This window comes from Haliotis cracherodii, unplaced genomic scaffold (assembly GCF_022045235.1).
Source record: "Haliotis cracherodii isolate W230 unplaced genomic scaffold, xgHalCrac1.p SCAF_11, whole genome shotgun sequence".
Taxonomy (NCBI): domain Eukaryota; kingdom Metazoa; phylum Mollusca; class Gastropoda; order Lepetellida; family Haliotidae; genus Haliotis; species Haliotis cracherodii.
In genome coordinates this window covers 6,578,627-6,722,805 of record NW_027266266.1, presented here as the reverse complement: position 1 = coordinate 6,722,805, position 144,179 = coordinate 6,578,627, and the positions used below count along the sequence as shown (strand labels likewise).

At 41.9% G+C, this 144,179-nt stretch overlaps 5 protein-coding genes across 8 annotated transcripts in view; 3 read left to right on the top strand and 2 right to left on the bottom strand.

Annotated features, from left to right (window-relative positions):
* The window catches only part of LOC139455330 (testis-specific serine/threonine-protein kinase 1-like), a 20,413-nt gene extending 8 nt beyond the window's left edge, over window positions 1-20,405 (top strand). The window contains exons 1-12 of the mRNA XM_071236880.1: window positions 1-259; window positions 2,227-2,334; window positions 3,143-3,342; window positions 6,623-6,678; window positions 7,386-7,518; window positions 8,034-8,152; window positions 10,247-10,380; window positions 11,552-11,753; window positions 15,371-15,612; window positions 16,901-17,155; window positions 18,489-18,625; window positions 20,121-20,405. The exon at window positions 1-259 is cut by the window's left edge and continues 8 nt beyond it. Coding sequence (XP_071092981.1) covers window positions 1-259; window positions 2,227-2,334; window positions 3,143-3,342; window positions 6,623-6,678; window positions 7,386-7,518; window positions 8,034-8,152; window positions 10,247-10,380; window positions 11,552-11,753; window positions 15,371-15,612; window positions 16,901-17,155; window positions 18,489-18,625; window positions 20,121-20,328 — 2,053 coding nt within the window. The 3' untranslated portion in view covers window positions 20,329-20,405. The remainder of the gene's footprint in view (window positions 260-2,226; window positions 2,335-3,142; window positions 3,343-6,622; window positions 6,679-7,385; window positions 7,519-8,033; window positions 8,153-10,246; window positions 10,381-11,551; window positions 11,754-15,370; window positions 15,613-16,900; window positions 17,156-18,488; window positions 18,626-20,120) is intronic.
* Window positions 20,406-24,317: 3,912 nt separating this feature from the next.
* On the top strand, window positions 24,318-87,094 carry LOC139456155 (phosphorylase b kinase gamma catalytic chain, skeletal muscle/heart isoform-like). Its single transcript, XM_071237704.1, has 13 exons — window positions 24,318-24,418; window positions 40,661-40,851; window positions 61,354-61,529; window positions 69,871-69,925; window positions 74,837-74,902; window positions 76,653-76,725; window positions 78,725-78,815; window positions 79,921-80,011; window positions 81,119-81,148; window positions 81,647-81,770; window positions 82,446-82,526; window positions 83,964-84,005; window positions 84,559-87,094. Exons 2-13 carry the CDS (start codon window positions 40,757-40,759, stop codon window positions 84,796-84,798), a joined length of 1,164 nt encoding a protein of 387 aa, XP_071093805.1. The 5' UTR covers window positions 24,318-24,418; window positions 40,661-40,756; the 3' UTR covers window positions 84,799-87,094.
* A 5,936-nt stretch (window positions 87,095-93,030) lies between these two features.
* LOC139455329 (SRR1-like protein) lies at window positions 93,031-105,055 on the bottom strand. The gene is made up of 7 exons (XM_071236879.1): window positions 104,889-105,055; window positions 103,868-103,908; window positions 102,760-103,007; window positions 101,025-101,123; window positions 95,714-95,865; window positions 94,174-94,223; window positions 93,031-93,256 (listed from the first exon to the last, which is right to left on the bottom strand). The coding sequence occupies exons 1-7, from the start codon at window positions 105,053-105,055 to the stop codon at window positions 93,078-93,080; spliced, it is 936 nt and encodes a 311-aa protein (XP_071092980.1). The 3' UTR covers window positions 93,031-93,077.
* Window positions 105,056-110,032: 4,977 nt separating this feature from the next.
* Window positions 110,033-122,595, top strand: LOC139456154 (BTB/POZ domain-containing protein 2-like). 4 transcript variants are annotated; one of them, XM_071237701.1, is made up of 3 exons: window positions 110,033-110,080; window positions 119,595-119,895; window positions 121,388-122,595. In XM_071237701.1, exons 2-3 carry the CDS (start codon window positions 119,603-119,605, stop codon window positions 122,421-122,423), a joined length of 1,329 nt encoding a protein of 442 aa, XP_071093802.1. In that variant the 5' UTR covers window positions 110,033-110,080; window positions 119,595-119,602; the 3' UTR covers window positions 122,424-122,595. The 4 variants fall into 4 exon arrangements, with proteins under 4 accessions (XP_071093802.1, XP_071093803.1, XP_071093801.1 ...); XM_071237702.1 differs by lacking the exon at window positions 110,033-110,080 and adding an exon at window positions 111,319-111,378; XM_071237700.1 differs by lacking the exon at window positions 110,033-110,080 and adding an exon at window positions 114,849-114,924.
* A 7,601-nt stretch (window positions 122,596-130,196) lies between these two features.
* On the bottom strand, window positions 130,197-142,248 carry LOC139455328 (2-(3-amino-3-carboxypropyl)histidine synthase subunit 1-like). Its single transcript, XM_071236878.1, has 11 exons — window positions 142,164-142,248; window positions 140,841-140,917; window positions 139,515-139,648; window positions 136,982-137,103; window positions 136,369-136,523; window positions 135,014-135,132; window positions 134,074-134,142; window positions 132,755-132,911; window positions 131,841-131,941; window positions 131,069-131,147; window positions 130,197-130,757 (listed from the first exon to the last, which is right to left on the bottom strand). The coding sequence occupies exons 1-11, from the start codon at window positions 142,246-142,248 to the stop codon at window positions 130,335-130,337; spliced, it is 1,521 nt and encodes a 506-aa protein (XP_071092979.1). The 3' UTR covers window positions 130,197-130,334.
* Window positions 142,249-144,179: the final 1,931 nt, after the last annotated feature.

Genomic DNA, 144,179 nt, shown 5'->3' with positions numbered 1-144,179 from the left:
GGATACGATTAAGCTACCTTACAATCGCAGGGTTAATGTACCAGCGGCCGAGGGGGGTAAGAAAGGAAAACTCTTCGCGTGTAAGTCCGAAACCGAGAGTGAGATTGTAAAGACAGAGTGTCTGGGCAGGGGGTACAGACTACTCGGTAAGACTTTGGGGGAAGGGGCATACGCCAAAGTCAGTCTCGCTGAAGTATCGGCAGCCAAACTCGCTCGATGCAAGGGACTGTCTGAGACCCTGGATGGTAGCAACCCGTTCGTGAGTATACCGTTTGTCTTTATTGAGTGAGAGTAAATATGGTTTTACGCCGCTTTTAGCAATATTCCAGCAATATCACGACGGGGGACTCCAGAAATGGGCTCCACACATTGTACCCATGTCGGGAATCGAACTCTGGTCTTCGGCATGACGAGCGAATGCCTTAACCACTAGGCTACCCGACCGCCCGTTTGTCGTTATTAATTCTTGGGTAAAACTCCCCCACGGTTTTTTTTTTATTAATTCTTGGGTACAATCCGTGTAACAGTATCGTTGTATAGGGGCAAAGCGTGTACTTGTTGTTAATTACCATTAACTTACGGCTGAAGTAGGCTTGATCCCTTGTGATACGGCACATTGAAGAATTATTTCGATTGTTTGTTTGTTGTTTAGCGCAGCACTGAGCAATATTCCAACTTAATTATGCGTTCTGTAAATAACAGACCAGACAATGCAGTGATTGACATCATGAGCATCGATCTAAGCACATGGGATGCGATGACATGCATCAACCAAGTCAGCGAGTCTGACCACCCGATCCCGTTAGTCGCCTCTTAGGACAAGCATGGGTGGCTGCAGACCAATTTTAAACCAGTTTTTTACGGTGGTTCGCTCGTCACGCCGGGTTCGATTCCCGACATTGGTACAATGTGTGAAGACCATTTCTGGTGTCCCCGCCGTGATATTGCTGGAATATTGCTAAAAGCGGCGTAAAATCACTCTCACTCACTGGGCTGGAACAATCAAATGTACATACAAAATTTATCCTCATTCATGACATAAGTTACTGTAATGCAAAAGAAACTATACCTCTCAGTTGATTTTATCATATGTTTCATTTTCAAATGAAAATATCGTTAGTTAGAGAGATTATATAAAAATGAACTGTACTTGCCTTTTCTCAACACTCAAAGAATACTTCTACATGGTATAAATATTTAATTTGCTTTAAAAACTTTCAACAATTAAAATAACTATAAATCGCATAATACACAACTGCTGGTGGGTATCTTAGAATCTGATCTTTGAAAATCAATAAATTTGCTTCATTTGCCCCAAATTTACATTTCAAACACGCGGACAGCTTAATCTTTTCGAGTTTGTTTCTGGAACAAATTAATCCATTTTTTTAACTCCCACGGTTGGGATTCGTTTTTTGTCAAATAAATAATACGAATATTGATTATAAAAACGGTAAAGGGTACCGACTGAACCATGATATTGGGGTTACATTATTTACTGATATTATCATTATTATTCTTTCAAATCTGGATTTATAAATAATGAGAAATATCATACAACTATTATATTTAAGTCATATGAACATGTACGACAGAATTATTGCACCATGTACTAAAAAATGGACCATGCAAATGGCTCTTTAAATAAAATGTAATGCACGATTTACGATGTGGTTATTTTGTATTAATATATCTTTCTAAGCGATCCCATACAACTGATTTTGTCAAATGTATTTGTAAACAACTAATTTGACCCCTTTGTCTTAGGCGGCGCAAATCGCTGTGCAGAGATGCGTCCCTCAAGCATGCCGCAAACGCCAATGATAGTGGGTTCGAATCCCGGTCCGCTTTGATTATGTTTTTAGTTTTTGAGCACAATATACCCGTGCTCATAGAGGTCACCAAAGGGGTAAACGTCTAAGACTTTCCTCCCACATTTAGCTGACACCACGTGATATAACCGGAATACTGCTCAAAAGCTCCTTTTAACCAAATTCACTCACTCACTCATTAGTATATACAACGCACAGTTAAACCCTGTCAGTCGGGACCGTAGCATGTCTATTGAGATGGTTCGGATTAATAAATGTCCAGATTAACTGGTGAGGTATGTGAGATGTTCCTTTCATATATAAGCCAACCTTCCAAGAAGTAATCTCCTAAAGGTGGCTTTCTGGACAAAGGGTGTCCGCACTAAAGAGGTTGTACTGTATCTCTACACCCCAGGTGGCTATCAAGGTAATCAACAAGAAGTTGGTGCCAAAAGAGTTCCTCCGAAAGTTCCTTCCCCGTGAACTAGACAACCACTCTATACTCCCTCACCATCCACACGTGGTGAGTATATCCCTCTTCCCCACCCCCACATCCCACACCCCACACCCCACACCCCCACCCACCAAAAAAAGTAAAAAACATATACATATATATGAACTCTCAGACAGCAGATAGATATAAATACCAACTTTGAGTAAATTAATCCCAACATTTGAGCGAACTTTCAGCTCCAACGAACCTCTTCAGGCTGGTTCTCCTGGTTGTTGGGGGCACGGGTGGCCCAGTCGTCTAAGGCGCCGCGATTCGCTGTGCAGAGTTGCGTCCCTTGGGCACGCCAGAAACCTATGCTTGTGGGTTCGAATCCCGGTTCGCCCCGATTATGTTTCTAGGTTTGTCAGCACCAACATGTGCTCGTGGGTTTCACCGAAGTGGTAAACGTCTGAGACCTGCATCACTTGGGGCTTTCCTCCCACATTAAGCTGACACGCCGTGATATAACTGGAATACTGTTAAAAGCGGCGTAAAACTCAACTCACTCACTCACTCTCCTAGTTGTTATTTGTCGAACATGCCGCAATATAACTGGAATACTGTTAAACGCGGCGTTAAACCCAACTCACTCACTCACTCACTCACTCACTCACTATTTGTTTAACATTTTATTGGCTTGGGGCTCTCACTAATTCACCAATTCCTCAAATCCTCCACTCGTGGTGAGTACTTGGTGTATACGCATCCAATCGTGATGAGTATACTAATAGATGCTCACGCCATCGACATCCGGTTTCCCCCTTCCAGAGTTAGCCAGTAGGAGATGAGACACAAAACTTAAGTCTAATCGAAGCTATGTCACATGTCCACGTCCCAGGTTCAAGTGTTCGAGAACTTCTCCACGGCCGACCAGGTGTACCTTGTCCTCGAGTATTGCGAGAAGGGGGACCTACTGGACATGATCAACCAAACCATCAACAACAACCAACGCGGCATCGGTGAGGACCTCACCAAGAAGATCTTCAAACAGATGAGCCAGGGCGTGCAACACATGCATAACAACGCTATCGTGCACAGGTAGGTGGATTTTACTCACAGTAACACCTGCACAACAACGCCATCGTGCACAGGTAGGTGGATTTTAGTCACAGTAACACCTACACAACAACGCCATCGTGCACAGGTAGGTGGATTTCACCCACAGTAACATCTACACAACAACGCCATCGTGCACAGGTAGGTGGATTTTAGTCACAGTAACACCTACACAACAACGCCATCGTGCACAGGTAGGTGGATTTCACTCACAGTAACACCTGCACAACAACGCCATCGTGCACAGGTAGGTGGATTTCACTCATAGTAACGCCTACACAACAACGCCATCGTGCACAGGTAGGTGGATTTCACTCACAGTAGCACCTACACAACAACGCCATCGTGCACAGGTAGGTGGATTTCACTCACAGTAACACCTACACAACAACGCCATGGTGCACAGGTAGGTGGATTTCACTCACAGTAACACCTGCACAACAACGCCATCGTGCACAGGTAAGTGGATTTCACTCACAGTAGCACCTACACAACAACGCCATGGTGCACAGGTAGGTGGATTTCACTCACAGTAGCACCTGCACAACAACGCCATCGTGCACAGGTAGGTGGATTTCACTCACAGTAACACCTACACAACAACGCCATCGTGCACAGGTAGGTGGATTTCACTCACAGTAACACCTACACAACAACGCCATGGTGCACAGGTAGGTGGATTTCACTCACAGTAACACCTGCACAACAACGCCATCGTGCACAGGTAAGTGGATTTCACTCACAGTAGCACCTACACAACAACGCCATGGTGCACAGGTAGGTGGATTTCACTCACAGTAGCACCTGCACAACAACGCCATCGTGCACAGGTAGGTGGATTTCACTCACAGTAGCACCTGCACAACAACGCCATCGTGCACAGGTAGGTGGATTTCACTCACAGTAGCACCTGCACAACAACGCTATCGTGCACTGGTAGGTGGATTTTACTCACAGTAGCACCTGCACAACAACGCCATCGTGCACAGGATTTCACTCACAGTAACACCTACAAAACAACGCCATCGTGCACAGGTAGATGGATTTCACCCACAGTAACACCTGCACAACAACGCCATCGTGCACAGGTAGGTGGATTTTAGTCACAGTAACATCTATACAACAACGCCATCGTGCACAGGTAGGTGGATTTCACTCACAGTAACACCTGCACAACAACGCCATCGTGCACAGGTAGGTGGATTTCACTCACAGTAGCATCTACACAACAACGCCATGGTGCACAGGTAGGTGGATTTCACTCACAGTAACACCTGCACAACAACGCCATCGTGCACAGGTAGGTGGATTTCACTCACAGTAACACCTGCACAACAACGCCATCGTGCACAGGTAGGTGGATTTCACTCACAGTAGCACCTACACAACAACGCCATGGTGCACAGGTAAGTGGATTTTACCCACAGTAACATCTACACAACAACGCCATGGTGCACAGGTAGGTGGATTTCACTCACAGTAGCACCTACACAACAACGCCATCGTGCACAGGTAGGTGGATTTCACTCACAGTAGCACCTGCACAACAACGCCATCGTGCACAGGTAGGTGGATTTCACTCACAGTAGCACCTGCACAACAACGCCATCGTGCACAGGTAGGTGGATTTCACTCACAGTAGCACCTGCACAACAACGCTATCGTGCACTGGTAGGTGGATTTCACTCACAGTAGCACCTGCACAACAACGCCATCGTGCACAGGTAGGTGGATTTTAGTCACAGTAGCACCTGCACAACAACGCCATCTTGCACAGGTAGGTGGATTTCACTCACAGTAGCACCTGCACAACAACGCCATCGTGCACAGGATTTCACTCACAGTAACACCTACAAAACAACGCCATCGTGCACAGGTAGATGGATTTCACTCACAGTAACACCTGCACAACAACGCCATCGTGCACAGGTAGGTGGATTTTAGTCACAGTAACATCTATACAACAACGCCATCGTGCACAGGTAGGTGGATTTCACTCACAGTAACACCTGCACAACAACGCCATCGTGCACAGGTAGGTGGATTTCACTCACAGTAGCACCTGCACAACAACGCCATTGTGCACAGGTAGGTGGATTTCACTCACAGTAACATCTACACAACAACGCCATCGTGCACAGGTAGGTGGATTTCACTCACAGTAACACCTACACAACAACGCCATCGTGCACAGGTAGGTGGATTTTTGTCACAGTAGCACCTGCACAACAACGCCATCGTGCACAGGTAGGTGGATTTCACTCACAGTAACGCCTACACAACAACGCCATCGTGCACAGGTAGATGCATTTCACTTACAGTAACACCTGCACAACAACACCATCGTGCGCAGGTAGGTGGATTTCACTCACAGTAACACCTGCACAACAACGCCATCGTGCACAGGTAGGTGGATTTTACCCACAGTAACATCTACACAACAACGCCGTCGTGCACAGGTAGGTGGATTTAACTCACAGTAACTCCTGCACAACAACGCCATCGTGCACAGGTAGGTGGATTTCACTCACAGTAACACCTGCACAACAACGCCATCGTGCACAGGTAGGTAGATTTCACCCACAATAACACCTGCACAACAACGCCATGGTGCACAGGTAGGTGGATTTCACCTACAGTAACACCTACACAACAACGCCATGGTGCACAGGTAGGTGGATTTCACTCACAGTAACACCTGCACAACAACGCCATCGTGCACAGGTAGGTGGATTTTCTCACAGTAACACCTGCACAACAACGCCATCGTGCACAGGTAGGTGGATTTCACTCACAGTAACACCTACACAACAACGCCATCTTGCACAGGTAGGTGAGTTCACTCACAGTAACACCTGCACAACAACGCCATCGTGCACAGGTAGGTGGATTTCACTCACAGTAACACCTGCACAACAACGCCATCGTGCACAGGTAGGTGGACTTCACTCACAGTAACCCCTGCACAACAACGCCATCGTGCACAGGTAGGTGGACTTCACTCACAGTAACACCTGCACAACAACACGTCGCTATATAAGTGCAATAATCTTGACCGCGACGTTAAACCCTGTTTCACCTCACCCGTAAAGCATTATATTGCAATTTCATTGTTCATATATCCAAGCGATATCTCCTGCGGAAGCCAGTATGGATGATAAAATCGCATTAGCCCTGCGATCGTTTTGAGGAATCGGGTCCATGTTTCTGTTTGTGTGAAAGATTATGGAGGTATATTCTCAATGTATGTTTCTGTCTTCAGAGATCTGAAGTGTGAGAACATCCTCATCACGTCAGAAACAACCGTTAAAATAACAGGTAAGCCTTTATAAACAGAAGGAATGTAGGTCATGAAATACTGATTTCTTCGGAATGTAGGTCAGTATGATGAGGAAGTATACTCGTTTATACACTCAGAGTCGCAGCCGTGAAGATACGGGTTAGAATTTGTCTTCAGCAACCCATGCTTGTCTTAAGAGGGGATGATACTTGTCGTAAGAGGACGGGGGATCAGGCTCGTTGACTTGGTTGATACATGTCATCGTATCCCATTGCGTGGATAAATGCCCATGATGTCCATCACCGGAGTCTTTACAGACCGCGGTCATATAGCTTGAATATTGCTGAGCGTGGCGTTAAACAACAAACAAACTTAAACGACAACTAACGGGATCAGGAGGTCAGGCTCCCTCTCTTGATTCATGATTCTGTAGATCGATGCTCATGATATTAATCACTGGATTGCTGTGTCCAGACTCGATTATTTACAGACCGCCGTCATATAGCTGTAATATTGCTGAGAGCGGCGTTAAACAACAAATAAACAAACAAAACCCGATCTACCTGGCCTCCTTTTCCGACCAGCATAGGTTTCTGGGGACAATTCCAACCCAGAATCACCGCGGGGACATATGAAGTAGTACAATTATTTTACACTAAGTCTTCCTTATCACAATGATACGAAAACAGAATACTGAAAACATGCATGTTTATTATTATAAATGTGTGTCATATTTTCATTGTAGACTTTGGATTCTCCTGCCGCTTCCCAGACCGGAACCTGCTCCTGAAGACTTCCTGTGGGTCATATGCGTACACAGCACCGGAAGTGATAAAGAACAAGCCGTACGACGGATACAGAGCGGATGCCTGGAGTCTGTGAGTAAATGCTTTACTCGTGGCTATAAACAGTGTACAGGACTTTTGTCTTCTGAAAATGTGCTCTCAGGTAATTAAGGAACGTAGAGGATACATACCTGTGAATGTCAACAACGGGGTATTCCAGGCATTGTACGTGCGGCATCATAAAACAATGCAAACGCATGCGCAATGATTCCGGAACATGTGATACATGGCTACAGCGAACATTTTCAGTATTATCAGAAATTAATATATTTACCATTTCCTGTTTACATTTGACATTATTGACAATACATGGAATGAATTTCAATTGTATTTTATCAAATTTCAAATTTTTGAAAATCACGAACAGCATAATCAATAAGTACAATGTCAACACAAAATAGCAACAACAGAAATCTTTAAAAAAATTATAACGCGAAAATTCCACGGTTACGTTCCCTTTTGATAGTACACGCTGTCTCGTTTAGAAGATGAATAAAATTGGGCTCAAGACACAACCTTGTCTGATACCGATGGGTGTGTATTTCCAGTGGCATCATCCTGTTCGCCATGGTGAACGGCCGTCTCCCTTTCAACGACAGTCACCTCAGCGAGATGGACGAGGATATGAAAATGCAGAGGCTCAGATTCGAGCGTAATGTCTCATTTGGTGAGTGTTTCTTACATGACCGCCAGGATATTGTAGCGTCCTATACTGCCCAACCTTTACATTTGTTAATACATTATTTAAGTCGTAAGAGGCGGCCAACGGGATCGGGTGGTCAGGCTCGTTGACTTGGTTGAAGCATGTCATCGATGCCAATTGCGTGGATAACTGGATTGTCTGGTCTAGACTCGATTATTTACAGACCGACGTCATAGAGCTGGAATATTGCTGAGTACGACGTAAAACAACAAACAAACAAACCAACATTATTTAAGAAATAAAAGACAAGTAGGAGTTGTTTATCGTACAATATAATTTATTGGACGATAAACAACGACCACGAGACGTTTATTTCTTATATGAGATATCATTTTGTACACCTTTTTCAAGAATGTAAATAAATTGTACAAACTTCGAAAACATTTTCCAGTATTTAAATAATAACTCCCTGAATACAGTCTGACCTCTTCAATGTTGGACAAATCCATTTCATGTACAGGGGGGTGGGGGTTAAGTTTGGTATTCTCACAATTTTCACGTCGATTATCTGCACCTTTTCTCCCAATACTGACTGTCATATCTCTCCTACTTTTGGGTGCGATCGCGCGGCCATTGCGTTCATCTGCGCTGTCCAGCTGCATTATGGGGAACAACTCACTAGACTTTCCTCGTCATCAAGTTGCGCGCGCATGTTCTATTTTCCATAAATGACGTCAAGACAGAACAATGTTTCATCGTGACATAAACCACGCTTCGTTGTTCATTGTTATTTAGGATATATCGCGTAGCTATTTCATTTAATAAATATTCAGTAGTATGTACTTCTCAAAAGAAGTTAAGGACCACTCTATTCTTTCATATTACCATAGTTAATCTGTCATGTTCTACACAAAAGAAGTTAAGGACCACTCTATTCTTTCATATTACGATAGTTAATCTGGCATGGCTTGGTCCTTAACTTCTTTTGAGTAGTATAGTTGGCCGAGCCGACCCGATATGAGACCAAGATGAGACCCAATCAGTTGATACGGGGGCACGGGTGGCCCAGTCGACTAAGCCGCCGCGATTCGCTGTGCAGAGTTGCGTCCCTTAGGCATGCCAGAAACCTGTGATTGTGGGTTCGAATCCCGCGTCGCGCCGATTATGTTTCAAGGTTTTTCAGCACCATACCCGTGCTCGTGGGTTTCACCTAAGTGGTAAACGTCTGAGACCTGCAACACTTCGGGCTTTCCTCCCACATTAAGCTGACACGCCGTGATATGACTGGATTACTGTTAAAAGCGGCGTTAAACTCACTCACTCACTCACTCAGTTGATACAGAACGATAGATGCGCGTCCAGCGCGCTGATCTTGTATTTTATATCGGAAAGTAAAGAATGTATACACATGAATATATACTGACGGTCAAAAGAAACTTTACCATAATTTTAAATGACTGAGTTTTAAAATCACAAAAGATAGCTGCATGATGTAAAATGTATTGAGAAGATCAATCTGTCAACGACATTTCCCAGCTATGTGACGGCGGTCTGTAAGTAATCGAGTCTGGACCAAACAATCCAGTGACTGACATGATGAGCATCGATCGCAATTGGGCATGCATCAACCGAAAAACCGAACCTGACCACCCGATCTCGTTGGTCGCCTCCTGCGACAAACATGGGTTGCTGAAGAAATTCTAACCGTGATTTTTCCGCGTCAAAACATATGTCTGTTAAAGTAAATACCGTAGATATATTGATTTTTAATTCGGCTATGCGGATTTACACTGTATGCACACCAGTTTTACGCTTATACCACCATGAGCAAACAATAAATATCTTTTTTGCTTATTCATGGTAATTTTGGGGCGGTAGGGTAGCCTTGAGGTTAAAGCGTTCACTCATCACGCCGAAGACCCGGGTTCGATTCCCGACATGGGTACAATGTGTGAAGCCCATTTATAGTGTCCCCCACTCTGATATTCCAGGAGTATTGCTTAAAGCGGCGTAAAACCAAACTCACTCACTCACTCATGGTTATTTCGGTATGTTGGGTCAGGTGCTTGCTCTGAAATACACGCCAAAATGTTGTTTTAAGTCTCCCCTGTTGTGTAGACTGCATGGTACTGATACGGAGGATGCTCCAGTACAACCCCCTGCTCCGCCCGGTCGTGGAGGAGGTGCTGGCAGACCCCTGGCTCACTGGCAAGAAGCCCATCCCCCGCCAGTTCAACAGGCCCAAGTGGATCGTGAGTAGCAAAACAGCCTTACAGGCCTGGGCATCTATAGAACAATGTTCTTCATCCGACATCGTGCGGTCGGGTAGCCTAGTGGTTAAAGCGTTCGCTTGTCACGCTGAAGACTCGGTTCGATTTCCCACATGGGTACATTTGTGTGAAGCCCTTTCTGGTGTCCCCCGGCGTGATAGTGCTTGAATATTGCTAAACGCGGCGTAAAACAATACTCACTCACTTCTTTCAGGTGATACCCGCTGTGATATTGCTGAATATTGCTAGAGAGGCGTAAAACCATATTCACTCATCCGGCATTAATGAGGTTAAATATGACCAGACAAGACCGACAAATAGACAGACGGAAGATTGTATTTAAGTCTCATACGTAAAATAAATTTTAAAATACAATGATATTGTAGGGAAAGTGTCTACGACAATCGCTCAGTGATTTATGAGAGAGAGTAAAGCATGGTTAAAGAGGTATCTACTCCACAGTGGGACTACATCAAATTTCAAAACACAGTAGGTTTATCTCCTAAATAAAACGGGTCTTACCTCGCGAAGTGCATCAAATCACGTGAGCACCTTGATTAAAAGCATTAAAAGATTTGGAAAATATCTGTCTACGCCCAGTTGACGACACACATGCTTTGCAAATCCTCCAGTCGACCGAAATCTGGACGTTGAAATCCTTGTTGTTTACAACCGGATGTCGATTTCGTTACGCGATTTTGATTGGACTATGCATAGACTCGTTAATCCAGCCAAACGATAACTCCATAAATCCATCTCAGTTCTGCAAGGGTGGAAACTGGACTTTTACAGTCAGTTAATTCCCTTGCCTCGGGAAGATGGATTCCTTCATATTTGAACCTTAAGAGATTAAACAAGGACTACTCGGCTCGGAGTATACTGTGTCTGAGAGTGGTATCCATGTTACGAAGCTGCGTGGTATCTCATTGGTTAGAAGTATAAAACCGGCATTTCTTCGGACTAGTAAACCGCACAAGCAAACCACGCACACACGTGCATGCATGTCGCTGTATATGTGAAATAACCTTGAAAGCGACGTTAAATTCAATTTCATCCACCAAAAAAAAAAAAAAGTTGAAATATAAATGTAAGACATTAAAGTCTTCACGCAGTTATATGTCGCTATCGAAGTTATATATGTCCTGTGTTTCAGAATCCATACACGGCGAGCAAGGAGGAGTTTGGTCCGGAGAAGGAGCACTTGCGTGTAGATGGCGCTGGTTCCAAGAAGAGCAGTCAGCCATTATGTTACCATGGTGATAGAGGTCGGTCGAACGCCACCCCAAAGTCTACTGTGACAATCAACCAGAGAATAGGGGAGACAGTCATTCTGAAGAGCCGGGGCAAGAACCAGAGTAAGTCGACTACAGTATGAAAATAGAAATCTGATGAAGCACGTGGGAAAAGAATATGCCCCATATTGAAGGAATAGCGATGTCATTTGATTGATGACGTCACAATGATCTGCAAAGTATTGGGATGCAAATTCACTGCACTGCAGCTTGATCTTACCCAGGGATATCCCCATCTTCCCGGGGCAGAGGAGTTAACTGACTATAAAAGTCCAGATTGCAGTCTTTCCGAACTAGGTTGGAATTTCTTGGCTCTATCGTTGAATCACCAGAGTCTATAACGAGTTATGTCCCTTCTGTGCCCTTCCTATTGACCAATCAGCTTCCATCTTTCATATCACTTGTAAGGCTATAAGATCTATATTGTATTCTACCATGACATTGAAGAATGCTTGATTCTTATTGGTTAAAAAGGGGTTTCGTTTTTGCTATGGAAAGCCCTTTTAAATACAGTAAGCCTTTTCACACAAAAACGTCCGCATAAATACATCGGTCACCACTAGGAACATAAAACGTAATACTATCGATATTTCCTATATTACACGCTTTGTCTCTAATACAAGCCTGGGCGCCGTTGTACAAAGCCACCTTAGCGCTAAGGTGATCGTAACTCCCATACCTTAACATAGACTTACGACAGTCGTAGCGCTAATGTTGTTTTGTACAACGGCACCCCGGTCTCTAATACATGCCAAGTCAATGGCTCTCGCGAAATTAATAGACGGCCTGGCGTCTAATAGAGGAAATACGGTAGTTTGATATCGGTTATTTTTGGCGACGGAATGTTTTTCTAGGAAGTAATCCTGACTGCTTCGGAGATGAGATTACAAGACTTTACAAAGGCATATCATTTGCATGCAAGTGAAATGTTTATGAAACTGTCAGGGACATGTTCGAAGTGAACAGACTCGGAATAGGCAATATCGATCGTCATTGAAAAGACCGACCATGAAAGTAAAATATAACATGATAAAAATGTGTTTGAAGAAACTTTATTTATAACAACATGTAGTTTACTAAACTTTTTGTGTTCGATATTCATTGCCATTTCTGTGGCAGGATTTGGCAGGAAGGGATTTGAAAATCCATCAGAAAATACTCCTCCCTTCGAAAGGCCACGAAAACAATGTCCTGGCATTACTGAAGTCACCGCTTATCAAACTTGATCAAATTCATTTCAAAACACGCACAATTAAGAAAATACTCCAGGAACCACATTTTCTTGGCCACAAAGGTCTCATTGCTTTCACACTCTGGCTTTGAAACCGTGAAATCTTTAAATTGACAGGTCACACCATGCAAATACCCCTGTCAAAATATCCGGCTCGTTTGCAGCCTGAAAAACGGCTGTTCAGTCATACTCAGTTCCTTTGGTAATCATAATGTACCAGCAGGCTCAATCATTCCCAGTATATCTACAGGTTAATGTTGAACCACATCATAGATCGGAGTTGTCATCTTGCTTCGTTTAACTAGTTACAGAGAATGTAAACACAAGATTGTCAGCCATTGACAGCTGTGAGGTGTGAGTAACCGTGATGTACGTCAAGTTCTGCCACATCCAAGTTGGAGAGGCATATATATTTTTATTTTTTTATTTACTAGGGGTAATTGCAAACTAACTAATCAGACTTACACATGTTAAATACATAGTTGAATGTTAATTCATAAAGTTTGTTGTAGACATATATAAGTTTAGAATTTTAAAAATATGTCACCCCTACAATGGAAATGGCATGTTCGATTTCCAAGAAATGACCTCTCGCATATTTCCAAGAAATGACTAAAAAATAAAGAGGTATCTACACTACAGTGGGACTACATCACATTTCAAAACACAGTTGGTTTAAAACGGGTCTTACCTCGAGAAGTGCATCAAATCATTTGGGCACCTTGATTAAAAGCACTAAAAGATTTGGAAATTTTCTGTCTACGCCCATTTGACGGTACACATGCTTTGCAAATCCTGCAGTCGACCGAAATCCGCCCGTTGAAATCCATGTTGTTTACATCCGGATGTCGATTTCGTTAGGCGATTTTGATTTGAATATGCATAGACTCGTTAATCCAGCCAAACGATAACTCCATAAAACCAGCCTAGTTCGGCAAGGTTGGAAACCTGACTTTTACAGACTGAGTCAATTACCTCCCTTGCCTCGGGAAGATGCACGCTCCTTCCCAGCGCGTGACACCTTCGTTACGCTCTCGGTAACATCGCTGCCACCAGTGTGGGCGCGGCCATTACAAGAATCTTGAAATTTGCCCTCTAATCCCAAATGTAGTAACGTTTATACTTTTGTTTATGTCTTTGGGAATGCCATCATATTTCATTTTGAAAAGGTTTACGTTTAACCATGTTTTCCAGATGAATTTACTTTGTTGTTTGTATAATCAGATTGGTTCGAGATTGCAGACAAACGGAAAATCAACTAACTTCTCCCTTACATTCTTACCATATCAATAACACGATAGTTTTAGTGAAATAGAGATTCAAATTGACAAACAAAGACAAGTAATTTAGCAGGGGTAAGTATATTCGGTGCCACGACAGTCGTCACTTGTTTGTAAACATAACGGTCATTCGATTGCGAGTTCAACTCCAAGCATGGTTTGGGTCACCTATCACAGTGGGGAGTTTTGACTGGTGGCAGCGATAGAATAGAGAGCTTCGCGAACGGGCTATCGCTGTGAGGAGCTTGGGGAAGATGGGATATCTCCTTTGGACGCCAGTTTTGGGATGATACATATCGAATACTAAACGAGCTCCCATGTAAAACCAATTTTATGAAACGAGTGAGTCACATACCAGGGCCCACTTGCACAAAACCATCTTAGAGTTAAGATTATCTTAAGCCTATGGTAGTTACGGCCATCTTAGCGCTAAGATCACTTTGTGCAAGTGGGCCCAGAACCGTCCACGTGTGTCATAAAATAAGGTAGACTTGCAAATGTCAAGACGGTGAGTTGGTCATCTGAACGTGGGCACATATAACCTGTATAACTGCCTGTTATCTTGTTATCCGGACACCCCCCTCCCCCTTTATAAAACCAAATGTAGTCACTTTTGAAAATGTTTGATCCGCACTTGAGTGGTCTAGTGTCGCATCATACAAACACAAAAACACTGAATGAAAACAATGTCGTGTAGTTATTATGGCATGTAGACAACCCCTATAGATTTATATAGTTTTAATTAGTGCCATGTTAGTTGTTTTTAAACAACAATCTTGTTTTTTAACGGACTGCCACATGTCCCAATCCCAGTCCACCTTTTACAAAGACAACACCAAAAGCCCGAAAAGAAAAAGGGCGAGACTGAAACGGGTCACTGTTAGAAACTGGTAAACGTCCGAGACCTGCATCACTTCGGGCTTTCCTCCCACATTAAGCTGACACGCCGCGATATAACTGGAATAATGTTAAAAAGCGGCGTTATACCCAACTCACTCACTCACTCACTGTTAGAAACCAAAACCCCAGAATGATCTTCGCATGTTTGTTTGTTGTTCAACGCCGCACTCAGCAATATTCCAGCTATTAGACGGCGGTCTGTAAATAATCGGATCATCACGGATGGATCTTCACATATCAGTAAGTTGTATTGGAGTGCTGTGTTTAAGAGTACCAAGGAGTCGAACCACGCCCACAAACATGGCCGAAGACCGAGAAGGAGAGAAGACAGGAAGACAAACAGTTGCCTAGAAGACGCGGTAGGACGGCACCGCCAAGGAAGCTTAAGGGCCAATCACAGTCCACGGCTCGTCTGACGCAGTTGCTAGAATTGGCCAAAGAGAGAGCAACACGTCAGAAGGCTGGACGACAACACGGCCAGATGAGAGTGCCACTGTGGTATGTGTACAAGGTGAGCTATTTGTGTTCGTGTCGTGCCGTGTCAGATACATATCACTCTAGAGGTGACCGCCTCCGTGGTCCTGTGGTAGAGCGTCCGCCCGGAGAGCGGAAGGTCCAGGGTTCGATCCCGGGCCGCGTCATACAAAAAGACGTTAAAAGATTGTACTTGTTGTTACCCTGTCTGGCGCTCGGCATTAAGGGGCTAAAACAAGGACTGGTCGGCTCGGAGTCAGTATACTGTGTCTGAGTGGGGTATTCATGTTAAACTGCGGCATGGTATCTCAGTGAGCTAGCACTATAAATCGGCATCAGTCCGGACTAGTACAAGCAGCCACACACACACATACACGTGCATGCACGTCGCTATATAAGTGCAATAATCTTGGACGCGACGTTAAACCCAATTTCACCTCACCTCACTCTAGAGGTTAGACATTAAACGTGTAACCATTATGTCGGACGTGTAACATATATGAATGATCAGCATACATGGTTAATGTATGACTAATGAGGACAGTTGTTTGCTCTTACGTTGTTGTTTGTTTGTTTTTTGTCTAACGCCGCACTCAGCAATATTCAAGCCATATGACGGCGGTCTGTCAATAATTGAGTCTGGACCAGACAAGCCAGTGATTGATATCATGAGCATCGATCAACGCAATTGGGATACGATGACATGCATCAACCAAGTCAGTGAGCCGATCCCGTCAGTCGCTTCTTACGACAAGCATAGTCGCCTTTAGTAAAACCCTAGAGCACGTGTATGGAACTGACAAACCTAGGAACATAATCGGGAGGACCAGGATTCTAACCCACAGTCGTAGGTTTACGAAACCCTGCATAGTGATTTGCGGCGCCTTAGACGACTGGTCCCCTTAAGAACAGAAACCCAGAGAGTGACTGATTGATTATGCAAGTTGCGTTTGGGGCTGCATATTCCAGCTATCCCAGCTTGTCGTCTGAATGTTCGAGGAAACGTTACGAGTTTGAATATGTTAATGAACCGATAGACCGTGGGTCATAATCGGGGGAAATTGGGGATTCAAGTCAAAAATGGTTAAAAAGGGGCACTGATCTACAGCAATTCCCCTGTTGCGTAAGCGAGCAAATCGACACACGGCAGCTAATGAGCCCAAGCGGGCAGTGTTAGACAGCCGAGAAGAAGCCAGCGATAAGTGCCCCTTTAAAGTGAACAATTCTGAAGCCATGACATCCGGTCGAACTGTTATTGTACAAAAAGTATCAGAATATATTTGATTGTTTAGATAAATGTACACGGGTCATATCCTGTTCCACAGATCCTACAAAACAGCTGTAAACAGAATGGTCATAGGTTCAACGACTCTACCGGTCAACACGATGGTAACACCGGAAGTCGCCAGATGGGCTGCACTGCAGTGCCCTCTAGCGGGCCAAGGAAGCGGTACAAGACTTACGCGAGGGGCGCGAAGAACGGCGGGGGAGTAGTGAAGCTCCACGGCGACACCACGAAGAGTGCCCTCATGGACAACCTGTCAAAGAGCAGCGAGACAGCAACCCCCGAAGTAGAAGCCGTGAGTGAATACAATTATTATGTCGTGGGAAGTAAATGTTAAAATCGACTTTATGTTCTAGTCTACATTATAGTGAAACTTAGTTGACAGCTGGACCGCCTCCGTGGTCTTGTGGTAGAGCGTCCGCCCGAAGAGCGGAAGGTCTGGGGTTCGATCCCCAGCCGCGTCATACCAAAAGACGTTAAAAGATGGTACTTCTTGTTACCCTGTCTGGACAAGGACTGGTTGGCTCGGAGTCAGTATACTATGTCTGAGTGGGGTACTAGTATTCATGTTAAACTGCGGCATGGTATCTCAGTGTGCTTGCACTATAAATCGGCATCAGTCCGGACTAGTACAAGCAGCCACACACACATACACGTGCATGCACGTTGCTATATACGTGCAATAATCTTGGACGCGACGTTAATCCCCATTTCACCTCACCTCACCTAGTAACCAGCTGGAAGCCATACTAGATATCACTATTTCACATGTTTGTATACATTTACCATGTTGCTCCATCACGTGTTTGTTTGTTTGTTTGTTTGTTGCTCAACGTCCCATATCCCAGCTATATGACAGCAGTCTGTAAATGGACGAGTCTAGATCAGAAAATCCAATTATTGACATCATGAGCATCGATCTACGCAATTGGGATACGATGACATGCATCAACCAAGTCAGCCAGCCTGACCACCCGATCCCGTTAGTCGCCTCTTATGACAAGCATAGTCGCCTGTTACGGCAAGCATGGGTTGCTAAAGCCATATCGTATCCCGCTTATGAGTTCATGATAACCACGTTATTAACATTTTAGGTGATATTAGATGAGTGATAATGTGTTTTTAAACTAACAATGTTTACCTTCCTTTCTCCTTCTCCAAGGGACACGTGAAGATTCGGGGGTAGAATAGGTCTTCAGCAAAATGAGAATATGATATTTCGGGTTTTACAGTTGTCCACATAAATATACAAAACTGTAGGGGTTGCCCTTCGCGCTGCTATTTGCTGTGCGGAGTTGCATCCCTTGAGCGTTTGGCTCATTTGGCAAATTCATTCATATCGACTTCACTCATAGACCCGTGAAGATTCCAGGGTAGAATAGGTCTTCAGCAACCCATGCTTGCCGTAAAAGGTGACTATGCTTGTCGTAAAAGGCGACTAACGGGATCGGGTGGTCTGGCTCGCTGACTTGGTTGATGCAAGTCATCGATCCCAATTGCGTGGATCGATGCTCATGATAATAATCACTGGATTATATAGCTGGAATATTGCGGCGTTAAACAACAAACCAACCAACCTTCTCCAAGGGAGGGGTCCTCGAACCACACCATGTCTTTACTCTTTCCAGGGGGACGCAACTCCTGTCACTGATGCTGCCGACACACAACAACCACAGGAAAGTCGTTCTTCCGCCAATAGATCCAAAAGCTGCAGAGAAAGGTTCCTCAAAATTTATGGTCCGAACATGCCAGCATACCTTAATGAGTATGTTTGTTTTTGGTTTTGTTTGTTTGTTTGTTTGTTTGTTGTTTAACGCCGACTCGGGTGGTCGGGTAGCCTAGTGGTTAAATTGTTCGCTCGTCACGCTGAAGATCCGGGTTCGATTCTCGACATGGATACAATGTGTGAAGCCCATTTCTGGTGTCCCCAGCCGTGATGTTGCTGGAATATTGCTAAAAGCGGCGTAAAACCATACTCACTCACTCACTCACTTTAACGCCGACTCAGCAATATTCCAGCTATATGACGGCGGTCTGTCAATAACCGAGTCTGGACCAGACAAAGTCAGCGACCTGACCACCGGATCTGTTAGTCGCCTCTTTAGTTGTTTGTTTCTCTTTTAACGCTGCACTCAGCATTATGCAAGTCATGTGATGGCAGTTTGTAGTACAGTAAACTACGGTTATAACGAACTCAAAGGTACTACTATTTTTAGTTCGTTATAACCGTAGTTCGTTATAAGCATATATACAGCATAACTACAGCAAATAGTCGGGACTAAAAAGTTAGTTCGTTATATCCGTCAGTTCGTTATAAGCGTGTTCGTTATAACTGTAGTTTACTGTAATAAACAGATCCGTTAGTCGATCCGTTACGACAATCATGGGTTGCTGAAGACCAATTCTAACGCGGATCTTCACGGTAGGACATTTGAACTTGAGCTTCTGACGATGAAGTATTTTCAAGTGAATATGTAAAAACTAGCTTAACATGTGGAGACGAATATAAATTGATTAAGGGCCCATGGTCAGTTGATATTTCCAGTCAAAGTCCAATTATTCAATTATTCAGTTTATTATATACTCTGTTATTATATGCCTATTTCATACCTCGATCTCCCCGCCGCTTGCAAAAACGTCATTGTCCTGTGCAATATCGACTAAAGCTTAGTCTCTCCATTTAAATTGAAACTCCATTTAAATTGAAAGGGAGCCCCAGTGTAATGGGAGATTCAAAGCTGAACCTGTGGAAAACCTAGACTTGCTTCGTTTAGAGCTATAGCGTTACAATAAGGAATGGGTGTAAGGAGAAATGATACTAATAGGGTATGTGCGACATACTATTTGTAATATGGAGAATCTGGTTGAATTCACTCCAGCTAGCTTGATTGAACAGTATGCAAATACAATTTGGTCGATAATGAACGGATTGCAAAAGGCGTGCGTGTTAACCATGGTTGCCTTCGAAATTCACGTTAGTTCGAGACTATTTACTTGTGCCGAGGACAAATCCAATGGTTGTCGTCATTTACTGGTAGCATTTGAAGGTTATTATTCTGAACCAGGTCTCAATTCTTCAACTTTGCTACAAACTGGAACTGAATAATAATTAATCTAAACATAGAAAACATATTTGTCCTGTTCAAGCAGGACTAGCGACACGCTCTGAGCACCAGTGAAGTATGGTGTTTAAGGCTGTCATGCTATCAACCCCTAGGTGGAATGAAACAGCAGTCTCGCTCAATCTTTGCTTTCATCAGGTTCCCACTCCCGCCGTTGATGGTCCAGCGTCTTCAGATTCAGAACAATAATCCCAAGGCCGTGAAGAAGAAACCTTGCAGTCCCCAAGCCACCGGAAGTACTCCACCGGAACCACGGCCACCTTTTCCAAGCGCAGCCGCAGTCCACAAACCTGGTTCTGCGCATGTGAAACCAGTTTACAAAGTTGTTTATCACACCTCTGTGTGACATCTTTTTCAAAAGTGTTTTGTTGTTATGTATTTATTTGAACATCTGTGGATCAGTGCAATAAATCCAGAGTTCTTTTTTCTTGTTATTTTTGGGTACTTACTTCATAACGGTACAATCACCAAGCAACGAGACGTCGCATTGAAGAAGAGAATGGGTCAATCTCATTAAAATCAGATCTTAGTTCTCGCTATCGCTAAACAAAGATCTGAGGACATCCCATTACGGGTCACGTCGGAACGAATTTTCGCGAACTTTTACCGACCAATGGAATAACTAACAAGAAGTCGGCAATAGCCAATCAGAAGGCAGCCTAATCGAGCTTTACATCACGAGTTTCCCACTGGCGACTACGATTCAAAACATATTTTGACATATACTCGATTAAAAAATTAAAAACTGAACAAAAGAACATTCTGGAATGGCTAATACCCTTTGTGTTTTTTAGGTTGCACGATAAAAAAAATCACATTCCAACTGACACTTTCATGATCTTCTAAGCGATGCTCTGATTGGTCAGATGAAAGGTCGTTCTGACATGACCAGCAATGGGATGTCCTCAGATCTTTGTTTAGCGGTTGCGAGAACTAAGATCTGATTTTAATGAGATTGGAATAACATTTTCACTTAGGCATGTTATTAAACGCCTACATAATCAGTTATTTCAAATTAACTGAAAAATGACATACAATATTTATATATTTTATATATTGCCTAGTTGAATCACATTGACTGTAACATATACACGCCTACAAACCAAGGACTGTGAAAACAACAACTGAGTGTTGTCTGTCTCGCATCGAAGAACTTCCCAACGAAAACGTAGAGGAACAAGAATGATTCTGTCCATGCTACAGAAAATGAATGAAAACAAAATGCAAATATCGTAATAACAACCGATCAAAGCTGTCACTTCGGGTGTGGAAATCTATACTACTTAGAGCATAACAGTGTAGAGCGTCTGACTACTCTGCCTCATGCTCCCTGTCGGGTGGACTAGCGCTAAACCTGGTCTACAATAATACAGCCATAGCGAATTTGGGGCGCCCATTGTCTGAATGAACATTAAATTCCAAAGGGTAATTACCCTGGAGCCATGACATCTAAATGCCTTGAAAAACGCAATTGCTGTTATTAATAAGATGCTAACCCAAACTGTTAATCCCTATTGCATTGTACGTCCACTGTCTGTCATCCTGAACGAGAGAGAGAGAGAGAGAGAGAGAGAGAGAGAGAGGTCTTACCCTCAGCCTAGCTACGGTCAGGCGGGGTGCTCCAGGGCACCAAGACAACAACCACTACCACTATGTGCTGACCTGGAGCACGGTGTTTTTTGCATGTATATATCTACCTGTATAAAGTAGAAATGTATACACCGCAAGCCATTGATGTCGTTACGTCTTACCGAGAACCATAAGCCGACCCTTTGCATATGGGAGTATGCAAATTATTCAACTGCAACGTCACGTGTGCCTGCAACGCACGTGCACTAGAGGGTTGTAGATAATAGCATTCGTGTTTTAGTCGTGATGTAAACATCCGATGAACGACATGTCAGGCGCAAAGCATCCTCCAGAGGCAAGGGAGTTGACTGACTGTAGAAAGAAGCTGGGCTTTTACAGTCAGTTAGCTCCCTTGCCTGGGGAAGATGCCTGAAAGCGGCAGAAAAATTGTAATATGGAACTGGAATGTGATCATGTTTGTTTGTTTGTTGTTTAACGTTGCACTCAGCAATATTCCAGCTATAAGACGGCGATCTGTAAATAATCGAGTCTGCACCAGACAATCCAGTGATTGACGTCATGAGCATCGGTCCACGTAATTTGGGATACGGTGACATGCATCAACCAACGACCCCACTATGTTTGAAATGTAAATTTGTTCCTAAAATATTTATTGACTTTCAAAGATAAGATGTCTAAGACACCCACCAACAATTGTGTATTATGCGATTTTTAATTTTTTAAAAGTTTTAAATCAAATTTGTTTTTTTTAAATAAACAAATAAAACCGTGTTGAAGTATTCTTTGAATGCTGACTAAGCGCTAGTATAGTCCATTTTGGGGATATAATGTCGCTTAAGATATTTTCAATTTGAAAATCAACCATGATCAAATCAACTTTGAGGTAAATTTCCTATTGCTCCTCAGTTGAATGTCCCAGAGTGAGTGAGTTGGGTTTAACGCCGCCTTTAACAGTATTACAGTTATATCGCGGCGTGTCAGCTTAATGTGGGAGGAAAGTCCGAGGTGATGCAGGTCTCAGACGTTTACCACTTCGGTGAAACCCACGAGCACGGGTATGGTGCTGACAAACCTAGAAACATAATCGGGGCGAACCGGGACTCGAACCTACAATCATAGGTTTCTGGCGTTCCCAAGGGACGCAACTCTGCACAGTGAATCGTGGCGCCTAAGACAACTGGGCCACCTGTGCCCCCGTAAACATGTTAAAATGATTGTAGATAGATACATGGGAAATAAAAAGAAAACATGTCAGGTCAAGCGGTATTACAAGTACCATAATCGCCATAATAAGAGCCTGGGCACTTAGACAACTGACAAAGTTTGGTGCTGTACAACGAGTTAAATTCCGATCATCTCAGAAACCTGGTGGTATCCCGACTGTCCCCTCTCTGTGGTGTAGTGATACGGGGGGCACGGGGGGCCCACCCCCGGCGCCGCGATCCGCTGTGCAGAGTTGCGTCCCTTCGGTTCGCCCCGATTATGTTTCTAGGTTTGTCAGCACCATACCGTGCTCGTGGGTTTCACCGAAGTGGTAAACGTCTGAGACCTGCATCACTTCAGGGTTTCCTCCCACATTAAGCTGACACGCCATGATATAACTGGAATACTGTTAAAAGCGGCGTTAAACACAACTCACTCACTCACCCATACGTTCATTTCATTTGTTCATGGAATGCACCCTTTTGATTGATGGTCGTGACGAAGACAAATATCTTCAAATGACTGACGTTTCTGACAAACGATATTGTTTCTAAATCATTAAATAACTTCGGAAAATCATAAAATTTAATTTTCAAAATCAATTTTGTCAATTTTCATGTGATAAATGTAAATCATACAAAGATTCGTAGCTCTCAATGAAATACAACAGCATTACGTAAGCAAATAAAACAAAATATTGGGTTTACAGTAATACTTAAATAATCAGGATTCTAAACCACTCAATACCTTACGTGAATAATATTATGTTGTGAGGGATCATGAATAGTTTTGTATATTTAAATTGAATTGTGTTCAGTCTTCACTACAAAATAATATCTCCCCAAATATTCACGATCGCTTAATAAGTCGGAAAATGAGTCCAAACGTTTGATGTCATGTATCTCTGCAATAAATATGAATTTAAGCTTGTGAATTGTATTTTTGTGTTCCGAAGACACTTTAGTTAAAAAATATAATGAAAAGTTAAAATGTGACTTTTCACCCATACGGTCCCTTATGTTGTAGGTCACATTTCGAATTGCTTCTAAATAATTCTTACATGTAGGGGAGACAACTCTTCACATACTGGCATAAGTTTCACATGTTTACTGCCTTGCTTTGAAGCACCTTTGACCTATTGGTAAAAAAATAGTTATACTAGTACCTATGTATTAGTGAATAGCTACAGTTTCTGCTTTCAGTTGTTCTACAGCAACCACAATCTGGGTTTTGAGTCGAAACAAGGGTCAATTTACGTTAACAAAATGTTGTTTTTTGTAAATTAATTCAACTTTATGACTTTACTGTTTTCTATTCATGTCGCAATAAAATTGTTTCCTTAATATACATGAGGTAATTGATGTGGTCGATCAGGATATCAAATAAATATACAACAACATGTATATGTATAATTATACGCCTTCTATCAAAACCACTTGAAATCGTCGACTCGATCCTGAAAATGGATGGTTGTTCGAGAAAGAACACCGAACATTAGTCTGACAAAAGTAGTCTCCCCCTTGACCACCAAACTTGGCAACTTATCAAAATGGTGGCAGATATCGGTCAACGATGACATTGACCTTCGTAGTATATTTACTGTCGTATCGTCGTCCACAGCATTTATCAGAGGATTAATTGGGGTAGGTAAATTATCGATTTCACGCAAACATATCTGATGTAATGTGTTCTCTGGCATGAAAGGCCCGTCGCTTAATTTATCCACTGTTGTCTGTGAGTAGGACTGTGTATGATCAATGCATGACGGTACGGCCGAGCAAGTGATGTTAGCGAGTGCTGAAAAATTCAACTCGTTTTGTAATTAGGTGTTGCTGGATATGAAGAAGTGTGTTGTGGTTGTGATTGGGAATTGGTGTCATTGAAATAGGCCAAATTCAATTAGACATCTCTCAAAGTATCACACTATTATAGTCAACTGAAAGCCTTGTAATAGACCTAATGCGGAGACATTGGCCAAGGGATGTTGAGATTGTCTTACTGCCGTTATACGAGATCTCATTGAGCTGTTCGCATTTTTGGACATCAGCTGCACTGATTTTTGCAATACCTGAATTCCGTACAACTGCAGAAGAAGTTCAGTTTTTTTTGGTATCACAATTGCGGAAATAGCCAAGAATGTTCCTGTTGACAATCTTTACCCGTTGTTCAATATAGCTGATGGGATCATTGCAGTTCCACAAACAAGAATCTCAAACATGATAAACATTCCTACATGGCCTGTAAACATGATAAACATTCCTACATGGCCTGTAAACATGATAAACATTCCTACATGGCCTGTAAACATGATAAACATTTCTACATGGCCTGTAAAGATGATAAACATTCCTACATGGCCTGTAAACATGATAAACATTCCTACATGGCCTGTAAAGATGATAAACATTCCTACATGGCCTGTAAAGATGATAAACATTCCTACATGGCCTGTAAAGATGATAAACATTCCTACATGGCCTGTAAAGATGATAAACATTCCTATATGGCCTGTAAACATGATAAACATTCCTATATGGCCTGTAAACATGATAAACATTCCTACATGGCCTGTAAACATGATAAACATTCCTACATGGCCTGTAAAGATGATAAACATTCCTATATGGCCTGTAAACATGATAAACATTCCTACATGGCCTGTAAACATGATAAATAATAAATTCTACCATGAGTTTCGAAAATGCTTGATTCTGATTGGTCAGTCAGGAGTATCAAATCACTATGACCACCACAGAAGTTACTATTTGTAGCAAAGTACTTGGGCCTACCTTTAGAATACAGACACTTGACAATACCCTATGATGTAATTTGTACTATTGTAGTGATTTTACCTCCGCGAACAATATAGTGATTAGCTGCTCTGAGGGTTTCGCCAATTAATGGCAAGATTGCACAGCCCAATCCGCGTAGTGTTAGGTTAAAATACGGTCCGCGACTGCTAGCTGAGACCTAGGGATTTTACCTGTTTCGAAGCTTCGTTTGCAGACGACCTCTTTTCCGGGGGCGCTCGGCCATGTGCATTTCTACCTCGGCTGCCCGTACAGTTCCGAGGGAAACCGAATGTCTCCAACGGAAGTGGAGATTGTCTCACACACAACAGTATGTTATTGCCCTTCACACCGGCGAAATAATGCCCTGTGATTTCAGGGGTCATCGAGTGTGCATAAACTTTTTTCCAGTGATTTATCATCTCTATATGCAATGTCATTAAATACACCCAGCTATGTTGAGAGCACATTTTATAGCAAGGGCTAGTTTATGTAAGCACTTTTATTTTCAGTATATTTTTTTATTTCGTCTGTTTCGTAATTCAAGTGGCTAAAATGGTTATAAATGGGAACTAATCTATATATATTCTTTTTTCTGTTCATTCATTTTCATTATTATGCATAGGAATGTAGTTTCTTTGGTATATTATATTGGCGCTAAACACATCCAAATGTTGCCAGTGTTAGGGTAGGTTACCCCGAACTCTATCCTTAGCTCTTGGATCCCCTTTACGATCAATCACCCCTTTACGATCTTAGGGTTACGTTCCCGTTTAGTGTCTATTGTAGATTCTATAGAGACTCCTAATATTTTTCTTAGAATAACATCAAGTAAAAAGGATGAAATGGTTTTGTGTCAAATATTTTGGCTACTGGAATCTGTCCTGGAATATTCACACAAGCCACTTTCACCGGCTACATTTTTTCAGTACTTATTCAAAAGCAAACTCACCGTTGTGTCATCACTAGCCATGCTCATGCCTCCCTCGATCCTAACTATTATCCACATCATCCTTAGAGTGTTCCCTACCACACTTTTCTGTCACAAAATCCACCCGACGAATTATTAAATATCATGTCATTCATGCGTACTCGCGAGGTCGACGTCTGACACATGTAGCTGTTTTCAGTTCACGCCATTTTGGAACGTTTCTCACCACTCGGAATTACGGAATGGGACGTGTGTGCCAAATGGCATCGGGATAATTAGTAAGTGTCCGTAGACAAAAGTCACGAGACACCATGCCTACCCGTAATCTTCGTAAGTGTCCGTCACCTATTCGACCCTTTTCGTTCAGTTCTGTAACGTCTTAGGCATGACTGGGTAAATTTGCACTTAGTTTCACAGTGTGGACGTAGCTCCGTCGATTAGCTGTCAGAATAACAATCCGAAGGTCGCGAGTTCGTGTTCGATGGATTCTCACTAAAACTGGTTGCTTGTCTTTGAGACATGTTATCTATGGCCATGCTGGCAGAGATCATCCTCACGAGAAGTTGTGGTACTGTACTCTAAAGGTGCTCGAAACAATGATATACAATTATAATTTACACTGTTGCAGTTCCTACAATAATCAAAACTTGTGTGGCAAAGACTACCTTAGCACATGGACTGAACATGCTATATCTGGACCAGACAATCCAGTGATTGACATAATGAGCATCGATCTATGCAATTGGGATACAATGACATGTGTAGCGGCCATAAAATTTCCGAGTCCCGTGATGGGATTCGAACCATGGACTTCTGATCTGAGGTCTGACGCCTTGTCCACATGACCAAAGAGGTTAACCCTGTCAGCAACCTGACAAAGTAAGGATGTCATCTGTGGAATGACTTCACGCCCTCCTAGATACTTCCCCGTCAACTTAAGGCACGTCCCGGGCCGCATAGTAGGGTACTGAGGCTTATTTTGCTCAAATTTAACATGAACATGCTCAGCCCCAAGCCCTGCCTGCTGCACATGCATCAACCAAGTCAGCGAGCCTGACCAGCCGATCCCATTAGTTGCCTCTTAGGACAAGCATAGTCACCTTTTATGGCAAGCATGGGTTGCTGAAGACCTATTCTACCCTGGAATTTAACTTGTTGTATAGCACCAAACTTTGTTAGTTGTCTAAGTGCCCAGGCTCTTATTATTGCGATTATGGTACTTGTAATACCGCTTGACCTGACATGTTTTATTTTTATTTCCCATGTATCTATCTACAATCACTTTAACATGTTTACGGGGGCACAGGTGCCCCAGTTGTCTTAGGCGCCGCGATTTGCTGTGCAGAGTTGAATCCCTTGGGCACGCCAGAAACCTATAATTGTTCGCCTGGTTCGCCCCGATTATGTTTCTCGGTTTGTCAGCCCCATACCTGTGCTCATTAGTTTCACTGAAGTGATAAACGTTTAAGCTGACACGCTGCAATATAACTGTAATACTGTTAAAAGCGGCATTAAACAAGACTCACTCACTCACTTTAACATGTTTACAATATTGCTTTGGACAAAAAGAAATGTTTAGCATGTTAAAATCTATCTGTTTGTATTTCAACCATTCAACAAAAGGAAAACAAGATGTGAAAGAAATACCTTTTGAAATGAGAGACCTTAAAAGGTTTCTTAATTCTTGAAGCATGACTGTCATTGCTCTCTGATTCATATTTTCTCCATTATAGAGTCTTTGAAGGTAATGGGGTTATTTGCTTTGTACGTAGTACACCTCTGGTCGTTCAGCTGTGACTGTTACTAGGCAGCATACAGTTTTATACTAATTATCACACAAGTTTTTTGAAGCAAGAAACATGTAGGTTGGAAGCAAGCATAGAGGGCAGAGCTCCAGATAAGCTTTTGGTGTTGTGAGTATTTTACCCATGCATTTTAAAATCATTGGGTATCAGTAATTCTACCTGGGTATTCAAATTTCTGTTACCCACTAGTTTTTACACATGTGGGTATTTAAGTTAAATATTTAAAAACACTATTCATATAGTCCCTGCAAACTGGTGTCATGTGGGTTCGCGAGCTTTATAGGTCTAAAAAATACCATATACTTCCACAAGAAAGTGTGATGGCAAATGATCATGATGTAACCATGGTAACTGTCATCGTGGAGTTTGGCAAGGTTGGCAGAATGCCCGTTTATAATTTCAAAATAAGTGGCTGATTTGCTAATCGAATATGCAGGATTACTTCACAATATTTTGATGATACGCACAAGTTTTATTTTTGTAGCGTATCTGTAATGTTCGTTGCGTATTTGATACGCTTGGATTTTATGTTACTGCATATTTCTGCATTTCTGATGCGTATTTTACGCAGATACGCAGCTTATCTGGAGCTCTGGAGGGGTTATGCATTATGACCCAACACAGAGCTGAGTCTGTCGATCAAACTACTAAGCTCACGTGCAAATTCAGCTCCTCCAATGGTTCAACCCGATGTTACATGCATCTTCCCAGGGCAAGAGAGTTAACTGACTGTGAATGTCCAGTTTCCACCCTTGCCAAACTAGGCCAGTATTATGGAGTTATTGTTTGGCTAGACTAACAAGTCCATGCTTTGCCCAATCAAAATCACGTTTCGTAAACAACACCGATTTCAACATGCAGATTTCGGTCGCCTGCAGGATTTGCAAAAGATGTGTACCATCACCTAGGCATCGACATATATTTTCCAAATCTTTTCATGTGTTTAATCAAGGTGCTCATGTGATTTGATACGCTTTGCAAAGTAAGACCCGTTTTATTACAATATAGATGTTGATCATCGATCAGATTGACTGACTGGACACCTTATTTACCAGTAGCACTCCACCTAAAACACTTGATGCTGGGTTTGATGTTTGCTTTAGTCATGTTATCACTCTTACACTATTGCAGACTGTTTTAGTGAGTGAACTGGGTTTACAGCCTGTTTGAACAATATTCCAATTGTTTCACAGCATTTATATCGCAGTCTTCAGAGGGAGGAAAATCACTTGAACAATGATGGCAATTATGTTTCTGTTTGATCAGAGGAACTTGTTACGGTCATTAAACAAGTGTTTGGGTGAAAGTTGACCACTCCTTGAGCAGTCAATCAGAAATCCTAGTTGAATTAATTATTGTTTTAATAAGTTGGTCCTTACATTTAGACAGGGCCTGTTCCACAAAGCGATCGGTGCGCTTACAACTCTCGCACAGCTATGTTTAAGTATGTCAACTATGTGTGTTATGATCGTCTTAGCGCTACAGTTGTTTTGTGGGACAGGACAGTGAAGCACTCGACATACTCAAGGACAATAGGACATTGTCGAACTGGTAGATACTGATCAAATCTATTTTGATAGCAATTGCTAAACTTGGCTGATTGGAAAATAATGATAAAGCCATATGATTATGTTGAGAGTAACTTCTGCTTGGTGCATTATAAAGTGGGTCTTGTTGAGAAGAAGCGTTTGCACAGACTTGTACTAATAATGTCAGCATGGAAAACGGTTTTGTTTCTGTTGTGTAAACATCAAAAGGAGGATGGCTCGGTGGTATAATGGCAGATACCAAATGCAATCATGTATATGCCTCTATGGTCCTCGACCTGCACCAGCTGACACTATACACCATGATACACTGATGGGGGAATCATTCACTGTTGGCTGTTCCAGTAACACCCCCAACTCTCTTAAAGGAACCTGCACGGTGCAATCTCATTAAAATCAGATCTTAGTTCTCGCTGCCGCTAAACAAAGATCTGAAGACATCCTATTACGGGTCACGTCAGACCGACCTTTCGCGAGCTCTGACCGACCAATAGAATTACTGACAAGAAGTTGATATCAGCCAATCATAAGGCAGCTTCCTCGTGCTTTACGGCCTTAATTTCCAATTGGCGACTACGCTTCGAAACATATTTTGACAAATTCTCGCTTAAGAATTTGAAACCTGAACAAAAGAACATTCTCGAATGGCAGATATATGGTCTAGATTGTATAAGTTCAGTCGTTAAGCCCGTAACTATCGTTCGGAATACCCCTTTTTAAAGTTTTCGGGGCTGATGATTTGAAATCCCATTCCGACTGTCACTTTCATGATCTGGTAAGCGACGCTCTGATTGGTCAGATGAAAGGTCGTTCTGACGTGAACACTAATGGGATGTCCTCAGATCTTTGTTTAGGGGTAGGGAGAACTAAGATCTGATTTTAATGAGATTGCTGCACGGTGCCAATTTTCCTATCTTGATCTCCATGTGTGGATTCTGGGTTAGAATTGATCGCCAGCAACCTACTGTCTATGCCAAGAACTGCAGAGCCTGCTACCCTAAACTTGGCTCTAAAGCATCATTTTCAGATTTTAGTGTTATTGTATGGTCTAGTATTCATTTTATTTGCTGTTCGCTAGACTGAACAGAATTTTACCCAACTTGGACTCCGTACGAGTGGCTAATGTTGCAGACTGTTGTTGTAAGAGCCGACCAAATGGATCAGGTGGTCGACCCAGTGGCCTGGTTGATGACATGTCCTTGTACCCCAGGGGCGTGGATCGTTGCTCGCAATATCAATCACTAGATTGTCTGGTCCAGACACAATTATTTATAAGCCATCATCAAATATATCGTTGAGTGCCGCAGTTAGGTACAACTAACTAATTTTGTGATTGACATGGATCAATGCTCATGATGTCAATCACTGGATTGTCTGGTCCAGACTATGATTGTAGTAAGAGGCTATTGATGGTCAGACTTGGTTGATGCATGTCATCGTAACCCAATTGCATGGATCAATGCTCATGATGACAATCACTGTAGCTAAAATATTGCTGAGTGCGCTGTTAAACAGCATACAAACAAACAAAACCGGGTTATCTGGTCCGGACTCATACCACTTTCATACAGCTGGAATATTGCAGAGTTCACAATAAACAACAAACAAACAAATCAAACTCGGAAATTTCTTCTTGGATTACTTTCATTCAATCTTGCATTTGTGATTACAAAATGCAAGCTGGACGCGACGTTAAACACCATTTCACCTCACCTCACCTCACAAAATGCAAGCTTCATTTTTAAAAGCTGTGAGCATGATTGCAGACACAGCTGCAATGGGAGAATCCTTCACTGTGTGAATGTTCCAGGAACGCCCCCACAAGTTGCTGCCTTGGTGCATGCGCTCCCTGATGCCATCTGGCGTCCCTGCTGCGTCCCTGCAGCGGTTGATGTGCATGTGTGGTGGGCGTGGGGGCTGCATGATAGCTGTGCATCTTGGGGGGAAGCATTGTATAAATGCGATAGGGATAAACATTTGACCTTTTGATAAGGATTTCTGCTATACTGTTGGGCCTTTATCAAAAAAGCAGATGGTGTATGTGTTTGTATAAAGCCTTGAGCACATACTGCATTACTGGACTTTCATACATTGAGAAGCTTATCGTGCAATTTCAGCGTTAGAATAGGTAGACAGGATGTAGACAGGTAAGCAGCGTTAGAAATTGGCACTAGTCCTATAGTCCTTACCAAACTGCCTAATCGGTAAGGTATCATAAGGTATAATTTTGCTTATAAGTTCTCATTGTAAAGACTAGTGGACTCAAACTGTTAGTTTCCAATGCTGCTGTCTGTGCCAAAAACTTTTCAGTCCCTGAACTAAGATCTTAGCATCATTTTCAATACATTTTCAGCGTTAGAAACTAGCACTAGTTCTGTGTCGTAGTCCTTGCCAAACTGCCCAATAGTTGAGGTATAATAAGGACTAGTAGAAATTTGCCCTTTTTAAGGGTTTTATCATATGTTATCATTATAAGGACTAGTGAACTAAATTGTTAGTTTTGACTTGGGGAGGACCACTTGTTTGTCTGACCCAGACTTTATTATTTCTAGGATGGAGTGATATTGCTGGAAATTGGAATAGTGGTGCAGTGTTTGAAGCAATTTTAAAAACCAACAACGGTCAGGCAGGTGACCCTCAAGTGTTGCCTGCCCACATTCACACATTATAAATATTGAAAAATGGAAAAAAAATACGAGACAAATTGCATGTTGATTCAGTTGAAATAATGCAAACAATCACTTGAGAATCTATACAAGGAGTTCTGTACATAAATACGTATACATAAAACTGAATATGTAAGTAGTCTTAGATCTATCTGCCGACCCGTGAAGATCTGGGGTAGTATAGGTCTTCATAGTTTGTCTTACACACCCTGATACAAATATATATCAAATACAGCCCATGCTAGTCTAGATTACTGCAGTATCATCTGAAAATGAAGAGAATCACTGGGCTCCCTTTTTATCATGTTTTTATCAAGATAATTGAACAACTGTTTTTTCTGTACGATATGTTCATTTCAGAGACTATATGTTAGTCTAAGGTCTTCAGTAACCCATGCTTGCTGTAAAAGGCGACTATGCTTGTCATAAGAGACGACTAACAGGATTGGGTGGTCAGGCTCGCTGACTTGGTTGATGCATGTCATCGATCCCAATTGCGTGGATTGATGTTCATGATGTCAGTCACTGGATTGTCTGGTTCTGACTTGATTATTTACAGACCGCCGTTTTATAGCTGAACTATTGCTGAGTGCAGACTTAAAACAACAAACAAACAAACAAACAAACAAACAAATCTATCTGGCAGACAGGCAGGTAGAGGAAAATGTCACGCAGTCCGACAGAAAAGTTACTAGTCGTGGGCAAGGGGTAGGCAGTTATTTCAGACATTGGGGCTGCAACAAATAAAATGTATATCAGTACTGGGTCTGCAGATCAGTGAGGAGGGGATACGTAACTGGGAGACTCACAGACTGGAATGTTGATATGGCACACACACAGAGCACCAGCTCATTCAGACTTAACCCTTCAGATGTCCGCAGTGAGATAGCAGCGTAGAAACACCCCATGCCAGGATTCAGACATCCAGACGTGTTTTACATCCACATGCTAATCACCACTACTACTAAGTACTCTATATTTCCTCCTGTTGCCATTAGCAAAGCCGCTCCACATGGAATAACATGAGACTGGGTCAATATGATCTGTTCCGTATTGATCAAGCAGGAAGTAAGAGTCATATGTTGGGCAGAATCTAAGGATATCACGTCATTATGAGAGTTTTGTCTGTGAACCTGAGTGTTAGTAAACAACCTTGCTGAGTATGGTGTGGGTAGACGCTAGGGTCAGTGTGCCGTGAGTCACCCGCCTCCCTCAGTACTCTGCACAAGACACACGTCTCAGATGGTCACATTGGCAGTGGATGTAGACAGGTAAGCAGCGTTAGAAATTGGCACTAGTCCTATAGTCCTTGCCAAACTGCCCAATGGTTAAGGTATCATAAGGACTAGTAGAAATTTGCCATTTTTAAGGGTTTTGTTATATGCTATCATTATAAGGACTAGTGGACTAAAACAGTTAGTCTCTATCCCTGGTAAGTGTATGACAGACTGTTTTGACACAGGTAGGCAAATTGCTGACCCCTGTGATACAGATAGGCAAATTGCTGACCTCTGTGACACAGATAGGCACATGGCTGACCCCTGTGACACAGGTAGGCATTTAGCTGACCTCTGTGACAGATAGGCAAATTGCTGACCCCTGTGACACAGGTAGGCAAATTGCTGACTCCTGTGACACAGATAGGCACATGGCTGGCCCCTGTGACAGATAGACACATAGCTGACCCCTGTGACAGGTGACAATTGACTGTCACTTGAGATGCAAGTAGGCAAATGGCCGTAACACAGATATCACTAAGTCTTTAGTAGGCTAATGTCTAACTGTCATGAACACCTGTAGGTGAACAAAATCAATATCCATGACACAATTAACATTATCCTGATAAGGCATTTGGGGATTTCAGGTTCTTGGCAAGTGTAATCACAACATAAACACTAACAGAGCACAAGGATGACGGAAAATATTCCTGTGGATGTGGGCGGTCAGGTAGCCTGGTGGTTAAAGTGTTCGCTCGTCGTGGCGTAAAACCATACTCACTCTCGTGTATGTTTTGATTCATAAGCACTGCTGCATGAAAGAAATAACAGCTGTTTTGACTCCCAGTGAGCGGAGTAACGCGGTAATGTAGGGGTTGTGCCAAAAGCAGTTATCATGTTTATGGCAATGTTGTGTTTTGTCAGAAACACCAGTTTGTAGCTTGCATCCAGGAATGTGATGTTTAATGTTAAACTGATTTCTCACTTTCAAAACGAGAAGGATTTCAGTTGAGTCATATCTACCATCAATTTATTAGTAATTTATTACATGTAATCCCATATGTAAATTATTGAGGAAGTTGACATCCATAAATTCTCTTCCTTATGTGTATCACTTCAAAATGCCTTTCAAAGACTTGATATTTTATGAAGGTGACATTAATATTTAATTCTTATCAAGTGTAAGCTGTAATATATAGCTGTTTAGGACTTTTTCTTTTTGAGACTTTCTATTCATTGTATAAATTGGTATGCACCATACATGCATCACAGCGTCATGCTACAGGTTTCAGTGAAGGTTGTGCTGACATTGTCCCCGTGATTGACACGCTCCTTGCATGTAGACAGTCTAACGGAGACATGCATATTGCACACTGACAGAGACAGTCAGCTGATTCAAGCGGACATGACCTCTCAGGTTTCGAATGGAATACAAAATTCAGAATTTGCTCTTTTTATTTTATCCTGACGATATGCTGATAGCATACTGCTCACAAAAAATATTTTCGAGACAAAACCACTGAAGTTGACTTATGTTAAACATGGGAGTCAAAACAAAAGATTTTTTCTTGAAATTGATAGGACGTGTATGCGTAGATGCACAATCACTGGATTGTCTGGTCCAGACTTGATTATTCACCGACCACCGTCATATAGCAGGAGTAATGGGGTTAAACAACAAACAAACAAACAAACAAACCTGCCAACCACAACAGTATTCCCACATTAAACAATCTTTATTTTTTATACAAGCTATTACCTGTAGTCATGGTAACGGGGGGTTGTGGGGGAATTGAATTGCTTTATTTTTCAAATCCCCAGCTACCGACAGGTATTTTCCTGTAAAAAATCTTGGCCTAAGAATATGTTAACAATGCCTTAAGGTACGCTTATAAATCATTCATGTCTTTTAATGAAGGATCCACTTGACATGTTATACTATGTGAAGCCAGTGAGACATTTGTACCCGTAGGCTGAACAGACACATGGCAAATGATGAACAAATAAATATGCATGATCAGCAGAATTTCTATTAACCTATATCCATTCTGCTTATTTTCCATGAAGTATACAGTTATATTTGATTGTCAGGATATATACATGAAAATGTATCTGAAAATTTCTGTTCCTGGGCCATTCTATAATGATGTAAGAAAAAAGCATTTCTTCTACTCTGAGTGAGTTGATCTTAACACTATATTGAATGGTTGTGCTTTACCAAAACTAGTAATTTAGACATCTTGTAATCTGTTTTGTTTGTTGGTGAACACTGCACTTAGCAATATTCCAATTATATATAAGGATGGCAGTCTGTAGACAATCGAGTCTGGACCAGACAATCCAGTGATTAATATCATGAACATCGATCCACACAATTGGGGTCGATGACATGCTTCAACCAAGTCAGCGAGTCTGACCATCCGATCCGGTTACGACAAGCATAGTCACCTTTTACAGCAAGCATGGGTTGCTGAAGACCTATTCTACCCCGGATCTTCACTGGTCTGGCGCCTATGAAACCCCCTTCAGTAACTGAGTGTGAGCTGGTTGCATGTGATTACGCCCTGCTCTCTGGCACCGATGAAACCCCCTTCAGTAACTGAGCTGGTTGCATGTGACTATGCCCTACTCTCTGCTGTATGGCGCCTATGAAACCCCCTTCAGTAGCTGAGCGTGAGCTGGTTGCATGTGACTACGCCCTGCTCTCTGCTGTATGGCGCCTATGAAACCCCCTTCAGTAACTGAGCATGAGCTGGTTGCATGTGACTACGCCCTACTCTCTGCTGTATGGCGCCTATGAAACCCCCTTCAGTAACTGAGCGGGAGCGTGAGCTGGTTGCATGTGACTACGCCCTGTTCTCGCTTATCAGGTGACGAGTGTGTAACACGTTTTGTTGTGTAGCCATGGGAGCAATTAATACCGTATTCATTTCCAGGAGATTGAGTGCTCTTTAATGTTAATTCTGGTGTTTGTTACATGTTGTTAGTGGCCAAAAGTATCTGGTTGCATTGGGAATGCTTCCCACATCATGATAAATCATCTCCTTGACTTAATCATAGCTACAGATAAGCTGCGAATTTGTGTAAAATATTCAAAACCCAAGTCCTTTCAATTAACTTGCGTACAGAAACGCATGCATTAAATACAAAACTCAAATGTATAAAAACAGCTCACGTAAATACCCAATGAAGCTTTTTCAGCATGTGTACAAAGGAGCTAATTTCCCGAAACACAATTACAAGTTAATTTACTTTCCAAGTCAAGCCTACCGTATTTTCTTGAGTATAATACACACCCCTCTCTAGCAGATTCAGTATTTTCGGAAAAAAAAATTTGAAAATAGTGCGTAGAAAAAAAAATTACACTGTACCCCTTTCTGCGAATTCCGGTAATCGAACGGGTGATGAGAAACTTGGTCAGTACAAATTTGAAATTTGATATAAAAAATCACCAAACATGTTGATTTGTCGTTTAAATTGTATTTTTTGTTCTGCTAGGCATTGTTTTGCATCCAGGGAATAAGATTACCTTATGTATTTTCTCATAAACTAAGCCGGAAACAGCAATCAGCTGTACACACGTTTTCTTGGAATCTACCGGTGATCGGTCAAGACACACCCAATGATACAACTTTACAGGATTTTAATGCAAGGATCAGCAAAAATTGTATCTGAAACTATTTTTTTATCAGGAATAACATATTCCAATATCTTGTTATTTTAGTTGCAGCTTCTACTAAATATATTTAAAATCCAAATAACCCTAAGCGAAGCAGCTGATCGCTATTAAGACAGTTATATACATCGAAAACATTATTTCATTTTTTTTTTAATCTTAAAATGTTCACTCTGGTAAAAAAACAATTGAGTGATGAATAGATGAGTGAAAAAATATTGGTTACCCAATGAAAAATGTAATAACCCAATTAAAATAGAAACCCTAGAGTAAAAACTCAATTGCTCAAAATTTATCTGGACCTCGACTGCCTAATCAAGATGACACTAGATCACACCGATGAAGTTTTTTGTTTTTGTTTGTTTGTTGTTTTACCCCGCGCTCAGCAATATTCCAGCTATGTGATGGCAGTCTGTAAATAATCGAATCTGGACCAGACAATCCAGTGATTGATATCATGAGCATCGATCTATGCAATTGCGATCGAAGACATGCTTCAACCAAATCAGCGAGCCTGACTACCCAATCCCGTCTGTTGCCTCTTACGACAAGCAAAGTCGCCTTTTACGGCAAGAATGGGTTGCTGAAGACCTGATCCAGCCCGAATCTTCACAGGTACACAGATGAAGTGTGAATGAATGTTTCAATGAATGAGTGTTGTAAACTTCAACATGTTCAAACAGAAAGCACACATTAGTAAAAAGTTTGTTGCATATTCCTTGTGCAGTGGAATCTAGGCTTACATTATTTTCATATAATATGCTTATACTTCAACAATATCGTAAAATTTGTCCCAGAAAAACAATACAAGTGAAAAGTCATTGAGACAGCTAACTAGAATCACCCATTTGGGTGGAGCTTTTTATTGGAAGGATTAGTCGAAACATGATCGTTATTAGAAGGATTTGTCAAAATGTGAACATTGTAAGAACACATTTGTTATTGGAAGGATTAGTCAAAACATTTATCACTGAAACAGCTTGGACATCAGTTCAGCTGATTAACCGGGACACCTGGTACTAGAAATGTCTGTAAACATTCTAGACAATGCAAAAGGACATGTGGTTGTCTATATATTCATACAATTTATACCCATCCATCATGTTATTTGATTATTATTATTATATCTGCTGTGCACTTTATTTTTTTAGTATATTTTCATATGTATTTTTCTCATCTGAATATAACAGTGTTCGCACAGATTTGAAAAGTGCTGGAATTTAACCATGACCGATGAAAAGTCCTGGAATTTATCAACAGTCTTTGTAAATCACTAGAATGTGAATAAAATTAGCCTAGCTATAACAAAATTACTACTGAAAATTATTATCGATTAAGTTTTAATGTGTTGTTTGCTTCCTGTCTTTTACGGCTTAATAAAAAGAATTGTATGGGTTACGTGCGTTAATTCCTCTGCACATTGTATTACTGAATATAGTTTCATTGACGTTATCATAGCAGCACTTGAAACTATAGACTGGTTCTCGTTTGTTCCTGCGACAGACCAAGCAAGGATCCAGGAACCAGTTTGAACTTGTTCTCAGTGACATCAAAACATGTTTCAAATTATGTTCAAATCATGTGGAAATGTGTATTGATGGCGCTTCAGTTCCAAAGTACTGATGGCGCTTGGGTTCCAAAGTACTGATGGCGCTTGGGTTCCAAAGTACTGATGGGTGCATGAAGCAAAAGACAGAAACAAGGCATGGTGTTCCTGCTGGAGGATGTAAATTGATATTGGTACGACGGGAGAAAGTGCGCTATAGTCTCACAGATGAAGCAGCCATCACCAGAAGAATCGTCATTGTTAGGATTAAATATATGGGATTTGGGCATTGTTAAATGAGAAAAGAGTCGTTTTTTAAAAGGGCTTAAAAAGTGCTTGAATTGAGAATCCAAAGATCTGTATGAACCCTGTTTTAAGATTATCTACTTCGGCTTTACGGCTTCATTGTCACCTACCTCTGTCACATAAGTATGCGGGGCGGTCGGGTAGCCTAGTGGTTAAAGCGTTCGTTCGTCACGCCGAAGACCCGGGTTCAATTCCTGACATGGGTACAATGTGTGATGCCCAATTCTGGTGTCCCCTGTCGTGATATTGCTGGAATATTGCTAAAAGCGGCGTAAAACCATACTCACTCACTCACATAAGTATACTGATAGTAGTATTTTGCATAGAATGTGACAAAAGTCCTCACATTATATTTTTTAATGTTTGGATATTTTTTTCAGAAATATTTTTCAGATCAATCACAATTTTAAGAAACAAAATCTTCATTAAACCTTGTTCATTTTTTATTTTCTTACACCCTTAGCAGGTAGTCGGCAGTTAGTGTAATATTTGTTGCCACTGACATTTGTTTGAGACGTGTGTTTGTCGGAGAGACAGACAGATAATTTATATGAGTCTCACCTCGTTTCATATGTATTACATGGGGAATAAACTCTTTAAAAATATCTTGGTATAAAAGCATATAGAGTAATGAGCCACACTTACGGAGTTATGAGAGACTATTTAACATTGGTAAAACCAGTGTACAATTTCACATACATTACACACAATATAGATGACTGTACCAGGCTTTCACAGAAGACTCGTGAAGATCCGGGGTAGAAAAGGTCTTCAGCAACCCATTCTTGCCATAAACATGATAAAAGGCGACTATGCTTGTCGTCAGATGCGACTTACAGGATCAGGTGGTCAGGCTCGCTGACTTGGTTGATGCATGTCATCGTATCCCAATTGCGTGGAACAATGCTCATGATGTCAATCACTGGATTGTCTGGTCCAGACTTGATTATTTAAAGACTGCTGTCATATAGCTTGAATATTGCTGAGTGCGGTGTTAAACAACAAACAAACAAACAAACAAACAAGCTCCACTCTTCTTCACACATTCTATATTGCACTTCCGATGACACACATTTGCTGCTGTATCCGTTGTTGGTGAAGATAATGTGCTATAGGCCTAGTGTGCCTAATTTCTGGTGTAGCCTAAAAGATTTCATAACGTTTTCTTTTAATTGCCCAGTGGTGACTCCACTTGAGAACTTGATGGGCTAAGCATCCTTGGTGTAGGTTAAGGAGGCGAATATTGAGTCGAGTGACACTTCCCCATTGCAGACAGACGGGATATTTGTTATGACTGTTGTGATGTATTTCAAATGAGTGTTGGAGATGTATTTTGGCCAGAGTTTTTAATCGTGATATTTATTGTTTTATAGGTGTCTCACCCTGTCATTGTGTGTTCCAGATGCAGGACACATGTAGGGACACCTTAGTGACACCTTAGTGACACCTATAGCTCCAGCTTGTATCAGCAGTTAGACAGCTCCCTCCCTCATCCACGATGACACAAAGTGATGACCTTGACCCTGACTTGCCCTCCCAGGACAAGGCCAAAGAGTTCTATGCCAAGTATGAGCCCAAAGAAGTTCTTGGAAAGTAAGTCTCATAACATTTTGGTATTTATTTTTTTGATTTATGAAAAATATGATGTTGAGGATGTCTAGCTTGGTACAGAGCGGAATATTTGATTGTGTCGGAAGCTTTCTATTTTTTGTTGGAATTCTCAGTTTTGTTAACTTGGCGTGTTATTATTGATTGCCATTGCAAATTGTTAAGAATGATTCTTAAATTTGATTTTTATCAGTATTAAGATGATCATATTAAAAGCTGTTTTTCCAAGAACATGAAAAAAACAAAAATATTAAACGTTTGACAGTTCAAAAACTACACTCAACTACATTTATAACGAACACGTTTATAACTACGTTTATAACAAACAGGCTTATAACGAACTGGAGGATATAATGAACAGGGTTTTTTTTTGTCACTGCCATTTGCTGTGGATATGCTTATAAAGAACTACGGTTATAACAAACTAAAATTAGTGGTCCCTCTGTGTTTGTGACAACTGTAGTTTATATATCAGACCTGTGTAGTTTAGTTCTATGTGAACCTTGAAAAGGATAATAAATATTATGAGGGTACTGTTTTACCCACTTTAGTAGCTATTTGAAACAAATGTTAAGAAATGACATAAATTTTGAAAATATGTCAATGGTTGGTTGATGATATGTAGTTTTATTCCACACACTAGACATGTATCTGCATATCATGACATGTTTGTAGTCCACTGCTACAGTAATCTGCTTTCTGCAGTAGGAGTGAGCAGTGATTATCACATGTTGTTGTGAGGAGTTCCATTGTTACTCATCAAAGTTTTTACAGGCTGTCAAAGTTTGGGCGGGGGCGGTCGGGTAGTCTAGTGGTTAAAGCGTTCGCTTGTCACGCCGAAGACCCGGGTTTGATTCCCGACATGGTCACAATGTGTGAAGTCCATTTCTGGTGTCCCCCGCTGTGATATTGCTGTAATATTGCTAAAAGCGGTGTAAAACCATACTCACTCACTCACTCAAAGTTTGGGCGGCAATTATCTTCCCAAGGTGGATGCTACTGATGAAGAATGTTTTGCTGTTGTTATTTGTATTTTTTGTATTGCCATGTTGAGAAGGCGGCGTCGGGGTAGGCAAAGGCATGTTTGGTCCCCAGAATGGCTGCTTGTTGTTGAACCAAATCAATTAATTCTTCCAACATCTCGTCAGTCAAAAATAGTTGGCTCATTTTGACTTGACTCTATGCACTTCCGGTTGAAAAAGGGGCAAATGTTCCTTGCATTCTGATTGGCTAAATTAAATCAATGTCATCAAACTTTGATCAAAGTTTGATGAGAAATGGTATCGGTTTCTTTTCCATCAAAGTCAGTCAAAAACTTGGTCAAAATGGACTTTGACGAAGTTTTTGACTATAGTTTTTGATAGTGTAACAGGGGCTTAAAGTATCGTTGTGTCAAGTGAGTTGTAATCAGTTCATGTCATTGGGCTTTTGTAGTTTGTTTGTTTGTTTGTTTGTTGTTTAACGCCGCAGTCAGCAATATTCCAGCTCTATGACAGCTGTCTGTAAATGATCAAGTCTGGATGAGACAATCCTGTGATTTATTGGGATACAGTTGTGCATCAACCAAGTCAGGGAACCTGACCACCCAATCCTGTTTGTCGCCTCTTATGAAAAGCATGGGTTGCTGAACAAAGCTTAAACGAAATTATCTGTTTCTATCAAAACTACATATTTTCAGAGACTAAGCGCTAGTCTATCATGTCTATAAGCCCGCAGCCTATGTTTGTTTTAAGAGGCAACTGAATGGATTTGCTAATCGCCAGCACAAAAAGTCAGCAATCTAACCCACTCAGCCATCGAGGCTTCCACATATATTGTGGGTTAGATGACTGACTTTGTGTGCTGGCAATGAGGTGCCTCTCTCTAAGAGTGGGGGTTCGAATCTCGGATGGGACGTAACCTAATAGAATACTAGAATTCATGCTTTACTTTGAAAATGTTATCCCAAATATAAAATTTGTTACCTTTGACCACTTTCTAAATGGCATTGTGTATTCATAACTTCTAAATTGTTTGTAACAACGTTCCATGGCAACGTCTTGCATCAGTATTCATTTGATGAAGTGGCAAAAGGTAGTTCTGAAATGTTGTTACAAACAACAGGGAAGTCGCTATCCTAAAAGGATTCATGTCTCTTTCACTGATTGGATTGTTTTGGGGTTATCTATCTCAGCAAATTCTTTATCTACATGATTAACCCGATTAAGAATGAAATATTGGCTCATACCCTGTAGACCACAGACCAGGGCAAAGCGAACATGTGGGAGTAAACATCAAATTAGGGTCAGATATAATACACTAGTCCAAGGTCAAGGTTACAGGTTGGATTATCAGTCAACAAATTGTCAGTGACGTGCACAGCTGTCAGTAAACATGCGGACATGCAGAGACCTTTGACCCTGTTGACCATGTTGGCCAGTTCAGTCTGTTGGGTGAGATAGGGACATGACAGGGCAGCTGAGTCCGAGGAGGACACCATGGTATTGTTCAGAATGTGATATTTGGCTCCAAGTCTGCAGCAAATGACAGTCAAAATTCCAATGTGAATAACAATTGTCCCAATACCTCAGAATTAATGAAAATAAGAACAGAATAAAATTCCAGTTTTGAACAACATCATGATTGTTTCCCAGTATGCCTGCTAAGGGCGCTTGGTTTGGAATCGTGGATAAAGCTGTGGTTGCTGATCATCCATCATCATCTTCACTGTAGGACTTTATACCATGGTGTTCACTTCTACTCTCTTATCGTACAATACAGTAGCAGTCTGTGACTTAACAAATCTGAAGCAGAGGCTATTAAAATTGTGTTCAGTCAGGTGGGCTCAGCCTCTAATTGTTCAGGGACACAGGTGGCACAGTCGTCTAAGACATCACAATTCGCTGTGCAGAGTTGCAGCCCTTGGGCACGCCAGAAACCTATGATTGTGGGTTTGAATCCTGGTTTGGCCTGGCTATGTTTCTAGGTTTGTCAGCACCATACCCGTGCTCGTGGGTTTCACCGAAGTGGTAAACGTCTGAGACCTGCATCACTTCGGGCTTTCCTCTCACATTAAAGGGGCACTGATCTAACGCCATTCCCCGGACTGGTTGTTGCCTTTGTTATTGTTTTTTCCCCCGTGAGTACCCGGATGATACGCAACGCAACTGAGCGTGACCAGAGACTGGGCTACCGTCTGCAAGGACAGCTAAATAAACTTGGAGGCTGGAGGCAATATTTGTTTTACGCATTTTTGCATAAACACTGATTGGTTAACTGTGATCTATAAAGATTCGACAAAGGGCGCATGTTAAATAATTTCTTCAGCCTAAACAAACAGACAAAAAGAACGGCGGAGCTCATCGGAAGTCGTCATTTGGAAATACCCCAGATGGTTATAGTTTAATACTAAAAAAAGTATCCATGCAGTGAAAGCATTTTCGGATTTCGGATTGTGTAATACGATTACTACTCCCTTGTTGTCATACACGTTTTCTCGTATAACCCTACACTTGTGTATTTGTCGTCATTCACTTGATGCTCAGTTAATGAATTTATTACAGGTACAATTAGTGGTAGCACCACTTAGATTACCTGACAAAGGTTCTCATTTGGCATTTATTGTGTCTTGGGTAATTATTCAATCTAAATTGAGGTTTGAAGTGAGGTTATGTAATATGGACGTGGCAGCCCAGCAAGAGATGAATGATCAGTTGATTTACTTTTTTTTGTAAATCAACGGATCGTTCCTAGTCATCAAAGAATTAACAGAAAATACATTGATTGATTAATCACTGTTATCTTGCACAGTGGATATGTCAAAAGTGAATACACTCATATCATGGCGTGAAGTGCCGATGTAAAAACAACATACAATTTGTTCAAAGGGTTAACTGATAATACGTTGATTGGTTGTTCATTGTTATCAAACTCAACGGATTTTTTAGGAACCGTCGACGTTATGAAAATAGTTGTCACGTGGCCTTTCTCAGCCGACCCTTGAGACTTGACACCCGAAACGATATATATCTTTTAGAATATTTGATAGTTACAGAGACACGGCACATCGAATAAGTTATTTTGTATAGCTGCAGACGAGTGGGATATTATTCCTTTGTTTGGATATTCACGGATACATTCCTCGAATAAGGAAGCTGCCTATTTATACACATAAATTTGGTAAGTTGTAATTATGGTATTTGCATTTTGTTTTCCTTCATTTGAACCGATTCGTTCTTGTTTTTCTACGTCTTGGTTGGGAAATTCTTCAATGCGCGATAGACGTTGTTTTCACAGGTCATTTCCTTTGTAAGCGTGTATAGATTACCGTCAATTTGTAAAATGTGATTCTCTCAGGCAATTTTTAAAATGTGTAAATATTTCAGTCATTTTGACTAAAAAATCTGTCCAGATTGATTAAGACGATCAAAAGGGCCTACAAACATCACAACAGATTATTATGTAGGATTAGAAGCCAAACAACATAGAAATGTACTTTTCTACGTAACATTTTCAGTCTCTTGGTGATGACATTAAACATCAAAATGTTTGGAATTCGTTATCATAATAATACAGATGGAAATGTTTTTCAGTCACTTTGTAAAATAACTGAATATTTAGACGTTTAATAAATATGTTACACATTTTGACAGTAAAAAAATATACACACTATAAAAAAAAGCAATGCTCAGGTGAAATATTTACTTTGTGTTGCAAGTCAAAATAGTGTAAACGAAAATCGCAAAATTACCAAGCAAGTGACTTATCAAAACTTCGTCACTATTACCGATGCTACCCACAAAGATGCCTACATTTCCTTATTATCTCGAAAACTGTATTTTATTTTGTTGATCAATGTGACCATACGCTCTTATTACTACCGGTATCCATAAAAGTGACTAATGCGCTTACGAATGGCGCAACAGAGGTCGCGAGCTAGTCTAGATTTCTGCTCTACATCCGGGTACTCACTGGGAAAAAACAATAACAAAGGCAACAACCAGTCCCGGGGAATTGCGTTAGATCAGTGCCCCTTTAAGCTGACACGCCACGATATAACTGGAATATGTTTTATGTTTACCGACGTTTGTCTAGTGGACCAACATGGCTGTCTAGTGGACCAGTGTATTTATCAAGTGGACCAGCCTAATGCTTTCACTTCTGACTGAATATTGTAAAGAAATCACACACAAATATGTGAAATTGGATTTCCCCCTCAAAAGTCAGGTCTTAAGCATGTTGAGTTATCATTGTGTCGTCATTAACTGTGAAATCCCAAGCAGTGGACTTTTATTGTGTTCCTGAATAGATGTGATTAGAGATAAATTGTAGATCAGGCAATTAGGCATGTGAACATGGTCAGGTAATCTTATTTCACACCTGTTGACTGGCTGACCCCAGCTCAGTTGCCCGAGGATACGTCTGTGCAACAACACACCTGTCTGACCACACACCTGTCTGACCACAGTGTGGGGCTTGATTAACCTTATCTTGACCATAGGACACAGGCTTGGCCGACGGTGCGTAGAAGCCGACATTATGATAACAACCGATATGTCCTTGTATGGCATTCCTGTAGATGATTTATAGAGGTGGGAACGTCCCTAAATGTAAGGCTGATTATAACCAGAGGCTGTTTACCAGAACCATTGACCCGTGTTTAAAACCTGTTTGATGGCCTGGTAAAGATTTTTAAAAAGTACAGCGACAAAAATGTGAAAAATGTCACTTTGACTTGCAGTGAGGTGTGGTGGTCGTTCACAACACTGGGTTTGAATTCTCACCTAGGTGCCATCTATATTGCACTATATTTCCACACCACAGGGGATTGCTCAAAACCTTTCATTATTAATTCCCCAATCAGTGGAACAGCTCACTTGATCGATTCTCACAGGGAGTATACTATCTAAGCTGCCTGTGAGATACCAGAAGGTTTAAAGACATTGCCATCTCATCCTACTGGGTACCCAATCACTGCTGGGTGAACAGAGGCATATTTGACCTTGGTCCAATTGTGTATGATCAATACAAGTGTTTTAATCACTTCCGGTGTTCCGGTGTTCGCTTGTCATGCCGAAGACCCGGGTTCGATTCCCGACATGGGTACAATGTTTGAAGCCCATTTCTGGTGTCCCCTGCCGTGATATTGCTGGAATATTGCTTAAAGCGGAGTAAAACCATACTCACTCACTCACTCACTCATCTTGTAGCAACTGTGTCAGTACCTGAGTGACTCTTGTTACTTCAGGGGGGGTGGGGTAGCCTTGTGGTTAAAGCGTTCGCTCGTCATGTCGTAAACCTGGGTTTGATTCCCGACATGGGTACAATGTGTGAAGGCCATTTCTGGTGTCCCTACCATGATATTGCTGTAATATTGCTAAAAGTGGCATAAAACCAAACTTACTCACTCACTCATCATGTTGGTGATGATCTTGGTGACGAGTAGTTTGTGGCCATCTTTGTCGTGATTGTGGGGGAAGGTAGATCCAACATCACTATAGTTAACGTCAGTGGTAAGGGCAACTCTACAAGACGGTGTCACCCTGCTTGAGTATTCCCACCTGACTGTGGTCTTTCTTGTGTAGGGGTGGTCGGGTAGCCCAGCGTTAGAAATTGGCACTAGTCCTGTAGTCCTTACCAAACTGCCCAATAGTAAAGGTATCCTAAGGACTACTAGAAATTGACCCATTTTAAGGGTTTTGCTATATGTTACAGAGCTCCAGATAAGCTTTTGGTGTTGTGGGTATTTTACCCATGCATTTTAAAATCATTGGGTATCAGTAATTCTATCTGCGTATTCAAATTTCTGTTACCCACTAGTTTTTACAGATGTGGGTATTTAAGTTAAATATTTAAAAACACTATTCATCTAGTCCCTGCAAACTGGTGTCGTGTGGGTTCGAGAGCTTTATAGGACTCAAAAATACCACGATACTTCCACAAGAAAGTGTGATGGCAAATGATCATGATGTAACTGTCATCGTGGAGTTTGGCAAGGTTGACAGAATGCCCGTTTATAATTTCAAAATAAGTTGCTGATTTGCTAATCGAATACAGAGATTACTTCACAATATTTTGATGATACGCACAAGTTTTATTTTTGTAGCGTATCTGTAATGTTCGTTGCGTATTTGATACGCTTGGATTATATTTTACTGCGTATTTCTGCATTTCTGTTGCGTATTTCACCCAGATACGCAGCTTATCTGGAGCTCTGATGTTATCATTATAAGGACTAGTGGACAAAAACTGTTAGTTTCTAACCCTGGTAGCCTAGTGGTTAAAGCGTTCGCTCATCACGCCAAAGACCCGGGTTCGATTCCTGACATGGGTACAATGTTTGAAGCCCATTTCTGGTGTCCCCTTCCGTGATATTGCTGGAGTATTGCTAAAAGCGGTGTAAAACCACACTTTCTTGTGTAGCGCGGGATTTATGGCAACCTTCAAAGCGGATCTTCATTCCACCACGACTGTTCTTGGTACATTCCATGATTCTAACTAATACCATAGACATTTCATTTTTATTTATACACAACATTATAACAATATGTATGTATATATATCTGATGTATGGTATATATATAAGTTCAGATATACAAATATGCCTCATGTGATTGAAAACTTTGTATTAATATTTGATAATTAGTTTTTGGTCACCTATTCATTAAGAATTCTACCTGTATATTAGGGCTGCAACAAATACACAATGAGGCGAATACAATTCGTATCATGAATATAGGGTAACAAATATGAATATTAATTCACGAATACAATAACAAGTCAGCAGCTGAAGTATTATTTGTTATATTCAGTGAAACATTAACAACATAAATTATTTGACATGGTTTGTTAATTATAAATATATTATACATTTAGATACTGCACTTATCCAGGTGCTAGTGTCTGCTCAAATGCGACAATGACCACTGACCACAATACTGTCAAATTATATATTATAAGAGTGTTGTCTTTAAAGAAATCTATGCATATAACATGTTCTTATAGATATTTTTAGGTACAGGGTATGGAAATGGACATGCTTGCATATTCATAAATATTCGATTCTAGTTTCCACAAATAACGAATTCAATTCATGAATGGATACGGTTCGATTCACTGAATACATGAGTGAATCGTAACAGCCCTACTGTATATATGTATATATATGGTGATACTTTAATTGCAAATTTTCAAATATGCCTCACGTGAATGAAAACTTTATAAATATTTAATAATTAATTTTTGGCCACCTAAACATTCTACCTGGGACTAAACATGTAGGAAGATGGGTCACAGCCTATTGTCAAGAGATTATCTAATCTGTCTAGTGATTAGTTCCTGGTATGGTCCTGCTCACCAGGATGCATAGGCCAGTCTACACACTGAGTGACGTCATGCCGTCTATTCATATCGTAGTGTCATTTAAACTTACAAGAATAACAATATCCGTCACCTTCCCGGAGCTATTTATTGACATGAAGGAGTTCAAGCTATCAAAGTGGATGACGGAACTGCGTTTATGTCCTAGCGCCTCCTTCATTGCCGTGCTCAGCAAGATGAGGCCATACTTATATTTTTCGGTTTACGTGTCAGTGGATTGAACCAGAAGAATCTGATTTGATGGAGATTCTCACAACTTTATTTTTTACATTTCTGCCACTTGTTATTGGACAGATTATTGGCTTGATCCAAAACACTGCTACAAAAGGAAAAACAAAAGTTGACCATTTCAAACAAATTTAATCAAGTACATAGTTTAGTCTCTGAGGACTGCCCATATATTAGGAACAGGATAACACTCCTGTTGATGGGCCTTGCTCACGCTACGATCATAGGTCTGTGTTAACATTTGTGAGTTATGTTCAACTCAGTGTTCAAGATCACTTTGTGGAAACCTTGATACTTATTCCTCAAAAGATACTTTGCTTTGCTGATAAACCTGGGACCCAAACAATGTCAAATAAAATACATGATTCAATGTTACCATTCATCTTCACCATTCAACTTCTCAATTCAATTTCATCATTCAACTTCTCAATTCAATTTCACCATTCAATTTCTCAATTCTATTTCATCATTCAACTTCTCAATTCAATTTCATCATTCAATTTCTCAATTCAATTTCATCATTCAACTTCTCAATTCAATTTCATCATTTAATTTCACCATTCAATTTCATCATTCAACTTCTCAATTCAAATTCACCACTCCACTTCACCATTCAATTTCATCATTCAATTTCACCGTTCACTTCATTATCATGATTATTCTACCAAGTCAACACAGACATGATTGGTAAACAAGTCGTATGAAATGCATAAACACTACTCCAGTCATACATACAATTAAAACAAAAACACAGTGAAGGTACAGTGTCAGCTTGTTTCAAACTAAAGATCACTCATTTGGTTTCAGTCGTCCCCAGTAATTAAGCTTCACAAGATTCATTGTCAAACTTTTAATGCTCAAATCTTTTTTATTTGGGTATTGACCCACCCTAGGTAACCGGCTAATCCGTAAACCGTACGGTTGTTAGACAGGGCCTAACTGACTAATGAGGTTAATATTTAACACTTGGGCTTGGTATTAAATACCCATTGTTAGACTACACGTCATATATTGACAAGCATACCAACTGGCAACAACTAGATCTGTTGTGGAGGGTAAATATATCAAACACATGTCAGCACAGATTACAAACAGTCAGCCTTCTGTTTAGTCAATACTGCTTGGGAAATGACAAACTAGGTATTAATAGCTTTCCTTATTAAGACAGGGGGAATTATTGTTTTAATAATACTGCTTATATGTGGTATATAAGACAGGGCTTCAGTTCTCATTCATCATTCAGTGCAGGCCTATATGATATACGAACGTGGTGTGTTTCTCATATGTGGAATACATATGTAATTCATAATTGCTGGTTTCCAATTATACATGCTGGGAGAATATGTGTTCCAACAAGCTGTGTGTTTGTCTATGTGTTAAACTTTCTCATACATATTGATAAAGACGTCATGCTGAAACCTCAAACCTGTAATTGATGCCAGGAGGTAAATCTAATCAGGTGTGACCTCAGGTGACAGGTGTGAAAGTATTGCTAGTATGAGTATTAAGTATTGACTGTCACTTAATACAGGAAGTGCTTGCATTCAGACAGTGGGTCTGGATCAGAGAAACATGTTCACCTGGACTAAGTGAAGACTAGGACTTCTGGCTGGGATTCTATACATGTTTCATCACTGTCTTATCTGATTAAACAGTCACAGGTTGAGGCCAGGATTTGACGTTTGTGCATCCGGTGAACTTGACAACCTTGTTTGACTTATGGTTGTCTGAAGGAATAGTTTAGCTGGATATGACAGGATCCTGGTTCGGACATTCTGTGATGTGATGGAACTTGGATTAGGATAATTCTGGATTGGATGATTTTGCCACATTGTTAGAGCGTGAGGCTGGCATCATGGGGATGGTGGATGTGTGTGTGTCCGAGTTCACTGCTCACCAGGACAAGTTCATTCTGGAGGAGGTGATTGGCAGGTGAGTTGGCTCCTCCAGGAGGAGGGGCATTGATTGCGGGGAAATAATCACTGTTGGTCTGCTGGTCACTGTGACCTGAGACTGGTAGATTTTTTCAGGTTTCATATTGTTCACTTTCTCGGACATTGGCTGATTGTCGTGCAAAATGTCCTAAAGATGTATTTTGCAATTTGATAGTAATATAGAAGAATGTCTCATCAAACGTTGGTGGAATTATGTCAATGTCCTATTGCCTTTTTGTCTCTTGACATTTTTGGATTATTTATTTTTTGGAATATTTTTTGTGAATGTTATTGAGTCTGGATGAGGATTGACATTTGTTCTGGTCATGTTTGTAAAACCAATTTCTTTTTGCCACGGAACTGTTGTTAAGTTTTAACACTTTATTAAGAATATTGCGTTGTGAGATCTGAATGGGCTGGAGACATCTGAGTTTTGTAAATTATTTGCCATAGCACTTTTTTTTTGTGGGATGGAGTTTGTTTTGCGAACGTTATTGGTTGTTTTTCGTGTTTGTCATTTTGCATGTTTTGTATTTTAGCAAAGTACTTAAAAGCTTCAAAACACTTAGCATCTTTAGCATGAATAGTGAAGAGTCAATGGGTCATCAATTACACTCAGTCAGAGATTATAAAGCTCATTAAAATATAAACTACTTGTATTTATTGAGCCACCTAGCCAATCTGTAGTCCCAGCCAGCTTGATTGAAGTGTTTGAAACTCATATTTGTTTGTCAGCTGACCCCCTACAGGGATTTGATTGTCTCTACATGCCCCTACTGGAGCCCTACTGGGACTTGATTGTCTCTACATGCCCCTACTGGAGCCCTACAGGGACTTGATTGTCTCTACATGCCCCTACTGGAGCCCTACAGGGACTTGATTGTCTCTACATGCCCCTACTGGAGCCCTACTGGGACTTGATTGTCTCTACATGCCCCTACTGGAGCCCTACTGGGACTTGATTGTCTCTACATGCCCCTACTGGAGCCCTACTGGAGCCCTACAGGGATTTGATTGTCTCTACATGCCCCTACTGGAGCCCTACAGGGACTTTGTTGTCCCTACATGCCCCTACTGGAGCCCTACAGGGGCTTGATTGTCTCTACATGCCCCTACTGGAGCCCTACTGGAGCCCTACTGGGACTTGATTGTCTCTACATGCCCCTACTGGAGCCTTACAGGGACTTGGATGTCTCTACATGCCCCTACTGGAGCCCTACAGGGACTTGGTTGTCTCTACATGCCCCTACTGGAGCCCTACTGGAGCCCTACAAGGACTTGATTGTCTCTACATGCCCCTACTGGAGCCCTACTGGAGCCCTACAGGGATTTGGTTGTCTCTATGGAACCCTACAGGGACTTGATTGTCTCTACTGGAGCCCTACTGGAGCCCTACTGGGACTTGATTGTCTCTACATGCCCCTACTGGAGCCCTACTGGGACTTGATTGTCTCTACATGCCCCTACTGGAGCCCTACAGGGATTTGATTGTCTCTACATGCCCCTACTGGAGCCCTACAGGGACTTTGTTGTCCCTACATGCCCCTACTGGAGCCCTTCAGGGGCTTGATTGTCTCTACATGCCCCTACTGGAGCCTTACAGGGACTTGGATGTCTCTACATGCCTCTACTGGAGCCCTACAGGCACTTGATTGTCTCTACATGCCCCTACTGGAGCCCTACAGGAGCCCTACTGGGACTTGGATGTCTCTACATGCCCCTACTGGAGCCCTACAGGAGCCCTACTGGGACTTGGATGTCTCTACATGTCCCTACTGGAGCCCTACTGGAACCCTACAGTGATTTGGTTGTCTCTACATGCCCCTACTGGAGCCTTACAGGGACTTGGATGTCTCTACATGCCCCTACTGGAGCCCTACAGGGGCTTGATTGTCTTTACATGCCCCTACTGGAGCCTTACAGGGACTTGGATGTCTCTACATGCCCCTACTGGAGCCCTACAGGGACTTGGTTGTCTCTACATGCCCCTACTGGAGCCCTACTGGAGCCCTACAAGGACTTGATTGTCTCTACATGCCCCTACTGGAGCCCTACTGGAGCCCTACAGGGACTTGATTGTCTCTACATGCCCCTACTGGAGTCCTACAGGGACTTGATTGTCTCTACATGCCACTACTGGAGCCCTGCTGGAACCCTACAGGGACTTGATTGTCTCTACATGCCCCTACTGGAGCCCTACTGGAGCCTTACAGGGACTTGGATGTCTCTACATGCCCCTACTGGAGCCTTACAGGGACTTGGATGTCTCTACATGCCCCTACTGGAGCCCTACTGGAGCCCTACAAGGACTTGATTGTCTCTACATGCCCCTACTGGAGCCTTACAGGGACTTGGATGTGTCTACATGCCCCTACTGGAGCCCTACTGGAGCCCTACAGGCACTTGATCGTCTCTACATGCCCCTACTGGAGCCCTACAGGAGCCCTACTGGGACTTGATTGTCTCTACATGCCCCTACTGGAGCCCTACAGGAGCCCTACAGGGATTTGGTTGTCTCTACATGCCCCTACTGGAGCCCTACTGGAGCCCTACAAGGACTTGATTGTCTCTACATGCCCCTACTGGAGCCCTACTGGAGCCCTACTGGGACTTGGATGTCTCTACATGCCCCTACTGGAGCCCTACAGGAGCCCTACTGGGACTTGGATGTCTCTACATGTCCCTACTGGAGCCCTACTGGAACCCTACAGTGATTTGGTTGTCTCTACATGCCCCTACTGGAGCCTTACAGGGACTTGGATGTCTCTACATGCCCCTACTGGAGCCCTACAGGGGCTTGATTGTCTTTACATGCCCCTACTGGAGCCTTACAGGGACTTGGATGTCTCTACATGCCCCTACTGGAGCCCTACAGGGACTTGGTTGTCTCTACATGCCCCTACTGGAGCCCTACTGGAGCCCTACAAGGACTTGATTGTCTCTACATGCCCCTACTGGAGCCCTACAGGAGCCCTACAGGGATTTGGTTGTCTCTACATGCCCCTACTGGAGCCCTACTGGAGCCCTACAAGGACTTGATTGTCTCTACATGCCCCTACTGGAGCCCTACTGGAACCCTACAGGGACTTGGTTGTCTCTACATGCCCCTACTTGAGCCCTACTGGAGCGCTACAGGGATTTGGTTGTCTCTACATGCCCCTACCGGAGCTACTGGGACTTGATTGTCTCTACATGCCCCTACTGGAGCCTTACAGGGACTTGATTGTCTCTACATGCCCCTACTGGAGCCCTACTGGAGCCCTACTGGAGCCCTACAGGGATTTTGTTGTCTCTGCTTGGTTGTCTCTACTTACCCCTACTGGAGCCCTACAGGGACTTGATTGTCTCTACATGCCCCTACTGGAGCCCTACTGGAGCCCTACAGGGACTTGATTGTCTCTACATGCTCCTACTGGAGCCCTACTGGAGCCCTACAGGGATTTGGTTGTCTCTACTTGGTTGTCTCTACATGCCCCTACTGGAGCCCTACTGGAGCCCTACAGGGACTTGGTTGTCTCTACATGCCCCTACTGAGCCCCCTGACTTGGTTCTATGTCAAACAGTGTTCCAGACGTCATCCATGGCACTGCAAAATGATGAGCTCATTACCCGGAGGACAAGTTCAGGTGGGACTATAAATCCAGCTAGCTAGGACTGTGAGTTGGCCCAAGTCCTGTCCCCCTGTCAAGAATGACTGCCCCATCCTGGTGCATATATTCCAGAAATATAGCAAATAGTGTTGTCAGAGACTGTACAGCTGTGTAATTGTGGTATTCATTTGCCATAGCAGTTAAAAATAAATTGATATGCAGAAAGTAACATCATTTCAGCAGGTGAAAGAGGAGGACATGCTTACCCTTTTTGTGAACACCTGGTGTCATCACTGCTTTTCAGTGATCCGGGGGCACGGGTGGGTTTCACCGAAGTGGTAAACGTCTGAGACCTGCATCACTTCGGGCTTTCCTCCCACATTAAGCTGACACGCCGCGATATAACTGGAATACTTATAAAAGCGGCGTAAAACCCAACTCACTCACTCAATTTCAGTGATCCATTCATATATTCTTCATCAGTATTTTGCCTTTTATACCCAATGGAATTGGTTTAAGATAATCAGGACTGGTTATTCTCTGGCACTGACTTTATAAATTTCAACAACTTTAATTAATTTTGCTCTGGCAGTGCTCAAGCCTAATTCCCCTTCAAACTATTCTTAACATTGACATGATTTCGTGAACATTGTCAGTTTCTGTTTACTTTGTGTTGAAACTTCTGTGGATGAAGGTTTAATGTCAGATCCCTGGCCGCGTCATACCAAAAGATGTTAAAAGATGGTACTTGTTGTTACCCTGTCTGGCGCTCGGCATTAAGGGGCTAAAACAAGGACTGGTCGGCTCGGAGTCAGTATACTGTGTCTGAGTGGGGTATTAATGTTAAACTGTGGCATGGTATCCCAGTGAGCTAGCACTATAAATCGGCATCAGTCCGGACCAGTACAAGCAGCCACACACACCCACACACCCACACGTGCATGCATGTCGCTATATAAGTGCATAATCTTGGACGTGACGTTGAACCCCATTTCACCTCAGATTCTCAGTGATGGAAAATGCTGCAGGAGAAAACAGTCACATGGTGAATTATTGCAATACATGTATGCTGTAGAAATGTTCTCACTCCATCCCAGCTGGGACACTGAACTACTAAGGGAGCTATGTAAACAGTGGGAGGAAAGTCGGTTAAGTATCTAGGTCAAGTCATCTGGTGTGAGCCAGTTAAGTTTGTTTATAGTTTGGCTCAGTTTATATGTACTGCTGCCTCCATGCTGAGTGAAGTCAGTTATCTCCACAGCCTGACCAGTCACAGGGCTGATAACATTGATCCTAGGTTGATGTAATTCACAGTGGGGACAAACTTTCAATTCCAGGCAGTTTTGATGTTTCAGTGTTTGGTGGAGAGCTGTTGACTGATCTGAATACAAATTGATCCAGTGTCACTGACACCAGTAGTGCTAGGCAATAGCTAGGCAATAAGAAATGATTTCCCTTCATCCCCACCTGCTACACATCCAAACACCAAGGCTCATGTGCTGCAGATGGAGACATTCACTTTGTGTGATTCCTTGTTTCTTAAGGGACCAGTTCAAAAGTTTTATGTCTGATAGAATACATAATTAGGGGTGGGGGTGAGGTTGAGGTGTTGAAAATGGCCCTGGAAGTGAGGTGAGGTGAAATGGGGTTTAACATTGCGTCCAAGATATAGCGACGTGCATGCGGGATCGATGCTCATATCAATCACTGGATTGTCTGGTCCAGAGTCGATTATTTACAGACCGCCATCATATAGCTGGAATATTGCTGAGTGCGGTGTTAAACAACAAACCAACCAACATATGTTCATATCAGACTATGTTGAGACTTGCATCACTTTCCTTTCACATAAAGCTGACACGTCATGATTTAACTGAAATACTGAAAGCGGTGTTAATAGCAATCAGTTCACAGGAGACTTAAATGTGTATCTTTGTGAGCCTCTGATCACCAGATGATAACCAGATTATCTGTCATATAAATATACACAATTCTTTAATTTGGGGTACTTTATTAACCAATATACTATAAAATATTTTTTTCCATTTTTGAACTATAATTGCTTTGGGAACCTCATCCTTTGAAATATATTCTTTGCAATGCAGCCCTCTATTTGGCAACCATTTAGTTCACCATTTCAATCAGAACTTACTTTAATAGTAGGCACACATGAGTTACATGCGTTACCATGGTTACCGTAGTTACCATGCAGTTGCCAAATTCTTCATTTTGAGATTTTGGTCTTCAAAATATGATCCTAGCCCTGTAAAGTTACATGTTTGATGTTTGACTGGATAATGATGATATTGAAGTTCACTCGTTAAGAAACTGTTGACAGTTAAAGGGGGACGGAAGCTCAAGCGTTGTTGTTGTTGTTGTTGTTGTTGTTCACTCGTTAAGAAACTGTTGACAGTTAAAGGGGGACGGAAGCTCAACATTGCTCAAGCGTTGTTGTTGTTGTTGTTGTTGTTGTTGTTGTTGTTGTTCACTCGTTAAGAAACTGTTGACAGTTAAAGGGGGACGGAAGCTCAACATTGCTCAAGCGTTGTTGTTGTTGTTGTTGTTGTTGTTGTTGTTGTTGTTCACTCGTTAAGAAACTGTTGACAGTTAAAGGGGGACGGAAGCTCAACATTGCTCAAGCGTTGTTGTTGTTGTTGTTGTTCACTCGTTAAGAAACTGTTGACAGTTAAAGGGGGACGGAAGCTCAAGCGTTGTTGTTGTTGTTGTTATTGTTGTTGTTGTTATTATTAGCCTGTTGACTTCCTTGTAAAGACTAGAACTGTCAGTCCTGTTGCAAGTACTGCAGGGATGTCTTGTGCCGTCTACACCTCATCTGCATGCTTGCTCAGACTAAACACTGTACCCATTGCTCGATCAGTTTGGGGCATTGATTCCTGCTGCCTCTGTACGCCGGTCTTAACACATGATCCAGATGTGTCCGAGGCGAGACTTAGTGCTTTAAAACTTGAGACGGCATTCCAGGAGAATGTGTTGAATCAGGTGAAGTAGGAAGTGTGTTTGTAGGGCTGTATGGATCTCGGTCAATCTATGTAACTCGGTGGATGGCTTGTATTTATCCATCGCTGTTGTGTAACACTGTTATGGGACCCGAGACAAAACACCTGATACAGTACAGCCTCATTCATACTCTCATTGTCTGACATTATTTTATACATATGTGTGGTGTTTGCTATTTTATACATGTGTGGTGTTTGCTATTTTCTGTGTTGAATAAATCCTGCTACCAGCAATGACAGTGGTTGGGGTGAATGACTGACTGCCTATCACATGTACAGCCACAGTAAGTCGTGGTGGCAATGGTCATACAGTGGTCATTCAGTCATACAGTGGTCAAACAGTCAAAGTGGTCATACAGTCATAGAGTCATAGTGGGCATACAGTGGTCATACAGTCATAGCGGTCATACAGTCATAGCGGTCATACAGTCACAGTGGTCATACAGTCACAGTGGTCATACAGCCACAGTGGTCATACAGTCAAACAGTGGTCATACAGTCATACAGTGGTCATACAGTCACAGTGGTCATACAGTCATATTGGGCATACAGTCACAGTGGTCATATAGTTACAGTGGTCATACAGTCACAGTGGTCATGCAGTCATACAGTGGTCATACAGTCACAGTGGTCATACAGTCAAACTGGTCATACAGTCATAGTGGTCATACAGTCATAGTGGTCATACAGTCACAGTGGTCATACAGTCACAGTGGTCATACAGTCATAGTGGGCATACAGTCACAGTGGTCATACAGTCACAGTGGTCATACAGTCACAGTGGTCATACAGTTACAGTGGTCATACAGTCACAGTGGTCATGCAGTCACAGTGGTCATACAGTCAAACAGTGGTCATACAGTCATAGTGGTCATACAGTCATAGTGGTCATACAGTGGGTATACAGTCACAGTGGTCATACAGTGGTCATACAGTCACAGTGGGCATACAGTCACAGTGGGCATACAGTCACAGTGGTCATACAGTCACAGTGGTCATACAGTCACAGTGGTCATACAGTCACACTGGTCATGCAGTCACAGTGGTCATACAGTCAAACAGTGGTCATACAGTCATAGTGGTCATACAGTCATAGTGGTCATACAGTCACAGTGGTCATACAGTCACAGTGGTCATACAATCATAGTGGGCATACAGTCACAGTGGTCATACAGTTACAGTGGTCATACAGTCACAGTGGTCATGCAGTCATACAGTGGGCATACAGTCACAGTGGTCATACAGTCAAACAGTGGTCATACAGTCACAGTGGTCATACAGTCATAGTGGTCATACAGTCATAGTGGTCATACAGTGGGTATACAGTCACAGTGGTCATACAGTGGGCATACAGTCACAGTGGGCATACAGTCACAGTGGTCATACAGTCACAGTGGTCATACAGTCACAGTGGTCATGCAGTCACAGTGGTCATGCAGTCACAGTGGTCATGCAGTCACAGTGGTCATACAGTCAGTGGTCATACAGTCACAGTGGTCATGCAGTCACAGTGGTCATGCAGTCACAGTGGTCATACAGTCACAGTGGTCATGCAGTCACAGTGGTCATGCAGTCACAGTGGTCATACAGTCATAGTGGTCATGCAGTCACAGTGGTCATACAGTCACAGTGGTCATACAGTCACAGTGGTCATGCAGTCACAGTGGTCATGCAGTCACAGTGGTCATACAGCCACAGTGGTCATACAGTCACAGTGGTCATGCAGTCACAGTGGTCATGCAGTCACAGTGGTCATGCAGTCACAGTGGTCATACAGTCACAGTGGTCATGCAGTCACAGTGGTCATGCAGTCACAGTGGTCATACAGTCATAGTGGGCATACAGTCACAGTGGTCATACAGTCACAGTGGTCATGCAGTCACAGTGGTCATACAGTCACAGTGGTCATACAGTCACAGTGGTCATGCAGTCACAGTGGTCATGCAGTCACAGTGGTCATACAGCCACAGTGGTCATACAGTCACAGTGGTCATGCAGTCACAGTGGTCATGCAGTCACAGTGGTCATGCAGTCACAGTGGTCATACAGTCACAGTGGTCATGCAGTCACAGTGGTCATGCAGTCACAGTGGTCATACAGTCATAGTGGGCATACAGTCACAGTGGTCATACAGTCACAGTGGTCATGCAGTCACAGTGGTCATACAGTCACAGTGGTCATACAGTCAGTGGTCATACAATGGTCATACAGTCATAGTGGTCGTACAGTGGTCATACAGTCATAGTGGTCATACAGTGGTCATGCAGTCACAGTGGTCGTACACTGGTCATACAGTCATAGTGGTCATACAGTGGTCTTACCGTCATACAGTGGTCATACAGTGGTCTTACAGTCATACAGTGGTCTTGCAGTCGTACAGTGGTCTTACAGTGGTCTTAAAGTCATACAGTGGTCTTACAGTCATACTCGATAATTTACAGATGCCTTCATATAGCTGGATTATTTCGTTGAGATTTTGATCTTTTCAATACATTTTTCATTATGCATCCATCTTTGTGATTAAAGTCAGTGATTTATAACTATGGTAAAGACTTTTCTTTCTGATATAAAATACAAGATCAGCGTACTGGACACACATCTATTGTCCTGTATCAACTGATTGGGTATCATCTTGGTACGGCATTGAACAAAAGCCAAAAAACAAATCATTTACCGGTGATTACAGGACGAGCTCAGTCCTGGAAGCATTACAGCATGTCAGGTGTTAATTGTTAAGCTCTGCACTCGGGAATAGTCCAGCTATAGGACGGCGGGCTGTAACTAATGCAGTGATTGACATCATGAGCATTGATCTACTCAATAGGGATACAGTGACATGCATCAACCAAGTCTGACCACTGATTCATAAACAACATGGCAACTGCCATGCTGAATTCTACGATTGCAGAATTTGCAGAGCATGTGTACCGTCAACTGGGCGTCGACACATATTTTACAAATCTGTTCTCATTTTTAATGAAGGTGCTCACGTGATCTGATGCACTTTGCATGGTAAAACACATTTTATTACACTAAAGATCTTTATTAATGGTGAGTTCATCTTGACTGGGCGCCACCATTTTATTTGAAGCAAATGCAAGTGATATGAAAGGTTGAACCTGATAGGTCACTTTTAGGGACTTAGAAGGGACATAAATTGAAATAGCCACTGATGACGCTACAATCAAACGCAGGAAGTCCAGTCAAATTCAGCAATGGTGGAAACTGGACTTTTAGAGTCAGTTAACACCCTTGCCTCGGGAAAATGATCCAGACCAGCATGATATGACAGCAGAATGCTGACTGGGCATTTGAAAAGATTGACTCACTCATTCACTAATGCAACCTGTTTGTTTCCAGGGGGGTGTCGAGCACGGTGCGGCGGTGTGTGGAGAAGGCATCAGGGACAGAGTACGCCGTCAAGATCATCGACATCAGCGGGGAGAAGGGTGAGGAACACCAGGTGGAGCAGCTGAGGCGCGACACCTCCCGCGAGATCAACATCCTGCGCATGTGTGCTGGACACCCACATATCAGTAAGTTCATTGTCACAGTGCCGGACACCCACATATCAGTAAGTCCATTGTCACAGTGCCGGACACCCACATATCAGTAAGTCCATTGTCACAGTGCCGGACACCCACATATCAGTAAGTTCATTGTCACAGTGCCGGACACCCACATATCAGTTAGTTCATTGTCACAGTGCCGGACACCCACATATCAGTAAGTTCATTGTCACAGTGCCGGACACCCACATATCAGTAAGTCCATTGTCACAGTGCCGGACACCCACATATCAGTAAGTTCATTGTCACAGTGCCGGACACCCACATATCAGTAAGTCCATTGTCACAGTGCCGGACACCCACATATCAGTAAGTTCATTGTCACAGTGCCGGACACCCACATATCAGTAAGTTCATTGTCACAGTGCCGGACACCCACATATCAGTAAGTTCATTGTCACAGTGCCGGACACCCACATATCAGTAAGTTCATTGTCACAGTGCTGGACACCCACATATCAGTAAGTTCATTGTCACAGTGCACGACACCCACATATCAGTAAGTCCATTGTCACAGTGCCGGACACCCACATATCAGTAAGTTCATTGTCACAGTGCCGGACACCCACATATCAGTAAGTTCATTGTCACAGTGCCGGACACCCACATATCAGTAAGTTCATTGTCACAGTGCATGACACCCACATATCAGTAAGTTCATTGTCACAGTGCACGACACCCTCATATCAGTAAGTTCATTGTCACAGTGCCGGACACCCACATATCAGTAAGTTCATTGTCACAGTGCACGACACCCACATATCAGTAAGTTCATTGTCACAGTGCCGGACACCCACATATCAGTAAGTTCATTGTCACAGTGCATGACACCCACATATCAGTAAGTTCATTGTCACAGTGCCGGACACCCACATATCAGTAAGTTCATTGTCACAGTGCACGACACCCACATATCAGTAAGTTCATTGTCACAGTGCACGACACCCACATATCAGTAAGTTCATTGTCACAGTGCTGGACACCCAAATATCAGTAAGTTTATTGTCACAGTGCACGACACCCACATATCAGTAAGTTCATTGTCACAGTGCACGACACCAACATATCAGTAAGTTCATTGTCACAGTGCACGACACCCACATATCAGTAAGTTCATTGTCACAGTGCTGGACACCCACATATCAGTAAGTTTATTGTCACAGTGCTGGACACCCACATATCAGTAAGTTCATTGTCACAGTGCACGACACCCACATATCAGTAAGTTCATTGTCACAGTGATGGACACCCACATATCAGTAAGTTTATTGTCACAGTGCATGACACCCACATATCAGTAAGTTCATTGTCACAGTGCACGACACCCACATATCAGTAAGTTCATTGTCACAGTGCCGGACACCCACATATCAGTAAGTTCATTGTCACAGAGCCGGACACCCACATATCAGTAAGTTCATTGTCACAGTGTTGGACACCCACATATCAGTAAGTTCATTGTCACAGTGCCGGACACCCACATATCAGTAAGTTCATTGTCACAGTGCTGGACACCCACATATCAGTAAGTTCATTGTCACAGTGCCGGACACCCACATATCAGTAAGTTCATTGTCACAGTGCTGGACACCCACATATCAGTAAGTTCATTGTCACAGTGCCGGACACCCACATATCAGTAAGTTCATTGTCACAGTGCCGGACACCCACATATCAGTAAGTTCATTGTCACAGTGCTGGACACCCACATATCAGTAAGTTCATTGTCACAGTGCCGGACACCCACATATCAGTAAGTTCATTGTCACAGTGCTGGACACCCACATATCAGTAAGTTCATTGTCACAGTGCCGGACACCCACATATCAGTAAGTTCATTGTCACAGTGCCGGACACCCACATATCAGTAAGTTTCATTGTCACAGTGCCGGACACCCACATATCAGTAAGTTCATTGTCACAGTGCCGGACACCAACATATCAGTAAGTTCATTGTCACAGTGCCGGACACCCACATATCAGTAAGTTCATTGTCACAGTGCTGGACACCCACATATCAGTAAGTTCATTGTCACAGTGCACGACACCCACACATCAGTAAGTTCATTGTCACAGTGCCGGACACCCACATATCAGTAAGTTCATTGTCACAGTGCTGGACACCCACATATCAGAAAGTTTATTGTCACAGTGCCGGACACCCACACATCAGTAAGTTCATTGTCACAGTGCCGGACACCCACATATCAGTAAGTTCATTGTCACAGTGCCGGACACCCACATATCAGTAAGTTCATTGTCACAGTGCTGGACACCCACATATCAGTAAGTTCATTGTCACAGTGCCGGACACCCACATATCAGTAAGTTCATTGTCACAGTGCCGGACACCCACATATCAGTAAGTTCATTGTCACAGTGCCGGACACCCACATATCAGTAAGTTCATTGTCACAGTGCCGGACACCCACATATCAGTAAGTTCATTGTCACAGTGTTGGACACCCACATATCAGTAAGTTCATTGTCACAGTGCTGGACACCCACATATCAGTAAGTTCATTGTCACAGTGCCGGACACCCACATATCAGTAAGTTCATTGTCACAGTGTTGGACACCCACATATCAGTAAGTTCATTGTCACAGTGTTGGACACCCACATATCAGTAAGTCCATTGTCACAGTGCGGGACACCCACATATCAGTAAGTTCATTGTCACAGTGCCGGACACCCACATATCAGTTAGTCCATTGTCACAGTGCCGGACACCCACATATCAGTAAGTTCATTGTCACAGTGCCGGACACCCACATATCAGTAAGTTCATTGTCACAGTGCCGGACACCCACATATCAGTAAGTTTCATTGTCACAGTGCCGGACACCCACATATCAGTAAGTTCATTGTCACAGTGCCGGACACCAACATATCAGTAAGTTCATTGTCACAGTGCCGGACACCCACATATCAGTAAGTTCATTGTCACAGTGCTGGACACCCACATATCAGTAAGTTCATTGTCACAGTGCACGACACCCACACATCAGTAAGTTCATTGTCACAGTGCCGGACACCCACATATCAGTAAGTTCATTGTCACAGTGCTGGACACCCACATATCAGAAAGTTTATTGTCACAGTGCCGGACACCCACACATCAGTAAGTTCATTGTCACAGTGCCGGACACCCACATATCAGTAAGTTCATTGTCACAGTGCCGGACACCCACATATCAGTAAGTTCATTGTCACAGTGCTGGACACCCACATATCAGTAAGTTCATTGTCACAGTGCCGGACACCCACATATCAGTAAGTTCATTGTCACAGTGCCGGACACCCACATATCAGTAAGTTCATTGTCACAGTGCCGGACACCCACATATCAGTAAGTTCATTGTCACAGTGCCGGACACCCACATATCAGTAAGTTCATTGTCACAGTGTTGGACACCCACATATCAGTAAGTTCATTGTCACAGTGCTGGACACCCACATATCAGTAAGTTCATTGTCACAGTGCCGGACACCCACATATCAGTAAGTTCATTGTCACAGTGTTGGACACCCACATATCAGTAAGTTCATTGTCACAGTGTTGGACACCCACATATCAGTAAGTCCATTGTCACAGTGCGGGACACCCACATATCAGTAAGTTCATTGTCACAGTGCCGGACACCCACATATCAGTTAGTCCATTGTCACAGTGCCGGACACCCACATATCAGTAAGTTCATTGTCACAGTGCCGGACACCCACATATCAGTAAGTTCATTGTCACAGTGCCGGACACCCACATATCAGTAAGTCCATTGTCACAGTGCCGGACACCCACATATCAGTAAGTTCATTGTCACAGTGCACGACACCCACATATCAGTAAGTTCATTGTCACAGTGCACGACACCCACATATCAGTAAGTTCATTGTCACAGTGCTGGACACCCAAATATCAGTAAGTTTATTGTCACAGTGCACGACACCCACATATCAGTAAGTTCATTGTCACAGTGCACGACACCAACATATCAGTAAGTTCATTGTCACAGTGCACGACACCCACATATCAGTAAGTTCATTGTCACAGTGCTGGACACCCACATATCAGTAAGTTTATTGTCACAGTGCTGGACACCCACATATCAGTAAGTTCATTGTCACAGTGCACGACACCCACATATCAGTAAGTTCATTGTCACAGTGATGGACACCCACATATCAGTAAGTTTATTGTCACAGTGCACGACACCCACATATCAGTAAGTTCATTGTCACAGTGCACGACACCCACATATCAGTAAGTTCATTGTCACAGTGCCGGACACCCACATATCAGTAAGTTCATTGTCACAGTGCCGGACACCCACATATCAGTAAGTTCATTGTCACAGTGCTGGACACCCACATATCAGTAAGTTCATTGTCACAGTGCCGGACACCCACATATCAGTAAGTTCATTGTCACAGTGCTGGACACCCACATATCAGTAAGTTCATTGTCACAGTGCCGGACACCAACATATCAGTAAGTTCTTTGTCACAGTGCCGGACACCCACATATCAGTAAGTTCATTGTCACAGTGCCGGACACCAACATATCAGTAAGTTCATTGTCACAGTGCCGGACACCCACATATCAGTAAGTTCATTGTCACAGTGCTGGACACCCACATATCAGTAAGTTCATTGTCACAGTGCCGGACACCCACATATCAGTAAGTTCATTGTCACAGTGCCGGACACCCACATATCAGTAAGTTCATTGTCACAGTGCTGGACACCCACATATCAGTAAGTTCATTGTCACAGTGCCGGACACCCACATATCAGTAAGTTCATTGTCACAGTGCTGGACACCCACATATCAGTAAGTTCATTGTCACAGTGCCGGACACCCACATATCAGTAAGTTCATTGTCACAGTGCCGGACACCCACATATCAGTAAGTTCATTGTCACAGTGCCGGACACCCACATATCAGTAAGTTCATTGTCACTGTGCCAGACACCCACATATCAGTAAGTTCATTGTCACAGTGCCGGACACCCACATATCAGTAAGTTCATTGTCACAGTGCTGGACACCCACATATCAGAAAGTTTATTGTCACAGTGCCGGACACCCACACATCAGTAAGTTCATTGTCACAGTGCCGGACACCCACATATCAGTAAGTTCATTGTCACAGTGCTGGACACCCACATATCAGAAAGTTTATTGTCACAGTGCCGGACACCCACACATCAGTAAGTTCATTGTCACAGTGCCGGACACCCACATATCAGTAAGTTCATTGTCACAGTGCCGGACACCCACATATCAGTAAGTTCATTGTCACAGTGCCGGACACCCACATATCAGTAAGTTCATTGTCACAGTGCCGGACACCCACATATCAGTAAGTTCATTGTCACAGTGCTGGACACCCACATATCAGTAAGTTCATTGTCACAGTGCTGGACACCCACATATCAGTAAGTTCATTGTCACAGTGCCGGACACCCACATATCAGTAAGTTCATTGTCACAGTGCTGGACACCCACATATCAGTAAGTTCATTGTCACAGTGCCGGACACCCACATATCAGTAAGTTCATTGTCACAGTGCCGGACACCCACATATCAGTAAGTTCATTGTCACAGTGCCGGACACCCACATATCAGTAAGTTCATTGTCACAGTGCCGGACACCCACATATCAGTAAGTTCATTGTCACAGTGCCGGACACCCACATATCAGTAAGTTCATTGTCACAGTGCTGGACACCCACATATCAGAAAGTTTATTGTCACAGTGCCGGACACCCACACATCAGTAAGTTCATTGTCACAGTGCCGGACACCCACATATCAGTAAGTTCATTGTCACAGTGCTGGACACCCACATATCAGAAAGTTTATTGTCACAGTGCCGGACACCCACACATCAGTAAGTTCATTGTCACAGTGCCGGACACCCACATATCAGTAAGTTCATTGTCACAGTGCCGGACACCCACATATCAGTAAGTTCATTGTCACAGTGCCGGACACCCACATATCAGTAAGTTCATTGTCACAGTGCCGGACACCCACATATCAGTAAGTTCATTGTCACAGTGCTGGACACCCACATATCAGTAAGTTCATTGTCACAGTGCTGGACACCCACATATCAGTAAGTTCATTGTCACAGTGCCGGACACCCACATATCAGTAAGTTCATTGTCACAGTGTTGGACACCCACATATCAGTAAGTTCATTGTCACAGTGTTGGACACCCACATATCAGTAAGTCCATTGTCACAGTGCGGGACACCCACATATCAGTAAGTTCATTGTCACAGTGCCGGACACCCACATATCAGTAAGTTCATTGTCACAGTGCCGGACACCCACATATCAGTAAGTTCATTGTCACAGTGCCGGACACCCACATATCAGTAAGTTCATTGTCACAGTGCCGGACACCCACATATCAGTAAGTTCATTGTCACAGTGCCGGACACCCAAATATCAGTAAGTTCATTGTCACTGTGCCGGACACCCACATATCAGAAAGTTTATTGTCACAGTGCCGGACACCCACACATCAGTAAGTTCATTGTCACAGTGCCGGACACCCACATATCAGTAAGTTCATTGTCACAGTGCTGGACACCCACATATCAGAAAGTTTATTGTCACAGTGCCGGACACCCACATATCAGTAAGTTCATTGTCACAGTGCCGGACACCCACATATCAGTAAGTTCATTGTCACAGTGCCGGACACCCACATATCAGTAAGTTCATTGTCACAGTGCCGGACACCCACATATCAGTAAGTTCATTGTCACAGTGCCGGACACCCACATATCAGTAAGTTCATTGTCACAGTGCCGGACACCCACATATCAGTAAGTTCATTGTCACAGTGCCGGACACCCACATATCAGTAAGTTCATTGTCACAGTGCCGGACACCCACATATCAGTAAGTTTATTGTCACAGTGTTGGACACCCACATATCAGTAAGTTCATTGTCACAGTGCTGGACACCCACATATCAGTAAGTTCATTGTCACAGTGCCGGACACCCACATATCAGTAAGTTCATTGTCACAGTGTTGGACACCCACATATGAGTAAGTTCATTGTCACAGTGTTGGACACCCACATATCAGTAAGTCCATTGTCACAGTGCGGGACACCCACATATCAGTAAGTTCATTGTCACAGTGCCGGACACCCACATATCAGTAAGTCCATTGTCACAGTGCCGGACACCCACATATCAGTAAGTTCATTGTCACAGTGCCGGACACCCACATATCAGTAAGTTCATTGTCACAGTGCCGGACACCCACATATCAGTAAGTCCATTGTCACAGTGCCGGACACCCACATATCAGTAAGTTCATTGTCACAGTGCCGGACACCCACATATCAGTAAGTTCATTGTCACAGTGCCGGACACCCACATATCAGTAAGTTCATTGTCACAGTGCCGGACACCCACATATCAGTAAGTTCATTGTCACAGTGCCGGACACCCACATATCAGTAAGTTCATTGTCACAGTGCCGGACACCCACATATCAGTAAGTTCATTGTCACAGTGCCGGACACCCACATATCAGTAAGTTCATTGTCACAGTGCCGGACACCCACACATCAGTAAGTTCATTGTCACAGTGCCGGACACCCACATATCAGTAAGTTTATTGTCACAGTGCCGGACACCCACATATCAGTAAGTTCATTGTCACAGTGCCGGACACCCACATATCAGAATGTACATTGTCACCGACACCCACATATCAGAATGTACATTGTCACCGACACCCACATATTAGAACGTACATTGTCACCGACACCCACATATTAGAACATACATTGTCGAACTCACACAAAAATATTCACATCTATCCTGTGCCAATCTTCTTACAACAATCCATGGGTGGGCTGACAGTTGTTTAAGTTGAAGAAGTGTGCTACCCCCAGGGTTATAGACTGATGACATCAAGAATGCTTACATCATTTAACTATACCATCTCTGGGGGGATTGCTGATGCATATGGTGGCGTCTAGTAACAGGGGCTATTTTATTTCATAGCCCCAGCAGAGCTGATTGAATTTTTTATTATGAATATGACTTTTAAAAAACATCCAATGTAGTACAGATTTATGGAACAGATATTGTCTATCAGCTTTTAAGACATACGCTATCAGTATGCATTTTCTGAAGCTAAATTGTATTTTAGCTGCTAAGAACCAGGCTAATATGCATTTTAAGAATGCAGAACCTACTGTAGTTGAAATATGGCCATTGTATTAACCAGAATCCTCCTGTACATGTCATATTTGTTTCGTTTCAGTTGAGCTCCATGACGTGTTTGAAACACCGACATTCATCTTCCTGGTGTTTGAATTGTAAGTATTTGTCATCAGACTACTGTATTCAGTGAGTGTCGGACTTTTATGTAGGATGGCTGCAGAGAAACGTAGTGCTCTTCTGTTTTATCTTAGGCTTATGACATTCGTAGCGCTAAGATACTTTGTTGACAATACCAGTGGCTGATGTGAGCAACTGGGTACAAAGACATTTTATCAATAACGTCAGCGAGGATTTTAAATCTGTCGCAGGCTAACACGGGGAAAAAGCATATTTTTTTATAAGCTAATTCAATGTTTTTTCTCATGAGTTGAGAAAAGTGATATTTTCATTGCAGTGAACATAACACTTAATATTTCACTGCAGTGAACATAACACTTTGATGGAACTGTTGTGGTACACGAGTTACCTCCCCACAAATTGTCTCCCTTTATCATAAGTGTCTAGCCCATAAACAAACTGTTGATTGCCTTTTTATGTTAGTTCCACATTAGGAAGGAAAAATTATGAGAGACAGTCATTTGTGGAGTTAATATCGCTTCTTGCCGTTTGTTATTCTCTTGAAAATGTTTCATTGTAATCCTATTTCTCATTTAACTTGTCAGTCAAGACTGTTCGTTTTGCACAGCACCATTTTTGTTACTTGCATGTATTCTTTTGTTTCCAATATGGATTGTATGTAATCTGAAGATCACGTGACTGGTCGATTAAGCCTCATAAACCCCTAATGACAAGTATCATTGCATATGCTTCAGACCATGTCTCTGTCCAATAAGGTTGAGAAATTGTTGCAGTGGAAATTCTTATTTAAAGTCTAGAGCTCCAGATAACTTTTGAACAGTTTAGTTTTTACTTGTCGGTTTCTATCTTAATTGGTTTCTTACATTTTTCATTGAGTAACCAATATTTTTTCACTTATATATTCATCACTCTTCTTGGTTTTTCCCAAAATGAGTAAACATTTTGAGATTTAAAAAAAAAGAGATTATGTTTCAGATGTTTATAACGGTTCTAAATATAGGCTTGACTCGGATAGTAAATGAGCTCGTAATTGTGTTTCGGAAATTAGATTCGTTCTATGCATGCTGAAAAAGCTTCATTAGGTATATACACATGCTGTTTTTATACATTTGAGTTTTTCATTTAATGCATGTGTTGCTGTACATAAGTTAATTGAAAGTAATTGGGCTTTGAATATTTGGGGGGTTATTTTATGCAAATATGCAGCTTATCTGTAGCTCTGGAAGTCTATCCTATACCATGAAGGTCTAGCATGTAGTGAGCTATGTCAGACTGGGATGCTGTAATCAGGGCAATCATTATGAAACATCACAGTCATTTGTGAACCATGCAGGTATGTTGTACTACTTGGCAGGTATACAGGGACTGTCTAGGCTTGCTGCTGTCACTGTCAGTGTAAATTTCCAAATGGGAATTAAAAACTTCCATTTTCATGAAAGTATATTTATAACTGATGTCTGTCTGTCTGTCTGTCTGTCTGTCTGTTTGTTGTTTAACGCCGCACTTGGCAATATTCAAGCTATATGACGGCGGTCTGTAGATAATCGAGTCTAGACCAGACAATCCAGTGATTGACATCATTAGCATCGATCCATGCAATTGGGATCAATGACATGCATCAACCAAGTCACCTCTTACCACAGGCATTGTCGCCTTTTGTGGCAAGCATGGGTTGCTGAAGATCTATTCTACCCCGGATCTTCACGGGTCTTATAACTGAAGTGAAGACTTTGTCAAGGTGACTTGTATTTTACTGATAACAGAACCAAAAAAAAAAAAGGCTTAATTTAACATTATTGTATTTAATGTTAAAATTACAACACAAAGTTAAAAGTTGAAAACTTTTAAAAATCCCAATTTTGAACAAAGTAACTATTTTTTCCCAAAGTCATTTTCCCAATCTTAGATAAATCCCTGGTACCGTTTTTGATGTAATAAGCGCCCGGCGATATTTGCTAATATATTGACTAGTGAACAATCCCAATTAGCACCCCTTCGGATTGATCAATGTACACAAGACTTATTTATTCGCGTATAATACACACTTGTGTGTAATATGCACCCTTAATTATAGGCAATTAAATTCTGGAAAAATATATATGTCGTTTATAAACATTTCAGGCTGTCAGCATAAACCACGAAATTTATCTTTCAACTCTGTTGTTTTTTCACCAGAATAATATTCTAATAAGAGCCCCCTTTTTCTAATTTTGAGAGCACCCTGGGGGCTTATTACGTCGAATACGGTATATGCTTTGTTTGGCGTATTGTTCTAAAATGTTCTATGTTAGCTCTTTGTTTTGACGTGAGTGCATCAATCAAACCTATACGGCGCCTTCACTTCAACAACTGTAATACAAATTTTATTCCCTTTGACCTTTAAAATGATACACAGCCATTGCAGATCAACCCACTCATATTGGTGATATCTGAGGAATGTCAGGTGGACTATTTTAAGTAATTGAATTTAGGGTCACCTTGCCACATGATATGGAATCTGTAACAAACCCTTGTGTGTGTCAGTAGAGTACTGCCTATCAAGCTGAGTGATCTTGGCTTGGAGCCAGGAGGAAGCTATTGTGTAAGGGGTAACTTTATCATTCCATCAGAGGTGACGGAGCGTTGTGGGGGAAAAACTGCACAAGCAGGTTTCAGGGTCGCTGTTACCCTCCTCACTGCACATGTAGGGTTCAGGGTCGCCTCTACCCTCCTCACTGCACTCCTCACTGCACTACTGGAGTGGAATGCAGTCACTGCCCTACCCCTAGCCTGGCTCTTTATACAGGAAGTACGGTACCTGACATCCCCTTTCTCTACTCGAGTGGAATGCAGTCACTGCCCTACCCCTAGCCTGGCTCTTTATACAGGAAGTACGGTACCTGACATCCCCTTTCTCTACTCGAGTGGAATGCAGTCACTGCCCTACCCCTAGCCTGGCTCTTTATACAGGAAGTACGGTACCTGACATCCCCTTTCTCTACTCGAGTGGAATGCAGTCACTGCCCTACCCCCAGCCTGACCCTTTATACAGGAAGTACGGTACCTGACATCCCCTTTACTGGAGTGGAATGCAGTCAATGCAGGAGGCAGATGTCTCTTCTTGTATAGTCATCAGTGGGATTGTGCCACATCCTTGCTGACATGCGTGTTCATTGACAAGTGTCACTACGGATATACACATGAAGCACACATCAAGCACACATCAAGCACACATCAACCAACAAGCACACATCAAGCACACATCAAGCACACATCAACCAACAAGCAGTACATGTGTTACAACGTCTGGCAGATGTCGTAAGTAGGGTGTCCATTTCACTCTGTAAATAGCTGGTGTTGGGTTAATGGTCCTTAACCGACTTGTAAACTGACGAAATAAATATTACTGCTTAACAGCAATGTTTGAAAAAATCTAACCCTTTTAGAAATGAACTCGGCTAACAATGACGTTCTGTTTTAATAAAGATATACAGACTTACATCTGTTTTTATTTGTAATGAATTAATTTGCTAAAAATAGGTGTAGTGTTTTCTTTTACAAGTATAAACCGTCTAAAGGCAAGAAATAACAGAAAAAATAAGAAAACATGAGATATCTTATGGTGAAACAATACAGTGTGTTGCAGTAGAAAAAGGAATGTGGTCAAAATGGGTGAAAGAAGGAACATGTGCTGCATAGACAAAACTAAGTCATGACATCTAAAATTGAACAGACTTTCATCTCGGTGGCTCAGTGGGAAAACAGTGGGGTACAAAACTTAACATCATATGTGAAGTAGTCTGTCTTACAGACCCCGATACAAATATATATGCAAGCCCATGCAAGTCTATAATGTTTAGCAAGTCTAGATCACTGCAGTATCTGTTAGTCCTTATGTGAAGTTGCAGGTTCAATTCCATAACGAAAAAGTTTCATTTCTTCTCCTCGATTGTTGAACATTTGAAACACAAAGTCCAAATTTCATCTGCTTCCCAACTCATCTGGTTTGTCTTCTGAAAAATAAAATCTTATACACGGGAGCAAGTATGTTTGATTGGTTTAAATGCAGTTGGGACAGGTCATTCTGTAACTCCAAATGACCTCATACGAGGTCTCTAAATCCTGGATAGATCTAATGATCTCAAACTTGATATTGCTGAGGTCTTACTGACAGGTTTTGATTATTGTGCTTAACAATAGGGGGGGCGGTCGGTTAGCCTAGTGGTTAAAGTGTTTGCTCGTCACGCCAAAGACCAGGGTTCAATTCCCAACATGGGTACAATGTGTGAAGCCCATTTCTGGTGTACCCTGCCATGATATTGCTGGAATATTGCTAAAAGCGGCATAAAACCATATTCACACACTCACTCACTTAACAATAGGATCATGTCATCACAAGTTTTTGTAAGTAAAATAGGGTCAGTGGGGTAGCCTAGTGGTTACAACATTCGCTTGTCACTCCAAAGATCTGGGTTCGATTCCCCACATGGGTACCATAACTGAAGCCCATATCTACTTTATTGGTCCTGTTGTCAGAAAAATATAAGTCAGCTCTACAAAACTGAAATGTTGGTAACCTTTGGATTAAACTTTAACAACATGATTTAGGAAATTTTTAATTCCAATTTGGGAATTTGTACTGACATTGGCTGCAGATTTGGGCTGAATATCGGCCTCTGAGGTAGATACCCTGGTGTAAGATACCCAGTGTTCTGTTTGTTTGTTGTTTAACGCCGCACTCAGCAATTTTCCAGCTCTATGACAGCGGTGTGTAAATAATCGAGTCTGGACCAGACAATCCTGTGATTGATATCATGAGCATTGATCTACAGGTTTGGGATACGATGACATGCATCAACAAAGTCAGCGAGCCTGACCACCTATTGCCTAGTTTGCTGTTAACTGTGTGTTGTGTCTTCATGTTGACTGAATGTTGTGATCTGTTTCAGATGTAAGAAGGGGGAGCTGTTCGACTACCTCACAGAGGTTGTGTCAATGTCGGAGAAGAGGACACGGTTAGTTCTTTATTTTGTTCACATTTCCTTCGTCATGTTTGTGTATCGGGTGGGACACAGGTGATACGTTGTGTAAGGCACCACCATTGTTGCATCCCTTCGCCATTCCAGGATCCACTGATTGTGGGTTCAGATCCTCGATTAGGTCTGATTGTGATTTCTTGGTTTGTCAGCACCATATCCCTGGTGTTAATTTTTTGCTATAGTCTACTGAACGTGAAGTTTTGTAAGGGCTGCAATCACTGCTGTTTAGGGCTGCAATCACTGTTGTTAAGGGCTGCAATCACTGTTGTTTAGGGCTGCAATCCCTCTTGTTTAGGGCTGCAATCACTGTTGTTTAGGGCTGCAATCACTGTTGTTTAGGGCTGCAATCACTGTTGTTTAGGGCTGCAATCACTGTTGTTTAGGGCTGCAATCACTGTTGTTAAGGGCTGCAATCGCTGTTGTTAAGGGCTGCAATCACTGTTGTTTAGGGCTGCAATCACTGTTGTTTAGGGCTGCAATCACTGTTGTTTAGGGCTGCAATCACTGCTGTTTAGGGCTGCAATCACTGTTGTTTAGGGCTGCAATCACTGTTGTTAAGGGCTGCAATCACTGTTGTTAAGGGCTGCAATCACTGCTGTTTAGGGCTGCAATCACTGTTGTTTAGGGCTGCAATCACTGCTGTTTAGGGCTGCAATCACTGCTGTTTAGGGCTGCAATCACTGTTGTTTAGGGCTGCAATCACTGCTGTTTAGGGCTGCAATCACTGCTGTTTAGGGCTGCAATCACTGCTGTTTAGGGCTGCAATCACTGTTGTTTAGGGCTGCAATCACTGTTGTTTAGGGCTGCAATCACTGCTGTTTAGGGCTGCAATCACTGTTGTTTAGGGCTGCAATCACTGTTGTTTAGGGCTGCAATCACTGCTGTTTAGGGCTGCAATCACTGCTGTTTAGGGCTGCAATCACTGTTGTTTAGGGCTGCAATCACTGTTGTTTAGGGCTGCAATCACTGTTGTTTAGGGCTGGTCAGGTGGCCTAGTGGTTAAAGCGATAGCTAATCACGCCATAGACCTGGGTTCGATTCCCGACATGGGTACAATATGTGAAGCCCATTCCTGGTGTCCCCCGCCGTAATATTGCTGGAATATTGCTAAAAGCAGTGAGGGGCGGTCGGGTAGCCTATTGGTTAAAGCATTCGCTCGTCACGCCTAAGACCCGTGTTCGATTCCCAACATGGGTACAATATGTGAAGCCCATTTCTGGTGTCCCCCGCCGTGATATTGCTGGAATATTGCTAAAAGCGGCATAAAACCATACTCACTCTTACAGTCGTACAGTGGTCGCACAGTCATATAGTGGTCATATGGTGGCGTAAAACCACACTCACTCACTCACCTACTAAAAGGAGCGTAGAACCATACTCACACAGTGTTGTTTGAGTGTGTGTAGAGAAAGAGTACTTTCCAAAAAGCTCCACTAATTTTGGTGTTTGTGTTACCCTACTGTAACTTCTTTGATAGGCATTTAGAAGTTGGAGTACTAAGTAAGGATAAGAATTTATGGATGAACAACTTCTTTATTACAATTAAAAGCGACGTTTCGGTGTAGGTTCTAACACCGTTATCAAGCAAGTGATAACGGTGTTAGAACCTACACCGAAACGTTGCTCTTAATTGTAATAAAGAAGTTGTTCATCCATATATTCTTGTCCTTACTTAACCCTACTGTATTTTGTGTTGAGCTGAGTGACTATGTTGCTGTGTTTGCAGGATCATCATGACACAGCTGCTGGACGCGGTAGAGTACGTTCACTCCAAGAACATCGTGCACCGTGATCTGAAGGTACACCTTAGGGCTGGGATGGGTGAATCGGGTACTCGGGTCAGGTGGGTACTGAGTAGGACCAGGGTATCCACAGGACTACCCGGACCTGGTTAGTCACATGATATTGTTTAATGACAAAAATGACTTTATATGTATGAATAAAGATAAAACTTCAGTCAACTTCAGTTGATGCATGGCCTGATCGTTATATACGACTATTTAAATACATTTTGCCAGGGCTACGTTCAAACATTCGGACATTTGGACCTATCTCTTGAGACCTACAGGGTTGGGTAATGGGGGTGGGTACCCGGGGAAGTAAATCTGGACTCGTCTCAGCCCTAAAGTACTCACGGAAATGAAAAAAAACTGTTTTTCTCAATTTAAAAATCGACACAAAGTGTTACGTAGCTGTAAATACAAAATAACAAAACAACTCGAAAAGTACTAGTCTGGATTTGCTAGTTTGATCTCAGTGAACAATACAAAATGTACTTTACAGGAGGTAATTTGTCGGCACTTTCAACATTAAAAAATAAAACTAAGTCCAAATTGACATAGCAGAAACAGACTATAGGCATTACGCACCTGTTCTCAGCTGTCGTCAAGGTGTCATAGGTCACCTTGATCTACTTACACCTGGTTATGCCCTGTTTCACAATAGTCTCTTTTATTCACATTTTTACACACTTTTACGTGTAAAAAGGCATAAAAACATTTGATACGCTGTATTTGTGCCACGGCCCAATTAGTACTAATTTAGTTGTTTGAATATTTATATATGTTGTATATTAACAGCAATAATTTAAGATCTGAGGTCGAAAAAACAGTTTTTTTTCATTTCCTTGAGTACTTTAGTACACCTACTCTCCTCAGGCCTTTTCATATTAAACTTTGCTGGTTTTGTCTCCTGGGTGTCACACTCCACTCCACAGGGTGTCACACTCCACTCCACAGGGCGTCATTGTATCCTAAGGGGGCAGTGGGGTAGCCTGGTGGTTAAAGCATTCACCCATCACAGCGAAGGCCTGGGTTTGATTCCACACTTGAGAATATGTGTGTAGCCTCTTTCTGGTGTCCCCTGCCATGATGTTGCTGAAAGTGGTGTGACACAATACACACCCATTGCTGTGTGTCTCGCCATGTTATTCTTGGGAAGAAATTGCTCTAAGTGGTGTGTTCTTGTTGGTAAAGGCGACATGACAAAGTTGGACGGTGCTCATAATAGCAACCACTTGTTTGTCTTGTGAAGCCTAGGTTTTTTAGTGCCTGGAATACTTATCAAAGCGGTGTTAGGGGTGGTGGGGTAATTTAGTGGCTAAAGCATCCGCTCGCCATGCCAAAGACCCGGGTTCGATTCCCCACTTGAGTACAATGTGTGAAGCCCATTTCTGGTGTCCCCCGCCATGATATTTCTGGAATATTGCTGAAACAGAGCAAAGCCATACTCACTGAAAGCGTTAAACCAAAGTTACTCACTCTTGATATAGCTGGAATATTACAGACAGGTGTAAAACAACATTCACTCACTCACTGATGAAATGATGCATTATAGACATTATGTTGGTAATGGCTACAAATTGTTTTACAACTTGAGGAAAAAGGTTAAGTTTTGGTGTATTTGTGTGATATTTGTGAAAAGTATTCATTCTTATAGTAATATACTAAGGCAAATAACACCTATTGTAAGGATGACTTGGTTGATGCATGTCATCATATCCCAATTGCGTGGATCGATGCTCATGATATTAATTACTGGATTGTCTGGTCCAGCCGTCATCTAGCTGGAATATTGCTGAGTGAGGTGTTAAACAACAAACCAACCAACTATTGTTAGGAAATTTGTGGAACAAAGAGTCAATTGATTTCAATAAATGCTAATATGTAGTACTCAGTGTTACCATGGCTAAGATTATATTATAAGTGTGGGATATACGATTCTTTAGGAAGTTGACACTGCAAATGTGTTCTTTGTTCCTGGGGGACATATTGAGAAGATGTCAACTGTTTTTTTCAGCCTGAGAACATTCTACTGGACGACAATCTGAACGTGAAGCTGTCTGACTTTGGCTTTGCTACTGTGCTAGCCCCAGCTGAAGAACTCACAGGTGAGAGTAGTGAATACAGAATGGAATATTGCTGACTGCGGTGTAATGCAGCATTCCCTCCCTCTCCCAGTTGCCCATGCTGGCTGGGGCGGTCAGGTAGCCTAGTGGTTAAAGCGTTCGCTCGTCACTCCGAAGACCCGGGTTCGATTCCTGACATGGGTACAATGTGTGAAGCCCATTTCTGGTGTCCCCTGCCGTGATATTGCTGGAATACTGCTAAAAGCGGCGTAAAACCATACTCACTCACTCACTCACTCTCTCCCATGCTGGCTGACAAGGATCGTGTGCTGACAGAGTGCATGGCTGATTATGTGCCATCGTGTCATAACAAAATGCATCCTTCTGTCAACCATTTTCATGGCGCAGATATGAATATTCATATGCTGCTGTCAAGTAGCTTGAATGTTATTCATTGTGGGAAGTACACACAAAAGACAGAATGTGTGTTTGTTTGTTTGTTTGTTGTTTTACGCCGCACTCAGAAATATTCCAGCTATATGACGGAGGTTTGTAAATAATTGAGTCTAGACCTGACGATCCGGTGATTGACATCATGTTCATTGATTCACGCAATTGGGATATGATGACATGTATCAACCAAGTCAACAAGCCTGACTACCTGATCACATTAGTCGCCTCTTTCGACAAGCATAGTTGTTCTGTGTTCTTTTAAGCCAAGCATGGGTTGACAGAATGTTTGACTTGGTTGGGTGTGTGACGTTGTACCTTGACAACATGTAACATTGCTCATTCCAACAGCCACTGATTTGCCTAGTCCAGTGTTAGTTGTATGGCTGGTATATTACTGAATGGGGTGTAAACATAAGTGGTCGGTTGCCATAGAGAGTTCTGAATGTCTGGTTGCCATGGAGTCCTTAATGTCCGGTTGCCATGGAGACTCCTGAATGTCTGGTTTTCATGGAGAGTCTTGAATGTGTGGTTGCCATGGAGAGCCTTGAATGTGTGGTTGCCATGGAGTCCTTAATTTCTGTTTGCCATAGAGAGTCCTGAATGTCTGGTTGCCATGGAGAGTCCTGAATATCTCATTGCCATACCTAAATGATCATGTCCTGTGTGAGTGACTGACCTGCCCCTACTGTTTCAGAGTTGTGTGGAACCCCTGGTTACTTGGCGCCGGAGGTTCTCTCAGTGTCAATGTACGACAACGTGCCTGGATACGGCAAGGAAGTTGACATGTAAGACTTTTACAATGTTACGGAAATTTGTCAATCTCATAAAGTAAGGCCTTTAAACGATGTCTCTGCATGAAGAACTGACAAGCTCCCTTGTAGATGTTAGTCAGGCAAATACACTGAAGTGTTACTGCACAGTCTAAATGAAGGATTTATGGGCTCTTATCAGCTTTCCAAAAAACATTCACTTAAATATTTTTAGCACAATGATTTGGAAATTTTGATCCGAATGAAATATTTCCACCGATATGAAATATTTTCTCATATATAGATGCCATGGCGTTCTTAGCTGGGTGTGTGATATATATTAACGCTGCCTTTGTTATTTTCAATTCAGAACTTCGCTTACCTGTGCCCAAAACTTAGTAATAGAAGCGCTGATGCTCATTAGCTGATTAGAAAGTTTACCTGATGTGACCTCATGGAGTGTTGCTAAATGTTCATGCAGAGAGGTATTGTATTTGAGTAGTAGTTCTGATTTTAGTGTCTTATAGTGGACAATGTTTACAGGGGCCTCGTGGCCCAGTCGTCGAAAGCGCTGCAATTTGCTGTGAAGTGCTGTGTTCCTTTGGGCACGCCAGAAACCTACGATCCTGGGTTCGAATCCCAGTTCACTCCGATTATGATTCTAGGTTTGTCAGCACCATACCCATGTTCGTGGGTTTCACCAAAGTGGTATCCTTCTATGACATTCATCACTTAGGGCTTTCCTCCCACATTAAGCTGACAAGACGTGATATGACTGGAATACTGTTCAAAGTGGCGTTAAACTCAACTCACTCACTGAATGTTACCATACACTCCCCTCATTTCCGAAATCCTGGCAGTACCTGTGTGATGTGGTTGTCCTGTTGAACATCACACATCGCGCATCACTCATCACACATCACGCATCACACATCACGCACATCACACATCACGCATCACGCATCACGCATCACACATCACGCACATCACGCATCACACATCACCCATCACGCATCAAACATCACGCATCACACATCACGCACATCACACATCACGCATCAAACATCACGCATCCTTGAATGTCTTTCAGCCGTCTGACATTTTGATATCAAATAATAAAATCCTTCACTTTTCTTGTTACAGGTGGGCATGTGGAGTCATTATGTACACATTGTGAGTACCTGTTCCTGTGTGTCTTCGGGAGTACTGAGATTCATTTATCAGATTTTCATTCCTAAGGGAGCTAGATGCTTATTTTCCCTGTTTTACATTAATAATGTTTCTTGGACAGTAGCATCATACCCATTCTCATGCTTTCACCAACGTGGTAAACATCTAAGACCTGCAGGGCTGTTTATCTCACATCAGACCAATGAAGATCCGCGGTAGAATAGGTCTTCAGCAGCTCATGCTTGTTGTAAGAGACGACTATGCTTGTCGTAAGAGGCTACTAACGGGATCGGGTGGTCAGGCTCGCTGACTTGGTTAATGCATTTCATCGTATCACAGTTGTGTGGATTGATGCTCTTACTATCAATCACTGGATTGTCTGGTCCAGACTCAATTTTTTACAGACCGCTGTCATATAGCTGGAATATTGCTGAGTGCAGCGTTAAACAATAAACAAACCAAGTTGTCTACAGGGTGTAAGTGGTTGTTCTGTGTCCCCAGGCTGTGTGGGTCTCCACCGTTCTGGCATCGGAAGCAGATGATGATGCTGCGAGCCATAATGCAGGGTAACTACCACTTCAACAGCCCTGAGTGGGACGACATCACAGAACCTCCCAAAGAACTGGTGAGTGTCTTATACTGTGTAGAACAGTACAATGCCTTTGGTACTGGCCATGGGCTTGTGTAAAGTGAGCTAGCATGATAAACCTGGGATAAATCTGGGGCAGTACAAGCAGCGACACTACACATGCATGTCGCTATGTGAGTGCAGTTCACACCCCAAGGAGGGGCGGTCGGGTAGCCTAGTGGTTAAAGCGTTCGCTCGTCACGCCAAAGACTCGGGTTTGATTCCTGACATGGGTAACGTGTGTGACGCCAATTTCTGGTGTCCCCCGCCGTAACATTGCTGAAATTTTGCTAAAAGTGGCGTATAACCATCCACACTCACTCACTCACTCACTCACTCACTCACTCGCTCGCTCGCTCGCTCACTCACTTACTTGTACCCAAGGTGTGGATTGTAGCTCGTGATATCCAATCATCTGGTTCAGACTTAATTATAAACAGGCTGGCATCGTATAGCTGGAATGTTGTTGCATGGTCTTGTTACTGTTATGACAAGTTCCTGGGCGAAGAAACCATTGAGTTGTCCATTAGAATCAATCCACTGAGAAAGCTGGAGTCTGCCTTCCCCTAAGCTTCATAACATCTTTGACAAGAAAATACAAGTGGAGAGGCCAAGCTGTCTCATGAGTTCTCGTGGGCTGTGCTTGATTTAAGTATTTTCGTTTGTTTGTAGATCTCCAAGCTGCTAGTGGTTAATCCATCTCAGCGGTACACTGCCAAGGAAACTCTAGCACATCCGTTCTTCAAGAGAGAGGTGAGACGTGCATATTGTTAGGCCTTGTGTTTGTTTGGTTGGTGTACAGATTTCTATTTTCTTATGCATGTCCTAGGGGATTCCGGGGTTAGAATAGGTCTCATGCAGCCTATGCTGGCCGTAAGAGACAACTTAAGGCTCAAATAAATTAAGAAATTGGCTCTCAGGCAATAGTTGTCTTTTGGTTGTTGTTTTTTTTATCTAATTTAGTACGTAACCAAATAAACAAGCAATTGTGTGCAATCAGTGTGGGAAAGGGCCTCCCTACATAAATGTGTTCCTAGATGAGTGTAAGGCTAAAAAAATAATAGTCTTGGTTCTCAGGCACTGCCCACACCATTATAAAGTTCATTGCACGTTTTCTTTTTGTTTCCATTTTCAATTATTTATTGTGCATTGTGTTCAAGTATTAGGATTTCCGTATTTTTTGAAAATGGAATTAAAAACAAAATGTGGGCCAGACGTTATTATGATGTGGGTGGTACCTCAGAACCAAGACTATTATTTTTTTTAGCCTAATACAGTATTTGAATACCAGTGTGTGCATAATACACACATATTATGAGATTCGATTTTATTTCACATCATAAAGATGTTATTATGAGTGGTAGCATGTCTCCAAATACGCAATTTTATTACACTCTCTGTTCATTGTGTATCTGGACTTATATTTGTCCTCCATTATATTACTTTTACATCAATTTCGGTGAAATCGTGGATGAACTGATGGTCAAATCACACCATGAACTTGCCTTGGAACAAACATAAGTCATTAGAGATACAAAGTCCACCGTCTTCCTATTAAAATTTCTTTTGAGTTATGATATTGGCTATGACATTACCGTGTTCGACATAATAAGCGCCCCGCTCTAATAAGCGCCCATGGCAATATTTGCTAATATGTTGGCTTGTGAACAATCCCATTTAGCACCCCTTCTGATTGATCAATGTACACAAGACTTATTTAATCGCGTATAATAGGCACTCGTGTGTTATATGCATTCTTAATTATAGGCAATTAAATTCTGGAAAAATATGTCGCATATAAACATTTCAGTCTGTCAGCATAAACCACGAAATTTGTCTTTCAAGTGTTTTTTCCACCAAAATAATATTCTAATAAGAGCCCCCTATTTCTAATTTTGAGAGCGCCCTGGGCGCTTATTACGTTGAATACGGTAAGTAATTTTAAAACTAAAACACCCATAGATCGGGGAGAAAATGTTTGAACAGCTGATCGCTATTTCCGGCTTATTTTACGAGACAAATACACATGTAATCTTAGTCTCTTTGTATGAAATATTTGAGTTAATATCTATCGCAGCAGCTGGAACATTTGCAGTATGGCTTGCATGTTAGACAGATGCACCCTATTCACTACATTGACACTATACTATGTATACTAAGAAACTTACCAATTTGTTTGTGTTTTGCCAGTTTGTCCCCGTGAAGAAGTTCCATGCTAGGAGAACTTTCAGGGTAAGAATTTCACAGAATAATGCTGCAATTATCTTTGGACCCATGAAGATCTGGAATAGAATAGGTCTTCAGCAACCCATGCTTGCCGTAAAAGGCGACTATGCTTGTTCTAAGAGGGGACTAACGGGATCGGGTGGTCAGGCTTGCTGACTTGGTTGATGCATGTCATAGATCCCAATTGCGTGGATCGATGCTCATGATATCAATCACTGGATTGTCTGGTCCAGACTTGATTGTTTACAGACCGCTGTCATATAGCTGGAATATTGCTCAGTGCGGGGTTAAACAACCAACCAACCTACTTTATTGCAATCACTGTCACATCTGGGCTAGCACTGATGTTTGTATCCCCCTGGGTATTCCGGGTTAGAATAGGTACCCAGCACCCTATGCCGACCGCCGTCATATAGCTGGAATATTGCTGAGTGCGGCGTTAAACAACAAACAAAACAAAAAAACAAAAACACCATCATATGGCTGGAATATTGCTGAGTGTGGCGTTAAACAACAAACAAAGAAAAAAACTAATGTGTGTGCAACATCTGTTTTTCAGGCTGCAATCCTGTGCACAAGGTTCTTTTTCCGATTAAAGCATTTTTATGAGAACCCACCCCCTATATCACTGGATGTGGTGACAACGAACCCCTACAGCGTCAAATTGTTCCGAAAGCTGATAGACGGATGTGCGTTCGGGATGTATGGACACTGGGTCAAAAAGGGAGACAACCAAAACAGAGCTGCTCTGTTCGAGCATTCGCTACGAGATGACTGGAAAAATGATGTGAAACTTTAATGACATGTTGTGCTTAGAATTTTTCAATTTCTATGGAGAATTCATCAAAAGTACTCCCTAGCTGCTCATGGTTAAACAAAGGGTGTGGATGTGACCCATACCTCATGACTGTTACTGTTGACTTGAGTGTTCAGTCTCCCATTGTTGTCAGTTGGATGTCATGTTGAACATGTTTAAATGTCCCAACGTTCCAGCAACTCGTGATTGATAAAGTGAAGCTGCCTGCATCATTCACGGGCAAGGTGACCAGTCCACCTCTGTTTTGCAGCCTGCACACAGTCCTCCAAATTTGGTGTCACTGGTGGAAGAGTCGAGCTATGGTTCCACTACAGAAGCCTCGGATGAACGAGGCATTGTTTGGACTACAGCATGTCTGCTTCAGTGTGTAACAGCGTTCTGTGATACCGCCCTTTGCCCTACACCTCCCCTCACTTCATGTAACTAACACATACTCCGAATGCAGTTCTATGAAATGAATGGTTAGGGTTGGATTGTTTGATTCTGATATATTTTTGAAGATATGGACCTTGTTGAAAGCTGTGTCACCCAAATCTGTGACCCAGATCAACATAGATATTTTGTGAAGATATCGACCTTGTTGAAAGCTGGGTCACCCAAATCTGTGACCCTAATCAACATGGATAGTCTGTGAAGATATCGACCTTGTTGAAAGCTGGGTCACCCAAATCTGTGACCCAGATCAACATGGATAGTCTGTGAAGATATCGACCTTGTTGAAAGCTGGGTCACCCAAATCTGTGACCCAGATCAACATGGATAGTTTGTGAAGATATCGACCTTGTTGAAAGCTGTGTCACCCAAATCTGTGACCCAGATCAACATGGATAGTTTGTGAAGATAACGACCTTGTTGAAAGCTGTGACACCCGAATCTGTGACCCAGATCAACATGGATAGTCTGTGCAGATATGGACCTTGTTGAAAGCTGTGTGTATCCAAGTCTGTGACCCCAATCAACATGAATAGTCTGTGAAGATATCGACCTTGTTGAAAGCTGTGTCGCCCAAATCTGTGACCCCGATCAACATGGATAGTCTGTGAAGATATGGACCTTGTTGAAAGCTGTATCACCCGAATCTGTGACCCAGATCAACATGGATAGTCTGTGAAGATATGGACCTTGTTGAAAGCTGTGTGTATCCAAGTCTGTGACCCCAATCAACATGGATAGTCTGTGAAGATATCGACCTTGTTGAAAGCTGTGTCACCCAAATCTGTGACCCAGATCAACATGGATAGTCTGTGAAGATATGGACCTTGTTGAAAGCTGTGTTCCCCAAATCTGTGACCCAGATCAACATGGATAGTCTGTGAAAATATGGACCTTGAAAGCTGTGTCACCCAATTCTGTGACCCAGATCAACGTGGATAGTCTGTGAAGATATCGACCTTGTTGAAAGCTGTGTGTATCCAAGTCTGTGACCCCGATCAACTTGGATAGTCTGTGAAGATATCGACCTTGTTGAAAGCTGTGTCGCCCAAATCTGTGACCCAGATCAACATGGATAGTCTGTGAAGATATGGACCTTGTTGAAAGCTGTATCACCCGAATCTGTGACCCAGATCAACATGGATAGTCTGTGAAGATATGGACCTTGTTGAAAGCTGTGTGTATCCAAGTCTGTGACCCCGATCAACATGGATAGTCTGTGAAGATATCGACCTTGTTGGAAGCGCTGTGTTACCCAAATCTGTGACCCAGATCAACATGGATAGTCTGGGAAGTTATCGACCTTGTTGGAAGCACTGTATTACCCAATCTGTGTCCAAGTCCAACATGTTTCCTGTCTGTGAAGCTCCTCCACCTCTGCGGGGTTGCTGTAGGAAGTGGAGTACAATCGGTGACTCACTAGTATGTACTGCCATCAGAGCACAAGACACTGGAACTCGTGCTGTGCCAGCTCACACAATCTCATAATCATCTCAGTGTGTTGTCCCCATCAAGCTTGACTGACCAACGGAAGATACTAGTGATGGTTGTTGCGTTACTCTGTGCCAAATGTGTTTGTTTGTATGTCCTTAGATACTTCGGGGCCCACTAGCACAAAGCGATCTTAGCGCTGAGATGATCGTAACTCCCATACTTAGGCTTACGATAGTCTTAGCACTAAGATCGCTTTGTGCAAGTAGGCCCAGGTCTGTCAGCATATCAGGGTAAGTGTGGGAAGAGAATCTACTGACCGGTCTAGGATCAGCGACCAGTAAGGATGCTAAGGGACCGACTATTTGATATTCTAGGTGTGACCCTGGGATTTTATCAAAAAAATGTTTGGAAAAAAATAATTATTCTTCTAACTATTTTTTAAAAAAAAAATTGTCTGCCACAAAAATATATTGTTATAACATGTTTTTTTTTAAAAAAACTAAATATTTAGACTCATAGTTTTAATTGGAAAAATATCTGGTTTTGCAACTGACAGATATCAAGTGTCCCTACAAAATCCCCCAAATATAAAATGGTTCGTCGCAAAACTAAAACTGACCTGGTTTTTAAAGTATCATTGCCCCCATTTTAATGTCACCATAAGGCCATAATGAATTAATTGTTAGATTTTCATCCCCCCATCTAACTGCAAAACACCACCCCACATCATAGGTCCTAAGTACAGCACATTCAAAGAAAATTGTCACTCTTGTTCCCTTCTTCCTCCTTGATGAACTACGGTACACCATATATGGTCGTACAAAAGATTCAAGCTTCATGTGAATCACATCTGTCCACTGTTGGTGTGCAGAGATCCCTTGAAGAGTTTGCTGAAAATGAACAAATAAAATATGAAAAACAAAATGCTTTTTGCATCCTTTTTTTTTTATTTGGATGAAGTGTTATATTAATTTATTGTGGCCTAGCCTGTAGAGCATATTTACATGCCAAAGAGTATCACTGTTCTGCAATAGGTACATAGTGGTACAGCCATCTTCCTGAGGCAAGGGTGTTAACTGACTGTAACCGAACAAGGCTGGAATTTCTGGGCTCGATAGATGTGCCCCAATTGGCGATAAGAGTTATGTCCCTTCTATGTCCCTCCTGTGTCCCTCCTATTGACCAATCAGATTCCACTTCTCATATCACTTGCATTTGCTTCAAACAAAATGGATACCCATGAAGATTCAGGTTAGAATAGATCTACAGCAACCCATGCTTGCTGTGTCAGCTGCATCTCCTATTCACCCAATGTATTTGCACTTCACTATGTACACAGAACGACTATGCCTTTCGTGAGCGACGGCTAACAGGATTAGGTGGTCAGGCTCGTTGACTTGGTTGGTGCATGTCGTCGTATCCCAGTTGCGTAGAACGATGCTCATGATATCTATCACTGAATTGTCTGGTTCAGACACAATTATTGATAGACCACCATCATATAGCTGGAATATTGCGGAGTGCGACAACAAACAAATAAACAAAATGGTGGTACCCAGTCAGGATGATCTTATCGATAATCAAAATCTATAGTGTAATAAAACGGGTTTACAAATCTGATAATCGACTCCGCAGCATTTTACAAACCGGATGTCGATTTCGTTATGCGATTTTAATTTGAATATGCTTAGACTAGTTAGTACAGCTAGTATAGTGATATAACTTCAATATTCCAGTCTAGTTCGGCAAGGGTGGAAACTGGATGTTTATAGTCAGTTAACTGCCTTGCCTTGGGAAGATGTGGTAGAGTCTGAGCTGTGTCTTTGTACATGGTACAACATCCCTCAGTGGTAGACTCAGGATATATCCTGGGCAAATCCAACCAGTCCACAGTGTGTTTCAGGTCAGGGGGTTTATGTAACATAACTCGAGTTTGGAGGCAAACAGGTAGTCCTTTGAGATTTTAACAAGTCATGGATAAGTGAACAAGTGGTCGTGTCTATCACTGAGCAGTGTTGTCATACCTCTTGGGGTGTCATTGTAACCTTAAAGGGTGTTGACACACTGCACAGGGTGTCGTAACTTGAAGGGTGTGGTCATATTCCACAGGGTGTCGTTCTTGCCTAAAGGGTATTGATATTCTCCACAGGGTGTCAGTGTACCCAAAAGGGTGTCACAATACACCATAGCATGTCATTGGAACCCCCCCCCCCCCAAGAAAAAAACCCAAAACAAACCCAACTAATCAACAGCGAAACACACACGCGCCAATGTACCCCGATTCGTAGGATAAGGAGAGGAATTCTCGAAAAGAGCTTTCACAACAACACCTGACTATAGTATGTTTATTTCCATGAATAAAAGATTTGGGGTTTTCCCTGAATGCTTTTCACTTCACATGCCTTTTATTGAGTGCAGGTTTTCTCCACTCAAATATTGATGTTTTATGTCAGAGCATTTGATCAAGGCTATTGGTACAATGTCAAGGTCATTTATAATTCAGGTCATGGTCATTTTCCAGATTTGCATCAAGATTTTATGCTTATCAAAGTTGACATATATGTGTTGTGTGACTTAAGGACTTTGTGAATGTATAGATATTGCCATGTATTGCAGCCATAATATAGCTTGTTATCTTCCCCTTATGCTGGAGCCAGTTCTCCCAAGAAGCAACACTGAGGTCGCAAAACCATCTTTCTTTCTGATTATTTCTACGTTAGTCTGAAAGGGTTATGTTTTATGAGGGGAAAACGTTTATTCTTTATTGGTGTCCTTTTTTAATCACTTGTTGCATATATGGAAACTTTTTACAGCAGTTACACTTTGATGATACTTGTTCTGAAAGAGTTTAGTCTTTGTTGAATCAGCATACAGTGAAACTATGTTTTATCATGGAAATAATCAAGAAAGTTAGCAAAATGGATTTCAAGTAATGGTTTGTTCAATGTCTGGTACACCTTGAAGAATGGTTGAATAACGATTGTGTGCAATATATGAGAAATGACTCGGTGTTTTCGCGTTCTTTATGTTCATGTGGATGTATGAATGAGTAAGTGAACAGTCCATGTTATCTGCTTATGATTCACCCGTCTTCCTGAAGTTTCCATTCAGAGAGTCAGTCGCATGCAGACATGGAACTTCTTATGGATTACATCTTCATTAATTTCAATTGTGTTTCATGGCTACTTCCGGTTTTAACTGTTTTAATCAGAACTTGAAGTTCCTCTTTTAGTATTGACATGAATTCAAATTATAAGTACATAATATTTTTAAGCTTGTGTATGGGTTAAAGATTTCAATCATTGTAAGGGGCGTTGGGGTAGCCTAGTGGTTCAAGTGTTCGCCCATCACGTCGAAGACTGGGTTTGACTCCCCACATGGATACAATGTGTGAAGCTCATTTATGGTGTCCCCCGTCGTGATATTGCTGGAATATTTAGTACTGTAAAACCATACTCACTCACTCACTCACTCACTCACTCACTCATTGTAATTTTTCTTCCATCGTCGTAGATATCATGTCCCTGTGGTGATTCTGGGTAAGAGTATAGGCGTTGAGCAACCTATGCTTGCCGTAAGAGGCTAATGAATGATCTGGTGGTCGGCGACTTGGTTGATGCATGTCATCGTACCCAGACAGCGGGGATCGGTGTTCACATCAGTCACTGGATTGTCTGGCCCAGACCCTATTGTTACCAGACCGCCATGATAAATTATATTGCTGAGTGCGGCATTACACAACAAATACGATCATACATGGAAGTCCACACTTTAATTCTTGTTATCTTTTGTCAGAATTTGTCATCAACATGTACCATCTTTCTCCTTTGTGCGAGGGATATTTGTGACTATTTTGTCAATCATTCTGTACATCTAGGAATGTTGAGTGTTTCCCAGAGTGAAAGAACCGAGTGTATTATCAAGCTACCCTCAGTGCAGTTACCATGGTTACCCCCTTGCCCTAAACAACGACAACGACAACGTTCTGGAGACAGTTCAAAATATGGTGGAAAGGACGAGGCAGGATAGGGCCTATTGGAGTGTCAAATTTTATAGTTGCTGAAAAAAATAAATGATCATATATGTTCAAATGGCTACAACTAAATTTTACCCAAATTTTTTTTTATTTCTGGCTTAATTGATATATGAATTTGGCGAGACTAAGTGAAAAGTGTTATTTCAAAATTTTAAAGAAAATCTAAGTATGAGCAAATCTGTAGCCCGAGACGAATGTTTCACCTTGACCTTTGTGGATGGTTATAATGAAAGTACATGAATGTAGATGTTGGAGGATATCATGGATATCAACCTGTTGTTGGGTCAAATATTTCTTTGCATGTAAAAATCCAGCTGAAATACCAGCAAAAATCATGTAAGGAAAATAATTGTTTGTGTCAACTTCTTTATATTAAGAAACACAATGTTTCAAAGTATATGCTTACTCCTTCATCAGGTGAATGAACGCTATGAGGCAGAGAGCATATATATGTACATGTAAGAAGAACAAAAGTAATAAGATAACAAAAGGTGGAAATTTAAAGGAAGCCAATTGATAATTGGCGCTGATAGGTGATTAGTAATAGACAATAGAAGCCAAAACTTTACAGCGCTGATAGTTATGGACAACTGGAAGCCAGGACTAAATTATCACTGATTGGTAAGCATTTACTCTGAAACTTTGTGTTCCTCATGATAAAGAAGTTGACATCCATAAATTTTCTTCCTTAGGTGTATCACTTCTAAATGCCTTTCAAAGACTTGTCATGTATTTGATAAAAAAGTTATTAAATCAGAAAATCAAATCTGTTTTTCATGATACTAGAGCATGAGTGTAGCCTAGCTAGTCTGCTAGCCCAAGGCTACTAAATTGTGCTGTTGACAAGTATAAACCCACTGACAGTAGTCCTCAATGACTAGCTGCAGTTTAGGGTTACTATTCTGAATATGTTTTAATGCTTCAATTTTGCTACAAATTGGAACTGAATAAAACTGACAAAAAAGTGTGAGCATTTTTGTCTCATTCAAAAGAGCTAGCTACAAGACTCTAAGGACTAGTGAAAGAAAGGTTTTAGTCCTAAAAAAAGCAGGCCTGGGAGAGTAAATCTTCTCAACAACACAGCTTTTACATCAGTCAGTTTGACACTGACCAAAATTTGTCAAGGGTCCAAAGGACCAGCGACAAGAAAACTATGTTGGATCTCTACTGATCCTGTTGGCTCTCTACTGGTCCTGTTTGATCTCTACTGGTCCTGTTTGATCTCTACTGGTTTTGTCAGATCTCTACTGGTCCTGTTTGATCTCTACTGGTCCTGTCAGATCTCTACTGGTCCTGTTGGATCTCTCCTGGTCCTGTTGGATCTCTACTGGTCCTGTCAGATCTCTACTGGTCCTGTTGGATCTCTAATGGTCCTGTTGGATCTCTAATGGTGCTGTCGGATCTCTACTGGTCCTGGTGGATCTCTCCTGATCCTGTTTGATCTCTACTGGTCCTGTCAGATCTCTACTGGTCCTGTTGGATCTCTACTGGTCCTGTTGGATCTCTAATGGTGCTGTCGGATCTCTACTGGTCCTGTCGGATCTCTAATGGTCTGTAAAATTAGAATGTAAACTGGTCTGGCCATGTTGAGGAACTTCTGAAATGAAGGGATAATTTCTTCCAAGCTGAGCACGAAGTTTTGCTATCCCTTCTTGTGAGTGATATGTACATTGTTCATTGTTTTCCACACATTGCACTGGGCAGAATCCTGTTGTCTGGACACAACACTAACTTGACTTGTTGTTCTGAGCTGATGGAGTAAATACAGACCCTGAACCTTGAGTGTGTTTCTCTTGTCTTTCCACAATACGTCATGGGTGAGATCTAAACCTGACGATGTATTGTGGTTTCCTCTAGGGATTGATCCATCGACCTCCATCTCTACAGGCAGACACTCTACCCACTAGACCACGGATCAGGTTCCAGATGAATACTTTACTTTTCAAGAAAAAACCACAAAAACAAAGCATGAGCAGCATTCCATAACTTCACTTTACGTTTATGTAAGAATAATTTTCCTAGGTTTCAGATACCTGATGGTTCGAATCCAAAATCACAACAATACAATTGATGATATTTCTTAAGATGCCGGGGGTACGGGTGGCCAAGTCGTCTAAGGCACCGCGATTCGCTGTCCAGAGTTGCGTCCCTTGGGCACGCACGTAACCTATGATTGTGGCTTCGAATCCTGGTTAGCCCCGATTATGTTTCTACCTGGACTCCCCTTTGGATCCGCCTATGACCACCATTGGTTGCTGGAGGATGGGAGGATGGGTGTACCCTATTCAAACCTGGAATCCCCACTGGGTCCAAGTCCATGGAGTCCATCCTACTGATGTAGTCCACAAAGCACGGTGCCTCAGCAGCTAAGTATTATCTCTGCATCCTGTCCCCTGTACACTGGTGCATCATGGGCCTCCCACAATTCCCCGGGAGCAGTGGTCAGCCGATGGAGAGGGAAGTAGTGGATGGCCATGTCGTTGAAGACGTCGCTGTGATGGAAGACTGGACTCAGAGGGATCTCAACTGTGAACTCCTGTATCTGAAATAAGAGTTGTTCTTATAAACCCAATCCTTGTAAAGGGAGTAGAACTAAGATCATATGATAACAGTTATTGGAATGAAAGCATTACAATGACACCCAGGACTACAGCCATCAGAGATTAAAATTTTAACTCTATAGCTAAAAAAATTTAAGAATTGGTTCTCAGGTAATGACTTTAAAAATATAGTTTTGAAAATATAGTGCGTGCGGGCAGTGTTTTTTTCTTTTTTTTGCTAGTTCAAACTAGTATGTCACCAAATAAACAGTTGTGTACCATCAACCTGCGAAAGGGCCTCCGACATAAACAAGCATACGAACACCTATTGGTGCCATGACCATAACACAAAATGCACAGTAAAGCAGTGGGCATGTAAAGGGACGTAACTGTGTGCTATATTGGATTTCATTGTTTTTTAAGTATTCAGATATTATTTTTTTTTTAAAATGGAAATAAAAACTAAACATGCGGCAGACTTCATGGTGGTGCGGGCGGTGCCTGAGAACCAAGACTATTTTTTTTTAGCCTATAACTATATATTTCCTTGATGTTGATTGGACATTTTAACAACACATATAAAATATTCTCCACTGATATAAAAATATTTTTCACAAAATATGATGATGTCACAATAAGTTGATACATTTGATTCTGATCCAGCAATTTACTGGCCATTCTGTGCAGAACTTAAACAGGTATAATGACGCAACTGGAGGTGTTTATGAAAGATAAGGTGAAATTACGCATCAACCACATGGCTAAAGTTGGAGAAATCATTCGAATCAGTTGATTCTGGAAGTAGAACTCGGGGCTCATTCCAGTACAGATTATAGGTCTCAAGTGGCCATTATTGAAGTTGTGACGATAAAAGAGTTTGTGGCTAATTTTCTGAATCGATTCAATAATGAATAGGTACCTTCAATATATATGATCCCGTTTGTTTTAAAAGTCGCTCTGGAGTCCTGAAATATGATGAAAAATATGTCAGGAGCTTTCATACATTTTGTGAGCTGCAATCTGAAAAGTGGCAGACTTCCATCACAGCTGAACCATGCTGGCATCACAATACAAGGGAGGTAACTCTTAGTTGCCAGAGGCACAATGTTAAACCTGGGTCTTCAGTTTTGTTTGTTTGTTTGTTGTTAACGCTGCCCTCAGTGGGAACAACATTTATAACGAAAACATGCACATGTATATTTCTTATGACATCACGTAATCAATTAGTGATGACATGATTAATGGATGACGCCATGTCATATGTTTCTCAATAATGAAGCACTCATCTTCCCAAGGCAAGAGAGTTAACTGACTTTAAAAGTCCAGTTTCCACCCTTGCTGATCAAGGCTGGAATTACTGGGCTCGAATGTAGCGCTACCAGTGGCTGTTATGAGTTATGTCCCTTCAATGCCTCTCTTATTGACCAATCACATTCAACCTCTCGTATCACTTTGCATTTGCTTCCAAACTCACATCACAATAAGATTCGAATGACGTCTGCAATGCTGTCCGGATGACGGAAACAATACACTGTTGTCTCGTGACATATGACCCTAGGGCAAATGATTCTTATGAACCCTGATATGTTACCCCTCGTATGTAATAAAATAACTTATATCATGTATGTGACAGGTCATGATTACCAAACAGCCAATCACCAGTGATGACAAATGTTAACTCGTGGTGGTAACCCAGGTCAGTGACAGCATGTTCAGTGTGTCTCAGATCACTTAAGTTCTTTTGACTATTTCTTCCATTGTCACTAGGGCTGTAAATTGTAATGATTCCTACGATATCATAGACACTTCAGTCCACACGGTACTTGAATCGGATGTGTGAGACTGCGATACGCTATAAGTAGAACAGGAACTACTAGAGTTACCTCCCTTAATGGCGGCAGTTGTATGGCGCCACCTGTATGCATGGCAGAATACAATTCATTTTGACTGAAGTCACGCAGACTAAAAGTTACATTTAACAACCATGCCTTTATTTGAAACATATTTTTATTGTGGTTTTATTGTTAAAGATTTTGAGAAAACAAAGAAGAAAATGAAGAAAGAGGTTTTAGAGGTTTTTTCAGTGATTTCATCATTTGTTACTATTTGATGTGGTGTAGATATCACAAAGTTGAGACAATTTATGGATAACAATTTTTTTATTTACTGTAAAGGTGACGTTTTGGTATAGACCCATATACTGTTGTCAAGCAAGGCTGAATAACGAACATGGTGTAACATTATTCAGCCTTGCTTGACAAAGCGATAAGGACCTGTACTGAAACGTCGCCTTTACAGTTAAAAAAGAAGTTGTCATCCACAAACTGTGTCTGCTTTGTCATCCATCAACTTCTAACTAATGCCTATCAAACAATTCACCAGTAGTATCATCAGTCTGCATCATGATACAAATCATATCGCAAGATACCAAGTGATACTCAGCTCTAATTGTCACCTTTCCACCATGGCCGTGAAGCTGTTTCCGATGATGACGATGTTGCGGAGTGTGTGTGGCTGCCAGTTGCACCACAGAAGGTTGTTGTAGAGGGCCTTGCCGCAGTGGGGGAGGAAGAACAACGTCGGCACACCACAACGCCTCTTGCCCTCCTGCAGTCAACACAATACGTCACTGAACACGCTGACAAGCACTAGAAAACATTGGTGTAAACATGGCCAGTGGTAGAGAGTGAGTGAGGTTTTACACCGCTTTTAGCAATATTCCAGCAATATCACGGCGGGGGACACCAGAAATGGATGAGAGGATTTGAACGTGTGAAAATGTGTCCAGATCGGTTGATTTATAACCAGGGTATTTTAGAAAAAGGGTTTTTTAATATTTACTTAAAATGTAGTTTACTAAATTAAGCTTTTGGGTAAAATATGGACGCATATGAGAGGGCAAATGATTATTGATTTTGCTTCTCTTAAGTGATAGAGATAACTTTTCATTAGTAGGATGAAATTAGTAGAATCCGGTCTTGTAGTACAAGGGTCAGAAGGGAAATGAATGGATAGAACAAAAGTTGTTAGTCTTGATGTGATCAAATATTTCTGAGTGCTACTACGTGATTGGAATGTCTAAATAACAAGCTTGGGTATCTTTTCAGCGCCTTCCTGTCTGACAGAGTATTGGGTTTTCATCTAGGGTTGTTTTGAGTTGTGGGTATGTTCAGTTGACCAATGATTTGACCATTAATTTAGGAAATTAGTTGAGTGTTTGGTTAGAAGAACTTGATAGAAAGACTGATTGAAATGGGAATTGGGGTTCATAGAGAAGTGAGCATTATGACTCATTACTCATGATGCCAAATTTGAGGAGGGAGGAGCTAAAATTATCATCGATAGTATTTTGTTAGTTGTCCGAGAGTGGTGCAGGGAGTCGGGAGCATACAGCTGAACAGAACGGTTCAATGTAGAGGATCCCGTGTCAGGAAAGAAGTAGAGTTAAACATTCATCAGAAAAACTATCAGGCTTTTCAACGCATCATCTAGGTTTGTGTTGTACTTAAGTAATTCAGGCAACAACAAGAACTTATCTGAGGACCATGTGTGTATATTTATGATTAATTCTATCATAAATAAAAAGAACTTGAGCAAACCATCTGACTTGTGATTTTGAGAGAGCTACATCATCCCTAGAACCAAGGAGTAGTTGATAAGTACAAGTGACCACAGGTAGAAAGGTAAAGTACCCGGAACCTAAGGTTACAGATTATCTTGTTTAACTGAAAATTTAAATTTTCGGTGTGTTCATTGAAATTCCTGCATTCTGATTAGCTGAATTGGTCACGTGTTATTGCATTCATTTCCCAGTGAACTGATGTAGTGGATTCTTAAAGGGGCACTGATCTAACGCAATTCCCCGGACTGGTTGCTGCCTTTGTTATTGTTTTTTTCCCCGTGAGTACCCGGATGATACGCAACGCAACTGAGCGTGACCAGAGACTGGGCTACCGTCTGCAAGGACAGCTAAATGAACTTGAAGGCTGGAGGCAATATTTGTTTTACGCATTTTTGCATAAACACTGATTGGTTAACTGTGATCTATAAAGATTTCGACAAATGGCGCATGTTAATTAATTTCTTCGGCCTAAACAAAGAGACAAAAAGAACAGCGGAGCTCATCGGATGTCGTAATTTGGAAATACCCCAGATGGTTATAGTTTAATACTAAAAAAAGTATCCATGCAGTGAAAGAATTTTCGGGTTTTGGATTGCGTCGATAATACGATTACTACTCCCTTGTTGTCATCCACGTTTTCTCGTCTAACCCTACACTTGTGTATTTGTCGTCATTCCCTTGATGCTCAGTTAATGAATTTATTACAGGTACAGTTAGTGGTAGCACCACTTAGATTACCTGACAAAGGTTCCCATTTGGCATTTATTGTGTCTGGGGTAATTATTCAATCTAAATCCAGGTTGGAAGTGAGGTGAAATGTGTGTTATGTAATATGCACGTGGCAGCCAAGCAAGAGATGAATGATCAGTTCATTTACTTTTTTGTATATCAACGGATCGTTCCTGGTCATCAAAGGATTAACAGAAAATACGTTGATTGATTAATCACTGTTATCTTGCACAGTGGATATGTCAAAAGTGAGTGTTTACATGTCTAGGTTTACTAAAACAAAGGGAATACACTCATATCATGGCGTGAAGTGCCGATGTTAAAACAACATACTGTGTTCAAAGGGATAACTGATAATACGTTGATTGATTGATCATTGTTATCTGTCACTCAATGGAACCGTGGACGTTATGAAAATAGTTGTCACGTGGGCTTTCTCAGCCGACCCTTGAAGACTTGACACCTATGTGAAACACCTGAAACAATCCAAGTGATCAGTTGAGAAACGAACACGGGTTATAATATCCCGAAACGATATATATTTTTTAAAATATTTGATTGTTACAGAGACGCGTGACATCGAATAAGTTTCTTTGTACAGCTGCAGACGAGTGGGATATTGTTCCTTTGTGTGGATATTCACGGATACATTCCTCGAACAAGGAAGCTGCCTAAAATTTATACACATAAATTTGGTTGGTTGTAATTATGGTATTTGCATTTTGTTTTCCTTCATTTGAACCGATTCGTTCTTTTTTCTCTATGTCTTGGTTGGGAAATTCTTCGTTGTTTTCTCCGGTCTTTTCCTTTGTAAGCGTGTATATATTACCGTCAATTTGTAAAATTTGATTCTCTCAGGCAATTTATAAAATATGTAAATATTTCAGCCATTTTGACTAAGAAATCTGTCCAGATTGATTAAGACGAACAAAAGGGCCTACAAACATCACAACAGATTATTATGTAGGATTAGAAGCCAAACAACATAGACATGTACTTTTCAACGAAATGTTTTTCAGTCACTTTGTAAAATATTTAGACGTTTAATAAATATGTTACACATTTTGACAGTAAAAAAATATACACACTATAAAAAAGCAATTCTTAGGTGAAATATTTACTTCGTGTTGCAAGTAAAAATAGTGTAAACGGAAATCGCAAAATTACCAAGCAAGTGACTTATCAAAACTTCGTCACCATTACCGATGCTACCCCCAAAGATACCTACATTTCCTTATTATCTCGAAAACTGTATTTCATTTTGTTGATCAATGTGACCATACGCCCTTATTACAACCGGTATCCATAAACGTGACTAATGCGCTTACGAAAGGCGCAGCAGAGGTCGCGAACTAGTCTAGATTTCTGCTATACATCCGGGTACTCACTGGGAAAAAACAATAACAAAGGCAACAACCAGTCCCGGGGAATTGTGTTAGATCAGTGCCCCTTTAAAGAAGGTGGCACATCGGTTTTTCGATTCATACCTCAATGAACCGAAAAAAATACACGGTCAATCCTTAAATATTCCTGTTCAGTTGGAAAGTGCACGATGCACATGATATCAATCACCGGATTGTCTGGTCCAGACAAGATTATTTACAGACAGCTGTCCTACGGCTGTAATATTGCTGTGGTGTTAAACAACAGACAAACAAATTAATAGTACTACAAAACTTGTGAAAATCTGTGAAAAATATTATTTATCTTTGTGTATATTTTTGTTAAAACTCATATTTCAAGCCATTTTGTTTCGGGCAATAAACATTAAAAAAACTTGTCAAGACTTTTAGGCCTCCTTCCTCTCATCATCCTCAGCTCCCTGGGGAGCATACAACCTAAGCTGCCTGTTAGGCACAACTAGGTTAACAACCACATTGCCATCTCATCCTACTGGGTACCCATTCAGTGCTGGGTGAACAGAGGCACATATCGAACAGTTACTTGCCCAAGGAGATGCCCCATGTGTTACATGTGCTTCAGTGTGGGGCAAATTAACCAGGAAATCAAAACATTCCAGTGGCTGATAGCTGGAGCGACAATCCATGTCACTAGGGTATGACAACACACATCAGCCAGGTCATACATTGTGACCAACTGATCCCCATTCAATTGGCTCTAATGTGAGGTGAATTTGGGTTTTATGTTGCATTAAAGAATATTGCACTTACCATATTCGACGTAATAAGCGCCCCACTCTAATAAGCACCCATGGCGATATTTGCTAATATATTGGCAAGTGAACAATTCCAATAAGCACCCCTTCTGATTCATCAGTGCATGCAAAACTTCCCCCCTCGAAAAATAACTAAAATCCCCCTATTTCTAATTTTGAGAGCGCCCTTGGCACTTATTAGTCGAATACAGTATATAGCAATGTGCATTCATGTGTCAGTGAATGCTTGTACTAGTCTTGACTGGTTTTAAAATACCTACCTGCTCGACAGATGGCTCCAGCTATTATTGTATTCCCTAAATTACCTAAGCATTCTAGTCCTAATTCAAAGTTCAAGATAAATTAACTGTAAAAGTAAAACATTTTATTCTGTTTATATGTTGACATAAAGTGTCTGTGCTCATTTTCTATTGTCCAAATGCTCAAAATTATCCAATCAGAACGCATGCACTTAATGTATTAGACTTGTATTGTTTATAACAGAGGATGTATGTACAAGTACTCTATATAAAGAATTCTGGCCTTGGAACATTTTTCTGATCTGGTAACTTGGCAAAGTTTCTGGTCCGGTTTGCCTGACTGAAAGGTTTTGGAAATTCATAGTTTCATAGTGCTAGCCCACTGAGATTCCATGCTGCAGTTTAACGTAAATACCCCACTCAGACACAGAATACTGACTCCGATCCGACCAGACCTTGTTTTAGCCCCACAATGCCACGTGCCAGGCAGGGTAACAACAAGTACCATCTTTTAGCATATTTTGGTTTGACGCCGCCGGGGATCGAACCCAGACCTTCCGCTCTCCAGGCAGACAATCTATTCATGAGACCACAGAGGGGGAAGCTGGCAGATAAATCAACCATGCTACACAAGGGACACAATCTGAACCCAGAACCCTTGCAAGGGACATAATCCTGATAGTGGTGCAATAGGCAAATCATGGAACGTTACCATGGTTACCACAATAAGTAAGATTGTTTTCAAAAACGGTGGTCACCTGAGCATGTGCAGAGCTGTAGTCAACAGGGCCCACGTGCATAAATCTGTCTAAGCATATAGCAACACTCAAATTTAACACAGGCCACAACACTAAAATTGCTTTGCGTCAGTGGGCTCTGGTATACATCTCTATTTAGTTAACGGGCCATAAAAATTCATGGTATATCCATGTGAATTGATACCTCTAACTGACCAATCGAATGGATATACCACAGTTATGGTATAACCAACTATACCCACCTCATTTACAGGAATAATACTGAAGTGAAGGTCTTGTAGGGTCTGCTTCTCCCCTTCAGTGAAGGCTGGGTCAAACATGAAGCACTTGTCCTGCTGCAGCTACACCATCATGAAAATAAACTGTGTGAGCTACACCATCCATGAAAGTAAGTTGAGCTACAAAACTTGAAACTTAGTGAGTATGGTTTTACGCCACCTTTAGCAATATTCCAACAATCAGACAATGGAATGGGGGACACCCGAAATGGGCTTCACACATTGTACCCATGTCGGGAATCGAACCCGGGTCTTCGGCGTGACAAGCGAACACTTTAACCACTAGGCTACCCGACCGCCCCTGAAACTTAGTGAGTGAGTGAGTGAGTGAGTATGGTTTTATGCCACTTTTAGCAATATTCCAGCAAAATATCACGACGGGGGACACCAGAATTGGGCTTCACACATTTTACCCATGTCGGGAATCGAACCTGGGTCCTCGCCGTGACGAGCGAATGCTTTAACCACATTGCTACCCAACCGCCCCACTTGAAACTTAAGTTACACCATCATACTAGTATCATCCTGATTGTAATTTGCTACGACCAACTCATTGTTTGTTTGTTGTTTAACGCCGCACTCAGCAATATCACAGCTATATGACAGCGGTCTGTAAATAATGAAGCCTGGACCACACAATCCAGTGATTGACATCATGAGCATCGATCCACGCAATTGGGATACGAAAACATGCATCAACCAAGTCAGAGAGCCGGACCACCCGATCCCGTTAGTCGCCTTTTACAGCAAGCATGGGTTGCTGGCGACCTATTCTACCCCGGATCTTCACGGGTCACCAACTCATTGATGTGTTCCTGTATTTTTGCTATCATCACATCGACTGTGATTCAGGCATTCTTTAAAGCAACACCAATACATGATCATCTTGGATAACAGACTTCTTATCTGAAAACTAATGTCAGTCAGTACCAGCTTTAAAACAGGATTTGCGATAAATTCCACCCAGTTGTGAAAGATATGGAAACAACGTGTCAATACAGAATAAATAAACAAAGTGATTCTATGGCATTTGATTGGCTAACCAAGCATGTGTGCAGGGCTTGGTGAACGATGTTACTGATTTTGTGGACTGAATTTGTATCATTATCTACTGTGTGTTAGTGTTTGAGTTAATGGTTAAAAAAGCAGTCAGTGAAGTTATTGTTATTGACCTACCGTATTTGACGTAATTAGCGCCCAGCTCTAATAAGAGCCCATGGCGATATTTGGAAATATATTGGCAAGTGAACAATCCCAATTCGCACCCCTTCCGATTGAGCAATGTACACAAGACTTATTTATTCATGTATAATACGCACTCGTGTGTTATATGCACCCTTAATTATGGGCAATTAAATTCTGGAAAAATATATCGGTCGTATATAAACAGTCAGGCCGTCAGCATCAACCACGAAATTTATCTTTCAACACTGTTTTTCCACCAAAATAATATTCTAATAAGAGCACCCTATTTCTAATTTTGAGAGCGCCCTGCGTGGGTTATGAAAATTAATTGCAAAATGTTTTATGCAGCAGATTTACGCAAAGTGTGCACACCGTTCTTTACATAACTGTTTATGCCTCCATAAATGCAAAAATGACTGAAGTCAGTTCTTAAATGAAGAGTATCATGAATGGTCCCGCTGAGTAGAACATGTTGGTTAATGGTACAGGATGACTTGCTCTATTCCCTCCCTACCTTCATGTCCTCCCTCAACGCCATGACGAGGGCCAGCTGATACTGCGCAATGATGTTGCTGGAGACGTTACCCACGCCGTAACAAACACACTCCATGTCGGGCCGGAGGGGCGAGTCAGGGGGAGGGTCACTGAGGCTGAGACCGGCCACACCCCTGACAGCGCCATCTAGATCGGTAGCCCGCCTACGTTCAGCCTCCTGCTTTTCACTGTCTTGGTGTAGAGTCAGACAACACTGTTTCAACTGATCTGAAAATGTGAAAACTCAAACTGGTAAAAATGAAATCAATTTTCTGAGTGAAGTGTTACATTCTGTTACTGTAGTTACTACAAAAATAAAATCTAGATATTGGCACGATCAGTCTGTTAACCCTAAACATTAACCTAACAGTACCACCACAGTGAGTGAGAGTAGTAAGTGCTAAAAACAAAGGGGAGTCCGTGCATTGCTGGGGACGTTGAGATTTTCTGTAACAGAATTAGAAACTAACGACCCCTAAAACCAGGGCAGAGTAATGACAGCTATATATTATCCTGATTATGACATAGACCCCTTGACATTTATTCATCATTATCACTGACCGCCTCCATGGTCTAGTTTTAGAGCGTCCGCCCGGAGAGCGGAGGGTCCGGGGTTCAATCCCAAGCCACGTCATACCAAAAGACGTTAAAAGATGGTACTTGTTGTTACCCTGTCTGGCGCTTGGCATTGAGGGGCTAAAACAAGGACTGGTCAGCATGGAGTCAGTATACTGTGTCTGAGTGGGGTATTCATGTTAAACTGTGGCATGGTATCTCATTGGCCTAGCACTATAAATCGGCATCAGTCCGGACTAGTACAAGCAGCCACACACACACATACATGCACGTCGCTATATAAGTGCAATAATCTTGGACGCGACGTTAAACCCCATTTCACCTTCATTATCACCATTTCAAACAGCGATAGTGAGAGCTAATTTTGGGACTGCATGCATCTTCAAAAATATCAAAAGCCTACCCAATAAAAGTTTTCTCACACAAACAGATCCATGAACAATCAGACATACATTTTTACAAGTGATTAAATGTGACGTGAAATCTAAACAACATGATAGAAATGAACTTACCCAGTACATTGATGTAAAACTCGCTGCACTTCAATTCATCTCTGAAACAATCATCAATCGGTTACGTATTATTGATTCATTGTTACATGAAGATCCAGGGTAGAATAGGTCTTCAGCAACCCATGCTTGCCGTAAAATGGACTATGCTTGTCGTAAGAGGTGACTAACGGGATCGGGTGGTCAAGCTCGCTGACATGGTTGATGCATGTCATTGCATCCCATTTGCGTGGATCGATGCTCATGACGTGAATCACTAGACTGTCTGGCCATCGTCATATAGCTGGAATATTGCTATGTGCAGCGTTAAACAACAAACAAACAAATGTTACAAAAATACTAAAGCTTTGCTGTTGAGGTGGTCTTGTAGCAACACATGCTGAACAGCAACACTGCAGATTATGGCTCACATGCCTCTTCGATCATTAGGGTTAGTTGTGTCAGTAGGTCACCCCAAACTCTTTAGGCCTTGGGCGCCACTTGCCAAGCAAACACCCATTTACGATCTCTTTTAAACTAAAGAATTCATGTATTTTGAGGAAAATCAAAACTTTTATCAAGTTTTAAGTTTTACGGAGAAAGTAGCTAATGTGCTAAAAGCAAGTAATTGGTACTGATAGCATCCATGTTCCTGTTGTAAAGTGCTCTATCATTAGCTTAGCTTCAAACTGCCAATGGTTGATCCCCACTCAGCACCAATTGAAATCCGAAAAAGGGGGTCCAATAAAGTGCATAACTGCCACCATGCTCCCACTATTAGGCTAACGCTTAGTCGCTGAAAATATATAATTTTGCTAGAAACAAATAACTTTAAAATGAAAAGGAACCCCAGTGAGATTGGAGATCTAGACTTGTTTCATTAGGGTTTTGTTGTTAAAGAAAGGGCTGGTCGGAAGGGAAAACATATGGTTCCGGGACTGTGAGACAGACTTTCCCACTATATAAAACACGAACGCGAAGAACAAAAATACACAACTGTCAAGTGACAAGCTCAACCAGTATGTCAACTCGGACCTCAACTCACCTATACAAGTGTATCTTGGCTTTTACTCTACCATAATCGATATCATTATCACTTTCATTGCGATCACACGCTTCTGTTGAACTTGACACACAGTCTCTGCTTCGCCTGGGTCGGCGTCGCCTTCCTTTTCTGTTTTTAACCACAACAAAGTCTTCCGAGTCAGCCATGTGAGCAGAAAAGGACCCGGAAATGACTCGCAGCATTCGGAAATGCTCGGGCTAATTCGGTAATAACCGGTGACTTACTCGATTGCAAACTCGGAGCGCAATGTCTTTGAGCCAACCAGCGAAGGCTGCAGGTTATTCTTACCTCAAATAAACGCATACTCGTATGAAGTTATGTATAAGGTTAAAAACAAATAATTTTAAATAGGAACACTCGTGTACTGCGGAACCATGGATGTAAGCCTCTACATATACCCTAGAGCACGCTACATACGTGAATGGAGTGGGGCTAATTGTTTCACTAAATAAATAATATTCTTTGGAGTCTTAGTTCATAAGATTCCAACGCGAATTTGGGAGTTTCGTACAAATAAACAATTTTCTTACTGTCTTTGTGCTTGAATCTACCCAAGGACTCAAAATAGTCAGAATAATTTATTTACTTGAAAAATTGAAACTAAATCACTGAGTTGATAATAGGATTGAGGTAGTTGTGTTACTTATGATGAGATTCAACAACAATTCATAGGGATATTCAACACGATTTAACAGTTATTCATGAGGAGATTCAACAGCTATTCATGAGATTTAACAGCTATTCATCAGGAGATTCAACAACTATTCATGAGGAGATTTAACAACTATTCAAGAAGAGTTTGAATAAACTATTCACGAAGGCATTCAGCAACTATTCATGAGGAGATTCAACAAACAGGTCATGAGAAGATTCCGCAAACTATTCATGAGGAGATTCAACAACTATTCAGGAGAAGATTTAACAGCTATTCATGAGGAGATTCAACAGCTATTCATGAGGAGATTCAACAACTATTCGTGAGGAGATTTAGCAGCTATTCGTAAGTAGATTCAACAACTATTAATGAGGAGATTTATCACCTATTCATGTGGGGATTCAACAAATATTCATGAGGAGATTCAACAACTATTCATGACGAGATTCAACATCTATTCAAGAAGAGTTATTTACGAGGACATTCAACAACTATTCATCAGGAATTCAATAACTATTCATGAGGAGATTCAACAAACTATTCATGAAGTCATTCAACAACTTTTCATGAGGAGATTCAACACCTATTCATGAGGAGATTCAACAACTACCCATGAGGAGGTTTAACAAACAGTTCAAGAGAAGATTCAGCAAACTATTCATGAGGAGATTCAACAACTGTTTATCAGAAGATTCAACAACTATTTATGAGGAGATTCAACAACTATTCATGATAAGGTTTAACAAACTATCCAGGAGGAGATTCAACAATTATTTATGAGGAGATTCAACAATTATTTATGAGGAGATTCAACAACTATTTATGAGGAGATTCAACAACTATTCATGATAAGGTTTCACAAACTATCCAGGAGGAGATTCAACAATCATTTATGAGGAGATTCAACAACTATTTATGAGGAGATTCAACAACTATTTATGAGGAGATTCAACAACTATTTATGATAAGGTTTAACAAACTATCCAGGAGGAGATTCAACAATTATTTATGAGGAGATTCAACAATTATTTATGAGGAGATTCAACAACTATTCATGATAAGATTTAACAAACTATCCACGAGGAGATTCAACAACGAGTCAACTATTTATGAGGAGATTCAACAGCTATTCATGATAATATTCACGATCTATCTATGAGGGGATTCAACACCTAGCCATTAGGAGATTTAACAACTATCCATGAGGAGATTCCATAACTTTTCATTAGGATATTCACCAGGGGATTCAACAACTATTTATGAGGATATTCAACAACTATTCATGATAAGGTTTAACAAACTATTCATGAGGAGATTCAACAACTAGTCATTAGGAGATTCAACAACCTTTTATTAGGAGATTCAATAACTGTTCACGAGGAGATTCAACAACTACTTATGAGGAGATTTAACAACTATTCATTAGGAGATCCAACAGCCATTCCTTAAGAGATTCAAAAACTGTCCATGAGGAGATTCATCAGCTATTTATTAGGAGATTCAATAATTGTTCACGAGGAGATTCAACACCTAGTCATTAGGAGATTCAACAACTATCCATGAAGAGATTCAACAACTATTTATGAGGAGATTCAACAAACTATTCATGATATGATTCAGCAAACTATTCATGACAAGATTCAACAACTATTCATGATAAGATTCAGCAAACTATTCATGAAGATATTCAGGAACTATTCATGGGGAGATTCAACAACTTTGTAGAAAACTATGTACAAAGTCAATCCATCAGCAACACGTAATAGCCTATGAGCATTTCACGGTAGTCCGGAATCAGGTACAGAGTGGTATCTCCATATTTATAGATTTGTTTACCAGCTACAGCCATCGCAAGTCACAATGTAGGCTCTGTTTATCACATGCATGTCTACAGAAACTACGTAGTCATTGCTGTGTGTGTTGATCATATCAACATGCACGTTAAGACATGTACACAGATGTTGTCACTATGACATTGACAAATATTGTTGTTGATAAACAACGGGTGTAACATAAGTATTCTGAAAAAACATAAATATCTATTTTAATTTTATTTTATTTGTGTGCGGGGTGGGGGCGGGGGTATTTCAACTGCGTTTACATTTGTGCAAGACATGCAAGAAAAAAAGAACGTATGAAGACAGGTGGAAGAGATATTTATAAGGAAATGAATAAATATATACTTGACAAGCATGTGACACTGGAGACCTACTTGACAAGCGTGTGACACTGAGGACCTTCTTGACAAGCATGTGACACTGAGGACCTACTTGACAAGCATGTGACACTGGAGACCTACTTGACAAGCGTGTGACACTGAGGACCTTCTTGACAAGCATGTGACACTGGGGACCTACTTGACAAGCATGTGACACTGGAGACCTACTTGACAAGCGTGTGACACTGGGGACCTACTTGACAAGCGTGTGACACTGGAGACCTACTTGATAAACATGTGACACTGAGGACCTTCTTGACAAGCATGTGACACTGAGGACCTACTTGACAAGCATGTGACACTGGAGACCTACTTGACAAGCGTGTGACACCGAGGACCTACTTGACAAGCATGTGACACTGAGGACCTACTTGACAAGCATGTGACACTGAGGACCTACTTGACAAGCATGTGACACTGAGGACCTACTTGACAAGCATGTGACACTGAGGACCTACTTGACAAGCATGTGACACTGGAGACCTACTTGACAAGCGTGTGACACTGAGGACCTTCTTGACAAGCATGTGACACTGGGGACCTACTTGACAAGCATGTGACACTGGAGACCTACTTGACAAGCGTGTGACACTGGGGACCTACTTGACAAGCGTGTGACACTGGAGACCTACTTGATAAACATGTGACACTGAGGACCTTCTTGACAAGCATGTGACACTGAGGACCTACTTGACAAGCATGTGACACTGGAGACCTACTTGACAAGCGTGTGACACCGAGGACCTACTTGACAAGCATGTGACACTGAGGACCTACTTGACAAGCATGTGACACTGAGGACCTACTTGACAAGCGTGTGACACTGAGGACCTACTTGACAAGCATGTGACACTGGGGACCTACTTGACAAGCATGTGACACTGGAGACCTACTTGACAAGCGTGTGACACTGGAGACCTACTTGATAAGCGTGTGACACTGAGGACCTTCTTGACAAGCATGTGACACTGAGGACCTACTTGACAAGCATGTGACACTGGAGACCTACTTGACAACCGTGTGACACTGATGACCTACTTGACAAGCATGTGACACTGAGGACCTACTTGACAAGCATGTGACACTGGAGACCTACTTGACAAGCGTGTGACACTGAGGACCTTCTTGACAAGCGTGTGACACTGGGGACCTACTTGACAAGCATGTGACACTGGAGACCTACTTGACAAGCGTGTGACACTGGAGACCTACTTTACAAGCGTGTGACACTGAGGACCTACTTGACAAGCGTGTGGCACTGAGGACCTACTTGACAAGCATGTGGCACTGGGGACCTACTTGACAAGCATGTGACACTGAGGACCTACTTGACAAGCGTGTGACACTGAGGACCTACTTGACAAGCATGTGACACTGAGGACCTACTTGACAAGCGTGTGACACTGAGGACCTACTTGACAAGCATGTTGGACTGGGGACCTACTTGCCTAGCACTTGACATTACATTTTGAACATAAATGGCTGTGTACTAGTGTTAGGCACATATAGGTTATCAGACTCGAACCGCTTGAAATAAAATGGGGTGTTATCATTGGTGGGAAAAAGCATGTGACATTCTCGGGTATTTAGTCAAATGGCTTCCGAGAGGTTGATGCTCTCAGTACTGTCACAGCGTGACATTTAAACCTGATTTTTTTTCAGTTATCGCAAAAATGACAAAGCAATTGCTATTAATATCATTTTCAATATGACTGGTAACCTCTTAAGCAAATTTGGGCGTCATCATTGGTTTTAATAAGCTTTTGAAGTCTCAGCTTCGTTGGTCCACTTTTTTTGTATTTTCAAACATGGCTGTTAGAGCCGTTATTTGATTTCAAAACAAGATGCCTCAAACAAACTTTGAACTACATTGAGTGACCATCTCACCAACCACGTTTAAGGCCCCTGGCCATTTAGGTTTTGGAGAAACCTTTTGAATTTAAAAAAAAATCAAAGATGAAAACCAGGCGGCCATATTGAAATTACAATTTTGATGCCTTGAAAGAACTTGACCCCACTTATAGTAACAAACATCGACACAAAATGTCAACTGAATCCACCGAGCCATTTCGGAGAAGTAAAAACTGTCACAATTTTTTTGTCCACATGCACCGCCGCCGCCGCCGCCGCCGCCGCCGCCGACGACGACGACGACGACGGACGAAGCTGCAGCTGATGTGTTCGAGATGTGCAAGTCATCCCAGTCCTGCTGTCTCACCGTGCACGTCATCTGATGACGTTGGACGCTGTATCTGTAATCGGTATCGTGATCAAGGTCAAGGCCCCACAGTGATGCAGGTGAATGTTATTGTACCGGTAAACGAGGCTACAATCTAGAACATGTGACGGACAGAGGGTTACAGATAGGCTCAACGGGCTGATTTCATTTCAGATGTCTATAATTACAGAAACAAACATGTCTACTTTCATGTTCTATTTTTATGACAATTCCAGATTTGAGAACAACGTAATTAACATTTTCCTGTGTTTTTTTATATGACGCGATGAACGTGTATAGCTAAATGCAATCCAGAACCTATACAATCAATTTGTATTGTTTCATGGCCAACTGACCCATAATCCGTATGATCATAACAGTATAATGTTGTAGCACGTAGTCATTTACATCATACCACCACGACATTTTAAAGCATTTTTTTGGTTTATTTTTGAACCGACTAAAGAAGATTGGTTTCATCTTACTCCCTGTCTTCAGTTTGGGGCGGTCAGGTAGCCTAGGGGTTAAAGCGTTCGCTCGTCTCGCCGAAGACCCGGGTTCGATTCCCGTCATGGATACAATATGTGAAGCCTATTTCTGGTGTCCCTCGCCCTGATATTGCTGGAATATTGCTAAAAGTGTCGTAAAATCATATTCACTCTCTCACTCACACACTCACTTAATCACTCAATCACTCACTCGTCAGTCTGAGCAGATATGTATGTCAAAATTCGGTAGTCTAGTGGTGACAGTGTTGGCCCGTCACGCCAACTCCTCCACTCGTTGAAATCATGATGGTTATTTGTAATGTATGGAATATCGCTATAAAGCGCCTTGAATATAATTTACCCACTAACTCTGTATAAACAGCTGCAAATAACTGGTTAATTCCATCCATTATCTGTGATAGAGAAAAGATAACGCTCGCGTTTTTAATGCCAAATGTGTTTTTTAAGCAGTGATTTATATAAGAAATGTTAAGGTCAAGTCAAAGTTCACTGACCTCAACATGCAGGTTCTTAATAAAGCGTGATTAACGATAAGCTAGAAACCATGCGTTGTATGATGTGTGTGCACTGACTGTGTCACAATCTATATCAGATATGGCTAACGTGCCTTTGCAGCAGGATATACCTTTCAAGGAATAAACGTATTCTGTATTTGAACATTTGATCTGTTATGTCGCCCGTCCGTATGTCAATAGCTTGCGGTCACACGTTTTAATGGGAATGTAACCACGTGACAAGAACGTGATTCACCTTACGCGGAAGCATGACAGTCATGTGGGAATTCCCCATCTGTTACTGAAGGAGACGGAGTCATAGATGTTTATGGAAAGATCTCTGGTTCCATATAGTATTCGATCTTCTACTATTAGGTAAGTACTATATTGATTTAGAGGAACTGGTGGCCAAGTACTAAAGGCACCGCAATCACTGTGCAGAGTTGCGTCCCTTAACAGTGCCGGGATTTGATTTTGGGTACGAATCCAAGATTCGCCCCAAGTTTGATCCGTGGCCAACGTCATATCAACAATTTGAAGCTGCTTTGAACGTATTTCAATTCTCAATTCACCTTTTTTTTATATGAAGCCGGCAACGTAAGTAAGGTATATAGGATGTATACGATGTTTAGAGTTCAAAGATCATAAACGGATCTCTATGATTCGAACTCACGATCAGCGGGTCCTAACATAACTAAGGGACGCAATTTTATAAAACAAAGTCGTTGTGACGTGGGAGTTATTGTTTTGAGGATTTATAGAGCGATTCACCTTTCGAAAATAGTAATTGTTTTGAATAACGCGAATTGAATTGGGCGCAGTGACATGTTAGGAAACCACGTGATTAGAAAACACCCTTTAGAAATATCGGAAAGTAAACCGGACCCGGGTACGACAAAACACGGATACGACAAGGTCCGGGTTTCACAGAATTCTGATAACAAACTGCCCTCAAACGATTTTCACACAACGACAGTGGGGGAGTGGATTAAATAAATAAAAGTGACTATGTTAAATTCCAATTCGAGAAGGAATATTGAGTTGTATAGCTGATACAATCATTTATATGAGAAGTGGCTGAACAGTTCTAAATCTAATTATGATGGTCTGTGTTGATGGCGCTGTTGCTGATTATAGCAACACCACCCCCACCGCTACCCACCCCACCCACCCGGGTGATTCACAATTTCTTTTTCAACCGAGTACATGGACCACACACGTATAGAAGGCTTCCTCCTGAATGGTTTAAAATGTTCTTTACAGCCTCATGGGGCCGTCTCCGTTGTGGTAGTGTGTCCGCCCGGAGAGCGGAAGGTCCGGGATTCGATGCCCGACCGCGTCATACCAAAAGACGTTAAAAGATGGTACTTGTTGTTACCCTGCCTGGCGTTCAGTGGGGTTGAAACAAGGACTGGTCGGCTCGGAGTCAGTATACTGTGTCTTAGTTGGGTATTCATGTTAAACTGAGGCATGGTATCTCAGTGTGTGAGCACAATAAATCGGCATCAGTCCGGACTAGTACAAACAGCCACACACTTAACGTGTACTCTTGGACGCGACGTTAAACCCTATTTCACCTCACCTCACCTCACCTCACCTCACCTCACCTCACCTCACCTCACCTCACCTCATGTTCTCATATTTTGCATAACGGTAGCCAGACAGTTCTTTTTTTCAAGTTTGGGAAGAGGTGTAAACTGGCGGTGCCAAATCTTGTGAATACTGAGGATGTTCAATGAGCTCAAAGCCACAGTCATGCCTTGCAGCCATGGCAACCACAGACCTGTACACAGGTGCATTTTCTACGCCGTGTAGCCTTGATATTTCCACTCTGTTGCCAAAGCAGATTAGCTTATATTTACGGTCTGACCTTTCCGGAGGAAGTCCATTTGGTCATCCCAGAAAAACAAAGGCATCGCCTTGGCAGCTGATGGAACAGACTTTGCCTTCTTCGGATGAGGAGGTGTTAGATGTTTTCACTGCTTTGATTTGACTGTTGTTTAGTCTCTGGCCATTGTTGTGAACACAAGACTCATCCATGGTTACAAATCGCTCACCAAAATCAGCTGGGTCCGCTTTAAAAGTAAAGTCACACGACATATGACGAACCTGGAACGTTTCTGATCAGGAGTCAGAAGCCTAGGAACCAGCGTGCTGAAACCTCTGTCATGCCCAATTCATTCCTTAGAATGTTCACAACTCTCTGTTGGTTGACCGCCTCCGTGGTCTAGTGGTAGAGCGTCCGTCCGGAGAGCGGAAGGTCCGGTGTTCGATCCCCGGCTGCGTCATACCAAAAGACGTTAAAATATGTTACTTTTTGTTACCCTGTCTGGCGCTCAGCATTAAGGGGCTAAAACAAGGACTGGTCGGCTCGGAGTCAGTATACTGTGTCTGAGTGGGGTATTCGTGTGAAACTGCGGCATGATATCTCAGTGTGCTAGCACTATAAAATCGGCATCAGTCCGGACTAGTACAAGCAGCCACATACATACACGTGCATGCACGTCGTTTTAAAAGTGCAATAATCTTGGACGCGACGTTAAACCCCATTTCACCTTACCTCTGTTGGTTATGTGACGTGGGTGAGTCGTCGATCATTCATAATCATCGCATGTATTTTTATCAACATATTCCTTATGGGGTACCTGATCTTGGATCGCCTCCGAGGCTCAAGTTCTCCTTTGGAACTCCGCTGCCCACCTAGGAAGTACTTGGTGAAAGCGCGGTAGCCATTTTTGTCATTTTTCTTCAACGGAGTCAGTGGGTTGGATTTAACATTATTCCAGTTATATCACAGCGTGTCAGCTTAATGTGGGAGGAAAGCCCGAAGTGAGGCATGCCTCAGACGTTTACCACTTCGGTGAAACCCACGAGCACAGGTAGGGTGCTAACAAACCTAGAAACATACTCGAAGCGAACCGGGATTCGAACCCCAAAAGACGCAACGTTGCACAGAGAATCGCGTCGCCTTACACGACTTGTCCACCCCTCTTAGGCTTGCGGCAACACCTGTCGTCACAGGTCAGTGAGTATGGTTTTACGCGCTTTTAACAATATTCCAGCAATATCACGGCGGGGGACACCAGAAATGGACTTCGCACATTGTACCCATGTAAGGAATCTGACCCGGGTCTTCGGTGTGATGAGCGAATGCTCTAACCACTAGGTCGCCCACTGGCGCTTTAGCACAAAGGGTATACTTGGTGCTGAATACATGTATGTATGCACGATATGTATCTTGCAATTGTTACGCGATACACGACAGATTGCCTGACCCAAATATCAACACTAAATAAACCTGTGTTTATTAAACTAATAATTCGGGGACAAATACGAAATTGAAATCAAGAAATACAATTTCACAATTAATTTAAAGTACGTTTCCTAATATCAACATATATGGTTCTACCGAATTCCTTCCGTGAAGATTTCGGGGTAGAATTGGTCTTCAGCAACCCACGCTTGTCGTAAAAGGCGACTAACGGGATCGGGTGACTAGGCTCGCTGACTTGGCTGATGCATGTCATCGTATCCCAGTTGTGTAGATCGATGCGCATGATGTCAATCACTAGATTGTCTGGTCCAGATTCGATTATTAAAGACCGTCGTCATATAGCTGGATTATTGCTGAATGCGACGTTAAACAACAAACAAACCTTATACGATACTCATACAGTTGCAAAATCATTATACTATTAATATACTGAAAGAACTAGCAAATATATACAGAAACCTACTCTGAGTGATATCTCTTTAGATAACAATATATAGTGCCTGGAGCTGGAAGTATATATGCCTATACTAAAGCTCTCCCACATGGCACGCTTGGCTGAACATACCTGTGCGAATGAATAGCATACCTGGCACAATTAGTGTGACAGCCGAACCACGCACTTTGGAAACTGGCATTGCTGTACACAGGTAAGTTTTCGACATTGATTTACCTGTCAGTTATAGAATGTTTTTTAGCAGACATTTTAATGAAGAAGTGGTTTATTAAACACGTGTGCCTGTCACAACTGTATGGCGCACCTGGCAACCATATGGTGATCTAACGGTTCATTGTTGGCCGTGTTTCATGTCTTGGACAAGAATTGTTATTTTGTAAGAATGGAACTGTCCGCTAACTGATTAGGTGAACACCGATATATTTGATACATGACATATTGTCCTAGATAGCGATAAGACACGTGAGGTCCAACTGTATACGCATCTGAGGCTTATAGTGGGGATGTACGGGCGGCGATGTAACGAGGACGTTCTGATACTGTAGACAGCACGATATACCGCCAGGACATAGAAGGGAATTCATTATGACGTGTGGGCACCGCTATAAATATTAAAGATTAATACCAGTTAACAGTAAAACCTATATATAGAGTTTCTCAGACACTGTGCGTGACAAGATGAATATAACATGTATGTCAGTGTTTGGTAATGGTTTACCTACTGCCCACCCTCTCTGCCTGACTATCTACATACCTTCCCCTCCCTCCGGGGATCCACACCTCCCCACCCACCTACTGTCCTATATACCTACACACGCACCTACATGTACCTACCCGATGCCACGCTATCCGATATCCGTACCGTTAATGGTATTATATGTTTACTCGTTATAACGCTGAACCGGGAATGTTTCATCAGCGTTATATGATAATGCATTTCTGTTATTTAGTCTTCCCGTTATTGATCAGGTGAATATTTAAAATTGAAACTGAAAAGTCGTGCATCAAAACGCAATGACTAATAAACTCGTGGTATGGTACTTTATACTGGCAACACGTTGTAATATCACGTGACTATGCATAATAAGGCTAGTTAGCATGATGGATGCAGTCGGATTTTGTTTTTTTAATATTGTTACAGAAAACAGATAAAAACTTAACTGTCTCAGATAAAAAAAACATGGTTATACGCGGTAAACATGATAAGTGGTCTGGCTGAAACCAGTGATGTCCGCCCCATAGCTGATAGTTACCCCTGAATTCTTGACCCGTGTTTGTATCAGTGTTATCATATATATACTGATAGTCTATCTACATCACTATAACAGCCGTACCACACACTACGTGATACATTGTTCCACTGTGCACATGCCTAACACACAGCTGCATGATGTAGAGAGCTTCAGGGTTGATGCTACGGAGAGTAGATGCTATACCTCATATAGAGTATACCGTATGCTACACCTGATATAGAGTATACCGGTACACCTGCAGGAGGATACGGGTATATGAAAGTATAACGATGGCCAGTCCGGGGACCTCACGCTCCAGTGACACTCGCTCCACCATCAGAAAGAGGTCCACTCACAGGACTCCCTCTCTGACCAGAAAAGGTAGTCTTATGTTAACATTGAAAATTAGAAACTAATCGAGGATATATCTTGGCGTTTCTTCTCAAATGTGTATCTCATAGAGAGATTTGACAAATATGAAATTGTCATGTTATTTGCTTGGTTGTTTGTTTGTTTGTTTGTTTGTTGTTTAACGCCGCACTCCGCAATATTCCAGCTATATGACGGCGGTCTGTACGTAATCAAGTCTGGAACAAAGAACACGCTGGATGCCGAGCTAATCATTTTCACCTCAAAGAAATGATCAAATATGTACAACAATGTTTATATTCGTATGACATCACTACCGGTGACCGACTTTTACGAAATAGCGTGTACACTATTTTACACTAGATCCGGGGTAGTTATATCATTAATGATTCGGGGACACGGTTGGCCAAGTCGTCTAAGGCGACGCGATTCGCTGTGCAGAGTTGCGTCCCTTGGGCACTCCAGAAACCTATGATTGTGGGTTCGAAACCCGGTTCGCTCGGTTTATGTTTCTAGGTTTGTCTGCACTATACCATGCTCGTGGGTTTCACCGAAGTGGTAAACGTCTGAGACCTGCATCACTTCGGTCTTTCCTCCCACATTAAACTGACACGCCGTGATATAACTCCCTCACTCACTCATTAATGATTCACCACTATAGCATATATACCCACGTACTATATATCACAATAACAGGATAGCCATTAGAGAGGTGCACTCAATTGGACCAAGTCTTAAGGGCCGTCTGTCAGAATAAGGTTCCTCCTTTGAAAATGGTGCCATTGAAATACAGCAATAAATAAAATGTATATTATGACTAACCTGTAGCCTATAAAACTGCAGACTTATTTATAGTGTTATCGTGGTACTAGTACATGGTAATATATATAAATATCCTACTTTAAAAACAACCCGTGAAGGCCCGGGTTACAATAGGTCTTCAGCAACCCATGCTTGCCGTTAAGGGCGACTATGCTTGTCGTAAGAAGCGACTAACGGGATCGGGTGGTCAGGCTCGCTGACTTGGTTGATGCATGTATTCGATCCCAATTGCGTTGATGGATGCTCATGATGTCAGTCACTGGATTACTGGTCCAGACTGGATTGTTTACAGACCGCCGCCATATAGCTGGACTATTGCTGAGTGCGGCGTTAAACAACAAACAAACAAACAAACACATACATACATACATACATACATACATACATACATACAGAAATGCTAAAAAAGCAATAATAAACTCCGTGAAAATATGCTTACTCGGCTCCAACCCAAACAAAGTCGATGTCACTTTGGTGAGAGGATGTTGTGAGGGGGGTGGGGTGTTAGCCGGGGGTGGTGTAGGGGTAAGAACAGACAAAACCCGGTAGTAAACGAGATATGACACACATACCTCTCGAATCTCCAATCTCACCGTGACAAAGCGAAAAATGACGAACCCCCAGTTTTGGGTCAGCGCCATCGTGGTGGTGTAAAGAGATACCTATAGCTTTGTACATCGTTTGGAAATACCACTTCAGGTCTAGTGAATCGCTGTCAGTCACTCGCACCGGTGACTATGATAATGACGTGTGTGACATATAGCCAGCTGATGAACAGTGGTTGTGTAGAACGGGAGAGCGCGGGGCCACGTGTACAGGACGCTCCTATCGTGTCGAGATTCACGGGCTGTGATAAGCGCGCGCGTGTGTGCACACATTATTGGATATTCAAAAGGAAGGTTTTGTTTGTTTGTTGTTTGAGACCACTCAGCAATATTGCAGCTTTTAGACGACGGCCTGTAAATAATCGGGTCTGGACCAGACAATCTTGTGATTGACATCATGAGCATCCATCCACGCAATTGGGATACGATGACATGAATCAACTACGTCAGCGAGCTTGACCCGATCCCGTTAGTCGCCTCTGATGACTTTTTAGTCGCCTTTTACGGCAAGCATGGGTTACTTAAAACCTATTCAACCCCGGATCTTCACGGGTTTCAAAATATGTGACAATGGATGTGTGCGTGTGTTTGTGAGTATGTATTAGAGGATGGGGGGAGTGGGGTGTGGGGGTGCGTGTGCGTGTGCGTGTGCGTGTGCGTGTGTAAACGTCTGAGACCTGCATCACTTCGGGCTTTCCTCCCACATTAAGCTGACACGCCGTGATATAACTGTAATACTGTTAAAAGCGGCGTTAAACCCAACTCACTCACTCACTCACTGCATAAAGCGGCGTAAAACCATACTCACTCATTCACTCTTGAAGTTGCGACAATCTCCTCGCCAGTGTGCTAATTAACTCATGCCTAACGTTGTTGCTAATGACAAACTGTGAACATGTCTGATAGTTGTTGCTCTACGGAATGTCTTGGTAGAAACAGTGTAGTGATTGTAGCAAGAGTCGACCAACACCGGAATTGCATGGTAACTTTCTGCAACTTAAAATAGCCTCATAGTCGGGACCTGACGCTGCGTTATAGAGCCTAGGGGGTGGTGTAGCCTAATGGTTGAAGCGTTCGCTCGCCACGCCGAAGACCCGGGTTCGATTCCCCACATGGGTTAAATGTGTGAAGCCCATTTCTGGTGTCCCCCGCCGTGATGTTTCTGGAATATTGCTAAAAGCGGCGTAAAACATTACTCACTCATTATTGAGTCTAGTAATACTGTGGGTGCAAACCCCCTTTTGGTCGGATGCCGAGCCCTGTTAAGTTGTTAGCCGGAGGCCGCAGTGCAGTACGTTGGATGCCATGAAATGTTTATCTGGTACGCGGATGCCAATATTTCAATATTCAATTATAGTTTTTGTCCTTTTTGGTTCCAAAGAGTAACAAATATAATATTTAGCCCTAAGCATTTGAACAGGCATGATCATCCATTTATTCTGGGCGGTGGGTAGCCTAATGGTTAAAGCGTTCGCTCGTCACGCCAAAGACCCGGGTTCGATTCCAGACATGGGTACAATGTGTGAAGTCCATTTCTGGTGTCCCCCGCCGTGATATTGCTGGAATATAGCTAAAAGCGGCGTAAAACTAAACTCACTCACTATTTGTATGGCTGTGTACACTGAAATGACTTAAACTTTCTTAAATTTGATGTCAAGACAAATCGAATGGTATGCCGGATGCCTAGGAGTGGTTTGGCACCCTCTATACTCACACAATCGACCATTGTTTTTTGTGATCCCAGTTCTATTAAATATTAAGGGTTTCGTATCCTGCTTACGGCGTAGCCGGCTTAAAGTCACTTCACATTCTATTCATAATCCTTGTTTTTCCAGACACCAAGATGTCCACGCCAACCACACCCAACCCTTGGAAGACTCCTCATCAGACCAACACTGCAGTGGACTGGCAGGAAAACAAGACCCTGTCCGAATGTACGCTTCACATGTTAGACCACCAGGTGGCGTGTGATGTTCACTTCCGGGTTGGGCAGACGAGAGAAAACATTGGTGCGCACAAGTTCCTGCTCATCAGCCGGTCGAGCGTCTTCTTTGCGATGTTTCAAGGTCCGTTGGCAGAAACCAAGGAGATTGACATCCCGGATATTGACCCGGAAGTATTCTGGGAGTTCCTCAGGTGAGGGGTCTTTAACATTTTGCACGTGTGCCCGTGGGTAGTTCCTAGGGGGGGAGGTGGTTGTGGGTGAGAGTGTATTTTTGTTGTTTTTTAAAACCGCACTCAGCTATATGACGATGGTCTGTAACTAATCGAGTCTGGACAAGACAATCCATTGATTGACATCATGAACATCGATCTACGCCACTGGGATACGATGACATGCATCAACCAAGTCAATGAGCCTGACCACCCGATCCCGTTAGTCGACTCTTACGGTGAAATTATGGGTGAATAGTGTGGATGAATATAGACTACTCAAAAGAAGTAAAAGAACACCCTTGACTATTCATGTAGTTAATTAGTCGTGGTTGTAACATACATCTTCCATCAAGGATGTTCTTTAACTTTTTTTTAATAGTATATAAGCATGTCATCAATATTCCGTCAAGTGTGTTGGGTTTTAACGCCGCTTTTAACAGTATTCAAGTTACATCGCGGCGTGTCTGCTTAATGTGGGAGGAAAGCCCGAAGTGATGCAGGTCTCAGACGTTTACCACTTCGGTGAAACCCACGAGCACGGGTATGGTGCTGACAAACCTAGAAACATAATCGGGGCGAACCGGGATTCGAACCCACAATCATAGGTTTCTGGCGTGTCTAAGGGACGCAACTCTGCACAGCGAATCGCGGCGCCTTAGTCTACCTGGCCACCTGTGCCCCCTAATCCGTCAAGCATCCCACTCCCATACGTTGCAGCTGTGCATGCTGATTTATTTGTCAATACAGCACTCAGCAATATTAAAGTTATATATCGACAGTCCGTAAATAACGGATAAGACAATTCAGTGATTGATATCATGAGCAACGATCCACGCCGTCGGTGTACGATGACACACAATCAACTGAGCCGGACCACCCGATCCCTTTGGTCGCCTCTTACGACCAGCATTGTTTGCTGGAGACTAATTCTAACCCCGAATCCCCATGGGGGAGATACCAGATGAGTTGTTCTTATGAACACTGCCAGTGTACCTGTAGAAATCCACATAACATATCCTAAAATGTCTCTTAATATTTATATATTCAAATCCCTTTTGAAAGGTTATGTACATCTATCTATAATCAGAAGAAGGGCACACAAGTGTGATCCGGGGTAGAACAGGTCTTCAGCAACCCATGCTTGTCGTAAAAGGCGACTATGCTTGTCGTAAGAGGCGACTAACGGGATCGGGTGGTCAAGCTCGCTGACTTGGTTGATGCATGTCATCGTATCCCAATTGCATGGATCGGTGCTCATGATATCAATCACTGGATTCTCTAGTCCGTACTCGATTATTTACAGACCGGCGTCATATAGCTGGATAATTGCCGAGTACGGAGTTAAACAACAAAACAACCAAACCAACATGTTGTGGCAGTGTCCTTTTTTAAAGGTGGAAACAAATGGTATTTTTTGGAACATGAGTAACGTTATTTGTTGTAACTCATTCTTTATTCATTGTATTGCCAGGTTCTTGTATGCTGAAGAGGTGAACCATAGTGTAAGGACAGTGATAGGAGTTATCTACGCTGCCAAGAAATATGCAGTCAAGAGGCTGGTCATGTCCTGTGTGAAGTTCGTGGAGAGTTACCTGACTATTGAGAACGCTTGTGAAGTCCTGGAACAAGGATACATCCTAGACGAACTGGCTCAAGCCATCCTGAACTTCATCAACCAGAACGCCAGCAGTGTCCTGGCAACTGAAGGTTTCCGGAACATATACCAACCCTGTCTGAACCAGGTCCTGGGTTCAGATCAACTGGAGGTCGAGGAGGTGAAGGTCTTGGAATCAATCCTCATCTGGGCAGATGCTCAGTGCCAAATGCGAAGAATAGAGCCGACGGGTCCAAACAAAAGACAGGTGCTTGGAGATTCACTGGACTGTGTCCGATTTCCTCTCCTTGACCCCCGGTATTTTGTCGACTCTGTGGCCCCTCAGGGATTGTTCACCAAAGAAGAATGTTTCACTATGGTTCAGTGTTATGCTATTCCCGAGCGGTGGACCCAGTGTTTTAAGTTCAGGACATCAACTAGAAACATCAAGGAGTATCGCGTGTGCAGTCGGTTCACCGAGGTGGACGGACCCAGGGACAGCTATGGAACAGACGCGGTGAAACTGATTTGTTTGAAAGAGATCTACCTCCATGGCTACAGTATTTACGGCCCCTTCGATGGAAACAATTCAGAGTATTGTATTAACACTGTCCTGTATGACAAGAATGACGACATCATACATGCACAGGTCACCAAGGTTGTGAACAATGCCAAATATCTGAAAGTCATGTTCAATGCAAAGCTCAAACTCGATGGCAATGTCTGGTACACACTGTTGGTCAAGATTCGAGGCCCTCCAACCTTTAAAGGACATAACAGCATATCCTTCGTAAAGAACAGTGATGTGACCATGACCTTTGCCTACTGCAAAAAGGGTACACGGGACACGTCTGGGAAGGAGGGACAGATTCCACAACTGTTCTATACACTAGTTGATGCGGAAAAGGACTGATTTATTCGTCTATTCAGGATAGATCCATGCTCAATTCAGTGACACTCCCTTACATATAGACCAGGTTGGGCAACACTGTGAATATACAGAGGAACCAGATGCATGTCTACATGTCTCAGTGCTTTTCTGGTCTAGGTTTAAAGCGTGTACATGTAATTCGTGTGAAACTGAAACGGACAAACAAGAGAACTACTGCTACTCATAATTTTCAAATTGACAGAGAAAGAAGTTTTTGCATGACTTTAATCAAACTTGTTATGGCAGCTAATGTTGACCCAAGGCCAGTTCTTTCCCTTTCTACAAGTGATATATGGGAGTTTATGGCTGTCAATTAAAATTCATGCTTGCAGCATTGCTAAAATTCACAAACTTGGGTTCAGTGCTAAAAGGAACTGTTTCATAAAGGGGGAGAGAGATACTTGCTGAATACGGGATGGAGTGCGTGCATGCGTGCGTGCGTGCGTGCGTGTCTGTGTCCGGATTGTCTTGTCCAGACTCGAGACCGCCATCATACAGCTGGAATATTGCCGAGTTTGGCGTTAAACAAACAAACAAACAAACAAACAAACAAACAAAAGACATGAGTCCAGACAAAATGTTGACATGCCAGCAACCATGTGACCGAGTCTGACTATCCGATCCAATTGGTCGCCTCTTACGACATGCATAGATTCTGGGGTACAATTCTAACCCAGAATCCCCAAGGGGTAGCGACAATTCGAAATCATATTAACATTGCATCATAAAGCGTCCATTACAATGTGCTCAGGGCTCAGCAAGCATGCAAGTGGCATTAGATGTCCGAACTCTGAACTCGGTCAATATTTTACCAGAGAATGAATGAAAGAATGAAAGAATGAACGAACGAACGAACGAACGAGTGTGAGTCAGGGAGCGAGTTTCTAGTTTTAGTCATATCTTGAACAGCCTAACCAGTGGCCAAGAGAGTTAAGCATTACTCAGAGTGTGTGGTCACTCATCTATTAATACTTTGCAGCCATTTTGGCCACCCAATCCACACTCATCACCCCCTGCGAGCAACCGTAGTTGGTCGCCCTGGGATGTGACAAGCATAAGTTCATATACATGTAAGCGTTTGTACACCTTCCCTCTCTCAGTAATTCAAGTTACAATAACTGTTGTGTTGGATGTCTTAACTGTTGTGTTGGATGTCTTAACTGTTGTGTTGGATGTCTTACCACACTCATGCCCCAGAAAATACTCACATTAATGTTTTCCAAGTGTTTCTTCTTATATACTCATGCTATTGTTATGCCAGACTCTTTTGGGGGAGTTTACAGATTTATGGCCCAAACTTACAGGTCAGTAAGTCGAAAAAATATTATTTTCCAAATCCAATTTCAAATATATTTTTTTATTCCCTTATAGAATAAACAGGAAACAAATGATATATATTGGGGGTGGGAGATTTTCAACAGTGTTTAAATATAGATTTTTAAAGTAATTTATTTATATTGATAGCGACAGTAAATGAGTTATATAATGATTTCTGGTCCATTGAATAAAAACCAACAACTGCTTTTCATATTTTTAGATTTCAGTTTATTGGAGTCAGCGGCATCGTTAAGCAAGTTATGGTCTGGTCTGATGGTCTTTATACGACCTGCCAGTAAAACTAGACAGAAAGAAGGGTTCATTGTTTTATTAATATTAACTACAAACACATTAGTGTCCAGTGAAATCGCGGGATAAAGAAATCATGGGCCCTTTGTAGACATTCCCAACAGCAGTAGTTTGTAGTTCACATCTTCCACGGAGTTTGTTTGTTTGTTTGTTTAATGCTGCACTCAGCAATATTCTAGCTTTATGACGGCTAAATATTCAAGTCTGGATCAGACAATGAGTGAGTGAGTATGGTTTTACGCCGATTTTTAGCAATATTCCTGCCATATCACGGCGGTGTACACCAGAAATGGGCTTCATACATTGTACCTATGTCTGGAATCGAACCCGGGTCTTCGGCGTGACGAGCGAACGCTTTAACCACTAGGCTACCCGACCGCCCCCGGATCAGACAATCCCGAGATTGATATTACAACTAACGATCTACGTCATCTCATCTTCCGGAGGCAAGTGAGTTAACTGACAATAAAAGTCCGGTTTCTAGGCTGGTATTATGGAGTTACATTTTGGCTGGACTAACGAGTCTATGCATAGTCCAATCAAAATCGCGCACCGAAATCGAAATCCGGGTCGTAAACTGTCGTGCAGATTTCGGTCGATTGCAAGATTTGCAAAGCATGTGCACCGCCAGCTCGATGTCAGCAGATATTTTCCAAATCTTTTCATGTTTTTAATCAAGGTGCTCACGTGATTTGATGCATTTCGCGATGTAAGACCCGTTTTATCACAATATAGATCTTGATTATCGATCAGATCGTCCTAACTGGGCGCCACCATTTTGGGTGAAGCAAAAGGCAAGTGATACGAGAGGAGGAGTCTCATTGGTCCATAGGAGAGGCTTAGAGGGGATATAACTGGTAATAGCCACTGGTGGCGCTACGATAGAGCCCAGTAATTCTAGCCAAGTTCGGCAAGGGTGGAAACTGGACTTTTAAAGTCAGTTAACTCTCTTGCTTCGGGAAGATGACGTCATCTAGGCACGTTGACACATCATCAACCAAGTCATCGAGTCTGACCACCTGATCCTTCAAGTCCCCTCTTACTATCAGCATGGGTCGCTGGGACCAGTCCTTCCCCGGACTCCCCGAGGAATATCCACAATACAGAACACACATTAACATAACAGTCAGCTACTTCTGTGCCAGTGAGTAGGCTTCACGCTTCTTATTCAGCGATAGAAATTGGCACAAGTCCTATAATCCTTGACCAAACTGCCCAATGGTTAGGGTATCATAATAACTAGTAGAAATTTGCATTTTTTTAGGGTTTTGTTATATGTTATCATTTGTTTGTTTGTTTGTTTGTTGTTTAACGTCGGTCTCAGCCATAATCCAGCTATATGACGGCGGTCTGTAAAATAATCTAGTCTGTACCAGACAATCCAGTGATTGACATCATGAGCATCAATCTACACAATTCAACCAAGTCAGCGAGCCTGGCCACCGATCCCGTTAGTCGCCTTTTACGATCAAGGACTAATGGGCTGAACATGTTTGTGTCTTTCGCTACTTGTTTCAGTTGCATCAGGACATGTCGGGTTAATGTGAACTGAACTAGAAGGTATACACTTGAAAACTGGATTTGACCAAAACACTACAAATGTAATCAAAACGTTACTAGGCTAAAAACAGTCGCAGAAATACAAACTTCAGGTCCAAAACAAAATTATGATACCAGCTTCAAGTACATCACCATCAAAACACTGTTAAGCCCCATCTTCCAGAGGCAAGGGTGTTAACTGACTATAAAAGTCCAGTGCCCTTGTTGTTTGTATGTTTGTTGTTTTACGCCGCACTCAGCAATATTCCAGCTATATGACGGCGGTCTGTAAATAATCGAGTCTGGACCAGACAATCCAGAAACTGACATCATGAGCATCGATCCACACAAGTGGGATGCGATGACATGCATCAACCGAGTCAGCGAGCCTGACCACCCGATCCCTTTAGTTGCCTATTACGACAAGCATAGTCGCCTTTTGCGGCAAGTATAGGTAGCTGAAGGTCTATTCTACCCCGGATCTTCACGGGGAAATGCCCTTGGCTCGGGAAGTGAGTGAGTGAGTGAGTTGGGTTTAACGCCTCTTTTAACAGTATTCCAGTCATATCGCGGTGTGTCAGCTTAATGACTACTCAAAAGAAGTAAAAGAACACCCTTGACTATACATGTAGTAAATCAGTCGTGGTTGTAACATACATCTTCCATCAAGGATGTTCTTTTATCTTGTTTTGAATAGTATATAAGCATGTCATCAATATTCCGTCAAGTGTGTGAGTGAGTTGGGTTTTAAAGCTGCTTTTAACAGTATCCCAGTTATATCACGGCGTGTCAGCTTAATGTGGGAGGAAAGCCAGAAGTGATGCAGGTTTCAGACGTTTACCAATTCGGTGAAACTCACAACGAGGGGTATGGTGCTGACAAACCTAGAAACATAATCGGGGCGAACCGGGATTCGAACCCACAATCATAGGTTTCTGGCGTGCCCAAGGGACGCAACTCTGCACAGCGAATCATGGCGCCTTAGACGACTGGGCCACCCTTGCCCCCCAACAAGGATGGATGTTCTTGAACAAATTGTTTCAGACAAACAAACACTCCGCCAATATGACATGTCTGGTTGTGTGCTAGGCAAAAATATTGTACGGTTTTCAAGATCTGCTCCGGAAAGGAGCACTACGTATCAATGTCGGAACAAAGCTAAGAGGTCACCATCCCTCATTATTAACAACACCGACCAGAACAAGACAAACCTTCCTATATTTCCAGAACAGTCAAAAGTACATGTGTGCGATGACTACTATAAAAAGAACTTAATTAACCAAAGGCTCATAAAACATTCACATTTCTTAAACTAAATATCATGAATATGATTGAAATAGTTTCTTCCTAATTTATTTAAGTGAAACTTGTGTAAGTGAGTAGGTCAGTATGGTTTTACGCCACTTTAAGCAATAATCCAGCAATATCACGGGGGACACTAGAAATGGGCTTCACACACTGTACCCATGTCGGGAATAGAACCCGGATCTTCGGCGTGACGAGCGAACCCTTTAACCACTAGGCCACCTGACCTCCCTGTAACTTGTGTAATTGTAAAAATGTTGATACGTTTCTTGCACATACAAGTGCGGTATTAATTAACATTCAATGATTGTGACATTTCAGACTGGCATCTTAGCACATGTCAAGCACCATGTGACAGGTGTAGTTGATCACGGAAACAGAAACACCCATGCAGTCGTCTGGAATTCATGTATTCCGGGTGATGCAAACATCACCTGCACAGTGCTATTTGATATCCTCTATAGGACAGTACAGGTAATACTACGAAATATTTTCAACATGTGCTATGAATTTATGACACAAGTAACACTTTTAGGCAATTTTGGTCATTTGTTACAATGCTATGGTTCTAGTATGCCTCTGATAATAATTCCTCGTTTTGTTTATTTACTATACAGGCACTATAAAATGGTATTTTTACTATTTATTTCAGTTAAATAATGGACAATTGCCAGAGATTTTATACTTGTAAGCGGGCAATTCGCCAAAAGATTAGAAAAACAAGACTGTCTTGTACCTTTTGGCATTGTTGGTCAAGATACAAGATAAAAATCTTTGTATTTTTTTAAAAAATGTACATTGTGTATGTGCTTTTTGTTATATTTACATACTAATGCACAGTGTGGTGTTCCATGTAATAGATGTTTGACACAGGATTAAGGGGGTGTTTCATCATACAAGTGTGACATCACAGGTTAACACATTTAAATGTTTATACCCCATGTCCTTTTTTCTGGTTTTTATACATAATTATGACCCTATAACATACAAAGGTGAATGTCCTGGCATAGGAAAGACTGCAAGTCACTATTTATGAACTAATCCCATAAACATGCAAAAAGGCAGTAATCAAAGATCAGAACCAATGGCTGGAAAATAAGCCACTCACATACAGGGTTAGAAATTGACCTAAATTTTCAAGTCCATGACTAATAAAATTCAGGAAGAATCAGTACCATTTCTTTTCGTTCTACTACACTAGGTACATAGCAACTCTGCAATAGATCATTTATGCGAAGTGATGAAAATATAAATTAATTTCTAACCCTTATGTATATTTCAGTGAGTGAGTGAGTGAGTATGGTTTTACGCCGCTTTTAGCAATATTCCAGCAATATCACGGCGGGGGACACCATAAATGGGCTTCACACAATGTACCCATGTCGGGAATTGAACTCGGGTCTTCGGCTAACGCTTTAACCATAGGCTACTCGAAAACCTTTGACAAAAGGAGTTAGTGATTACTCTTTGAGGCTTCACTATACAATTCATAATAAATGCTAAAATCACATATGGTTAATATTTTCATTTAACTTGTGTAAATTATTTTTGAATTGTTTTGAATCAAAGGCATAATGTCCAGTCACTCATACCAAGTATAACAAATTCTGCACGCAATGTTGAAACTAGACAAATGCCCATGATACATTTTTCTCTCTAGATACTGAAATGGCTTTTCTATAAATAAACAAATTTTGTACAATCGGATTTGTGTTTAGTGATACTATTGTAAAACTTTCTTTTCCCATGGTGGGGCACACACATGAAGATGTTGATCAAGTGTTTAGTCTATTTGCAAGCGAGCTAAGGCAGAAGCCTGCAAGAACCCGCGATGCCCTCCTTCAAGTCCTTGCTAGTACAAATGATCCAAGACCAACGACTGCACTGGAAGGGGTTAGGGACATAAGACTACAGTTTGGGACATAAGACTACAGTTTGGGACATAAGACTACAGTTTGGGACATAAGACTACAGTTTGGGACATAAGACTACAGTTAGGGACATAAGACTACAGTTTGGGACATAAGACTACAGTTTGGGACATAAGACTACAGTTTGGGACATAAGACTACAGTTTGGGACATAAGACTACAGTTTGGGACATAAGACTATGGTTTGTTGAGTCGAATTCACCAAAAGGCCACAAGGAGGCACTTTTGTTTGTGTTTAGGATGGATAGTTCCAAGGTCTGTATGTTATATAAAGATTGGCCAGTGAAAAGTGAACACAATAGGAAGTTAACATTAGATGTCAATGTGTACCCACCAACATTGACCCAGTCAGACTGGCCAGGGAAAAGGTAGACAACAACATGGAGAAAGACTTGGCCAAATGGGTGTCGTCTACACAGGAAAGCATGAGGTGGATGTCCTACATAGAAAGATGGGGACATCCAGACACCCACCATCAAGATATCCACTTCTTAAAACATGCTCCCATCTCTGAAGTAGAGGCAGCAGCTGCAGTTATCCAGATACAAGTATCTGCTCAAATGCAGATTATTTGTTCCCCTCCCAGTGGATCCGTATGCATTCCAGTTCTCAACACCCTGGGGAGTATACATCCCAATTATGTTTCACAAAGGGAGATAATACAACCAGTTTTGTTCCTACATTATTTATCCTTTATAAAGGAACACAATCAGGACCTCTTTGGGTTATCAGTGAACAGCTTCAATTCTAACCTGGGTATACCCTATCACAACAACCAGGCCTGAATCAGTTCCCATCTTCAGTACACTATATGTACATCTGTACACTATATGTACATCTGTACACTATAAGTACATCTGTACACTATATGTACATCGGTACACTATATGTACAACTGTACACTATATGTACATCTGTACACTATATGTACAACTGTACACTATATGTACAACTGTACACTATATGTACATCGGTACACTATATGTACATCTGTACACAATATGTACATCGGTACACTATATGTACAACTGTACACTATATGTACAACTGTACACTATATGTACATCTGTACATGATATGTACATCTGTACACTATATGTACATCTGTACATGATATGTACATCGGTACACTATATGTACATCTGTACACTATATGTACATCTGTACACGATATGTACATCGGTACACTATATGTACATCTGTACACTATATGTACATCTGTACATATGTACATCTGTACACTATATGTACATCTGTACACGATATGTACATCTGTACATGATATGTACATCTGTACACTATATGTACATCTGTACACTATATGTACATCTGTACACGATATGTACATCGGTACACTATATGTACATCTGTACACTATATGTACATCGGTACACTATATGTACATCTGTACACGATATGTACATCTGTACACTATATGTACATCTGTACACTATATGTACATGTGAGGTTGAACCGCAAATTTCAAGCCTCATCATGACTTGCATTCACAGTTTGTGCGGTCTTTCAATGTCTTTTCTGAAGAAACAGTCACATCTTGCACCAAGCATGTCCTTGACCCTGGCTCTCCACATCCTTCTGACCCCGTCCCACAGCACCCTCCTGACCCTGCACCCCTACACTCCTCAGTCCCCGCCCCCCTACACGCCCCAGTCCCCGCCCCGGGGCCCTCTTTGGCCCCAATCCCTGAGCTCTTCTCTGTTTTAGTGTCCTGGGATGCCACCGCCTTCGTCCCCTGGCCTGTGGTCAACACATCCTTCCCAGCTGGTCTCCCTCGCCTGGGGCGTGGCGGTCTGTTGGCCTCGTTGTTGACCGTCCAGGCACCGAGACTGTCATTGGCGTAGAAATCCATCGGATACACATCCTGCCACTGAACCGACTTCATTGCTACGGACATCTGTAACCATGGTAACATGAAGGTGAAGGTCAAAGGTGAGAAGTAAGGGATGTAGTTTACAGTCAGCAAAATTACAGCAATACTTTCAAACTTAACTTAACTCGTCTGCATGCTGAAAGTGGTCTTTTTCTCACCTTTTGCCATCGAATATGTTTTATTCCATGACTACTGTCAATCATAAAACATGATTATTAATTTATTTTTTTATTTTTTTGTCCTCTTGATTTTCCCTCGTTCGGAGTTTTACTTTTTCAACCAAAACCTCAGACTTGAGTTTTAACTATAACATACAAATGCTTTGACGTACGTACCTCGTATGGAGAGAGAACCGGTTTGTCAAAGAAAGCTCCCCAGTCTATGGAGAGTCTTGGACAGGCCACCTGCACCCAGCTGAACACACAACATGACACATGATATTACAGCCTACTGTCTTCTGATGTAAGGCATGTCAACATGGTGTTTCTTATGCCAGGGATCTATCCAGGATTTCAAACTAAGGGCAGGCAATTTGTGGAAATTGAAAAACCCTGGTCAAGTCCCCTCTACAAAAGCATAACATTAGTGATCACCATATAACATGAATTGGGAAATTTGTAATTCCAATTTGGAAATTGTTCACCGAGATTGGGCCAAATTTAGGCTCCTGAACAGGCCCAGATAAATCCCTGTATTGAGTGTTTAACCCTTTGTGACAGAACTGCTAAAGTTTTAACACCTGTTGTCAATATGTACAGTGAATATTGAAATGTTAGCAAGATACAATAAAAAATACAAATTACCCAAAATCCAAAAATGTAATACAGGGCGATTGATTGATTGATTGATGTTTTGCAGCAATAGCAATATAAGTCTCCCAGCAATATCACGGTTGGGGACACCAGAACTGATCTTCATATATATTGTACCCATGTGAGGAATTGAACCCAGGTCTTCGGAATGACAAGCAAACGCTTAAACCATAAGGCTACCCAACAGACCCTCATGTACATTAGTGTACATGTAGACATACATTTTTTAACACAAAAAATGAATCACAATGACAAAAATTTGATGCTGACTACTGTAAATGTAGACAATACTAACGCATCAACATCGTGGAACAGCTTCAGTTTGTCTGGGTAGAGCTCCGACAGCAGCACCGTGATGAAGTGTCTGCCTGATGTCTGGATCTTCTCCTGGATATGCTGAAACAGACAAGCAGTGTGACTGGGCTCCTGTATACAGACAAGCAATGAGACTGGGCTCCTGTCTACAGACAAGCAATGTGACTGGGCTCCTGTATACAGACAAGCAACGTAACTGGGCTCCTGTCTACAGACAAGCAATGTAACTGGGCTCCTGTATACAGACAAGCAATGAGACTGGGCTCCTGTCTACAGACAAGCAGTGTGACTGGGCTCCTGTATACAGACAAGCAATGTGACTGGGCTCCTGTATACAGACAAGCAATGTGACTGGGCTCCTGTATACAGACAAGCAATGTGACTGGGCTCCTGTATACAGACAAGCAGTGTGACTGGGCTCCTGTATACAGACAAGCAATGTGACTGGGCTCCTGTATATAGACAAGCAGTGTGACTGGGCTCCTGTATATAGACAAGCAATGAGACTGGGCTCCTGTCTACAGACAAGCAATGTGACTGGGCTCCTGTCTACTGAAACATGAAGAATTTGGAACGTGCAACAAAAATGTGATAAAATCTTTAGCAGGTACAAAGAAATTTCTGTTTTGCCTGACTTTTTATTTTTGGGGTTACAGGCTTGTAGAAGTGAAAAACATATATATATATATTTCAACTTCAAATGTTATTTTTTATTTCCATAAAATTTTAAGCAAGTCAGAAAAAAATCATTTTTTAAAGTCTGAGGATCCCTGAACCAAAGCTTAAAGAAGCAGGAAAGATGTTAGTACAGTACAATCATCGTCACACCTGATGTAACTTGAAGAAAGACATATCAAAGTTCAAAAGTGAAAATATTCCTTAAATGAAAATTACCTCCAAAATCTTGGGCGACCCTTGCCTTCCCAGGGTGCCGAGCACAACTCCGATCTTCCTTGCTCGTGCTGCACTGGCAATAGCTTCCTGTCTGACCTGATGCATTCTGGGAGTGTCATAGTACTCGCGTGTAAACTTCTTATCATATGGGTCATACCTGCAAAGAGAAGGTACCACAAAAAAAAATCATGAGGGGTATATGTGGTTTCATGCATCTCGCACTAAGTTTTATACCACAAGCCAGCACATTCGGAAAAAGCATTCAGCTTTTTGCTTCAAAGCAGAGTATAAGGGATTTATTCACCCGCTCAGTTCTATCAAGAGTGTCAAGTTTCTAAAACGGAAGCGTTTGTGAGCAGTGTTTCAACTTTTTGTTACAAAATATGAGACTTTATTCAACATGTGAGACATGATAAAATACCAGAAATTCTAAGACCAATATTGAAATTTTTACTGACATTTGCTTCAGATTTGAGGCTGAATATCAGTCTCTAAGCAGGTCTAGATTAATCCTTGTTGTCTTAAAGGTGGGCTCCATGGTCTGATGCCCATTTCTAGTCTACATCTAGACAACTTAACTAGACTGGATCTTAGTCATTGTTGCTGTGTTATTTCCAGCATATATCCAGACAACATAATTAGCGTGGACCAGGGACATTGTCGCTGTGTAATTAGGGTATTTATTAATCTCACTGATCTGCATCACAAAATATGCTTTAACAGTGGTGTTAGAACGACCTGAATAAATTTGGTGGGACTGTCAAATTGTCGGAGCTTAGTCCCCCTTTACTTGCCCACAAAAATTGCATAGACCATATAGACCTTGATATTATTACAGGTAGTGGTAGGTGGGCCAGTAGACAGTAGATGGCCTTTCCTAACAAGCACCTGTATGTGGAAGCTAAAGTGGTAGTTGTATGCATCATATCATATATATCTGACAATCAACATAAAAACAAGCATGAAATACTCATATCCTCCACCAATATGACATGTCCGGTTGCGTACAAGGTAAGGAATATTGTACAGTCTTCAAAATCTGCTCCGGAAAGAAGCACTACTGCCATTTAAGTCTAAGTCAAAGTCATTGCCATGGAAACTCAAAAAACAAAGTTTTCAAAAATCCCAAACTATCAAAAGGCATCAGTTCACCACTAGACCTATCAAGTCTGGTTAAGATATCTCATGGGGTTTCAGTTCTCCAGAAACGAAAAATGTGGCACCCATTCCTATTTCCCCCTTCTACTTAATGGAGGGGGATAATAAACAACACAATGAAAAGGTGTGCCCCTGACTTCTAATGATGTTTAGACACTCACCTGTACGCAGGTATCTCTGGGTTGGAAATCATGATGGACTCCAAGTGGAATCGGCCATCTCCCAGGTAGCTGAAAGTTCCATTTCAGTAAGTCAGTATTAGCAGCAGCATCAGGTATTTGTCATCAGTAACTGGATTACTGTGTACGCCAAGTAACAATTCCCTAGTTCGGCTAGGATTGGTCTACTGATAGGCAGGCACATGGGTATCAAATGTCAACACTCCAAGTTTGTTTGTTTGTTGTTAAACGCCACACTCAGCAATATTCCAGCTATATGACAGTGGTAATTAATCAAGTTTGGACCAGACAATCCAGTGATTGACATCATGAGCATCGATCCATGCAATTGGGATACGATGACATGCATCTGTATGAAACCTAATGCTAACAAAGATCAAGAACAGGACCTGTTCACCTACAGATAAAGACTTTCATTGACGATTGATATATAGTCTTTGGAAAGAAGCCTGTATAAGTGCTCAAAAAATGTTGTTATACAATATTGGAATTCCTGTAAATGGTTGTTCCATGGAATCCAATGATAGTACAGTTGTGTATAAGCTAACAGTATTCTTCAGCATACCGGAGACAGCGAAGTACCCGAGTGGTTAAAATGTCCAGTCTTCACGCATTGGTTCCATTTCCAATATTACTACATTTTGAAGATTTTTCTTGGTGTTTTGTCTCTGTTGCCTTGGTAATACGTCTGAACCAGACATTCCAGTGATTGACATCAAGAGCATCGATCTACACAATTGGGATACGATGACATGAATCAAACCACGTCAGCAACCCTGACCACCCTTCATCGTCTTTCGGTATGATGCAGCCAGAGATCGAACACCTGAGCTTCCCCTTACTGGGGAGACTCACTATCCACTGGACCACAGAGGCAGCCTCTTTGGTCAATGAATCCACATAGAATGTGTTGATGACTTACATGATGGAATCGATGTCTTGTAGCCGTGGCGATGTGCAGCCCAGGATCTCCCCTGGTGACAAGGGTTTGGCTTGTGGAATGGTCACCTGGTAATCTGACTTCAGATCTTGGCTTGCTCCCTGGAAGCATAGAGTTTGTTTTGTTGTTTAGTGCTGAACTCGCAATATTCCAGCTATATGGCCTATAAGTAATGGACCACTGGACCTATTATGACCAGCAGAGGGCATCTTCCTGAGGCAAGGGAATTGACTGACTATAAAAGTCCAGTTTCCACCCTTGCCGAACTTGGCTGGAATTATTGAGTATATTTTGGCTGGACTAATGAGTCTTTGCATAGTCCAATCAAAATCACATGAGGAAATCAACATTCATAAACTGCCATGCAGATTTCAGTCGATTGCAGGATTTGCAAAGCATGAGTACCGTGAACTTAGCATCAAAAGATATTTTTCAAATCTTTTCATGCTTTTAATAAAGATGCTCATGTGATTTGATTCACTTCACTGGTGGCGCTATGATCGAACCCAGAAATTCCGGACTAATTCAGCAAAGGTTGAACTGGAGTTTTACAGTCAGTTAACGTTTACAGTCAGTTAACATCCCTTGCCTCAGGATGATGGCAGAGATTGATAATCGGAACTTCCATGGGGGAAGACATGGAATAAACTCATCACAGAACATCACCAACACTTCAAAACATCAACCAGAGGTTTCAAATCACAATAACCACCTCTGATTGAAACAGATGATTTGATGGCCGCATCACCACAGAAGCTCAAATTTATAGAAAAGTACTCCTTTCCCAGTCACTGTCAATCAGCATTTTGAAATAACAATATGTACAAATGCAGACTACAAATTGCAGAGTTGTGTTCACTACTACTATTACAAATAATAATAAGAACTCTTATATGTGCTAACATCCACGGAACAAAGCTTTTGGTTTGGGTTGGGTTTGTTGTTTAACAGCGCACTCAGCAATATTCCAGCTATATGGCGGCGGTCTATAAATAATCGAGTCTGGACCAGACGATCCAGTGATTGACATCATGAGCGTCGATCTACGCAATTTGGATAAGATGACATGCATTTACCAAGTCAACAAGCCTGACCACCCAATCTCTTGGGTTGTTGAAGACGTATTCCACCCCGGAACTTCACAGGTCTGGATACAAACAGGACATTCCCAAAACATTGATCATGTTGATAGGATATTCCACAAAATCAATACCACTTGTGTCAAAAAATTTAAGACATTTGGCATTACAAACAGTCTTAGAAAATGAACCAATTTGAAACTCAGAAAACATATGTCAATAAAATTATTCCTGAAAGCTGATGGAGACCGTACCCACCTGCAGGGCAGCCACGAACTGTATGGTACTGACCAGCGCCAGTTTGGCGCCAGCCTGGAAGTTGTACCGCACTGTCTCCAGGAAGTGAAGCGTGTCAATCTTGATGTCCACAAACACATATAGCATCTGTATCCCTTCTGTGCGGTCTATTGGTACTGATAACAATAAAAATAAAAATAAAAATAATAATAACAATGCAGTATTTCACTGAATAGGACCAATAGAGGCCTTTATACTTAGTTTTACATTGCTGCATTGACTGCACTGTTATTGTTAAAATTGTTGCATGTGAAGCAGACAATCCAGTGATTGATACTGCAAGTAATAATCCATGCTATCAGGGTACGATGACACACAATCTACCATGTCCTCAGCAACCCATGCTTGTCGTAAGAGGCGACTGACTAGATTAGGTGGTCAGATTCGCTGACTCGATAGATGCATGTCATTGTATCCCAATCGTGTAGATTGATGCTCATGATGCAAATAACTCAATCGTCTGGTCCAGACACAAATATTTACAGAACTTCGTCATATAGCTGGAATATTGCCGAGTGCGGCCTTAAAAAACAACAAACCAAAACAGAACATTGTTTGGCCCTGCAGTATTTACCGAGACAGCTGTGGCCATAGTGCACCATGAGATCTGCCCCCAGGGCCTTGGCAGTGAAGTCATCAACACAACACGCACCATACGTCACGTCGCCCATGATCAGCGTGTCGGCTTCTGTAAACCTGGAACAAGAGGGTAGCCACTACGAACATCTGCTTCAACAGATACAATCCCCCAAAATATAAGTGATTCCAGTTTCCCATCTTCCCAAGGCAAGGGAGTTAACTGACAGTAAAAGGCCAGTTACCAGCCTTGACGTACCTAGGCTGGAATTTCCAGGCTCGATTGGAGCGCAACCCGTGGCTATTACGAGTTATGTCCCTTCTATGACCCTCCTGTTGACCAATCAGATACCACCTCTCATGTCACTTGCATTTGCTCAAACAAAATGGCGGCGCCCAGTCAAGAGCATATGATCGATAATCAAGATCAATATAGTATTAGAACAGGTCATACCTCGCGAAAGGCATCAAATCACATGAGGATCTTGATTAAAAACATGAAATGATTTGGAAAATATCTGTCAAGGCCCAGTTGACGGTACACATCCTCTGAAAATCCTGCAGTCGACCCACATCTGCACGTTGTGATCCATATTGTTTACAAACCGGTTGTTGATTTTGATATTGATTGGACTTTGCATAGACTCGTTAGTCAAGCCAAACTGTAACGCCATAATACCAGCCTAGTTTGGCAAGGGTGGAAACTGGACTTATCAGTTAACTCCCTTGGGAAAAGATGCCAGTTTCCTGACCAGTCCTAATCCGATCCCCCACCCTAAACCCTTTTTCTCTCATTTCTTTTCATCCTGATACTGTCTGTATTTTATGTCACTTGACAAGTGTACGTCAAACAGTCAAAAAGCAAATAAACATGAAAAAAATAACTCTGTGTTTTTATTGCAGCACTCAGCAATATTCCAGCTGTATGATGACAGTCTGTAAATAATCAAGTCTGGACCAAACAATCCAGTGATTGATATTGAGACAATCCACGCCATGGTGTATGATAACACGCTATTAACCAAGTCATCGAGAACGACCTCCTGATCCATTTGGTACCCTTTTAACAACCAGCATAGGTTGCTAAGGACTAATTGTAAACAGGGATCCTAATGGGACAAAAACAAAACAAAAACATTAAAAAATGACCTTCCTAATCCTATTCTGTTTTCAGATGGACTGCAAGGGAAACACACAGTCGGGGCTTCATGGTATTATGATGTTGTTTGTTTGTTTGTTGTTTAATGCCGCACTTAGCAATATCCCAGTGATTGATATCATGAGCATCGATCCACTCAATTTGGATATGATGACATACATCAACCAAGTCAGCGAGTCTGACTTCCCGATCCCGTTAGCCACCTCTTACGACAAGCATAGTTGCCTTCTATGGCAAGCATGGGTTGCTGAAGACCTATGCTATCTTGACAGATATTATGCCCAATACTCATGATAATATATGTGTGCTATAGGTATGTGCCCATATACAGATAGATGATGTCACACTGATTTCTATATCTCGCAAAGTATCTTTTCCTAGACTACAATATCTAGTCATGGGAATCTAGTTCAAGGTGACTAGGAAGATCTGGAAATCTATTCATCAATATTATTTCAAAACTGATTAAAAAACATCTTTATCACTTTGATATCTTAAACAAAAAACTGATCCAAGTCCGACAAGGTCAGGTCTTTGGACAATGTTATATATGTATTGGTCATATGCACTCAAATTTAAGCCATCTTCCTTACCTGAACCGAGGTCAATAGCATGAGCATCCATAAGGTTCTTAAAAGAAGTACCAGTTAGAAAGCTTAACAGACACGAGTATTCCAGAATCTAGGATTGCCACTTACTAGAGCCGAGTATCACCTGCGACCTTGTGATACACATCGTACCACGGGGGGTAGAATAGATCTTCAGCAACCCATGCTTGCCGTAAAAGGTGACTATGCTTGTCGTAAGAGGCGACTAACGGGATCGGGTGGTCAGGCTGGCTGACTTGGTTGATGCATGCCATCATATCTCAATTGCGTGGATTGATGCTCATGATATTAATGACTGGATTGTCTGGTCCAGACTCGATTATTTACAGACCACCGTTATATAGCTGGAATATTGGTGAGTGCAGCGTTAAACAACAAACAAACAAAACATATCATGATACGGACTGACGTACCACTGGTATTACGATACATCACAAAAATAGTATGAAACTCTAAAACATCTTGCTTGATACATTTATTTATTATATTATCTCAAAACATATAAACAAAAAAACAAAATGCAACCTTTTTGTCTTTTTAGAGAGTATTCAAAACTAAAGACTAAAATGGACTGGGGACGTCAACTGTCACCACTACGTCCTCATGCTCCACCGTTACAGATGGTGCTATTCTACCTCCACCGTTACGGGAGGTAACTCCATCAGTTCCTGTTCTATTTATAGGGTATCATGATCTCACAAACTGACAATTTAAGTATTGATGTCATCATGACACGTAGACATCGGTTAATCTTTACAACTTACTGTTCAATGATGTCTGCTACAGTACAGGCAAACAGCAGCAACCCTTCTGGGAACTGCAGAGCAACTCTCTTGGCGCCAGAGAAGCGAATCTTCCAAACTGTCTTGTAGATCTCAAAGTTGTAGTTTGAAGGCAACTTGTAGACAAAAGAACAAAAAAAACCTGATGGGAACTGGCTGAGATTTTGTAATCGACTGTTGAAAATAATGATTTGTACTCAATTTTGTTTATTACTCTTTGTTTTCTTTATTATTCTTGTATCTAGTTCAGAATTTTACAAACCCTACTGCTGTGAAAACAATGATGAAGTGTAGTGATATGGGTATGGTTTTACTCTGCTTTCAGGAATATTCCAGCAATATCACAGGGACACCAGACATGGACATTGTACCCATGTGCGAATCAAACGCGAGTCTTCGGCGTGATGAGCGAACACTTTAAGCGACTCAACCGACTTGATGGCGTGTACAATGCAAGGTGTAGGAAATGCTTAAATTACAATCACAAAAAGTTGAGTTTATTGAAAATACTTTTTTCACTATTATGACCTTACAAACACAAATATTGATTTACATAATACATAGAGATTATAATACGAGAATGTGTGTCGTACTGATTCTACGAAACAAGTGTCAGAATGCGTGTATTTCCCAAGCAAGAGCGAGGGTAACACATGAATTCTTACATGAGTTCGTAAACATCAGTTCGACACACATGTTAGTGTAACAATTTCTTTATTACCCATTATTTCCAAATCCTTATGAGCTCCCCTTCAGAAAAATGCACATACAATTTTAATGAACTCGGATATTTCTAACCCTATGAAAATCATGGATTTTATGCTTGGATTCTTGGTTGGTAGGGGGTGGTCGGGTAGCCTAGTGGTTAAAGCGTTCGCTCGTCACGCTGAAGACCCGGGGTAGATTCCCGACATGGGTACAATGTGTGAAGCCCATTTCTGGTGTCCCCCGCCGTGATATTGCTGGAATATAGCTAAAAGTGGGGTAAAACCATACTCACTCACTCACTCGGTTGGTGGTGAGTATAACCCACCGACTATAGTCAATATTTGGACACAAATATCACCCAAACAACTAATGACTACAGGCTACAAAACAAGTATATGATGCTATACCATTTTGTAAAAATATATGTTAAATTATTTAGTTCTAAAAATATTATTTAATTTATAACCACAATAACAGAAGCAAATATATGATCAGGTTGCTTTAAACAATATTAAATATCTCATACATTTTCTCAGGACAAATTTGAAACTGGGGATACATTTTACATATTCAGATTTATCTAGTAATTAACACACTCACTGTTTTCACTGCAGCTTGAATTTTCGGATCATTCAGAATTTCTTCTGGTATCTGGTGAGCTACACGCCTAGCAGTACCTGGTAACATAAATATTAGTTGTGTGAGAGTTGGGTTTAAAAAGTTGCTTTCAACAAAATGTCAACATTTTAACACTACAGAAACAGGTCATGAGGAAATGTAAGTAATCTGATCTGTGAAAGTGATCTCTGTGAGTGTGTTGGTGGAGGGTGGGTTGGGTTGTACGTCAGCCTGTAAATAATCAAGTGAACATATAATAGACAATCCTGTGATTGATATGAGCAATGATTCATAATGTAGACGTATGTTGACATGCCATGAACAATGGTTAGTCACTGAGCCGGACCACCTGATCTGTTCACCTCATGCAACCAGCATAGGTTGTTTAGGACCTATTCTAACATGGGATCCCCATGGGCTGATCCGGATGGATCCTCTCAATCAATGACTAGCAGATCCTGGTAGCTAAGGGACACAAATCTGCAATGCCAATTACCCTGGAAAGGTAAGTATGGTAAATAAGTACTCAAATCTATTGGCCATGGACAGAGCTCCAGATAATTTTTCATACCAGGGGGGTACGTTGAATATTACTCACATTTTATCTTTCACACTGGGTATTTCATGGTTTCGTTGGGTATTTGATATATTTTTACTACCTTCGATCCAGTCTGTCAGGTATTTTAAAGCTAACCAGAAGATGTTTTAAAAAATAATTCTGCTTAAAATCCTATTTCAAACTTCAACTTTTCTTCTGTTCACGTGCGGACCAATTAAGCAGAAAGCGACAGGCAACTCAAATTTAATTGGTCTATGGTGATGTATTTCGGATATTCTACACAATTACACAGCTTATGTGGGGCTCTGGCTATAGTATTTGAAGATTATGAAGCAATAATTTATACAACATGTACAAAATTCCCAGGGAAGCAAGGATGGAGCAGTACACACCCTCCCTTTGCAAAAGTTGCTTGCTTCACATGAAACACTGATGGAAACACTATTTCACGCGCATTAAAAACGTATTGAAACAGTCATATCTTTCACTGTTCTGTGTGACATTTGTTAGCAATGGTTCGAACTTTTTGTTCTCAAACTATTTAGTTGGAAGACGTGTTAGGCGAATGTCACTGCAGGTAAAATACAGAATTGTTTGGTGTTTTTCATTTCAATGACACCATGTCCACGAAAAAAGGGTACAGTACTGCTAAAATGATAAAGTTGATGTCAGCTCACTGAGTCCAACTGTGAGTCCAGCTTGGTATATTGTTTACTAAACGTGGCCAACTGTATTCTAATTTTCACCTTTTCCGCCACCGAAAACCTTCCTGTTACTGTTAGCACTGACAACAACTGGTCCGGACACATCGTGCTCCGAGGGAGCAGCCATGTTGGTAAAGGGAGGTAATTCTGTTTACTTCAACGATGACTGGGCTCCTTTCTACCAGAGCGCTTAGCTTACGGCGCGTACCAACAGTGGAACCAGTTACTTTTAGTTTTCGCTCGGTATCGCTGAACAAAGTCGGCATAAACGTTTCTGTGCCCACAGTAGGACTAACGGCAGGTTAAGGGACACAACTTCTCAGCTGTTGTTTCACCCAAATTCAACTTAAAACACATTTATTCACTCTTTGTGCTGCACTTATAGGGATCGGTTATTTATTATGGAGGGGGTGGGTCAGAGAGAATCAGGACAATATCACCAAAAATATGACAGTCTCTAAGGGAGGGTCATAAAAACATAATGCAAACATTTGAGGAGGGTCGTAAAAAAATTGACATTTGGACAAAATGAAATGTAAAGTGCTTTCGCATTTTGGGAGATATTTCATTGACGAGAGTGCTTAAAATTATCTCTCTATTCGGCCAGTTTGAGACCATATTTGCCAACGAAAACGCGGGAAAATGAAGGATATTGGGAATGTCCTGCTCAAAGTGTAGGCTGAGAGTCATGAAAAAATGTACAAAGACATGGGGACAAACATTTGACAAACCCCCCACCCCACCACCGATGAGTAAAGACACTCGGACAGTTATAATAGTTCCTATCTTCTAACGCATGTATGAGGTATGTGATGTACGTGCAACACATGTATGAGGTATGTGATGTACGTGCAACACATGTATGAGGTATGTGATGTACGTGCAACACATGTATGAGGTATGTGATGTTGTACGTGCAACACATGTATGAGGTATGTGGTGTTGTACGTGCAACGCATGTATGAGGTATGTGATGTTGTATGTGCAACGCATGTATGAGGTATGTGATGTTGTAAGTGCAACGCATGTATGAGGTATGTGATGTACGTACAACACATGTATGAGGTATGTGTTGTACGTGCAACGCATGTATGAGGTATGTGATGTACGTGCAACGCATGTATGAGGTATGTGGTGTTGTACGTGCAACGCATGTATGCGGGTTGTTTGATGTTAACTCAAAGTCGATGTTGTTTCAGTAATATTCCAGCTCTATTTGAGAGTCCTGTAAATAATCGAGTGTGGGACATGCGAACCAGTGGTGGATAGCATGAGAAACAATGTCCCAGACTACTACGAACTACACTGTCATGTCCGGAAATCGAGGATAAGTGATGTATCTTTCAGATGGTTAAATCGATTGCTCAATTTTCCACATTTTCTCTGCAGGACTTTCTTGGAGTCATGATGAGGATGGGATATTGCTAAAAATGGCGAGACACTTGTTTCAGGATTATATAACGGTAAATCACGTAACGGCCTCAACATTTACCTTCACATAGACGACAGTGCTGCCACTAAACATGCGTATATCAGGCAAGTACCGAAAACTATGAGATGGTGACATAACAATGGTGCGCCTCCAGCATCAAAGAAAACGTGAGCGAGAACGATGGCAAACCGCTGGAGTCGCAGTCATCATATACGCTGAACGTGTGGAGCAAATCCCTGGGATTCCATTTTGGTGAGGTCGCCAGACGTCGTTCAACACTGACATAGCTCTCCGTTTTCAAAACGCTAGCATGGTTTAGATTAAAATGTTTGGTATTAATTCATACACGACAACTTGCTGCTTAAGTGATGTGTTTCTTAAATGGTTTGTTGTTATGAACTTTTGTGTCAACACTGGCTATTATCTGTTGGAATGCGAAACTAGTGGTGATTGTTTAATTTATAGCTCTGGCTGCCACGGTAGTGCCCTCACTTCTTGAGCGTGTTGTTCACCAGTAATTGGTTGCACGCATAGACCCCATTTGTTTTTACCTTGGGTTAAATTATAGACTAACTTTACCAAGGAAGGATATGTCGGACGACGTCATGACGTCCATTAATATAATT

Coding starts and splice junctions, on each gene's coding strand:
- LOC139456155 (XM_071237704.1), top strand. CDS start 40,757: ATGACACAAAGTGATGACCTTGACCCTGACTTGCCCTCCCAGGACAAG. Junction 76,726..78,724: donor TCGTGCACCGTGATCTGAAG/GTACACCTTAGG, acceptor TGTTTTTTTCAG/CCTGAGAACATTCTACTGGA. Junction 81,149..81,646: donor GGAGTCATTATGTACACATT/GTGAGTACCTGT, acceptor CTGTGTCCCCAG/GCTGTGTGGGTCTCCACCGT.
- LOC139455329 (XM_071236879.1), bottom strand. CDS start 105,055: ATGGCTGACTCGGAAGACTTTGTTGTGGTTAAAAACAGAAAAGGAAGG. Junction 103,909..104,888: donor GCCAAGATACACTTGTATAG/GTGAGTTGAGGT, acceptor TGATTGTTTCAG/AGATGAATTGAAGTGCAGCG. Junction 93,257..94,173: donor ATCATATATATTGAAGGTAC/CTATTCATTATT, acceptor TATTTCAGATAC/AGGAGTTCACAGTTGAGATC.
- LOC139456154 (XM_071237699.1), top strand. CDS start 116,254: ATGGCCAGTCCGGGGACCTCACGCTCCAGTGACACTCGCTCCACCATC. Junction 116,345..119,594: donor TCCCTCTCTGACCAGAAAAG/GTAGTCTTATGT, acceptor TTGTTTTTCCAG/ACACCAAGATGTCCACGCCA. Junction 119,896..121,387: donor GTATTCTGGGAGTTCCTCAG/GTGAGGGGTCTT, acceptor TTGTATTGCCAG/GTTCTTGTATGCTGAAGAGG.
- LOC139455328 (XM_071236878.1), bottom strand. CDS start 142,248: ATGGCTGCTCCCTCGGAGCACGATGTGTCCGGACCAGTTGTTGTCAGT. Junction 140,918..142,163: donor GGTTTTCGGTGGCGGAAAAG/GTGAAAATTAGA, acceptor TTATGTTACCAG/GTACTGCTAGGCGTGTAGCT. Junction 130,758..131,068: donor CGGTTCTCTCTCCATACGAG/GTACGTACGTCA, acceptor CCATGGTTACAG/ATGTCCGTAGCAATGAAGTC.